Source organism: Oreochromis aureus, linkage group 16 (genome assembly GCF_013358895.1).
Source record: "Oreochromis aureus strain Israel breed Guangdong linkage group 16, ZZ_aureus, whole genome shotgun sequence".
Taxonomy (NCBI): Eukaryota; Metazoa; Chordata; class Actinopteri; order Cichliformes; family Cichlidae; genus Oreochromis; species Oreochromis aureus.
Window position 1 is genome coordinate 4,834 of NC_052957.1, and position 125,167 is coordinate 130,000.

The 125,167-nt window shown below is 43.5% G+C and overlaps 2 protein-coding genes across 2 annotated transcripts; one reads left to right on the plus strand and one right to left on the minus strand.

The window, feature by feature from the left end:
* The first annotated feature begins 30,954 nt into the window (after positions 1-30,954).
* arhgap15 (Rho GTPase activating protein 15) lies at positions 30,955-51,642 on the plus strand. The gene is made up of 13 exons (XM_031735464.2): positions 30,955-31,088; positions 36,340-36,511; positions 36,581-36,652; positions 39,958-40,098; positions 40,195-40,284; positions 40,386-40,484; positions 40,653-40,782; positions 47,491-47,625; positions 47,995-48,093; positions 49,556-49,633; positions 50,030-50,164; positions 50,398-50,503; positions 51,221-51,642. The coding sequence occupies exons 1-13, from the start codon at positions 31,075-31,077 to the stop codon at positions 51,402-51,404; spliced, it is 1,455 nt and encodes a 484-aa protein (XP_031591324.1). The 5' UTR covers positions 30,955-31,074; the 3' UTR covers positions 51,405-51,642.
* A 5,061-nt stretch (positions 51,643-56,703) lies between these two features.
* Positions 56,704-120,719, minus strand: LOC116316797 (kinesin heavy chain-like). Its single transcript, XM_039599579.1, has 26 exons — positions 120,457-120,719; positions 114,318-114,405; positions 114,155-114,228; positions 113,965-114,069; positions 113,703-113,751; positions 113,523-113,578; positions 112,259-112,346; positions 112,039-112,163; positions 111,847-111,951; positions 111,555-111,703; positions 111,307-111,455; positions 99,283-99,452; positions 97,678-97,746; positions 97,393-97,578; positions 96,718-96,864; positions 96,448-96,636; positions 96,217-96,334; positions 96,021-96,097; positions 95,799-95,908; positions 95,512-95,613; positions 95,132-95,192; positions 84,500-84,571; positions 84,097-84,201; positions 73,737-73,953; positions 73,478-73,642; positions 56,704-56,999 (listed from the first exon to the last, which is right to left on the minus strand). The coding sequence occupies exons 1-25, from the start codon at positions 120,586-120,588 to the stop codon at positions 73,485-73,487; spliced, it is 2,901 nt and encodes a 966-aa protein (XP_039455513.1). The 5' UTR covers positions 120,589-120,719; the 3' UTR covers positions 56,704-56,999; positions 73,478-73,484.
* Between the last annotated feature and the right edge of the window lie 4,448 nt (positions 120,720-125,167).

Here is a 125,167-nt window from a genome sequence, read left to right on the forward strand (position 1 = left end):
GTGGCATCTTGGCAGCTGCACGCTTGACTTTTCTCAGTTCATGGGCAGTTATTTTGCGCCTTGGTTTTCCACACGCTTCTTGCGACCCTGTTGACTATTTTGAATGAAACGCTTGATTGTTTAATGATCACGCTTCAGAAGCTTTGCAATTTTAAGACTGCTGCATCCCTCTGCAAGATATCTCACTATTTTTGACTTTTCTGAGCCTGTCAAGTCCTTCTTTTGACCCATTTGGCCAAAGGAAAGGAAGTTGCCTAATAATTATGCACACCTGATATAGGGTGTTGATGTCATTAGACCACACCCCTTCTCATTACAGAGATGCACATCACCTAATATGCTTAATTGGTGGTAGGCTTTCGAGCCTCTACAGCTTGGAGTAAGACAACATGCATGAAGAGGATGATGTGGACAAAATACTCATTTGCCTAATAATTCTGCACTCCCTGTAGTTTACAAATGACAAAATGTTTACACAAAAGCATGACAGTGTTTACATGATATCCAGCGATCCCATTACTTTATTTACTGTGTCTTTTGAAAAAATACCGCTATTTATACAGCACAAGACTTAGGAATATTTAACAGGAGCAAGTTTCATTTTTCCCTGGTTTTACTACCACACTGTTCAACAAACACAGCAAACCTTCACCATCTTATCCAGAAGGGTCACCTCTTCACCCTCACATGGAAGAAGTAATCTGATTGGCATGGTGGTATGTTTGAAGCAGGTCCCTTGTGTAGCGCTGGAACCCAGTCATGATGTTTCATCCATTTCATAGGCTGGTTTGCTGCAATAATGCCAAATAATCACTGTTTCCCGCCTGAGTAAGTCCAGCGTCGCTAAAATCGCCAATAGGTTCCTTCGGTCCTCGTGCATACGTCCATGCACTTCTCCGTTTGGTCCTGTCCTTTTCTCCCTGGGGTTGGCAGTTCCTTATACAGCGGTTGCCTTATTCCATCCTCCGGAGATCTCATTTCCTCCGCTTCATGTGTCAACACGCTTGCACGGCGAGACGTCGGCTGCTCCTGGCCTTGTTCTTTGTTGAAAAACTTGGCAACATCATCCCATGAAAGCAACTCTTCACATGAGTCTGAGGCTGCCCATCCCCCTTCTCCATCTGTAATTTGAAGCGTCGGCGCTCTGGACCCTTCTTGGTTGCTCGTGCTAGGTGAGCTTATGCCTTCCACCTTTGCAATTCCACCAACTACATACGGTGGGGGTGGGGCGCTGGGCGTCACTGTGGCCCATGGATATAATTTTGGTGTGTAATGTGTGTTAACTTCTTCCGCTTTTCCAGTGAAATTCTTCATCTGGTCCTCAAGTTTCTTATTTTACTCTTTCAGCTGTTTCATGCATCTGGAGAGAGGACGAGGTGGGTGGATTTTCTTTCTCTGCACTCCAGCGTGCCCACGTTGACGCCTTGTCTTGGTGATAGGTGATAGGAAATATAAACAACTGCAACTTGAATCTTTACTGAAGCTCAATATTTGACACGGAGTTCAAACTCACTGCTGTAATAACTAATAATGATTAATATAATAACTATAATATCGGCCATATCATATTTACACTGACTTTGGTCTCATGAACAACATTAACGAATTGTTATTTACTAGCTAATCTTAAAATGACTGCCCAATAAATGAAGCATGATTTCACAGTCCTGTGGTCTCAGCCTCAGATACTTATTAAATCAAACAAACAAAAGATTTTCTCCTTCATTTCTGTCAAACAAAGCTAGGCAACCTGGGCAGCGCGATGGTCGTCCCATTTCACGAGCCTTGCACTTCCGGCCTTAGCCGTCTTTGAGTACGCGGCCCTTGTGGACCGTTAAGGCTGGGATACAGCCACAGAGGCCTGAAAGGCACAAAGAAAGCACAACATGGAACACAGGAAGCCATATAACAACACCTAAGAACTAAAACCATAATAGCTATGGAGTTATTACTCCTTACTATAGACCAGAATAGAATAGAATAAATCTTTATTATCTCACGGATGAGAAATTTTGGTGTTACAGAGCTCTTACAGCAAGGGCAAATGAAATATAAAAGGAAGACACGGGGCAACCAAAGTTTGTATAAGCAGGTAACATATGTATGTATGTACAGGGTTATGTATAAAATCTAAAAAGCTATGTATAAAAAGTACAGTATACAAACAGGCTGGTGTGTAAGATGACTAAAAGAATGTTAAGCTAATGCAAATCTGAAATAAAGCTTCTTTGTCCTTTTGTTCATTTAGTGAAATAGATTTTAGAGATGATAGGACAAATGCTGTTAGTTTTATGACAAGTATATTTATGATGAGTATATTTGAAGCTTAAACAAACTTTGTTAAATTCTACGCCAGCGTCTGTATAATGACAGTAAAGTTGAATTCTAAATGCTATCCTAAACATTTAAACAAAAGCGGTTTTTAGAAGTATGGAGACAGTTCGAGGATGCCAGATGAAGGAGTCATCACAGCCAATCAGTTCTCAGGAAAACTCTTCTTTGAGTTTCATATCCTTTGATATATCTTCTGTCAATATTTATGCCTGATTAGAATCTGCCATCCCACTAGCTAACCTAACTGACACAAGTAAACTGTGCTGATGTGTAGGTTACTACACATATAGATTTGCTTGGCTGTAGAAATCCTTGCCATGAAACTCCCAGCGCACATTTTTGATGTTTCTCTCTGTGGCAGGCGACTTTTACTGCCTTACTTTCAGTCAATGTATTTTGTTTTGCCCTATGCATATTTTATATGTCATTATTATTGTGAAAATTCTCGTGTAGGAACTATTGTACTGCATGTTGGTTCCACTGGTGCACCTGAGTGAGCTGCCACAGAAACATTATTTCTGCTTCAAACTTGTTGAGTATCATCCAGAAGGGCTATATGTGACACATTATATCCCAAACAGTCTCTGCTGAATAACTTTTAAAATAAAATAAATACCGATAATATGTCATTTTCAACTTGAAGGATGCGGCCTAGGTTTTGGGACACAGCTAGGCTGTAGCCCGATTGAGGTGACAGTCTTGCCTCCGTCACGCTGCCAAGATTGCCTAGCAACCATGATACTAACCGCAGGAAATGTTGCATACAGCTTTGTTTAACAGAAATGAAGGAGAACATATTTTGTTCATTTGTTTGTTTCTACAAGAGCTTTGTGTGATTGATAAGTATTTGAGGCTGAGACCACGGGACGGTAAAATCATGATTCTTGGGCTTCATTTCTGTACTGAACAGTCAAGTTTAGCTAGTAACAATTAGCTCATGTTGTTCATGAGACTAAAGTCATCTCACTTTGCTCATGTATTTATTATATGGCCAAAATTAAATATATAGAAATATATATATTGTTCTTTCAGTATGTTGGCTCAATACTTACATATATGTGTAAAACAAAATGTACGAGCTGTGATAACTGTTCCTGATGAAATGAAATATTGCTTTATTGGGTGACATTATGACATTATGTCTGCTGTGAAGGTGCAATAAAACTTGGCCCCACTTATGATCACATTCCACATGCATACAAACTAGTGACAGGAGTGCTCTTACTATACTAAAGTCATATGGTTAAAATATGTGGTTAATACATGAGAAAAGAAATTCCACCGTTTGGATTCACCCCCATTAGAATCACATTAAAACAAACATGGAGATTTCTTTTCCAACTACTGAACATAACAGCAACAACATTGTGTACTCAATGTGCAGCTTGAAGGAAAAAAACCCCCAAACAATTTTACACTTTTATGGTCATCTTCACTCCGAGTCACCACCCTTTGTTTAAAGGATGACAGTTATATCATAAAAGAAAACAAAATATGAGACCATATAGAGAAATGAATCAGCATTTGTTGGTCTGCAAAAGAAAACTGCAACCTTTGTTCCCTTTGATCCCTCTGTTAGGGATCACACACTCCTGAGCTAAATTTTACAGAGTAATCGATCTTGCCTCTATCTATGCAGTGTATTGTACTTTTCACTGTTGTAGACCCATTTAAACAGTTCACAACATCTCAAAGGCATTTACAATTACCCTTACTATCCCCATATCAGTGATGCCTATTGGGAAACCGAAACAGCCACATTTAACTCTGGAAGAACAACCTCATTCCCCAGGTGCTTCCAGCATGTTTGAGGCCTATCAAAATCCTTCAATGAAATGTCATGAATCCAAAATCCTACCTTTAGGGTGTCAAACAATGTGTCTAAGTTACTCACACATGTCAAAAGAAACCACAATTGTTCTTATTCTTATGTTTACTCAGACAATGAGGACCAGCACCAGCAACTGACATGCTAGAGAAACAGTCTAGCTGCCCTGAGAAAATGTACACAAAGTACAAATAATTATTATTCAAGTAGCTGCAAAGTTTGCTTTGACTTTTTTTTTTTTGCTTTGACTTTTTTTTTAACTTTCAAAAAAAGTTTTAAAAAAAGGAATCAAATATTTAGAACATATACTAGAAGGAACAGAATTTATTTCATTTGAGAGACTAGTTACACAATATGGGATCAACAAGAAAAGCTTTTTAGAATATCAACAAATTAAATTTCACTGCCCCATGCATAGCCAAGAAAACAGTCCTCATGAACTGGAAAAATAAAAATAACCTCATTAGTCTTGATACAGCCTCTGCCACCACATCAGATCAATTGCTCTGGGCTCCTTTGATCAGCTCCTTTGATCAGCTGGGTGAGGGGTCATAGTTTGGTCCCACCTTCACTGTTGTGATTGGTGTGGGGGTAGGGACAGGCTTAGGGTGTCGGGGGATTCCCCAGGAGCATCTTCCTTGGGGGGCTCAACCCGGGGTAGCGGTCATGGCTCTTAGGTGACGGTTTCCTCGTGGCTGCGTGCAGCGGGGCTAGGGGAGGGTCTGTGCTGACGGACGTGGTAGCCTGGGTGGGTCCGGGACGGCGTGAGGTTCTGGGGGCGCTCCGTCTCTGGGCTGGGGCCCTGGCCGGGCCTCGGGGGCTTGGGTCCTGGTTGGTGTGTTGCCGGGGTTGTGCATCGAGCCACCTGGGGGGCTCTTCAACTGGTAGGGGAGGTTGTCACATCCTGCAGGAGCTTTCCTCTGCAGGAGAGGTGGAGGGAGATCTCAGCCTGGGCGTCTATTGTCTTGTGTAGTCTGGAAGATGAGTGGATGATGGGGTGGGTGCAGTTTCCTCTGTGGTGGGGCCGGGTGGGCTGTCCCGGGCCCTGTGGGGCTGGGCGGCGCTGCTCCACTGGGCCCCGGTCCGGATGGGCCTTACGTGCTGTTTAATATTCGTGATGTTGTTTATTCTATTGCTCTCATTTTCTTCTGCTTGTTTTCTTTTTTCTTTCTCAACAGGTGATCCAGGTGATCGATATATGTATTTTTTGTCTGCTTATTCTGTGTTTTTGCTTTTTGCCCTTTTTCCCCATCCCTCTTCTCGGCTGTTTTTCTTTCCCTCTTTCTTTCTCCCCTTTCTTTCCCCCAGTCAAGTCTGTCCCGTATTCAGCAAGTGAAAATAAAACAAACAATAAAAGGTGAATCAAATAGACCAGGGGTCGGCAACCCTAGGCACGCGTGCCACCGTTGGCACGCGAAGGGTTAACTGATGGCACGCACGACCATAGCTGGACTGGACATCGGGCATACCGGACATTTGATCGGTGGCCCGATGATTTTTTTATTTATTTATTTATTTTTTGGTGGTGGTGGATTGGCCAGACGCTGGTCGGCCTGTAAAAATAACTCAGTTGTTTGGTGTTGGCCATGGCGTAGCTTCCACAGATTCAGTAAAATTAACAAGTGGTGGAGGCCAGCAGGTGGATGAGGGAAGGGGAGGCAGGAGGAGGAGAGACCCGAGGCGGCCGCCGGTCGGAGCGTCAGGTGAACTGAACTTCAGGTAAGAAGTTATGACCTGCAGTCTATCTGGGTCAGATATAAACCAAGTTTAGGTGGAGTTTATTTTCGTTGTGCTGACTTTTTACAGTCAGTTACAATAACTCGTACTGCGTGCTAGCTAGCATGATGGAATTTATATACTGCTGGGCGGGTGCTATGATTTTGTTGATAGTGAACTTTATTTTATTCATAAGGTTAGTTAGTAGAGTTGCCAACCGTCCCGTACAAACGGAATTCAGAGAAATTATTACGCGTTTCGTGTTGAGCTGAGAAGGAACACAGTTTGTCCCGTACTTCAGCCAGGATGGAAAAAGACACAAAGCTTGAGTTATTCTGTCTTTGCTGCACAGCTGCATCTTCTTCTCCTCTCATTCTCTCCCCTCTCTCTCCTGTTGCTACTTCAATCATGAAACTGATCAATGATCAGCTGATCAGCTTTTCTCTCTTGTTTGTTTATCGCTCACTTTGCGCCAGAAAGAGGAAACCGCCGGATGTCGCACTAAACAACAGCAGCACGTTTAAGCTTGGTCAGCTGTTGTTAGAATTTATTTAATATTAATTTCTAGTATCAGCTGAGGTTTTCTGGAGCCACAGCTGTAAAAGCTGCTGGTCATGATATGGGTTTGTATATCTGGTGAGAGGGAAACATGAAGATGAAACCAGATGTCCTTACTGAATCATCAGAGCTGAACAGGTGATGGAGAAACAGGTTTACCTTTTAGGTGACATGAATGAGTTGAAGGGAAGTTATGAACTGTTTCTCAGAGACAAATAACACCAGGATCATTTTCTAATTAGCTGACAGCTGGTAACTGTGCAGGGGCGGATCTAGCAAAGTTTTGCCAGGGGGGCCAGGTAGAGCATTAACAGGGAAAGGGGGGCACAAGGAAATACTTTCTTATTCTCATTTAAAATGTCTGGCTGTTATTAAATAATTATCTGAAGCTTACAACCAAAGTTTTTATCTGACGTAAAATGAATAGAAATCATACATTTACCAACAAGACAGTGTACATCACTGTCACAACAGCGTTTGTTTTCATTCAGAGGCTTTATGGCTTTAATATCTGGGGGGCCGGTCTCTGGTCCAAATGCATCCATAGACTCGAGACACAATGCATTTTTGGGACTTTCAGGTGTATGGACCAATGTTTTATCTTCTGATCAAACCAGAAAGCTTTAATGAGCAACTAGATTTGTCTCGCATTAACTGGCTGAGTTAATGCCAGTTAATGCGACATCGAAGCAGCTAGAATCCACAGCTGTGCGTGTTCATGGAGCTTGCATTTTCACCTGCCGGACATCACTACCTGACAAGTTTAACTGTCTTCAGAACATTGCAGAAGCCTTATTGACAGTATTTGGCTCTACATATCTGTGTGAGCAGATTTTCTCTCACATGAGTGTCCTCAAGTAGCTGTCTGAATGTTGGACACTCGGAGACCTGTGTCTCTGAGTGGGAGACCAGAGATCACATTAACATGTGTGTCTCTGTATTAACAAACATGCCATATTGGCCCAGTTTATTTTTCTTATCATTGTTGTGAGGAGACCATAAATAGCATTTGTATTTTCTGTTGTACAGTTCATTTGCTGTTATGGATAAAAAGTCTTTTTTTGTTTCAAAATAGCTGATAACTATTCGCTGATAGCTGCCAACATTTGCAAACAAATATAATTCTATAAAGTGGTTCTATATAATGTGTAACTGTTCATATAGAGCGTTATTAAATTTATTGCTAATGCAATCATATGGCACACTGACTTCTGAGGAAATTTTAAATGGCACTCGCCATCAAAAAGGTTGCCTACCCCTGAAATAGACCATTACGGCAAGGCTGGGATGGTCCATTTGGTAAAGTAAATCCGTTGGGCATCTTTCTTCGCCTCCATCCATCCATCCATCCATCCATCTTCATCCGCTTTATCCGAGGCCGGGTCGCGGGGGCAGCAGCCTAAGCAGAGAAGCCCAGACCTCCCTCTCCCCAGCCACCTCCTCCAGCTTATCCGGGGAATACCAAGGTGTTCCCAGGCCAGCCGAGATATAATCTCTCCAGCGTGTCCTGGGTCTGCCCGGGGCCTCCTCCCGGTGGGACATGCCGGAACACCTCACCCAGGAGGCGCCCAGGAGGCATCCTTGTCAGATGCCCGAACCACCTCAACTGGCTCCTTTCGATGTGGAGGAGCAGCGGCTCTACTCTGAGCCCCTCCCGGATGGCCGAACTTCTCACCCTATCTCTAAGGGAGAGGCCAGCCACCCGCCGGAGGAAGCTCATTTCTGCCGCTTGTATCCATGATCTCGTTCTTTCGGTCACTACCCACAGCTCGTGGCCATAGGTGAGGTAGGGGCGTGAGATCGATCGGTAAATTGAGAGCTTCGCTTTTACACTCAGCTCCCTCTTCACCACGACGGACCGGTGCAGTGTCCGCATCACTGCAGCCGCAGCACCAATCCGTCTGTCGATCTCCGGCTCCCTTCTCCCATCACTCGCGAACAAGACCCCGAGATACTTGAACTCCTCCACTTGGGGCAGGAACTCATCCCCGACCCGGAGTGGGCACTCCACCCTTTTCCGGCTGAGAACCACTTTCCTACTTTCTTCGCCTTTAGACAATAATTCTGATGCCAAAAGAGCCAAACGGGACAGGCAAAAAAAAAAAAAAAAAAAAACCTGGTGTAGAAAGCGTTGAGGTCGTCAGGGAGGGAGGAGGGGTTGCTGCGCTCCACCTCAATGGTTCCGGAGGTGATGACCACAGTATTCACAGTGTTTTTTCAACAGTGTTTTTATACTCCAGTACAGCAGTTTTTGTGGCCCTCTTGACCTCCCTGTTGACCTCATTTTTATCCAGTGCAGAGCCAGTAAAGAAAATCCTCCTTTTTTTTTTATTAAGGATTTCCTTGAGCTCCTTGGTGATCCAGGGTTTGTTGTTGGGGTAGATGGAGACTGTTTTTGAGGGGATAATGTTGTCAACACAGAAGGAGATGTATGATGTCACCGTGTTGACTTGTTCGTCAATATCATCAGAGGGAGTGATAGGTTTGTAGCATAAACCTATTCGCTGGAACGTTCAGGACAATTTGCTACACAGCAAAAACAAGACACAAGTAGGCAAAGTTCTTTGTAGTACTCATGCATGAGGGAGGCCTGCCTGGAGCCAAGTGTCGTTCCACCCACTTGACCTCCGTCAGACTCTCAGCCAGGTTCCCCATAGCACTCCTTTTATTGTGGTTACATGAATATGCATAGGTTCATTAACATATGACATCTTATATAGGTATGCATGTGAACAAAGAATACCGTGTGTGTGTGTGTGTGTGTGTGTGTGTGTATCTGTGTGTGTATGGGGTCAAGATGTAACCCCAGGAAGACTCCCCAAAGCTGGTGCCAGGAGTCTAGCGGTACATCTGAACAAAAGGCTCTTATATTTAACCAGATATATGTGTGTTTGCTATACCATATATCAGCAAGAGAAGATACGACCTCTCCTAGGAGGTGTGTGATCTATGCCAGAACACTCTGAAGAGGAGTGAACACACTCCCCTCTTCATGCTACACAGAGTTGTTACAGACCTCCTAGGATGAGACATTCTTTCAATCTACAAATGATTATATACTTCTAAGCATATATGAGTAAATATTTCTAAGCATAAATGACAATCACAATACAAATCTAACATTTCCCCCCTTTTGGCAATTATGCTAGAAAAGTCCCCAGTTATGATCACCTCATGCCTGACAGTGTCAATGCAAACATTTTTATACTCAGCATATGTAAACGTACACAGTTTGACAAATATATTAGCAGTTATCCAAGTTCTCATTAATCTCATTCAATGGTAACCTGCATCCTACAAGCAAACAAATGAATTGTTAATGGTCAAAAGAGAAATTAACATTTTGGAGATCACTCCAGCTTGGTTGTGCTCCTCCGCAAGACATGTAAATCACACGTCTCTCTGCAGAGTGGTTTAAGTTCTGCAGGGTGTCATAAATGTCTCTTCCAGTTGTTTCCATCACTGTTCATAGGACCAGAGTCCAAATGTATGTAGAATAGACATTCAAACATACCAGTTGAGTTTGCCGTTTTTCAACATGGGTCTCAGCTATCGTGAAAGCTGCAGACCTCTTCAGCACTCTAGTTCTATGGCCTCTACCAACCCCCATCACCTCACTTCAGGCCTCTGTCCTGTGGGGGATATTTATGACTCCTCCATTATCCATCCTCTGCAGGAAAACCCTCTGTGGAAAGGGTGCTGGATCCAGTTATCTTACTGCTGTTATGATCCCAGCAGTCTTCAGTGTGTAATAGTATGCACAGTATAGTGACACAACATTAGGTGATGTTCATAGGAAACTGCTGTCATCACCACCATAGCTTCTGGTTCCTGTGCTTTTCACAGAATCATGATGCCATTCTGGACTCCCCTTGCGTTGTCACTTTTGGAGCTTGGCACGCTCCCCTCATCCTTCAGGTGCCCGTCTGTCGTCCACAATCTCCTCTGTTGGCCTCTGGAAAGCCCCCTTGGCACAGCTCTCATCCTTCGCAGCTTCGTGGTCCTTGCTGTGGCTCCGAAATCTGATCTCATGATGGGCCCCAAACAGCTCGACCTTTGACCTCAACCACTGCCTGGACTGTCAGCTATGCCTGGAATGGTTCTCGCTTCTCACTGGGCCTCTGAAGATTTCTCAGGAGATTCCTTTCAGCAATACTTTAACTGCTGCACCTATATTTCCTTGCTAGGAGGAAAAACTTCTAAAGCATGTCAATCATCATCAAACCACATTCTTTAGTTCAGTGAGCTTCATTTATGGACCATCAAAGCCTCATCTGAACACAGATGCACCACTTGCGTAGGTTTAATACCTGTTGACTTACTGTTAATCACACAAAAATCATAAAAACATAGTTTAGAAAACATAGAAAACATAGTTTCATGTAACTCTGTAATTCTGGACCCCTCCTCTTGACGCATGGACACTCCCATGAGTCAACTCATCAAACCTAGATTCCTGTCTGAAAGAAAAAGGTTAGCTAGATCATGTCCCAGGCAACATCAGGGCATCTCCTCTGGAGTAGCTCTGTAACCCTGCAATAAAAGATGTTATTGTGTTTTGCACAGTAAGTGTGCTCAACATCTGGCTCCGCCTGGAGCCTGCATACACACCATCATGGCCTGGAAAACAAGATCTGGAAGTGAAATCAAACTTCACACTTATAAACAATTGTATTATAAGAGTAATAAAGCATTCAGCATCAGCAGGACAAGTATCATGTGCAGGTTTTCTCAAATCAGTAAACTACAATTATTACCATAATTCACCCCAAACATGGATCATCCCATGTACTCAGTTAACATTAATGTAATCGGTGACTTCCCTTAAGCACAGTCACTCCATGTATTTAACACTAGGAGCTCAGTAGTGGCCAGCTAATGAGCCCCATATCAAACTATTCTACAAACACTGCATCTCTTAGTTGCTTTCTCATGTTACTTGTCCGTCTCTGCTGAATCCTCTACATGCACTCTTAGAAAAACAAACATTAGCAACACACATGGATAATCCTGGAGGTCAGGCACAAATTGACAGGGTTCCAGAGGTGCTGTAAAAAGACCATAAAGTTAGCCATCCATAGCTGCGGAAAGAAGTGACACTAGTTTCAACACAGGGAATGTCTCACATGTTATCCACATCGTCAAAGTAACCTTCACATTTTCCCCAAAACACAGTGTAACAGCATCACCAACTCATAACCTGTAAGCACAGTTTCCTTCACACATGAACCCAGAAATCCTGTAGTAGAAAAACATCAACCAGCTATCCTGGTATAAATCACATGATCAAATCACATGAAGAACTGTAATGCTGTAGAAAAGTTAGCGCTGCGCAGGTGTATACACACTTTCTCACAGTTACCTCTGTGAGCAACACAAGGTAGTGAATAACACCCCTGATAGATGCACAGACACAGAAAGTGGCATTTAAAAGGTTAAATCGGTACAGCCAAAGCTCACACAACCTCGATGTTGTTGTCATCTTTCTGCTACTGTAAAAAGAAACACACATAGATTAATCTGCACCTTTGTCAGGTGGGGGTTAACTTCGCACAGTGATGTCAGTCAGTCTGTCAGCTTCTGTCCGCTTTTACCAGTCAGTCAATTTTATTTTCTCTCACTCATTCATTCATGCATTCATTCATTCTTTTTTTTCTGACAGTGGAACCACAGTGGAAGCACAATAACTGCTGCTATTAAAGTGGTTAATGACATCGTTGATTCAATGGACTGCAAAAAATACTGTGCTGCTCTTTTTCTTGACTTGTCAAAGGCTTTTGATACAGTTGACCACGCTATTTTATTAAATAGACTAAACAATATTGGTCTATCTGTAAATGCTGTAAGTTGGTTTTCAAATTACTTGTCAGCAAGAAAACAGTGTGTCCATGCTGCTGGGTCTTCTTCCTCTTTTCTCCCAGTATCCAAAGGAGTTCCGCAGGGCTCCATATTAGGGCCATTGCTATTTTCTCTTTACATAAACAACCTTTGCGATAATTTGTCAAATGCAGCATTTCATCTTTATGCAGATGATACAATTATTTATTGTTCATCCCCTTCAGTAGCACAATCCCTGCAATTTCTGCAGTCTGCCTTTGATGTCGTTCAGTCCCATTTAACTCAACTTAAGTTGGTGTTAAATCCAGAGAAATCAAGTTCATGTTATTCTCAAATGGCAAAGAGTTGTTAGCTACGTCTCCTAAGATTAAAACAATTCAAGGAACTGAAATTGAAATGGTCACATCTTACAAGTATCTAGGGATCATTATAGATCAGAATTTGTCATTTAAAACTCACATTCAAAGGCTTGTGTCAAAGTTAAAACTAAAACTAGGTTACTTTTTTAGAAATCAATCCTGTTTCCCCTCCAAGTGAGAAAACACTTGATTCATGCAACTTTTTACCTTTATTGGATTATGGTGACCTGCTTTTTATGAATGCACCTGCCCACTACCTAAAGAGGTTGGATACTGTGTACCATTGTGCTTTACGTTTTATTACTGGCTATGGAAATCGTGTACATCATTGTTCTTTGTATGCTGCTGCTAAATGTCCATCTTTGCATATTCGCAGACTCTCCCATTGGTTGATCTTTATCTATAAATCTCTCCTTGGGCTGGTTCCATCTTATTTATGTGTTTATATGTGTAGAAACCACAACCAATACAGCCTTCGTTCTCACAATACCATACAATTGATTGTCCCTAAAATCAGAACAGAATTGGGGAAAAGGCTTTTAAATACGCTGCCCCTGCTTCCTGGAATAATCTGCAGAAGGAACTGAAATTATCAGAATTGGTTACCTTGGGAGAGTTTAAGTCTGTCTTAAAGGAACGAGAGAACAGCTCTTTTACTCAGTGTGATTGTTTTTAATGTACTCTTAATTTGATCTGTTATTGTATATTTTATACATGTTCTATGGGATATTGTATTTGTTTTAAATGTTATATACCTATGTGGTATGTGACTTTTGTTGCCATGATGCCAGGTCTCTCTTGGAAATGAGATTTTAAATCTCAATGAGATTTTTACCTGAATAAATAAAGGATTAGAACCTATTGTCGCCTTTAGTTTCCACTCTTAGCAAAATGACGTCATTTCAAAAGAGAAGAATTTAGACTGGATTTTCTCGTTGAATCCTTTTGGACAGGAACTTATTTTCTAATTGTCCCAGATAAGTGACTTTCTCCTGAGCCCATTTTAATGTGGAGAAACTCACTTGCAACAATTTTCTCGACGACGCGTCGTATAGCGCTTCTGTTGTAATCGTGCAGATCTGCTCAAACAGAGATCATCAAACAAAACTTTCAGTGCACTGTGAAAGTATCAAAATAAAAAGGCCTCGTTAAGTCATGACACACGCTCCTCATCTCAGGAGGGTAAATCATACCATTAGCATGATTTATCATACCATCATACTAATTGGCAGGCTCAACTTCACAACAAAAGAAAAATCATCAGCTAGATAAACTCCAAACCAACCATCAGCCGCACAACACACAACACAAGCCTCATGTCTCATTAGCTATGAATTTTAATCCCCAGCACTGTACTTTTTACTCATTTAGGCCACAAATTTTATTTAGTTTTCCTTTTTCCCGTCATCATAAAACATGTGATCTGTTGTCATGCATTTCGCAAAAGAAGTTTGTTCATATATATTCAGAGTTGTGTATCTGGATGCAGGATTCACTCACACATCACAACAGGAAACTCAGTGTTTTAGAGTCTCCACTCCAACACATCCCATTCACTCGTGCTAGAATTCAGTCGGAGTGCTAAAAGAAACAGCTCGAAATTCTCATGAGTTGGTTGGAAGACAATTGCTATTATAATCTGGCTACCCCCTCCGGCGCCAGCTGCGGGCTCAAGGCTGGAGCCGATCAGAACAATCCCTGATAACGACTATGTTGAGACTGTTCCTTCCCATCCCATGCAAGGCCACCTGGGTTGGCTGGAAGACTGTTTACTTAGCCTGGCAGGGCGAAGGACACTGTCTCAGCTGAACTCTGACACACACACACACATACATATACTGATACTGATAAGCACTCACCGACGCATCACCCTCCCTACCCGGATCCAACGCCACCTCCAACGCTTACCTCCCTCTGATGTGGACATCGGGTCAGCTGGGGCGCAGTCGAACGATTGCAGCGGTCCCAGATCAGATGTACACACTGGAACTCTTTCCCATGTTGCTCGTCTGTGTTTTATTGTGCTATGGTGTGTTGATATCTGTGCATTCCTGTATTATCCTTTTGTGTTACACATTTCGATGTTTTTTTCCTCGCTACCTAGCCTGACCTGTCTCCCCAATGTGATGTTGTGTAATGTATGTACGGTCGGCAAGGTCTGTCATCTCGGTTGCGGGCAAAAGACCTGCAACTGACAAATAAAGGCTATCTCATCTCATCTCATCTCAGTCACCTTTCATTAATCTAAGAACCATCAACTAATTTGCATATCAGCTATTAACCCACTAAGTTGACAGGACAACAGAAATGCATGTTCAAAATATTATCACAAAAATAGAATTTTCCCTCATACAGTAAATTACTTGTGCTGCATCAATCAGGCAGAAAGCATCTCCCAATTTACTATATTTGTCATGGTCCTGGGTCTGTGACCCAGCGCTTTAAGTTTATTATTATCCTTTTTCTAGTTTATTCTGATATTGTATTTGTTCTTAGGGTTTGAGTTGTGTGTCTGTGAAGGTTCTCAGTCATCCAGGTCATCGTAGTCAAAGGAGTTTGCAAAGAAAAGCGTCTGGACTTCTTTGAGTTGCTTGAAGACGTTTCACCTCTCATCCGAGAAGCTTCTTCAGTTCTAAGGTCAAATGGCCGAGAGTCCCAGATTTAAACCCAGTGGGAGTATCCCCCCCAAGGAGGGACAAAGGACCCCCTGGTGATCCTCTAATCACATGCGCCAAGGTGTGAAAGCGGGTGTGGGACCTAATCAGCCAGGGTTTCGGGTGAGCCCATTGTGAAACCTGGCCCCACATTGTCATGTGAATTCCTGAGGTCAGATGGCCCAGGATGTGAGTGGGCGTTAAGGCGTCTGGGGAGGGAACTCAAAACTGGATTATAGATGGCAGACAGTTGGTGTCGTAAACCACCGCCTCTGTTCAAAGATGGTCGCTCACAGTGGACATAGATGGCCTCTTTCACTCCTCTTTCAAACCATCTGTCCTCTCTGTCCAATATGTGAACATTGGCATCCTCGAAAGAGTGACCTTTATCCTTAAGATGCAGGTGGACTGCTGAGTCTTGTCCTGTGGAGGTGGCTCTTCTATGTTGTGCCATGCGCTTGTGAAGTGGCTGTTTGGTCTCTCCAATGTAGAGGTCTGGGCATTCCTCGCTGCACTGTACAGCATACACCACGTTGTTCAGTCTGTGTTTAGGAGTTTTGTCTTTCGGGTGAACCAGTTTGTGTCTGAGTGTGTTGCTGGGTCTGAAGTACACTGGGATGTCGTGCTTGGAGAAAACTCTCCTGAGTTTCTCTGATACACCGGCTACATAGGGGATGACAACGTTGTTGCGTCTGTCTTTCTTATCCTCCCTTGCTGGTGTCTGATCTTCTTTTCTGTGGCTCTTTGCTGACTTTATGAATGCCCAGTTAGGATAACCACATGTTTTCAGTGCTTCCTTTACATGTGTGTGTTCCTTCTTTTTTCCCCTCAGGCTTAGAGGGAACATGTTCTGCCCGGTGGTGTAGGGTCCTAATTACTCCAAGTTTGTGTTCCAGAGGGTGATGGGAGTCAAAGAGGAGGTACTGGTCTGTGTGTGTGGGCTTCCGGTAAACTTCAATGTTGAGGTTGCCATTCTCTTCAATGTGCACAGCGCAGTCCAGGAAAGGCAAACAGTTATCCTTTGTGTCTTCCCTGGTGAACTTGATGTTTTTATCCACAGCGTTAATGTGCGCAGTGAAGGATTCCACTTCTTGTGTCTTGATTTTGACCCAGGTGTCATCTACATATCTGTACCAGTGGCTGGGTACTCCTCCTTTGAAAGAGCCAAGAGCCTTTCTTTCCACTTCCTCCATGTAAAGGTTGGCTACAATAGGTGACACGGGGAGCCCATGGCACAGCCATGTTTTTGTCTGTAGAAGCCTTCGTTGTATTTGAAGTATGTTGTGGTAAGGCAGAGGTCTAACAGTGTGCAGATCTGATCGGGTGTGAAGTTGGTCCTGTCTTCCAAGGAGCTGTCTTCTTGTAGTCGTTTTCTGACAGTCTCCACTGCTTCCGTGGTGGGTATGCAAGTGAAGAGAGAGACTACGTCAAAGGACACCATGGTTTCATCTGGATCCAGGGTAAGTTTCTGGACCTTGTCGGTGAAGTTGGTGGAGTTCTTGATGTGGTGTGGGGTGTTCCCCACGAGAGGTGCAAGGATGGTAGCAAGGTGTTTTGCAATGTTGTAAGTAGCTGAGTTTATGCTACTGACTATGGGTCTGAGTGGGACCCCTTCCTTGTGGATCTTAGGAAGTCCATAAATGCAGGGTATGGCATCCCCTGGATAAAGGCGGTGATATGTGAGGCGGTCAATGATTTTGTCCTTTTCAAGGTCTTGAAGGCAAGCTATGACTTTCTTTTTGTAGCTGCTTGTGGGGTCTCGTTTTAAAACTTCGTAGGTGTTGTTGTCACTGAGGAGAGTAGTGATCTTTGTGTGGTAATCCGTTGTGTTTAGGACCACGGTGCACCTTCCCTTATCTGCTGGTAATATAGTGATGTTGTGGTCTTTGCTCAGGGAAGCAGCGGCCTTCTTTTCTTGTAGTGTGAGGTTAGACGGAGGGACTTTTGCACTGGAGAGGGTGGCTGAGACTTTCATCCTGATTTGCTCTGCTTCTGTCTGTGATAATTTATTAATCCGTATGGCGGTTTCTGTGGCTGTGATGAGGTCCACTATGGGCAACTGTTGCGGAGAAATGGAGAAATGGCCCACATCCTGGGCCATCTGACCTCAGGAATTCACATGACAAGGTGGGGCCAGGTTTCACAATGGGCTCACCCGAAACCCTGGCTGATTAGGTCCCACACCCGCTTTCACACCTTGGCGCATGTGATTAGAGGATCACCAGGGGGTCCTTTGTCCCTCCTTGGGGGGGATACTCCCACTGGGTTTAAATCTGGGACTCTCAGCCATTTGACCTTAGAACTGAAGAAGCTTCTCGGATGAGAGGTGAAACGTCTTCAAGCAACTTAAAGAAGTCCAGACGCTTTTCTTTGCAAACTCCTTTGTTCAGGACAATTTGCTACACAGCAAAAACAAGACACAAGTAGGCAAAGTTCTTTGTAGTACTCATGCATGAGGGAGGCCTGCCTGGAGCCAAGTGTCGTTCCACCCACTTGACCTCCGTCAGACTCTCAGCCAGGTTCCCCATAGCATTCCTTTTATTGTGGTTACATGAATATGCATAGGTTCATTAACATATGACATCTTATATAGGTATGCATGTGAACAAAGAATACCCTGTGTGTGTGTGTGTGTGTGTGTGTGTGTGTGTGTGTGTGTGTGTATCCCCAAAGCTGGTGCCAGGAGTCTAGCGGTACATCTGAACAAAAGGCTCTTATATTTAACCAGATATATGTGTGTTTGCTATACCATATATCAGCAAGAGAAGATACGACCTCTCCTAGGAGGTGTGTGATCTATGCCAGAACACTCTGAAGAGGAGTGAACACACTCCCCTCTTCATGCTACACAGAGTTGTTACAGACCTCCTAGGATGAGACATTCTTTCAATCTACAAATGATTATATACTTCTAAGCATATATGAGTAAATATTTCTAAGCATAAATGACAATCACAATACAAATCTAACAGGGAGAAAGAAGGCTGTCCCAGTCAGTGGCTTCGAAACATCTTTGTAGGGTGAGGATACTTTCCTCTGTCCACTGCTTGATGTTTTTGGTGATTTAAACCAAGATGATGAAAAGCTGTGGGAATTCTCTGGGGAGGTAGTAGGGGCGCAGGGAAACAGCCAGGAGCTCGATGTCTGTAGTGCACAGCTTCTCCCTCACAGTGACTGTAGAGCACCAGCTGTTGTTTACATACAGACACACGCCGCCGCCATGTTGCTTCCCGGTGCGTTTGCAGTCTCTGTCCAGACGAAGAGGTGGTGAAAAGCCATCAATGTGCAGCGCGTTGCAGTCATCGCTGTTGTTTAACCACGATTCTGTGAATGCCAGAACGGAGGCAGTTCTGTACTCATGCAGGTGGTTGAAGCAGGCTTGCAGCTTGTCCAGCTTGGAGCAGAGAGACTGCACATTAGCAAGGATAATGGACGGGAGCGCTCGTTGTTTGTGTGTCTCCCTCTTGAGTCTGGCTCTCACCCCACTCTTCTTTAATCCCCTCCTGGTTACTTTGTTTTTGTGAGTTTTTCGATTTCCGTGTCCACTGAGTATTTACTCAGGAAAGTAGTCCGTGGGAGTGGAGCGGAAAAGCCAGAGACTGGGCTGCAGCTGCAGCCGCAGCTGAATGAGGAAGTGTCTGGTGTAGGTGAGCCTTGGGCTCATGTCGAAGTGTCGGGAACAAGTCAGAAAATCAAAGAAATGAGGAAAAGGAGAAGAATACAAAGTTTCCTGCAGACGGCGAAAACAATAAAAAAGAGCATTAAAGTTAGAAAAAGAATGCAAAACTGCTTAACTGTTTCAGCATGCATGTGTGATCCTTTGGGGACTGTCGGGTCATGTGATCAGCTAACAGGAACTTGTGAATGTGACAAAATGGCGATTGGACCGCTGTGTGATCAGTGTCCGGTAGGCCACATCTGTAAAATAAGTGATTTACACTTTAGCTTCTTTTCATCCTCACTAAATTTAATTGACAATGGAGCTGGGGAATAATTCAAACAAAATAATCATCCCAACCTGAGTAAGATAGTGTACGCTGTTAAGTGTTGATTTATACAACCAAACAACCTCTGGCTATGCAGATGCCACAACACAGAGGAGCTAGCTGGTCAGCCCAGGACTCTGCAGTCTATTTACACCTACAGGCCAGTGGACACTCTTTCAATGATGAGGATCAAAACATCCTGGACAGGGAGGAACACAGAGTCAAGGAGGCCATTTACAAAACTGACCTCACAGCCCATTGCTCATTTGGTGAGTCTGACAGCTGTGCAGATGAACTGTTTATAAGGTTGGAGACCTGCAGTCAGCTGAGACTGAAGAAGTCACCTGATAATGACGAAACGTTTCTCCCACTGAAAACATCCAGATAACAGATAGATCTGTTCTGTGTCTTGTGTACTGTTTGTTTGTATATGTGTCTTTCTTGCTGCTGTTACACCCAAATTTCCCCTTGTGGGACAATTAAAGGATTATTCTATTCTATTCTATTCTATAAACAGAATCAAATTTCTGGATTTCTAGAGTTCGTGGGCCCCATGAGATTTTCTGGGGCCACAGCTCTCTTGACCTTGGAAATGGCAGTCATACAAAATAGATTGATTGCTGTTGAAACTGCCCCCTAGTCTTAAAAAGAGAACTGTGATACACAGCATGAACGGGCTTAAGAGCACTGGCAGTTAAAGACGGCACAAAATTTTTAATATACAATATTCAAACCAGTATTTAGTTTCCTCATCAGGTCCGCAACAAAATTACTAAAATATCAGTTTTCATCTAAGCAGATACTGAAGAACCAATATTATTAGTTACTGTCATCCAGTGAGAGTATTTTCCATCCAGGTGACATGGATGTAGGTAGTGATAACGATGGAAAATCAAAAATCTGAATCACATTAAAACTATTTAAAACTACCTGAAGTCCATCGAGCAGGTTGGGGAGGAGAGGATGTTGTCTAACATCCATCGTGGACAACACCTCCCACCCCCTCCATGAGACAGTACGAGCACTGAGCATCTCGTTCAGCAGTAGACTTTTACACCCACAGTGTAGGAAGGAGTGCTACCACAGGTCATTCTTACCAGCAGCTGTCAGACTCTATAATGCAGCGTAAAATTCTCTGTAACACCAAAATTTCTCATCGGTGGGATAATAAAGGTTTATTCTAGTCTATTCTATTTAATTAATATAATCCTTTGGCCATTCCTGAAGCAGCAAGAAGAGGAAGAACAAAAACTGTATGATTTGAAGGCACAATAAACTTCTCTGTTCATAAAAACTCTGCAAACAGAGTCTGAATTTTCAAGAGACCATCGCAGTTGCGCCCCTTGCATCTTCTCTGTGATTGGTGCAATGCCCAGCCGCTTTTGGATGTCGATGTTCGTGACGTGGTTCTAATAGTGTCAGGCCCCGGCACCATCGCAGCATTTCCACTGTGTGAAGGTCCTGTTCGTGCTTTGCGGTGGCTGGCCAACACTCTGATCCGTAAAGGGCCACAGGGCGCACTACACTCTTGTAGATCTTCGCCTTGAGGCGGGCGGGCCTTCTTTAAAGCTAACAGGGAGTATAAATCTGATCATTTCAGGTTTTTAAAGCTGAATATGATCCAGATGAAGATGAATGAGTTTTAATGTATAAAACTGTGTTTAAGTAAAATATATTTTGTCACTGTGTTTAAACTGATTGCCTGAACACAGTGATCATAAAGCAAATATCAGGAACATTTTAGCCACTCTGAGTGAAAAAAATAGTCTGATTTTAATGTCTTTAAATGTGTTTGTGTTCAGCCAGGTTTCTGGGGTTTGGAAAACTCTGTGTTCAGATGCTCACCTTATAACTGTGATATTGGCAGAGCTCACGGCAACACGTATGTTTTCTTTCCGTCTTTATTTTGTGTTTGTGCGTGACATAATAAAAAGTACTGAATAAAGATCGACAATTGTCACGATCTGAGGAGACAGACCGTGCGGTGGTGTGTGTGGTGGACCCAGGTGCGAACACAAGAGAGTAGACCGGAGCAAACTAGAACTGAAAGCGAGCCTTTATTATGGCTGATGACTGGTCTCAAAAGAAACAGACAAGGATGAGGGCCGCACGAGAGCAGTAACTAAACAGAAATCTAAACTGGGAACAAACTATGGTAAGGCTATGGCTGAGGATACAAAAGGCTGGGCATGGAAACACGGAGGGTGGGAACACAGACGACGCGACACAGACTGCATGAAACACAGAGGGCGTTTATCAATATGCGTACTTGTGCATACTTGCGTTCTCGTGTACTCGTGATACGTCATCAGTCGGAGACCAAGTACTGTTCCAATTGGCACGCATCAAGCCGAGAAGCGAAAAAGTCCCGGATGTGTTCTCGATCCGCCCGTTTTATCGAGCATGCATCGGTGTGGACTTGGGACAGCTATATATCCCAGAATGCATTTCGTCCAAAACTCAACAGCGGACTCCCGGCACATCGTTTTCAACCCCCCCCCCGCTCGCGGTCTTTTCGCTACTCAGGTTAAAGAAACCCCAGCAGCTGTCTATAGTATTGAGTGTCCACTAGAATAGAAATAAAAGCGTTCTAACATCTCACCTGCTTGTTTTTATTAAGGTATGTACACGTATGTACATGTACACTATTTTATTAATAGAGGTTTCACTACTGAGGTTAAAAATGATATATAAGTCACTTAGATCACTTCTAAATGTTAATGTTTGGTTTATTTCAGTGTTTTATTTGTTCCTGAGTAAACCGGTTTGGCTGTGATTACAGTTAAGCTTCATAACATGTTACTCACAGTTAAATTAGGAGGGGACGGCAGTAAAAACTCCGGACCTGTGACATCATCACGTACGCAGGTGTTCCAATTGTGCATATCGCGATGCGTGCTCGCGTTCTCGGCGGTGCGTACTCCCGTGCGTTCTCGGCGCACGTACTCACGGAAACGCGATGCGTGCTCGGCGTGCTTGGGCATTGATAAGCGACCAGAGACTAAATACACATGAGGGATGATCAGGGGAAGTGGCCACACATGGGAGCACAGCTGACACACATGAACCTAACAACAGGACAGGAGAGGTGAAACTAAATACACTGACATTGAATACAGACTTTCAAAGTAAAACAGGAAACATGGAGATTAGACATGACATGAACTAAACATAACCACGCAGACATGACGCATGAACCAGGGAGACTTGGTACAGGGGGAGATGACATAAACAACTAAGGAACAAGACTAAACTGCAATCTAGAAATAAACTAGGTGAACTAAGCTAAGGCACAAATGAATACAAAAGATACATAAAACTCAAACACTGGGTCGCTCGACCCAGGACCATGACAGACAATCAGTTTGATCAGTTCAATTCAGTTTTATTTATACAGCGCCAAATCACAACAACAGTCGCCTCAAGGCGCTTTATATTGTACAGTCGATCCTACCTACAATGCAGGCCCTACAATAATACATATAGAGAAAAACCCAACAATCACGTGACCCCCTATGAGCAAGCACTTTGGAGACAGTGGGAAGGAAAAACTCCCTTTTAACTGGAAGAAACCTCTGGCAGAACCAGGCTCAGGGAGGGGCGGGGCCATCGGCTGTGACCGGTTGGGGTGAGAGAAGGAAAACAGGATAAAGACATGCTGTGGAAGAGAGACAGAGATTAATAAGAGATATGATTCAATGCAGAGAGGTCTATCAGAGGTGGGACCAAGTCATTGTTTTGCAAGTCTCAAGTAAGTCCCAAGTCTTTATCCTCAAGTCACAAGTCAAGTCTCAAGTAAAGTCAAGCAAGTCAGAGTCAAGTCGTAAGTCAAGACAGACAACTTTCAAGTCAAGTCCCAAGTCCGAAACTTTGAATTTCAAGTCCTTTCAAGTCTTTTTTTTAACCCTCTGGGGTCCCGGGTATAATTGGCCGTTCTTGACTACTTTTGATTTTACTTCTATATTTCACTTTTAAAATATGTTTTTCTTGCCTTGTTTGGTATCATTGTTTACAGCACAACCTCAAATATCTGAAATTTGAGTTATTTTTTTCATTTTGGTATACTATATTAGCACAGTTGATCTAAATTCAGACAAAAAATTCAGAATCCGAGTAGAAAAAAGTTATATTTTCCTGGGTCGAGCGACCCTATTATATTTTCTAACCAAAAAAATATTTTTTCCCTGGCTCAGACATGCAAAAGTTAAACACGACCATACACTAATTGCAAATTAAACACAGTGATTTTGAATTGTGATGTGATGGTAAAATAAATATTTGTCAGTCTAAACTGGGTTAAATCTACGGGGTTAATGATGGGGAGGAGACGGAGAGAGACTGAGTACAGCTACAGAACCCACTTTCTGAAACGGACCCTGCTCACCATTCACCGACAATTCTGAGCTAACAAGTTGCATGTTATTCTTGGATGCGCTTGCAGGACCGGATTTAAAATAGCATGACAAACATATCATACCTGTTAAAGCCAAACAGTATCATCAACGTAGCCCGAAGAACATTTGCTAATAAGATGAAGTTAGCTAAGTCAGCTGTCTCATCGTAGCAAAAAAAAAAGAAAAAAGAAAAAGCACCACCTACCGTTCTTTATGCAACTTCAAATGTCGGACAAAGTTGGAAGTTGTTCCATCTCCGTCTGTGATTCTCTTCTTGCATGTTTTGCATATTGCATTTCGTTTTTGTTGACTACTTACGTAGTTTATGTACCCGAAAGAAATTACTCTTGGAAGCATTTTGGCTCTCTCGGTTTTTGTTCTTGTTTTTTCAAATCTGGTTAATTTGATTGGCTGTGCTACAGCCCACGCTCACATACATACGGAGTGTGGTAAGAATGAATGAATAAAGTAAATTAATGGTCCGCACTTTTTATATAATATGTATGTTAAATTTGGGTAAAATATCAAGTCTTTTCAAGTAAACAGGTTCAAGTCCAATTCAAGTCCCAAGTCACTGGTGTAAAAGTCCAAGTCAAGTCACAAGTCTTACAACCTTTTTTCAAGTCAAGTCTAAAGTCATAAAATTAATGACTCGAGTCTGACTCGAGTCCAAGTCATGTGACTCGAGTCCACACCTCTGAGGTCTATTAACACATAGTGCCCCCGCCTCCCGAACACCCAGTTTACAGGAAGTGTTGCTGCTGCTGTGTTTTGGAGCGAAAAGTATTCATTTGTGTGGTGATGAGCAATAAACCAGGAGTGTTAATAGAGAGCTCTCATGTCGTCTGTGTTTACCTCCACAGCACAAACCTCCCGGTGTACACTGGTCAGCCATTTAATTTTGTTCCTTTCTCTGTGCATGAAGTCTATAAAGTGTTAGATCATAGAAAATCTTCAGGACCCGACTTACTAGATCCTTACTTCTTGAAACTGGGAGCTGATTTTGTGGCAGAGCCTCTCACAACACTTTTCAACTGCACACTGGATACAAATGAGGTTCATCACTAACCGTAAATCTCAGACTCATCACTGTGAATTATACTCTCAGGTAGGATGGCCTGCTTTGGAAAGGTGGAGGAACTCTCATCTATACAAGTAGTAATATACCTGCACCTGCGACTGAGCTGGTCCGGAGGCCGACCACGCTGGTGACGAGGTCCAGTCAGCGGCCTGGAAGGTGGCCGCTGACGCCGAATCCGACGTGGATGAGGAGGCTGCGACGGAGCAGCAGCTCCAGACGACACCATGGGAGCTGGCAGAGGAGCAGCTACAGGCGACAGCGTGGGAGCTGGCGGTGACGGAGGAGCAGCTGCAGGGCCGGCAGGCGCGGGAACCTCTGGCTGAGGAGAGAGAGCACTCACAGCCGGCTCTGAACACTGTGGCTGCAGATCGGGGAACTGAACAGGATGATGCTGGACTGACTGGAGGGCAGGAGGAGACTGAGCAGCGGGGGACTGGAGGGCAGGAGGAGACTGAGCAGCGGGTGACTGAACTAACTGGACTGGAAGCTGAACAGCAGGCGAGGGAACTGACTGGACTGGGGAGGTTAATGGATGAGCAGAGGTGGGCGGAGCTAATGGCAGAGCTAAAGATGGTGACAATGCCGCAGTCTGGGCTAGCAAACCTGGCACTTGAGCTGGAAACAGATCAGCTAGCCTAACTAGAGATTGTGCTAGGGCATGGAAAGCTGGATCAGGAGGTGGATGAAGTGGTAGACTGGCAGGTGGAGAGGCTAGCTCTTCCGAGCCTCTGGGGAGGTCGGGCTTGGTTCTGGCTGCCCTCAGCCTGGGCGCTGGGACAGGCACCTGAGGTGGCTGGACTCCAGTCACCCCCACCTGAGAAACAGGAACTGGTGTGGAGGTAGACTGGGTCACAGCTGCCCTCGTCCTGGGAGCTGGCACAGGCACCGGCAATGACTGGGCAGCTGCCATCCCCACCCGAGGAGCTGGTATGGGTGCAGGGACTGACAGAGCCTCAGCCGGCCTGGGGGCCAGAGTAGGGACCAGCGGAACCTCAGCTTTCCCCACTGGAGAAACTGAAACAGGTGTGGAGAAAAGCCGGGCTTGGGCTGCCCTTGGAGCAGGAACACAGGTAGGAGAAGGAGTAGGCTCAGATAAAACAGTCTTAGAATGAGCAGATCTAGGGTTTGCGTACACAGGGACCGTAACAGATTTATCAGAGATTGTTCTGGCCCTTCTGCCACCACTATTTACAGTCTTTAATTGAACAGTCTTTGGGGGTGTTGAAGTGCAGATATTGTCCTTAATAAAACCCAGCTCAGAGGGAGCAGAGCAGAAAAAAATCTTCCCAGTCCGCATCATCCTCCAGGAGGGAAACTCCCCATGAATCAGAGATAAGTCTATTATTTGTTTTAAGTGAAGAATCAGATGAAGCATGAGAAAAACAGTCACTGGATGTGATACAGGACCCACACACACATGGGTTATGCTTAGTGTCTTTTTATTTTGACAATAATCTGCGGTTTTTGGCACCCGCCTCGGATGCAGCCACTCCGTCTCTCTGCCAGCATCCCCTGGTCCATCTCACTGTGGGAACACAAAAAGACATCTCCCTCATTAACGCAGTACCGTACACCTGTTGCCTCCCCGCCTCCGTGCCGCCCAGAGAGCTCACTGTGTCACCCCTCCTCTGCAGCAGGCCAGCAGACCACACCCCTGCCACACTGGAACTCACCACTGGGAGTTGCTCAAAATAGTCCATGTTATGGCAGCATGTGCGCCGCTTTCTCCGGGAAGTAAAGCGATCGGGGTAAACAGCTGAGCCTCTGGCGCGGGAGCCTCCGTTGAGCCGAGGTGGGAGGCGGAGCCGCTGTGCCGTGGCGAGGTGGAGAGGCTGGTGAGTGAAGCAGCCGGCGGGCGAGTGAGGAGCGGAGCAGCGAGGGAGCAAGCGACCAAAGCTTGGCCAGTGACGCCCACTCTCAGTGGCAAATGCTCGCAGCAGGCAGAAGAACATGGCGTCCCCGAGGCCCACCCAGAGCCAGACGAGTCCCTGCGAAGATGTGCTCTCTCTCGGCAAAGAGCCGCTGTTTTCCCCTAAGATATCCCATCCAGCGAAGGAGCGCTGCTTCCAGCCACTCGAAAAGTTCAGAGTCCGCTGGGTCCACGACACGGGGTCGTGTCATTCTGTCAGGGGTTGCAGTGTGGGTGAGGGAAGGAGGACCCAAACGCTGGACTCACAGGTAGGTTAAGGTTGGTGTTTATTGCAGATGCAGTAACGAACAGAACAGAAGTAAGAAATGGCTGGCTGGCTGGCTGGTTGAATGACTGAAGGAACTGAGTATAGACGACAACCTAACAGTGACAATGACATGACAGTGAACTGGTAAAACTGAGGAACTTAAATACACAGACTGAATGATGACGACAATTGGAAACAGGTGAGTACACAGCTGAAGATAATGAAACAAGAAATGGAACATGTAGGAAATAAACAGTGAAGAACAGAAAACACTGGGTCAACGACCCAGGAACCCTGACAACCACACTGTGTGCATTGGTAGGTTGCCAGAATTCTCCTGCAGGGATAGTCTGAGGATCCACTGCCTCACACAGCTCCTTATGTCACCGTTTCCTCCTCAGACGTCTGGACAGTGTTATATATGAGTAATCCTGACTCCCCACTCCAACCACTCCCAAGAAAGGCCAGCAACAAAGCAATTAAAGGGGCTAATCAGCAGTTTATTCTCTGAGGAACTTGCCGAGGAACTTAAAGGAGGGCACCCTCTCCACATAGTCACCTTTTGTGGAGAGGGGAGGGGGATCAGTTCTTGTTTTGCGGAAGTCCATGACCACTTCCTTTGTTTTCTTGGTGTTTAGGGTGAGGTTATTGTAGTCACATCATTCTGACAGTCGCTGGACCTCACCCCTGTAGGCGGTGTCGTCATCGTTGGTGATGAGCCCCATCAGAGTAGTGTCGTCTGCAAATTTGAATGAATGTCTGGGATGATGGTATTGAAGGCCGAGCTGAAATCAATGAAGAGCATCCTTACTGATGTCCCAGGATTCTCCAGGTGATCCAGAGCGGAGTGGAGGGCGGTGGAAATTGCATCCTCAGTGCAAGCTGGGTGAGAGGCAGTCCTTTATGTGCTTTAGGACCAGCTTCTTGAAGCACTTTTCAACCACTGGAGTCAGTGCGATGGGTCTGTAGTCGTTGAGGCTACTGATGGTGGTGGACTTGGGGACTGGGACTATTGTTGGTGATTTCAGGCAGTGAGGGACAGTGGCATGTGACAGGGAGAGGTTGAATAGTCTGGTGAACATAGGAGTCAGCTGGTCGGCGCAGGCTTTGAGCACTCTATCAGGTATTCTGTCAGGGCCAGCAGCTTTCCTCTGATTTACTGCTCTGAACACACTGCAAACCTGGAGTTCGTGGAGGCTAAATCTGTGGGGGCTGTGCTCAGAGGAGGCTGTGGGCAGGACGGTGTGCATGGTGGGGGTGACTGCAGATTTCTCGAAGCGGGCAAAGAAGTGGTTAAGTTCCTCTGCTAATAAGACGTCCATGTTATCTGTATTTGTCCCATTGCCTTTGTAATTGGTGTTGTGTTTCAGGCCCTCCCATACCTTTTTTAAGTTATTAGAGAGGTTATCTGAAAGGTTTTTTGAATAGTCCAGTTTTGCTGCTCTGATGCTTTTTTTAAGGTCTGCTCTTGCTCTGCTGTACATGTCCTGGTCCCCAGATTTGTATGCGAAGTGGCGTGCCTTTAACAATGCATGAACCTTGCTTGTCATCCAGGGTTTACGGTTGGCGTAGAGCTGGACCTGCTTTTCCGAGGTGACAGTGTCCATGCAGTGCTTGATGTAACCCAGCACTGCAGTTGTGTGACTCTCTAGGTCATCATGTTCAAAGACACTTCACTCTGTGAGGGCAAAACAGTCCTGCAGCTGAGCCAGAGCTTCCTCAAAGGCGTTAATGATTCTGATGGTGGGCTTTGTCTTTTTCCTGAGTGGTGTGTATGCCGGGACGAGTAGGGAGAGGTGGTCGGACATACTCAGGTCGGGGAGGGGAACAGATCTGTAGGCTTGCTTAATATTTGAATAAACATGATACAAGGTGTTATTTCCCCTCGTAGGGCATTTCACATGTTGAACAAATTTAGGCAGCACAGTTCGTATGCATGCTCTGTTGAAATCCCCTGCAATGATGTGTACTCCCTCTTGATATGTCCCTTGGTGTTCGGAGATAGGTTGTACAGGTATCCAAGGGCTGAGCTAGCATTAGCATCTTGTGGAATATAGACTGCTATTATTAGCACTGCAGGCAGTTCTCTGGGCAAGTAGAAAGGTCTACAGATGACAGACATTGCCTCCATGTCCGGGGAGCAGACTGTGGTGATGATCTTAGTGTTTGTGCACCAGTTGTTATGTGTGCACAAACCTCCTCCTCTGCTTTTCCCCACTGTAGTCTTTCTGTCGCTGCGGTGCATTGTGCAGCCTGCTAGCTGCATCGAGGCGTCGGGAATTCCCTCTCGTAGCCATGTCTCTGTGAAAACCAGGACACAACGGTCGCGGACAAGTGGCTGTGCGGCGAGAAGTAGGTTCAGTTCGTCTATTTTGTTGACGACTGGCCCTAACTATATGCTTTTAGCTAGAGCATATAGTTAGGGCAGGATCAGGTGACCCTGAATTCTCCCTTAGTTATGCTGCAATAGGTGTAGGCTGCCGGGGGATTCCCATGATGCCTTGAGTTTTTCCTTTTCAGTCACTTTTCTCACTCACTATGTGTTAATAGACCCCTCTGCTGATTCACATTTGACACTTAATCTCTTAGGGTGCCCAAATTCAGGGGCTGTCATCCTCCTGACTACTCGTCCTTCTCGGTCTACGTGGGCCGGGTCCTCAGAAGGTCGGGTAGACCGGCAGCGGGCGGCTGTGAAATTGGACGCTCTAGCCTTCAGATTTGCATCACCGCTGTTTCGGTGGAGTTTAATAAACTCGGCCGTCTGCTATCTAAAATATAACAGGACACTGGAGTAAATTCTCGACCATCTCACACTTCTGTTTAATCAGTTTTGTTTGACATTTACTCAGCTGTGTAAAAACTATAACTTTAATCTCAGCCAAACCGATTTACTTTAAATATGTGATATCTTGTTAAACTGAGCAGATATCGGACATTCTCGCCTGAAAATATGTTAAAAGTTTATTATGTGACCCAGAAAGAGTAATAAGAGTAATATTAAAACTTAGTAGCGGCGCCATTGTTGAAAGCTGGAATTGGCTGGGCCGTGCTATGAATTCTGGGATATGGTGGGCCACGAAGGACACACCCGACCCATCCTTCAAATTTGGGGCAAAGGAGGACACATTTGTTGGCTACATTCGGAGGAGTCTACGAATTTGGACAGCCTTCGTCGCGTCGCTGTGACAACAGGGGGGGCTAACTGCCAAATACCTCAAATTGAATTCTGCATATCATTAAAACATGTTCAGTTGTTTCTAATGATCTTTCCTTATTGAAATAATATGTTTAATACAGCTACTACACATGTCAGTTTAAGATTATAAAAAGACATTCATTATATTATATTAAATGTTTTGTATCTTTGTGATTTGTCTGTTTCCTTTTCCTGTTGTATAAACTCATTTTAGATCAGCTAACTCTAAATACTGAACTAGCAGCTGGGTCCTGTCTGAATGTCTCAAGCTTAACTACAGCATGAAATAAATATTAATAAAACCTGTGCTAACACACAGTTAGCCCATTTCACCATCATTATTGACATTATGGATAATATCTAAACACTTTGTTAATCATTTATTTAGAAATTCCAAATGATGCCAAAACCATGCCATGAGCCATCAACAGCTCCTTGATATCTTGTGTGCAGTTGGTGTAATATTTATTTTAAAATGGTGAATATATCGTTTGCAATGTATAAAGCTACTGTTATTAAACATGTTATATTATAGTATATAAGCATATTAATTACATATAAGTCACTTATATCTTATAAATTAGATATTTAGGTGGAATAATATTTCTAAAATAATAAATTTACTATGTACTAACACAACAACAGGCCAAGAAAGCCTTGAAATAATCAAAATAATCTGATTAGGTTCCTAATTAGCTGTTCTGAGTAATAGGTTTATAAATCCAGGGTAAATAAAGTCAGACCATCTGTAATGTTTGAACACCAGCACTGACAGAAGTGAGAAACTGCCCGTGTCTGGTCTAACGAGAGTGAGGTTTGTTTTCAGGAAATGGGGAGGTTGCAGCAGTTGTAGTTTGAGACGTCTGGTTTGAAGAAACCACGTGATGCTTTTTACTTCCTCTGACAGTTAGGCCTCCCTGCGTCTCTTCTTTTGTGATCTGAGACATACAGAGATGGCGGGTACAAGGTGAGTACATTTTAAATATGAAATCTCATTATTCTGTTGTCTCTGTGATTGGTTTGGTTTGGTGTGTGTCTGCAGGTCTCACCACTGCGTTACTGGGGTTCACATTTGTTTACTTTCTGTAGGCCTCCGCTCACTTCTGGCTGAAATTAAAAATAGGCCAATAATAATAGGAATAACCCTAAATGAGCATAAAGATCTCATTTGCTTATTTTTTTAGACTAATCTCATCTCAAGTTAAGGAAACATTGTAACACTCTCTGATTCAGACTATGAGGTTATGATAGTAAGACTTCATGCATGACTGACGGTCCAGCTTCCGTTGTTTGGAGGGTTTCATTTTGTTTCCGGTTAATGAGGCTTCACTTCTCATGTTGTCAGTTCTGAGACCTGATCATATTTTTAAGTGTGCTGTTTTTATGATGTGGTTTTATGTCACAGTCAGTTACTGAAACAGCTCAAACCCACAGAACTGCAGACACGAGGGATGATTCAAACATATGTCAACGTCATAAAAAACAAAACGATCAGAGTGTTTAATGTTTTTATTTGCATTTTCTAACAAACTAATCAGACATTTCAACAATATATTTAAATGTAATATTGCACACTAAGAGTTCAGGAAGTACATACAAACCATCAGCTTCTTTCTATAACCCCACATTCTCCAGCCCTGCCGTCTTTTTTAAAATTATTTGATTAACCACATTTTAGGAGGAAGACCAAAGTGTTACGAGATGGTACTTTGACATTTTCATGATACCGCTCAACCTCTGATGTACACCGAACTTTCCATTAAAACTGTTGAAAAAAGATGTGACTAGGGATTTCAAGAAATGCTGTTTTTTAATGTTGTTGATTGTTTTTCCATTGTATTCTCCAGGAAAAGTGTAAAATTCATCCTACTCTTTTCCAGCACACACATTGTGTGGACATAGAGATTTACATGAAAACTTGATGTTTTTTAAGTTGTGCTTTTTTTTCTTTTCTCTTATTTCAGTTATATTTCCATGTTTGAAATAAAAATCTCTCTCTCTCCTCCTCCCTCCACTTTGACTTTTGAGGGAACTGTTGTTGTGATCAGTGGCGTGTCTAGAAAATTTTTGTTGGGGGGCCAGGTAGGGGCACAGATTTGGAGAAGGGTGGCAGATGTAATTGGCAGATAATGTTAAAAAAAATTCTACCAACCGTTAACCATAATTCAATAACCCTATAAACCGAATAACCGAATGCGCTTTTAACTCTTATTAGAATGAGATTTTAACCACTACGGTGCAAAGTTTTTAGATACTGCGTTGATAAAGCACAAGAGATACAATCAGTGCTTTGTCAGTGTTTACTCAGCATTCAAGGACAGCAATATTTGCATAGTATTTTTACTGACATGTAGTGCACATATGTTTTAGGCAAAAACATTTTTGAATATTAAACTATGAACATTTTTAACATACAATTGGCAAATTAGCCAATGCAAAACTTTATCTGCCTATTAAAAAAAGAAGATAATCTTCTCACAAACTGGTGTTTGATTTTGAAACAGGAAAAAAGTGGGGAAACAAATGAAAAGACTAACATTTGAATGAAACCTGAAAGCAAGTAAATACTTTGATATACCTTTATTATACCTTTATTAGTCCCACAAGGGGGAAATTTCATAAGGCTGCCGACCTATTGCACGCAATGGCGGCGCCATCTTTCTATGCTGCCTTATGGTAAACTTTGGTAATACTGATGTATAAAGAACAACACTGGCTGATGATGAAATACAGTCAGCTGGCATGGTGACACTGCCAGTATTAACCTGCAGGGCTGGACTGGGACAAAAAATCGGCCCGGGCATTTTGACCAGAGACCGGCCCACCAGGTATTAAAGCCATAAAGCCTTTGAATGAAAACAAACACTGTTGTGACAGTGATGTACACGGTCTTGTTGGTATATGTATGATGTCTATAAATTTTACGTCAGATAAAAACTTTGTTCGCAAGAGTCAGATAATTATTTAATAAAACCTAGATATTTTAAATGAGAATAAGAAAGAAAAGTATTTCTTTGTGCCCCCCTTTCCCTGTTAATGCCCTACCTGGCCCCCTGGCAAAACTTTGCTAGACCCGCCCCTGCACAGTTACCAGCTGTCAGCTACATCAGCGGTCCCCAACCCCCGGGCCTCGGACCGGTACCGGTCCGCGAGTCGTTTGGTACCGGGCCGCGAGAGTTGAGGCTCAGGTGTGAAATGTATGGTTTTCAGGGTTTTTATCAGTTTTCAGCGTTGTTTTGTTATCGTTTTTATCGTTAACTCGGTTTTCCTGGGTCTTTTCACGTGTGTTATGAATAAATCTTCTTTTTTTCGGTACCGGTACTAGTTTTATTTTGTTGTATTCATCCGCGACACCTTAAAGGCCGGTCCGTGAAAATATTGTCGGGCATAAACCGGTCCGTGAGGCAAAAAAGGTTGGGGACCGCTGAGCTACATAGAAAAGGATCCTGGTGTTATTTGTCTCTCAGAAACAGTTCATTACTTCCCTTCAACTCATTCATGTCACCTAAAAGGTAAACCTGTTTCTCCATCACCTGTTCAGCTCTGATGATTCAGTAAGGACATCTCCTGGTTTCATCTTCATGTTTCCCTCTCACTACATATCCAAACCGACATCATTACCAGCAGCTTTTACGGCTGTGGCTCCAGCAAACATCAGCTGATACTAGAAATTAATATTAAATAAATTCTAACAACAGCTGATCAAGCTTAAACGTGCTGCTGTTGTTTAGCGCGACGTCCGCTGGTTTCCTCTTTCTGGCGCAAAGTGGGCGATAAACAAACAAGAGAAAAGCCGATCAGCTGATCATTGATCAGTTTCATGATTGAAGTAGCAACAGGAGAGGGAGGGGGGAGAATGAGAGAAGAAGAGGCAGCTGTGCAGCAAAGACACAGAATAACTCCAGCTTTGTGTCTTTTTTCCATTCTAGCTTAAGTATGGGACAAACTGTGTCTCTTCTCAGCTCAATACGAAACGCGTAGTATTTTCTACGCGCCGTTAGCAACTCTACTAACTAACCTTATGAATAACATAAAGTTCAACATCAGTAACATCACAGCACCCACCCAGCTGTATATAAACTCCGTCATGCTAGCTAGTACGCAGTACGAGTTATTGTAACTGACTGTAAAAAGTCAGCATAACGAAAATAAACTCCACCTAAACTTGGTTTATATCTGACCCAGATAGACTGCAGGTCATAACTTCTTACCTGAAGTTCAGTTCACCTGACACTCGGACCGGCGGCCGCCTCGGGTCTCTCCTCCTCTGGCCTCCCCTTCCCTCATCCACCTGCTGGCCTCTGTGGAAGCTCAGCCTTAGCCACCACCAAACAACTGAGTTATTTTTACACATCGGCCAGCATCTGGCCAATCCACCACCTCTCATTGTTCATGCTGTTACAAAAAAAAAAAAAAAAAAGTCATCAGCCCACCGGGCAAATGCCCGGTATGCCCGATGGCCAGTCCAGCTATGTTAACCTGCAACCAAATCTGCAGCTCCATACAGCAATCCTACGACTTGGATTATATCTTATAACTCATAACTCTTATACTAATTCCCCCCAGTAGCCTACTGTCTGAAATATTTGACGTTGCAATAATTCTTTAAGTGTTATTTTTTCCTTGGTATTCTAATTTCACCGAAGTTTACTAAACTCAACAAACTTAATATTACTTACCAGGACATTTATTCTCTCCTCATTTTCTTTCGCCGAAAAATTGTTTTCTGCAGTGCCTCTTTAGTGCTTGGCTCTCCTTCCTTTGCTAACGTGATGCTCATAGTGCAGAAGCCGATGCTGCATTCACTTACACTCGGATATCTGAGCTTCACTGTGAAAACATAATCGTACATTTGATATTTGATTGAATTTTATTGTTTTAGCTTCGGGGTGGCACCTGGGGTGGGGGGGGTGGCCCATGCCCCCCCAGCCCACCCCGCTGGACACGCCACTGGTTGTGATTTGGCAGTATATAAATAAAAGAAAATGGTTGTTTACACACCTGACACGTGGTAAAATTCTGTCACCAGAATCATGTTTGTTGATGGTTAGGCCTGGAAGTATCTGCATGACAGCGATAAGAACTACTTGAATTCTCCAGATACTAAGAAAAAGAGCTTCAATGTTTCCCTTATTAACATCTTTAGAAGTGGAAAAATGCTGTTCTATAATTTAAATAAATACACCGTCCAGGCATTCATGTAAACCAGCAACAGAACTGTAAATGTCAAGTAACAGTGTGTTTTTCATTCCATGCCAAAAGCTGCTGACACTGCCAGTTAAATATAACCGGATACACCCTTTTCTTGTTCTAAGTCCTGGTTAATTTTCCTACCCAGCTTTCCTTATATTGTTTCCCACTGAGATCGAGGAAAACTGGTTAGAAAAGGAGAGAAGAGGTACTATTCAAACATACCCTCAGTCTTTTCAGCTCTTGTTTCCTTGCAGCTGGCTAGCAGAAAGGCAGACATTGTGTAACTAAAGTGAAGCAAACAGGAAAAAGTCAAACTGTCCTCAGATCCTTTTGTGGATGGAACTTCTGAATGTTCAGTCACTCAGTTTAAACAAACAGGAGGTGGAGGAGTGGATGGGAAGTCAGGGTGGATGTAAACAGGTGAATAGACGCAGACACAGAGCCATTTCAGTTAAGTTTAACTGATTCTAATATTACATATTTTATTAAATGTATTTTTATTTAATCATGGTTAATTTAACATTAAGCATAATGGGTGTTTAAAAGCTACTTTTTAAATAAATTGTAAAATAAACTTTCAGTGGGGGGATACAAATTCTACAAAGTATTTCCCAAAGTACACAAATGAAAAGAATGAACAGTCTATGTACGTTTTTACCTGAGAAAAGGGTTACCCATACTGCCTGGAGAAACATAATATTCGTCTTGATGCATTCTCAATCATCCAGGAAAGTAAATCTCCAAAAGTTGAATCTGTTCATCTGGACGTAGCGTTTTGTGGGAGAAACGTTTCGTCACTCATCCAAGTGAAACGTTTCTCCCACAAAACGCTACGTCCAGATGAACAGATTCAACTTTTGGAGATAATATTCGTCATTATTTTAATGGGAAATAAAATGTAATATCATGATACATTTTCTCTAAAGTGGATTGTTTAAGAGCATAGAAATATAAATTCACAGACATCAAAACTAACTGTAAAGCTATGAAATGATAAAAATGATTGTTTTGTTTTTCATGTGCAGAATCACGAACCTGCAGAGTACCGTGAAACCACCGGTGATTCAGGCTCCACAGCGCAGCACAGCGACACAGGGAGCCGTGCAGATGCGCATTAAAAACTCTCCGAGCTCCGGAGACCGTCTGAGTCAGTCCAAGTCGATGGTGCTGCAGGAGACCGACCTTCCTCAGAAACCTGTACGTAAATCACAAAGAAGCACCAGCCTGCAGGAGACGCTTCTGTTTTAATGAACATGTCTTTTGCAGATCTCTCGACATCGCAGGAATCAGTCTCAGCACAATGTTGTGGTAGCAGGAGCTGCTACATTTGAACCTCTGGTAATTACAAACTATATAATCATTACATTCCTCCTGTTTTCGAAAAGTTCCTTCACAGATTCAGTTTAATCTCCTCTCTCCACATCTGACTCCCACACATTCACTCTTCTGTAAGATCATCTTACTTTGTCATTTTGCTTTTTATTTGCGATCCACAACAACTGATCCCAGTGCAGATTGGTCATCATTTATGAAAACAAAAAATCTACTTCCCAATTAAATGAGTGAATGTTTCAACGACAGCACAGTGGCGTCCACAGTGATTAGCACTGTTTCCTCACAGCAAGAAGGTCCTGAGTTTGATTCCACCACCAGTCTCTCTGCGTTAGCCCTGTGACAGACTGGCGACATGTCCAGAGTGTACCCTGCCTCTTGCCCTATGGTAGCTGGGATAGGCTCCGCATTTGACTTTTAACTTCATACAAAGTGTTTTTGGTTTTGTGCTTGTAGTTTAATTGCCTTTAAAAAAAATTTACTTTTTTGTGTGCGTTGTACACAAAAGCTACTAAATAATATGGCCCATGCCCTTAAAGGTATTTTGTTTTTCTGCTATATTACACTGTAAGTATTTAAAAACACAATGTAATTTGGGCATCCTTTCTTCTTTATCATCATCTTTATTTAGAAAGCAAGTGCTGCACATTGGAACTAAATAATAAAAATTCATGATATATAAATAAGATCCAAATACAAGAAAGTGAAATAGTTATTTAATAATTAATTTAATTTTAAGAAAAACTAAGTATCATTGAGGACAAAAGCCAAAGAATAAAAATGGGTTTTAAGACATTGTGGCGGGTCATGGTTCGTGTGGGGGAGGCTGACACACCTGAGCTCGATCTCAGGCATATTAGGCATATTAAACGTGCCAGCCCATATGGAAAAGATGTATATAAATCTTATAAAGTTTGTATCTGTCTTGTGTGAAACTTGTATGAAAAGCATACAAGAGTGAAAACAGATATAAAAATTATATAAATGAAACTTGTATGTTTTGGATACTTACTAAAACAATATATGAAAGTAATGAGAAAGTGGCCACTTTCATGAGTAAATCATATAAGCCTTATATGATTCACTATATGAAGTAGGCCACGTCTTATGCAAGTCTTTTATAAGTTTTTACTATTTCTTTTCCATATGGGAAAAGTTTGTTTTTTTTTGCTTGGGTGGGTGTTGTGTGTGTGGGATGCAGCTGAAAAGCTGTGGCCGGGAGCTGTAGATACAGTAATCAGGAATAAAAAGTGTGTAAAGAGTGCAAGTATGTGGTCGGGGCCGTCATTGCTGTCACAGACGTGTTTTAAAAGTGGACAGTGAAGGGCCCTCTCTAACATGCAAGGGCAAGTTATTCCATCAGTTAGGAGCCATGATAGAAAAGGCCCCGCCCCCTCTGAGCTTCCTCCTGGATCTCAGTACTTCCAGGAGCAGCTGGTCAGCTGACCTGAGAGACCGACAAGGTGTGCGGGGATGAAGAAGCTCAGAGAGGTAAGGCGGGGCGAGATTGTGAAAGAATTTAAAAACCAAACATGAGAATCTTAAAATGAACTCTAAAAGACACAGGCAGCCAATGCAGTGAGGCCAGGACAGGGGTTATATGCTCTCTTTTACAAGTTCCTGTTATGAGTCAAGTAGTTTAAAGCCAACCAAGCTTTAATGTCATCTAGACATGTCAAAACAGGTTTTATGGACATGCCATCCTTCTGCTTTAGTGGCAAATAGATCTGGCATTCATCAGCATGTGCAATGAAAAGAGATCCCATGCCTTCTAAGGATGGAGCCCAGCGGCAATAAATACAGTGAAAACAGCAGTGGCCCTAAAATTGAGCCCTGTGGGACGCTGCATGACAGAGGAGCAGAAGATGATCCAGAACCGAGAAGGCTGACGGAGACAGTTCTCTTGGCCAAATAAGACCTAAACCAATTAAGTGCAGTGCCACCAATACCCACTACATCATTTAATCAAGAATGAGAATATTATGGTCTACGGTGTCAAAGACAGCAGTTAGGTCAAGCAAGACCAGAACAAATCACATACCCGAAGAATGTCATTAAAAACCCTTAATAATGCAGAGTCTGTGCTATGAAGGGTTTTAAAACCTGATTGAAAAACCTCAAGGATGCCATTATCATCTAGAAAATACTGAAGTTGACTAAAAACAGTTTTCTCTAAAACCTTGGAAAGTAAAGGCAGCTTGGAAATAGGCCTATAATTGGCTAAGACTGCGTGATCAAGGCCAGGTTTCTTAAGCAGTGGCTGCACTACTGCATGTTTGAAATTTGCAGGAACCACACCAGAAGACAGACTGCTGTTAATAATGTAAAGGACATACTGTCCTGTACTAGGAGAAATGTCTTTAAAAAAAAAAAAAATAACAAAAAAATAAATTGTGGAGGAAAAGGATCCCGAGGGGAACCTGTGAGCTTAATATGGCGGACCACATCCTCTAAAGTGGAGAGCGTCACAAGATCAAATGGAGTAAAAACAGCAGTGCAAGAGAGAGACAGAGGGGTCAGAGTCTGGAGCTGTGATGAGAGCCCTGGAGGTGACAAAAAAAAAAAAAAAAACCCTCAGAAAATTATTGCAAATATCAGGAGAAACTTCCAAACAGGCATTCAGTGGAGTATTAGGAACAGACTCAGTGGTGTTAAATAACACACGTGGGTTATGACTGTTGGAAGAAATCATATTTTCAAAATATTCCCTTTTTGTCTCTTTGACAGTTTTCTGGTAGCAATGTCAGCAGTCTTTGAAAATTTGAAATGATACATGCAGTTTATCCTTTCTCCACCTGGGTTCTGCTGGGTGACATTCCCTCCTAACAGCATGAGCGCTGTCATTAAACCAAGGCGCAGGTTTAGCCCGAGGCTGTCTGGGTTTTAATGGAGCCATGGAGTCCCACAGAGTCAGAGAAATTCCTCTTGCATCCAGATGGCTATCCAAATCTGCATGTCAGATTTGGATAGCCATCTGGTTGGAACTACTGGTGAGGCCAGGAACGTCCAAAGCTTTCGAAGTGGCTTGTTCTGATCCCCACAAGTGAGTCTGATTATCGGTGTCTACAGAGAGTTCACTGACATCTTGGTTTGGTTGACATATGGATTAAATATTCATGTCTGCTCATTCAGACTAGTTTGTCACAACTAAACATGGCTAACCCTTAGAGGCACTGTTTATTTTAAAATAGATTTGATTTAAAGTCCCATGTTCAGTTTGTCTTTCCGGGTTTGTGATGATTCCCCCCCCCCTCTCGACAGCATATGTATAAAACGGCTGAACACTTAATTTCCCTTTTGTGTGCTTCCAGGTGGATTTGAAAGGTGAAATCATGAATATGGCTAAAATTTCAGAGAGTGGTAAGAAGCAGAGGAAGAACTGGTCTTCAGTGTGGACTGTGCTCACCTCAGACCAGTTAATGTTTTATAAAGACAAACAGGAAACTGGACTGGTATAAAAATCTTTCATCACTACTGTCAGTGTATCTCTACTTATATTTATCATGTCTAACTTGTGTGACCTATCACATTACTGTCTTTGTGCTTAGAAACCAGGAGGTAAGGCAGATGTGCTTCAGCTGTGTGGAGCAGTCATTGAGTGGAATACTGAGAAATCAAGCAGGAAAAATGTCTTCCAGGTGAACACTTACCTGCTGCTGATGGCTTATTCTCTCTGGTTATTTAAAATAGATGGTACAGAAATTAAATGTTTTTGGGGTTTTTTTTTTACCTGTTCTAGATTACAACAAGCACAGGAAGTGAGTACCTTGTCCAGACTGACAGTAACTCCACTGCCAGCAAATGGTACGACGCCATCAAAAAGACTGTCGACTCTTCAGTAAGAAGTCACCACCCTTTAAAATCATCATTTTATTCCTTGTTCATTAATTCATTATTTATAAATCATTTCTGTGCATTTTGTGAATTTCTTTTCAAAAAGACAAATTGATCACTTATTAATAAAAAATAATCTTCCTGAGATTGCTTGTACCTTTTTTCTGCTCAGACTAAAGAAGGTTTTCCTCTGCGGAGATCAAACAGCACAGACTACCTGCCCAGACACAGCTCCCTGCCTGGATATGGCTCTGCTTCTCCTGGTGTCAAACAACGTAACCCGATACACCGACGATCCATCAGTGAGTCTGAGGAATAATGATATGTATCTATACAAAGCAGCAGTAAGCAGCTAAAGGGACAGAAACCATTAGTGTGTAAAACATGATTCACATCTAAATTATCATGACTGCTCCATAACTGGAGGTGGAAAGCAGCTGTGCAACTCTTAAAAAAGTTAAGGTAACACTGTCACGGACTCGGGCGCAGACCAGCTGAACTAGAATTACAATCACAAGTGTATTTACAAACACACCATGTGAAATTATATACAGTGTATGGGGCAGGGACTTTCAGTGGTCCAAGGGAAAAAGGGAAGAGAGTCCAAACACACTCCGCTTGTTCGCTCCTCTCGCATTTGTCTTTAGCACTCTCACCTACTCCACGTCACGCTACCAGGGAAACAGATCCAGGGATAAGGACAAGTCCAGGAGTCTATGCACAGCAGAACCGTGGTTAGAATAAACTGAGAAATCACACAAGAAACAGATTATCAGAGCTCTACTGACGAGAATAACTCAACAATCCAGCAAAGACGCCTTCTGAGCCCTCAGCTTAAAAATCAGACCAGGAGTCCAGGTAATCAGGCAGATTCACAGCAGCTGCATGGGCCAAGGGCGGGAGCCCAGCTGAGCTCCACCCAGGCAGACAGGTGAGAGACAGGAAAGGGAGAGGGGAGAGAGAGAGACACTCAAAAGAAAATGTGGCCTGGAAACTAGGTCAACCAGGGAGACACGGAGACCATGACAAATACAGTCCTTGGACCAGTCAGTATGGGGTTTATGTTTATTTAGCCATGGATAACCGAGAGCGAAGGATACAAGCGTCGTCAAACAGAAAGGAACTAATCTTTTCAACATGGTTGCCGGAAAAGGAGATCTGAATGGCCTGCAAGTGACGATGGGTATCGTCACTTGCAGGCCAATATAAACCTGACACTAACACTGGAGTCTATGGTAAAATGGCCTGCATTTGTATAGCGCTTCACTCAGTCCCTAAGGACCCCAAAGCGCCTTACACTACATTCAGTCATTCACACACACTGGCAATGGCAAGCTACATTGTAGCCACAGCTGCCCTGGGGCGCACTGACAGAGGCGAGGCTGCCGGACACTGGCGCCACCGGGCCCTCTGACCACCACCAGTAGGCAAACATGGGGTTAGTATCTTGCCCAAGGATATTTAGCATGCAACCAGGAGGCAGTCTGGGATTGAACCACCGATCTTCTGATTAGTGGCTGACCTGCTCTGCCACCTGAGCTACAGCCACCCTGCAGTCTATGTAGGGAGACGTCCTCAATCGTGCCCACCAGCATTCCTACTGCTACTGACAAACAAGATCTTTTGGCCATGTGGGACAGGTGTCTGCATAGTGTCCTTATCTGCCACAATAAAAACACTGACCAGCCAGATGTCGTTTCCTGCAGTCTGAGAGCAAAAGTCGGGCCTGGCCAAGCTGCATGGTCTGCTCTTCCTCCTCTGCTGGCTCGTCTCTTCCTGGCCTTCGTTCCGCGGGGTCGGCCCCTCATGGATCTGTCAGGACTGGAGACCTGTTTACCATATACTACCTGCATGTTGTCATCAATCCTAACACTCATGGAAATCAAAGCATCCTACTCACTGGAGTTGAATGCTACCATGCAGTGACTTCTCTTCATAGTGAAAATACAACTCCCAGCTCTATCTCTATACAATGGTGCTTAGCTATCTCCACATGTTCCCGTAAATCTCCTGGGAGACTTTCATCTTGGCGAGCTGGATTACTGACTGTGTTCCTCAACGATACAGTGTCAGCTACTCTGTTAAGTAGAGAGCCATTGACAAGGCTGATCAGCATCAGGATAGCATGATTAGTCAAGAGGGGTGGCCAACTCCAAGGTGGGAAACTCTTCAGGCCTGGTGTTGCACCAAAACACAAACACCACCACACACACACAAACATGCACAGACCAGGGGCCTGTTCTTCGTACCTCGCTTACTACATCCAAGATCAAATGACACATCCAAGATCAAATCATCGCGCTAACCGTGAGCTCGCTAATCCGGTTCTCCGAACGCACCTGTTGTTGACGATTAGTACAGCTGGATGAAGTAATCTGAGATCACTGGGTGGCTTAAAAGGGGCTACACATCGATAGTAGAAACATTGATCGGCAACCCTGTGATTGGTCGGCGAAGATGTGGAAGGAGCGCACTCAGTGTATTACGGCAGCAGACCAAGAACTCTTGATTTTGGGATATCAGGAGTTTCAGAGTTTAATTAAAACGCAGGAGAACACTGCAAAGGCTGCAAAAGCAAGGAGAGAGGGCTGGCAGAAAGTTGCTGACAAATTACACTCGTAAGTGATCCATGATATTACATTATATCATGTGATATTATATTATACCACATTATATTATATTACACCATATCCTCTTCCACATTAGAGCCACAACAGGACCCACTAGAACATGGGAACAAGTAAAAGTGAAATATAGGAATATTCTACAGAATGGTAATATTTATCACTTATATTGCTTTTAGTCTATGACAAGAGACCCTGGAATAATCTGTTTGTTTGTTCATAACAGCAACCAAGAAAAGGGCAGAGCACATAAAGACAGGTGGTGGTCCTGCACCCCCTCGTCACACCCCTTTACGTACTGTGCCATTTATTGACATTGTGGGTTTTCTTGTGTGTAGTTTGACATAACACTCCATCACTTTTACCTGTTCCCATGCAAGGGGTGACTGAAGCATGCACAGTAAGTTGGGAGATATATATATATCGAGAGAGAGAGAGAGAGAGAGAAAAGTAAATAATACCCTCACGGAGAATCGATATCTCTATGAGCACACTGTCGCGCTGAGCTAAAAGATCCCGTCTATCCCGCAATCTCACGCTGAATTCTGTAAACCCTCCTTATCAATCTTGCACCTTCCGCAATGGGTTGCTCGCGTACAAACGGACAGGACATGGCTGCCACAGACTTCCCAAATCCACCTTCGCTTTTGTAGTGTGGTCTCTGATCTTGATTGCACGTAGTAATTTACTATTACTACTCTAAAATATGAATTACATCTGGAATGATCAAATACATGTAATAGAATGATTAATAATACATTTCCCTTTTTTTCTGAAATGACCTGTATGTATCTGTATGAAATCAATAAAAGAATCAAATGCTGCATTATCTTTAGTTACATTGATAATATTTATTTATGGTAAAACAGTGGCGAAATATCGCTGTTCCTTTCGTATAAATGCAGCGGACATACCTGAGAGGCCGCGATCTAATCCTGTTTACATAAAGTAAACCTGCTCCCGAGCAGGTTTACGCTTACGGATCTGTTGCTATGACAGCAAGTCCCAGATGAGCTTCGGAGAACCGAACGATCCAAGATCACGCGAAATCGTCAACATTCAAATCCGGCTAACTTACTTAGCGAGGTACGAAGAACAGGCCCCAGAAGTAGAAAACACAAATCCAAATACAACACAGATATGGCAGGTCGACTGGCGAGGAATGGCGGACCATGACAGAAAAAGACTCTAAATGAATATCAATGGTACTAAAAGTAGCTGTAGATAATGTTACATCTGTGTGATGATTATGGGTCATTTTGTCTCTAATGTTTAAAATGTTATTTGTGAAGAAGTGGCTACAGTGCTGAAGAGAAACCTGGGGTTGTTCTTATTTCTTATTTCTCCAGGCTAAATGATGATCGTCTAAATTTGTGACACGCCATTTCCTCTCCAGCTTACGAGTTATCTGCTTTAGGCTACGTGTTTGAGAATTATACCACGGAGTCAGGTACTTCTGATTTGAGGCCTTAGTTTTCACAGGAGCTACAGTATCCAGAGTCGTACGTAGTGAGGAGGTAAAATTATTAACAAGATGATGGACCTCTGTTGGAGTAGCGTTCAGATAGCTGCTCTGCTCTATGTTGGTGCAGGCCATTGAATTATTATTGTGCTGTATTTATTACTGTGCTATCTACTGTACAATATAAAGCGCCTTGAGGCGACTTTTGTTGTGATTTGGCGCTATATAAATAAAATTGAATTGAATTGAATTGAAGATGATAACAGTGGGTGGATTATATTCTTAAACTTAGTTACAGTGCTTTCAGAAAGACATCTACTGTGATGAAGTCTACTCCCCACTGCTGTGTAATCAATTATTGTAAATCAGGGGTGTCCAAACTTTTTTCACTGAGGGCCACATACATAAAAATATAGGAGGGGCTGGGCCACTTACTAGAAATTGGGTATATAACCTTAACTGTAGTGTATTAAAGTTAGAAAAATCACTTAAAAGTGGTCAAATGTGTTATATTGTTGAATATAATTAAAGACAAAACTGCCTTCATCACAGCTTTCCATAAATGGATCTTTATTGATTTATTCAGAAAAAGCTTTGGTAGCTCATTCTCAGAACAGCAGCAGATTTCTTCTTAGACAGAAGATTTACAGCACAGAGAAAAAACAATAAAGGGGAAAATGGGACGGGTACATTTCAAGCTTGTTATTTAAGTTCTTAGGCTTAGCAACACACCTATTAACGTTCGTTTGAAACGGTTATCAACATTAACAGACTGAACTGGACTTAATAACATGAGTCCATATAATTTTAGTAAATTATTCTGGTGAGTATCAGCTGCACTGGGTATGTAAATCGGGCCATCCAGCCGCGGTGCTCATCGTACGCCACTCGTGCCAAAAATCCAGACAAATGTCACCTGACCAAGGAGCAGATCTGCATCAGATGAGATCAGCTGACTTTGCGTGTGCGTGCGCTGTGCACAGCGGTGTGTACTCTGTGTGTTAACAAGAAAAACGCATATAAGAAAGTGGTGCGCAAAAGCAGGGTAGTGACAGAATTGATGCGCATTATTGATATTTGAAGCATGTGTACCTGCACATGCATGCTTATTAACACACGGGTACTGTGGAATATATTTTTACTCACCTAAAGCGCTCGTGCTCTCGTCCACTCCCCGCAAAACAATTAGCAGTTGTGCGCCGTCTGTGGCATCGGTGCTCGGATCACATGCGATGGAGTAAAAATCAAAAGCACAGCTTTATCAGACAGTTGCAGTTTAATGTTGGCTGACAGTCTTCAGTGCGTCGCACAACTGGATTTCTGGACATGCTGACGTTGTTGAAGTCCTGCACTTTTTCCGGGGACATTATTTCGGTGACTTTAACAAGGCCGTGTTTTATGAGGTCTCATCTGAAAAAGGCTTGCCATGTCTTGCGATGAGTTGGGCAACCTCATAGCTGCTATTGGAGCCTTTTTCTGGACAATTTGAGCACGAAAAAAATACTGTTGCTGACCCCGCAGGAGAGCTACCCTTTGCTTTAATTTCTGCTCTCGCTCAGCATCAGGATGCATAGGCCTGATGTTTGGTTTCATAATGACGTCGTACATTATACTCTTTCATAACTGCCACAGTTTCAGTGCAGATCAAACAGACACACGTCCCCTTGAATTCTTCGAAGAAATATTCACTCTCCCACCGTGTCTGAAATTTTCTGCACTCACTTTCTACCTTTTGCTTCTTTGGTTCTGCCATGTTTGGTAACTTGGGGGTAAATTTCTTCTGTGATTGTCCTTTTTGGTGGAGCAACTGCCTTGATCAACAGCAGCTCCCCCTGGTGTTAAAACTAAGAAGTTCAATACACTCAAGCAAAAGTTGAAGTGCGGGCCATACTCTATTCTATTTATAAAATTACTTGAGGGCCAATTAAAAATGGACCGCGGGCCAAACTTTGGACACCCCTGTTGTAAATGTAAATGTTATCAGGAAATGATCAGACAGCAGAGGGTTTTCAGGAAACACTGTTAAATGTTCAGTTTCTATGCCATATGTTAAAACAAGATCTAGAGTGTGATTAAAGTGGTGGGTGGGTTCTTTTACAGTTTGAGAGAAGCCAATTGAGCCTAATAACAGATTAAATGTCATGTTGAGGCTGTCATTTTTAGCATCTACATGGATGTTAAAATCACCCACAACAATTATTTTATCTGAGCTGAGCACTAAATCAGATAAAAAGTCTGAGAAATCAGAGAGAAACTCTGTGTAAGGCCCAGGTGGACGATAGATAATAACAAGTAAGACTGGTTTCTGAGTTTTACAGCTGGGGTGGATGAGGCTAAGCATCAGGCTTTCAAATGAATTAAAAGTCTGTCGGGGTCTTTGGTTGATTAATAACCATACCATCAGAATATGGGTGATGAGAGACATCATTTAAAGTTAACATTGAGAAACATTATTCTGAATATTATTCCACCATAGTTTTTTGCAGATTGGTGAACCTTTGCCTATTTTCACTTCTGAGAGCTCCTGTTGTGCCCAAACTGTACAAAGATTGGCTACAATCTTTTTGCATCCATTAAAACGCTGTTGTGATTGGATACAATTACCCTGATTAGCTGCATATTGTTCCTGCAGCTGTTTCTTTTTAGTACCACTTACTTATCCAGCTTTTTGTTGCTCTGTCCCAAGAGCTGATGTTTTGCTGCCATCTAATTCAAAATGAACGCATGTGTGTGTTTTCTGTTCTATTGTGAGTAAAATATGGGTTTATAAGATTTGAAAATAATTAATTTCTGCTTTTTTTAATCCCTAACCTTTTTACATTCAATTCAACTTAATTCAATCCTGTTTTATTTACACAGCACCAAATCATAGTATAGTTTTACATAGTATCTCAAAGCTGTACCTCAACCTGTTTCTTCTGTAGACATGTTTGGCAGCTCAAAGCTGAAGCACAGCGCCTCAGATAGCGCAGACAAGAATGGAGTGAAAAACAGGCTGAAGAAATTCATCATCAGACGTCCATCCATGAAGACTCTACAGGAGAAAGGCCTGATAAAAGGTTTCTGCTTGTTTTGCTTCGGCCTTTTTTCTGAAGCTTTGTTTTCCAATCGTGTTTTTATGCTTGCTTCCTTTCCTTTAGAAATGTCTTCTTTAAAAATTAAAACTTAACTAACAGTTTGGATAAATTTTGTTTCACCAGTATTGCTGGCAGACTAGAGAGGTTTAAGAAATAAAATAACATCATGTTTTTATATACAGTATGTTACCTTTGCAGAAGCTTTACAGGTTCAGTTGTACAACCTAACCCTGGCCCTAACACAAGCTTAAAATGATTTTTGTGAGTGAACTGGCTTTCAAAATGTGCTTAATATAATAATTAAGTTAACAAAAATTCTAATTGATCAAATTGTTATAACATCTGTCTCAGATCGAGTGTTTGGCTGCCATCTGTCGAGTCTCTGTGAGCGTGAAGGGACCACAGTACCAAAGTTTGTTCGGATCTGTGTGGATGCCGTTGAGAAACGAGGTACGTTTACTGAACACAGTCATGTCTGAAACTCAGACATGACTGTGCAAGATATGGACACCCACTCTCCCACCCATTCCTTGACATCCTTGCCAGTCACAGGAGCACGCTCAGTGAGAGACTGAGATTACCCATAATGCACCAATGAACGACACAGGAAATCATGGTTGCCCATGGCCATCTACAGTACACAGTACAATAGTTACACCCCTTTGCACATGCTTTACAGTAAAATAATAACTAACAAAGTTTTACAGGTCAGAGTAAAACGTCAATCATATATATTTCACCTCTGCAATATTCTGGATATTTACAACTGAGCTACTTGTATATATTATATATTATTATTTCTTCTATTTTGTAAACTTTGTAATATATTGTATTATTTAATTTAGTTCAGTCTGTTACTGTTATTGTGTGTGTGTAACTGTGACCACATGATTTCTTTTGGCATTACTAAAGTATTCTGATTCTGATTCTAAACACAGGTACAGTGGTATAAAAAAGTGTTTTCCCTCTTCTTGAGTTCCATCTGGAAATTAAGAAGACTCAGATTCATGCTGACCAATGCATGAGCCAGAGTCGAGTTTCTGCATCTCTATGAAAGTTAAAAAGTGCTTCTGCATGGAATTGTTGTATAAAGAATGTGCTGCCATCTGTTTGTGACCTCAAACTGAAGCGCACTTGGGTTCTGCAGCAGACCACAGCAGCAAGTCCACCTCTGAGTGGCTTAAGAAAAACAAAATGAAGAATTTGGAGTGGCCCAGTCAAAGTCCTGACCTGAACCCAGACCTTATAAAGCCAGTTCATGCTCAAATAACCTCGGATGTGCTAAAATTCCTCCACAGAGCTGTAGAAGATTCATTGCTAGTTATCAAACTTAATTGCAGTTAGGCTGCTAATGGTGGACCAACCAGTTATTAGGTTTAGGGCACTGTGGTGGGGCGTGGTCTGTGGTGCTGCTGCAGGAGATCACGCCTTACTGGCTGTGCGGACTGCTGTAATGCTGTTGTTGTTGGTGATGTGTGTGGCTGGCAACTTTAGAGCTGCAGTCATGTGTTTGTGAGAACAACCGTGAGAATGCGAAATAAAGAGATGCTTATAAGCATAAAAATGTCGTCAGGTCTGCCATGGATCATTTACAGGGGCAATCAGTTTTCGTAGGTTTGGACTTTTCCCCTTAGTAATAAACACCTTCATTGAGAAACTGCATTTTGTGTTTACTTGTGTTATCTTTGTCTATTTAAGTTTTTTTGATAATCCTAACCATTTAAGTGTGACAAATATATGAAAAATTCAGGAAGGGGGAAAACACTTTTTCACACCACTGTATGTTTAGTTTCTGTTTCCTGAAAGCTAAAGCTGTTTGAGTACAATCAACTAGCAACGAGTAGTACATATGGATCTATTGAATGAGCTCAGACTTAAATTAAGGTTTTTAATAAAGTGTATCTCTTTGCAGGTCTGGAAGCTGACGGGATCTACAGAGTCAGTGGAAACCTGGCCACAATCCAGAAACTTCGCTTCCTCGTCGATGAAGGTCAACTAAATAGCAGCTTTTACAGTAGCTGTAAAGTAGTTAATTTCCCTTTCCTTTATGAAAATGGGTTATAATTAATCAGCGTAAGTCTTACATTGCCCTGACAAAGCTATGGGATTAAAACAAAGAGTCAAACAATGCAGGTTACAAAATGAAACAGAATTTTATTAAGAAATTAAACCTCGATACACAGCTAAGCCTCTAAGTCAGTCAACCAAACCCGTCAAAATAGTACTTGTGGCATGACCTTTAACCAATGATTTATATCAAAATGTATTAAGTCCTCCTAAGTAGACTCCGAAGTTAAAAACCAATATGTAGAAAATGGTACAACAATGTGCTCTGACCTCTTCTCATAAGATTCTGCTCAGTAATATTTCCATGGTTGTCGCACAGAGGAGGATCTGGACCTGGAACACAGTCAGTGGGAGGATGTCCACGTCGTCACTGGGGCCCTCAAAATGTTTTTCCGTGAGCTGCCGGAGCCACTGTTTCCATTCAGGTTTTTCCAGCCTTTTGTGGAGGCCATCAGTGAGTAAAACCTGCCTTTGTTATAAATCTTCAGTTTGTGATGACTTTATAAAATGGGTCTTTTATTTCTGTAATCTCTGCTGCTCTTGGTCAGGTCACTTTAAGAATGAGACTTGTATTTAGACAGAATCTCCAGACTGCTTGAACAAGACTCCCCCCCAAGTTTAAAAACGTTTAAACTTCAATTAGAAACCTAAAGGTTAAACTAATACTGCTGTCATTTGTTTTAACAGAGATCAAAGAACCCAAACAAAAAGTTCAGGCTGTGAAGAAACTGATACAGCAGCTGCCCAAACCCAACCATGACACCATGAAGCTTCTCTTCAGCCACCTGCACAAGTAATCCAACACACACCTGAACCTCACCTGTTAGGAGCATTTACAGTGTTCAGGTGGAATACTGTGGAATAAACCACTGCACATATTACTTTACAAACAAGTGATAATTCTTACATTCCTGTCCTTATATTTGGCTTGTATCTTATGTTTCTTATATTTTGCACACCGCTGTTGCTTGTGAAGCTTGCACACAAGAATTTCACTCACATGTGCTGTGACAGTTCACACAATCAGAAAGGCACCATCACAATATCAGGCATATGGCACTTTGATTTAGACAAAATGATCAGATCAAAGACTGAATACCTTTGATCTGATGACAAGAACAGTCACCTCAAGGGGTTTTTTTTTATATTGTAAGAATATAAATCCAGAGAAAAATCCATCAGACAATGTCCTATAAACAAGCACTTGACAACAGTGGGAAGGAAAAACTCAATTTTTAACAGGAAGAAACCTGTTAAAGGGAGGGGCGGCCATTTGCTGCAACTGATTTAAACATGTTAAGCAGTTTTGTTTTGGCTCTGGATTACATAATTTCACATTGAAAAAGTTTAATATCAATATTCAGAAAAGAACCTGGATTTCCCTGGGATGGGGTGGGGTCATATTTATAAACTCAGGATGGGTAGCACACAGTACACTGTTTGATGCTTTGTTAGCTAATTTATGGACATGGACATGTTAACGTTTGCATTTTCCTTTTGGTTCTTGCAGAGTTCTGGCCTTTTCCAGGAAGAACCTGATGTCCACTCAGGGCATCGGAATCGTGTTTGGTCCAACGTTGATGTGGCCTGAACTGGATGCCGGAAACATGGCGGTCAACATGGTGTATCAGAATCAGATTGTGGAGTTCATTCTCACGGAAAGCCAAGAAATCTTCAACTTGGACAGGAAGTAAAAGGTGCTGAGCGGGACCAAATCATCTGATGGACTCACGTTTACAGATTTTAGAACCCATGTCTGGTTTGGGCCGGGATGTAAAAACTGGAATTTTCAGAAGATATTTTGTTAGAGTTTATATTGTATTAGCACAAACAAATCTATAATTAAATGTTTTGACTGTTTTACCTCTGCCACAATTGTTTTTTGTTTTCAAATACAAAAATATACAGTACTCCAATAAATAATTCTAATGATTTTCTGTATATTTGTACCACTGAATATTTAAAACATATCCTAGTGTCATTATAAAATTCAGCTACATTATCACAAAATATGCCTGCAGAGCAAACATCTTTTTATTTATAAAACAAAATCTTAGTAATGTTTTTTTATTTCAAATATAGCATTCACACTACTCAAGGCTTCACATGAACATCTCACACAAACCCTGTCATATTATTGGTAAAATATTGTTGAAGATTATTTTAAAGTTTTTGAATGATGGTGAGTAAATAAGATGATTTGTCTGATTAGTGTGTTTCTAAACAGTCTTGCAGTATAAATATTGACTGAAAGAGGTCAGATTACAGGTGCAGCAGTTGAAGTAGAGAAGCACAGACCTCCTCCTTCCCACCCGCCACCTCCTGGTTATTCGAGGGAACATGAGGCTTTCCCAGAATCTCCAGTTTCCTGGGTCTGGCCTGGGGCCTCTTCTCAGTACGATATGGGTTAGGGTTAGGGGTTTAGGTTAGGTTATTATGTAATCCTGGGTTTACTAAACTCAGCTGTCTGCTCCTTTCTATCCAAAATATAACGTGACACTGGCGTAAGTTCTCGACCATCTCACACTTCTGTTTAATCAGTTTCCCGTTTGATGTTTGTTCAGCTGTGTGAAAACTATAACTTTAATCTCAGCCAAACTGATTTACTCACGAACAAATCAAATTCTGAAAAAAAGACAATAACATTTCTAAGTTATCAAAGTGACTTATATATATTATGTTTAACCTGAGTAGTCAAAGACCACGGGGTTTGATAACGATGTGCTGGGAGTTCGCTGCTCTCGCCCCGTCTAGCTATCGAGTTTAATGTTAAAAGTTTATTTTGTGACCCAGAAAGATTAATAAGAGTAATATTAAAACTTAGTAGCGGCCGCCATTGTGGGAAACTGGAATTGGCTGGGCCGTGCTATGAATTCTGGGATATGGTGGGCCACAAAGGATACACTCGACCCATCCTTCAAATTCTGGGAATAGGAGGACACATTTGCCGGCTGCCTTTGGAGGAGTCTACGAATTTGGACAGCCTTCGGCACGTCGGCCAACAAATGCGGCCTCAGGAGGATGCAGCCCATGAATTTGGACACCCCCAAAGTGTCACGGTAAAGTGGCAATTCATGAGAGGCTGATTAAAAGTCTGTTTTATAAATGTTATTCTAGAATTTTTCCAGTGTTTTTTTTAAGACTTTAATTTTATTAGATTTTTTACAAGAAACATAAAGAAAAAATAGCAAATAGAATGGTCATTCCACTCCTTAAGACAGTTAAAAAAGCAAATGTATTGAAGATGCGTACACCATCTCAACAGAAACAGAGTGCAAAATATAACATAAATAAATGATGATGCCAATAGTTCACATAATGATTACTGATTACAGCTGTTGTAATTAATCACGAGCTTAACTACTTAAGCCAGATACATCACTGACCTGTATATGAAAAATAGTTGGCCCATTTATCAGTTTAATCATCCGATCTCGAATTTTTCCAGTGTTTAAATAAATGATTAAGAAGTAAACACTATTCCTGATGTCAGATAAACACTCCATCTTTCACTTTATTTGACATGTTCAGAAACACGTGATGTTCGATGTCTTTACAACAACCTGTGAATCACTTCAGTATCACTTTGTTCTTACAGCACATTATGAACGTAGTTATAATAAACACTTTCATTAGCAGCACGTAAACATTACCAATACATCAATAAACACTTACAAACAGATGTGCTTTAGCTTGCTTTCAATACAATGTTGGAGATGTAAAGTGACCACAAACACTGCAGAAAACATGATGTTCTGATTGGCTGACATCATGTCACTAACTTCCTGTTCACAACATCTGCCATCAGCTGACCGTGTCACTTTGAAGCTGTCATTCATCAGCTTCGCCACTCTGTAAACTTACTGCAGATTCACAACAACAACAACAACAACAACAACAACCACAAAACAAACACACACAAACACACTGACACACGTTCATTTCCAGCTGGATGACAAAAGTAACATACACATTTTTCATTTTTAACTAATAAATAAACAGTAAAATAAACTCCTTAAATTACATTTCAGTTCAGTAATAAACACATTAAAAACACACAATCAATATCGGCAATCCAACACTGTCGTCAGGAAAAAAAGTTTAAAATTAATTAAAAAAAAACAAACAACTTTCGATCATGTTCCTGGAATTTCCTGAATTTTATTCCTCTAGCAGCATTTTTTAAAGCTGCCATTATATTTATGGTTTGAATGAAAGACAAACTGTGTGAGAGGATGGCTGTAATTTAAAACTCATATAATTAAAAGTTGTAACACTTTGAAAATTGTATTTAAAAATGAAAAAGAAAATGTGAGAAACATTTGTTTCATTTAAAAAAATGATTTTATACTGAGGTTTTTTATGCATCAACATAAACATAAGAACTGACAAGGCTCTAGAGTGTGACATGTGACCTAATTTCTCAGTGGTGTGACAAAAAGAATCCTAGGTCGCACCTGTGCAACCAGTCACTCAAGTAAAGAAAACAACACACATTATGCCCGTATCGTGGTCTAAACCAATCAGAGATAGTCAGGGGCAGGGGCTCTCTGATTGGTCGGGGTCCAGATATCCCTGTAGGCCTATGTGTGTGTACATTTGAAGGTGCAGGCGGATAGACAGAGGTGAGCAGCCTAGACCCGATAGAAGTGGCTGTAGCTGTGGGCAATGAGAAAAGATGAAAAGAACGATTGATAACGTTTTCGTTAAGTTAAGGCCTGATCCGTCTGAAATTCATAGCGAGAGCTCTGACACGGAGCCATCAACCTCTCAGGTTATGTCTAACATTGGTCTAGAGACGGCATCAGATAATGAGCCACATATGATGGACTCAGAGCAGACTGACAGTAAAAGGGAAAAGTGTATACGTTGGGAAGGGAGCGGCTTGACTAGTTTCCCTGGCTAAGATACAGTAAAGCTGACAACATGATGCACTGCATTTACTGTGGTGAGTGTGGAGAGACCGTGGCCAGCAATACTGCATTTGTGACTGGAGCTAATATGTTTCAAAATGAAACGCTGAAAAAGCACAGTATATTCAGAAAACACATTATATGCTGTGATAAATGCACTGGCCAACTTTCCCCTCCTCGTCAGAGGAGGCCAATGTGATGATTAAGTTTAACATCGCCTACGATATTCCCAAAGAAGATGTTCCGTTCACTAAGTTCAAGTCCAAAATAATTCTTCACAAGAAAAATGGCTTGAAGGTGAACCCCACATACAGTAATGATGTCACGGCTGCCCAGGTTACAGGTGTCATCGCAGACACATGGGAAAAAAGGGGGAAAAGGCCAGATTACAGGAGTTGGCCATCTGAGGGCCATGTGACTGCAATGGAGGAGGGTCCATAAGATATAAAGCTGTTCAGATACTGAGATGTTCATTTTGAAGCCTGTGAGACACTTTGAGGTCTTTTTAATTTACATTTTCTTTTTATTGAATATATCTTGAGATGTTTTAAGTTTAAATTTCAGCTCAATGAAGCACTTTTAAACACATTTTTTCAGTAACAAATAAAGAACTTTGTGTTGACAAGATTGTTAGCAATTAAAAAAAAAAGTAAATGAACATGTAAAACTGTGGTGTTAGGCAATGCGGTTAAAAAATTTGGATGCACCTAACTTTTGTGCTGGTGCACCTAAGAAAAAAAGTTAGGCGGACCAGTGCAGCCGTGGCAAAAAGTTAGTCTAGAGCCCTGACTGATTTTAGTATCATTGTTATGTGTGTTTTTATTTGTGTGACCCCTCCCACCAGAGGATGTGGGTGTGGGTTTTTCTCTCTCCTCCCTCCCAGGGTTGTGTGTGGGTATATCTTGACAGCCGAGTTGTTTGCTTGGATTCCTGTTCCCAGATTGGACAGCAAGCTCTGGTCTCCACACCACGTGTGTTTCTAAAGGTAACTTTGAGTGTCCACTGTGTGAAACTCCTGAGTCAAAAAGTTCATTAGTGAGTAAAGTAAGTGAACTTGTGTGTGTGGCGTTGTGAGACCTAATCAAGCTCGTTGTAAATAGTTATTAATAGTTTTGTAAATTAGACAACCTGGAGTATTCTTTCACTATATGTTAAACACGGCAGCAGCCTGATAGGAATAAGAAGCCTTTTCTGTTGAAATCTGTTTTCTCTTGTTTGAGTGGGACCTTGGGTTAGAAATGTATCTGTTGTTTGACTTTCATTTTCGGCAGGGAACATTACGGACCTTTAAGGGCCTTTTTTTGTTATTTTGGCGTGGCTCACTGCCGAAGTCAACAAACAGCTGCGTAGAGTTTAGACTGCTAAAAGTTTTTGTCCTTTTCTTGGGTGGAGTCGGAATCAGGGAGCAGCATTTCCAGATTACCCCTAGGTTTTGGACAATAACACTTTTTAAAGATTATAATAAACTCTTATTTAATTAATTTCAAACGAGGAATTCTGCACCTCTGTGAAAAATCTGTTTGCTTTAAATCTGACAGTTGAATGCCATAAACATGATGAGTAAACACTAACAGGTTTACAGACTCAGACTCGGACTCACATTTTAAACTTTAGGGGAGCAGGTTTAGCTCACAGCTAAAGGAGACCATACGCAGCGACCAGGTGGAACTGACCCGAGAGCCTTTGCTGCATCCTTCCTCTCTTTCTCCACTGTGCTGTGTAATAAAGTACGGAAGCGTAGAGCTGCCACCCAGGCAAAAGAAAAATATAAGTATATCACGTTATAACGTGAAAAGTTTATTGTTCTAACAAGATACTTTTCATGTTTGTACAATATACTTTTCACGTTTGAACAACATAATATCACGTTATTACAATATACATAATTATCACGTTCGTACAATATAATATTTATATTGTACGTAAGTATATTGTACAAACATGAAAAGTATCTTGTTAGAACAATAAACTTTTCACGTTATAACGTGATATACTTATATTTTTCTTTTGCCTGGGTGGCAGCTCTACGCTTCCGTAATAAAGGCAACAGAGACCCAAAAATCTAAAAATGTCATTTAGTTAAAAAAAAAAAAAAAAAGATAAAATATTAACTTTTCTTAGCGGTAATTCTTTGAAGATATTTAATTGTTTGATAATAAAGAACAACAACAAAAATTCAGAAAACAGTCAGAGAGAGCGTCTGCGTTAGGGTGGAATGTTTGTTAAGCTGGCAAGGCTGTTAAGGTGGATTGTTTAAGGTGGAATGGCTGTTAAGGCAGAACATTGTGGGGTGTGGTTCCAGTATAGGCAGAGTTGTGAAAACAGGAGAGTCCAAAGATCCACAGAAAAGGAAACTGACCCAGAGTCATCTGCTACCTGTGGAGAACGGGAGTAATTAAAAAAATGACTCAGAAAGAAGTTAACAAACTGATTGATTAAACCAGTGGTTCCCAAACTTTTTTTGCCAGGCCCCCCTTTTTTACAAGAAAAATGTTCGCGCCCCCCCCCCCCACACACACACATACACACACACACACACACAAACGCATCCTCCAAATACACACACCCATATTTTGCTCCATTGCGGTTTATTTCACACCTCAAACATTTAGTAAACAATTAAGCAAATACAAGTAAACGGCAATAAATTACAGGTAGTAATAAAATACACTACTAACTCTTTTACACTACGTCCACACCTACACGGGTATTTTTGAAAACTCAGCTGTTTCTATGCGTTTGGGCTTTTCGTCAACACGTAAACGGCGTTGCGATTCACCGAAAACGGAGATTTTTTAAAACTCCTTTTTTGCGTTTACGTGTGGACGAGGATTACAGAGTTCGTCATGCAACGTCAAAGGTATGTGCCTCTTTTCACGTCATGCTGTGCGCCACGTTATTGTTTACATGAGATGAATTGCAGAATGGCAGATAGAGACAAAATACTGTTAATCTATCTGCAGTTTTTACACGCTTACATACACACACGCAGTTACCAGAGGTGTGGACTCGAGTCACATGACTTGGACTCGAGTCAGACTCGAGTCATTAATTTTATGACTTTAGACTTGACTTGAAAAAAGGTTGTAAGACTTGTGACTTGACTTGGACTTTTACACCAGTGACTTGGGACTTGAATTGGACTTGAACCTGTTTACTTGAAAAGACTTGATATTTTACCCAAATTTAACATACATATTATATAAAAAGTGCGGACCATTAATTTACTTTATTCATTCATTCTTACCACACTCCGTATGTATGTGAGCGTGGGCTGTAGCACAGCCAATCAAATTAACCAGATTTGAAAAAAACAAGAACAAAAACGCTCGAGCCAAAAATGCTTCCAAGAGTAATTTCTTTCGGTACATAAACTACTGAAGTAGTCAACAAAAACGAAATGCAATATGCAAAACATGCAAGAAGAGAATCACAGACGGAGATGGAACAACTTCCAACTTTGTCCGACATTTGAAGTTGCATAAAGAACGGTAGGTGGTGCTTTTTCTTTTTTTTTTTTTTTTTCGCCACGATGAGACAGCTGACTTAGCTAACTTCATCTTATTAGCAAATGTTCTTCGGCTACGTTGATGATACTGTTTGGCTTTAACAGGTATGATATGTTTGTCATGCTATTTTAAATCCGGTCCTGCAAGCGCATCCAAGAATAACATGCAACTTGTTAGCTCAGAATTGTCGGTGAATGGTGAGCAGGGTCCGTTTCAGAAAGTGGGTTCTGTAGCTGTACTCAGTCTCTCTCCGTCTCCTCCCATCATTAACCCCGTAGATTTAACCCAGTTTAGACTGACAAATATTTATTTTACCATCACATCACAATTCAAAATCACTGTGTTTAATTTGCAATTAGTGTATGGTCGTGTTTAACTTTTGCATGTCTGAGCCAGGAAAAAAAATTTTTTTGGTTAGAAAATCTGGCCCACCTTAGTGTGTAACTGAGTAGTCCTGCTATACATGGCCTTTTTCTTCTGTCATTTATGTCAATACATCAAATAAAATACTTTGATCTTATATTATTAGCTGTTGTTTATTTGCAAAGGTTATTCTCAACAGGGATGCTAGACAAAAACGGCGTTTTCTACAGACAGCCTAGCATACGCTCTCCACTTGCGAGTGAAAAGAAAAGAAAAACACCCCTTCCCTATTGGTGTTAGAGTTTACCATGTCAGCCAATCAAAAAATGATAAAGCAACATGTGACATTTGGTTGTTTAGGGAGAAGGGAAGTTTTAGGAGTGACACCCATGACGGAAAGCAGGCGAGCGAAAGAAAAGAGAGAGAGAGTTTTCATATGTGAGACATTAGTGACGTTTAGCGTGTTTGGAGGCTATAGTTAGTTTGTTGTGTAGTTATTGTTTTGTATTGTGTGTCGGTTAGACTGCTGAATTTCATATTTGATTTAAAAAGCTGTCAAAAGCAGATTCCAGTGTAAACGCTGTCTCCACATAGAAAACTGGACTGTTGCACCTCCAGTTGTCAGACCTGCAGGGTTTAGGCCTGTGGTGTTCTCCTCTGTCTTATACTGAACACAAACTACATTTTTGGACTGGCACAAATAATTTGTGTGCCTTCTTATTTGATGCAGCACACCTGATTGTTCTGTAAATAGATTTAAATGGTTATATAAAAACGCCTGAGGCCTTGGCTGCATTTTTTTAGGTAAATAGTACCATATAACTTTGTTGTTTGCAAAACTTGTGCATAATTTTTAGAAATGTACAATTTCTATTTGCATTTCAAGTTATGAAAATGATTCGTTAAACATGTAAAAAATATAACTTTTTCTACTCAGATTCTGAATTTTTGTCTGAATTTAGATCAACTGTGCTAATATAGTATACCAAAATGAAAAAATAACTCAAATTTCAGATATTTGAGGTTGTGCTGTAAACAATGATACCAAACAAGGCAAGGAAAACATATTTTAAAAGTGAAATATAGAAGTAAAATCAAAAGTAGTCAAGAACGGCCAATTATACCGGGACCCCAGAGGGTTAAAAAAAAAGACTTGAAAGGACTTGAAATTCAAAGTTTCGGACTTGGGACTTGACTTGAAAGTTGTCTGTCTTGACTTACGACTTGACTCTGACTTGCTTGACTTTACTTGAGACTTGACTTGTGACTTGAGGATAAAGACTTGGGACTTACTTGAGACTTGCAAAACAATGACTTGGTCCCACCTCTGCCAGTTACTGTCCCTCCATTTAGAAAGGCAGAGGCGTCACGGTGTAATTATTTTACGTGTAGTTGTTCTTTTCCTGTGTAATAATATTTAACATTGCTGTCAATACATTTTTCAAAAAATGTCTCTCTGAGCAAAATGGGTTTAAACACATAAACAGCAGTGGGATACTGTTTGTCCGTGATTTGAACCGGGGGAACAAATTACGGCAGGATCAGCCTGATATTATTTGTATCCCGCTGTAACTTTACTGCATAAAGAGCTAACATGTCCAAAATGTCAGGAGTAGTTAGTCATTACAAGAAGTGTTTGTCAACTAAAAATCAAGAATGTGGGATACTGTTTGTCCGTGATTTGGAGAGCCCAGCGCTGCTCCCTACGCAGGGAAACTAATTTTGCAGGTGAAGCCAAAGGGAAGATATGCTTCACCATATTTTCTAGTCTTTGGCTTGGAAGGAAGTTGGTTTGGAAACGTATTTGGCGATGCTTCAGCTCCTGCTTTGCGTTTGTGTGGGAGCCCCGTCAAAAACCTGTCCACAGTGTCCAAGCGCTTTTTTTTTTTTTTTTTTCTTTTCATGCAGCGCCCCCCCTGCAATGGCTCTGCGCCCCCCCTAGGGGGCGGGCCCCACACTTTGGGAACCTCTGGATTAAACAGTTAATTCAGGGTTTCAACATTAAATATTAAACATACTCTGACCCGGGAGAAAGAGTTTGTTCCTACTCAGTTTTCTCAGACTTTTTTTTTTATCAGCGTAGATAAAATAATTGTAGTGGGTGATTTTAATATCCATGTAGATGCTGGAAATTACACGATCATTTTGTCATGGTCCTGAGTCTGTTGACTCAGTGTTTTGTGTTTCTTTATGCTTTTGTTTATTCTGATTGTGTTTTCCATTAAGATTTGCCATTTGTTAGGTTTCTGTTCTGTGCCTGCCCTGGTCCCACTTTCCGTGTTCCCCCTGTCTGTCCATGATGTCATTATGTCTGCTTATGAGTCTGCCTGTGTTAAGTTCTGTGTCTCGTCTGGATCTCTGTGTCTGTCGTGTGCTTCCTGTTTTATTTTGTAGGTCTGTGTCTTATGTCAGTGTAATCAGCGTCAGCCGTGTCTCCCAGCTGTTTCCTCTTCGCTCCGTTCACCTCTTGTATTTAATGTCTGTGTCTTCCCCTACTCGTTGTCGCGTCGTACCCTCACGTTAACTGTGTGTTCCGTCTGCTAGCCTAGCTTAGCCTGTCTGCTTAGTTTGTTTTTGTATTCTCAGTTTGGTTAAGTTTCTGTTCTGTTACTATCCGGCAATAAAGCTGAGTGTTTTGAGTTTATGTCTGCCTCCGAGTCCTGCATTTTGGGTCCTTCCTCCCTGCCTGCTTGCACACAGCCATGACACATTTAATCACACTTTAGATTTGTTCTGACATATGGCATTGAAAATGTTATCTTCTTTGGCCTTGTGCCAACACAGTACAGAGCAGCTACCTGAAGACTACCCCACAGAGATCGATTATCTTGTTAATAATTTTACATCTTCACTCTGTATAGCTTCTCACTAACTCAGAAGATCATTAACCCCATTCCTACAAAACTGCTCAATGAAGTCCTGCCATTAATTAATGCTTCAATCTTAAACATGATCAACCTATCTCTGATAATCAGCTGTGTACCACAGGCCTTCAAGCTGGCTATAAAACCGTTACTTTTATACTGCTCACCATAGTATTTATTACACTGATTTGAACGTGCTGTAGGTATTAAAGGTACTATGCTGCAGTGGTTTGAAACCATCCATCCATCTATCTACAAGTTTACTGTGTTATGTTGTATTGCTTGCAGACTCAAGCATCCTTGAGATGGTAAATCGCTGGCCCAGTGTTCCAGGACTGGGGCAAAAACCGCCCATCAGTCCATCTGTATCTGATGCTCAACTAACAGATGTGCTCTCTTTCCCAGCACCCTGGCATAGACTTTCCTGGGAGGGCTGAGGAGTGTGATCCCCGCCCCCCCCCGTAGTTGGAGCACACCCTCCAGTCCCCCTTCATAAAGATGGGAACCACCAAAACAGCCCTACAGCATCCAGAGCCTTCAGGAACTCAGGGCAAACCTCTTCCACCCCAGGAGTTCTGCCACCACGGAGTTGTTTAACTGCCTCAGTGGCCTCACTCCCGGTGATGGACAACTCACCCCCCCTTGTACACAGACTCTGCTTTCTTTACAGATAACTTGTCAGTGGAATTAAGAAGGCTTTTAGCATGGCCTCTCCGAATTCCACCTAAACCCAGGTTTTTGCTTCAGCCACTGCCCGACCCATGATCCTCTTGGCCTGTCGTTACCTATCCCCACCAGAGAAGTGACATTCCATGTCCCAATTGCTAGTCTTGATAGCCTGGGATTAGTCCACCGGGGTTTTCTAAAAACCTTAAAAACATGATATCTAACCAGACACTTTAAATGGCGTTACCTTGGCCTCCAATAACACTGTGAGGAATTCAATTAATCTTGGATTGATGTGATGGCAGCGCGCTACTCCGGATCCTAAAAAGGTGCATTTTTGTTGTTTTTTGTTTGCTTTTCTATTGATTCTGCCCCCGTATTACACAACATGTGTGTGAAAGATTTACAAAGACTCTCATACACCCGCTACGCTCTTCTGGAATATCAATGTGAATATCAACTCTACCCGAAGATCCTATAACAAAAGAATACAATACAACTTTATTTATAGAGCACATTTAAAAACCAATGGTATACCAAAGTGCTTCACATAAAAGACAGAAAATAAGACAGAAACATTATAAATATTATAGGACCATAACAAAGTACCGAGTATGCTAACAGGTCAGTGTCACTAATACACAGGAATAGCATAAAATGCATATCAAGTAAAACATGTTAAAAGCACAAAACCATAAAAGATATGTATAAAAGGTAAAATAGAGTAAGTGTAGGGATCAGATACAAGCATTAATTAGCAGGAAAGGCAAGGTTAAATAAATAGGTTTTTAACTGTGATTTAAATGATTGGATAGAATCAGACGCGCGGTTAGCAATAGGAAGGTTATTCCATAAATCTGGTGCAGCCAAAGCAAACGCACGGTCACCTCAAGATCTTGGCTGCACCAGGAGTAACTGAGTAGATGATCTTAGTGCTCGAGTGGGAATGTACGATCTAAAGAGTTCCATAAGGTATCTCGGGGCTGCGTTGTTGATCATTTTAAAAGTAAGCAGCAGTATTTTAAATTGGATGCGGTATTTAATGGGTAGCCAGTGCAGGTCAGCTAGAACAGGGGTAATAGTGGCAAACCTCCCAGTTCCGGTCAGAAGGCGTGCCGCTGCATTTTGAACAGTTTGCAGTCTATGAAGAAGGGCAGAATGAAGACCGAAATAAGGGGAGTTGCAGTAATCCAGCCTAGAGGTCACAAAGGCATGAACAAGCTTTTCCAGGTCCTTATGCGGGACATAATGCCTAGCCTTGGAAATGAGACGCAGTTGGTAGAAACTAGATCTAACTACAGCAGACACTTGTTTATCAAATTTAAAAGAGTTATCCTGCAACACCCGTTAATTGCTAACAGTGTCAGAGAGGGAGCTAGTAAGGGAACCAAAGGCATCACGAAGTTGTCCGCGAAGAATATTACCATCAAATACCACGATTTCAGTTTTCTTATCATTTAAGATATGTCACGGTCCTGGGTCTGTGACCCAGTGTTTTCTGTTCTGTATTGTTAATCTTTGATTTCTTGATGTATCTTCGTTTATTCTTATGTTTTGGTTCTGTGTATCCCCTCTAGTGCAGTCAGGTCTGTGTTAAGCCCGCGTCTCTGAGTCTGTGCCTTTGCGTGTCTGAGTTTCCTGTTTTACTTTGAAAGTCTTTGTCTCATGTGAGTGTGTTCAGTTTACGCCTCCCCTGTCTCGTCAGCTCTGATTTCTCCCATGTGTGTTCCCCTCCTGTCTCCCATCCCGTGATTACTGCTGTGTGTATTTAAGCCCTGTGTGTTATCCTGCCTGTTGCCAGTTCATCTGCGTTATCTCCCTACGTCATCCTATGTTTTTCTCTCTGTGTGTCCCTGCGTCTCCCTGCATCTCTGTTTCTGGCTTCAGGTTTGTTTTATGCTTAGTTTTCACATTTTAGGTTTTCTCAGTTCTGTTCTTCGCCACCCTCGCCTTTTTGTATTTTCAACCGCCACAAATAAAGCTACCTCACATCAGCAGTGCCTGCATCTTGGGTCCTTTACTAATTCCACACGGCTCACCCCGCGAGCCTTGAGAAGATGAAAGTTTCCTAAGCGCAACTCTTTGACCTCACACATGCACTCTTGAAAGCAGTGCAGAGACAGAGCAGGATCATCAGCTAGTTCAAAGTAGATCTATATATCGTCAGCATAACAGTGAAAAGCGATATTGTATTTTTCAAAGATTGCACCTAGAGGGAGCATATACAGTGAGAAAAGAATAGGGCCCAGCACAGATCCTTGACGCACGCCACAGCAGACAGGTGCAGCGGTGGAAGAGCAGGTGCCCAGGTTGACCGAGAAGGACCTAATGGAGAGGTATGATTTAAACCAATCAAGGGCAACACCTCTAATGCCTACAGTATGCTCAAGCCTTGCTAATAAGATGCTGTGATCCACCATGTCAAAGGCCGAGGATAAATCCAATAGAACTAGGATCGCAGAGCGTCCAGTATCAGCAATTAGAAGATCATTAAGGACTCTAAGCAGGGCTCTAGACTAACTTTTTGCCACGGTTGCACTGGTGTGCCTAACTGCTTTTTCTTAGGCACACCAGCACAAAAGTTAGGCGCACCCAAATTTTTCTACCGCATCTCTTCACACCGCAGTTTTACATGTGCACTTTTTGGGGGGGGAAATTGCTTTCCATACAGACAATATTGATTTGGAAATGATTAACTAACAATCTTGTCAACACAAAGTTCTTTATTTGGAGGACATTTCTACCAGAAAGATCAGTTACTGAAAAACTGCTTGTGTTTAAAGTGCGTTGGCAATATTGTAGGTTTTCTTGGCCTGGCTTTTTATAGCAGATAACCTTAAAAATTATTCTGCAATTTTGCATAATTTAAAAAAAAGTTTAAATTTCTTCAGTATATTCTTCTCCAAGGTCATTTAAGTAAAAAAAAAAAATACAGCGCTGTAAACAACGGTAGACTGGTGGGTAATAAGCGAATGAATAATGCCGAAAACATAGATTTGAGATGGGAAACTGTTCTTGAAGTACACAGAGAGAGAGAGAGGGAGAAAGAGAGAGAGTGAGCTGTGCATGAAGTGTGATTTTTATCGTGGTGGGAGCAAAACAGCAAAAGTCAGAGGGAATTAATGACGACATTGATCAAATGTGAAGCGTAGTTTGGATCTTCTTTTGCTGCTGATTCAGTGAATTTTGGTCAGAGAGACACAAAACCTGCAGCTCAGAATCGAGCGCAAAAAAGACGTAAACAGCGCGGACCCAACGCATCAGAATCAGTGAGCTGTCAGCTTTCAGCCCCGACGGCGTGTCCGTGTACGGGCCGTGGGGCTGAAAGCCGAGAAAGAGAAAGCTGATTCTGATGCGTCGGTCCGCTCTGTGTTTACATCTTTGTATGGAGTCTGTTTATCTGTTCTCATTTGTTGTTTGGTGGTTGTTGAAATAGTTTTTGAGCTTTATCGCTTTATTCAAGCTACTCACCTCTCTCTATCCACCTGCACTTTCAACTGGATCATGGCCAATCAGAGAGGTCCCGCCCCTGACTATCTCTGATTGGTTTAGTCCACGATAGGAGCATAATGTGTGTCTGTTGTTGACCACAAGGAGACTTTCAGAGTTGCAGAGACTTTTTTTTTTTTTTTTACTCAAACAGTTGGTTGCACCAGTGCGACCTAGGATTTTTTTTTGTTGCGCCATTGAAAAATTTGGTCGCACTCGGTCGCACTCTACAGCCCTGCTAAGCAACACTGTTTCAGTGCCATGACGTGGTTTAAAGGCAGACTGGAATTTATGAATAATGTCATTCGCATCCAAATATGACTGGAGTGGTAAAAGAACTATCCTCTTGAGAATTTTAGACAGGAACGGGAACTTAGAGATCAGCCTGCAATTCACATAATAGGGCTGGGCGATATGGCCTAAAATCCATATCACGGTATAATTTGAAGCATGTGCGGTAACAATGTATATCGCGATATAGTCTTGTCTTCCGTATAACGTATTTTCCATACTATAAGGCGCACTTAAAATCCTTTAATTTTCTCAAAAATCGACAGTGTACCTTATGTATGAATTCTGGTTGTGCTTACTGACCTCGAACCGATTTTATGTGGTACATGGCGCACAGAAATGTGTCAAAAAATATTTTAGTACCACTTTGGTAAGCTACGAAGCCGCGCCTCTTGATGGATTGCCGGAGCATTACGGCTACCGTAGTCAGGAGCCTCGCGGAGGAATCTGGGTCCTAAACTCCGTCCGCTTCAGATCCCAAAGTCAAACAAACACTGCGGCATCACTGAGAGTTAAAAACTGTCTACATTCTTTTATCTTTAATAAAATGATCAGCGTTGCTGCTTTACCAGGTGTAACAATTAAGTTTCACATCCAGGCATCCATGAAAACAGGATTTATTAAATTTAACGGAGTTAGAAGTTAGCAGGAAGTTAGCTCGCTAGTTTCCACCTAAACATGATATAGCATGTTCTGACTGAGAGATTTCTGAAACATTCAAACGTACAGCTCTGCTATCACTTCCAACATAAATGAAGACAGAAAACTAAACAGCAGTGACGTTTGTAGGGTTACTGAAGTTGGGCTAGCTGGTATATAATGATGTGCTACGTGGTCGCTAGCAAAACAGCTATGTTAGCATAACAATAGCACAGTGAAGCTGGAGGATGAACGCTAACCTTTTTCCACTTGATAAAAGTTAACATGAGGGTTCCCGATGGTTAGGGACAAATGCAGTCGCATGGCAGGATGCTGTAAACGGACCAAACTTCAGTTATGAGAACAACTGAGATAATCCATCCACAATACGAGGTTAGTCATTAATATACTGCAACAACATGGGAATAGAGCAGCTGCCAGAGAATTCAACATTAATGAATCAATGGTACGGAAGTGGAGGAAGCGCAGTTTTTGGCTTTCCCCATATTCCACAAGTGCTTTGTCTCTTTGCTATTACTGTCACTCGGCATAATTTGCAGATGATGTTGTTTGCAGCCGCTGCAATGCTTTCGACCAAAACAGGCGCAGCTTGATGACACCATCAACATGCGCTATCGTGGTAGAGCGGTATAGTCAAAGGTCGTGTCCAAATTCATGGGCTGCATCCTCCTGAGGACGCATTTGTAGACCGATTATGTCACAGCGACGCGCCGAAGGCTGTCGAAATTCATAGACTCCTCCGAATACAGCCCACAAATGCGTCCTCCTTTTCCCCGAATTTGAAGGATGGGTCGGTTGTGTCCTTCGTGGCCCACCATATCCCAGAATTCATAGCGCGGCCCAGCCAAACTCCAGTTTCCAACAATGGCGGCCACTACTAAGTTTTAAAATTACTCTTATTAATCTTTCTAGGTCACAAAATAAACTTTTAACATATTTTCAGGCGAGAATGTGGGTGTGTAAACTTGAAATATCTGCTCAGCTTATTTATCAAGATATCGCATATTTCCAAAAGTGCTTTGACGTTTTCGGAGACGTCTGTTACCCACCAGCTCGATAACTAGCCGGGAACTCGAGGGTCACTGAAGCCGCCGAGAACGGCACAACTCCCGGCACATCGTTTTCAGATCACCGCGGACTTTCGCTACTCAGGTTAAACGTAATATATAAGTCACTTAGAAAACCTAAAAATGTTATTTTTTGGCTTTTTTCAGTGTTTTATTTGTTCGTGAGTAAATCGGTTTGGCTGAGATTAAAGTTATTAGATTAGATTAGATAAAATAAAACTTTATTAATCCCCCGGGTGGTTTTCACACAGCTGAAAAAACGTCAAACAGAAAACTGATTAAACAGAAGTGTGAGACGGTCAAGAATTTACGCCAGTGTCCTGTTATATTTTAGATAGCAAGGAGCAGACGGCCGAATTTATTAAACTCCACCGAGACAGCAGTGACGCTAATCAGAAGGCTAGACCGTCCAATTCCACAGCCGCTTACTTCCGGCCTACCCGACCTTCTGAGGACCTGGCCCACATAGACCGCAAAGGCCGGGTCCTCAGGAGGATGCAGCCCATGAATTTGGACACGACCAAAATCTCTACCGTTGGCCAAATTTATATTGTTTCTACCGTATCCCGTTTATACCGCCCACCCCTACGAAGAAACTTTTATCTAAGAAGTGAATTAAAAATTGTTCACAAAGAGCGGGAAAGCACACCAGCGGCATATCAGGACGGGGATTGACCACAGAATTAAAAATTTTAAATAGCGTTCTGGGGCTGTGATCAAAAGACAGGATAATTTTTGATAAGAAAGCCACTTTGGCTATTTTAGCAGCAGTTTGAAATTTCGAGCGGCTGGCACGTAGGATTTCATAAGATACCTGGAGTTTATCTTTTTTCCACCTCCTCTCATCACGGCGGCAGACACGTCGTAAGGCGCGCATAGAGTCGTTTAACCAGCATTGAGAAAAGGTTCTAGGGCGCTTCATTTTAATAGGTGCAACAGTGTCAAGGATAGAGGAGCATATGGATAGCAAGGTGTTTGCAAAGTCATCAACCATATGACAGGTAGAATAATCAAAAGTAGTGGATGCAGAATTCAGGAAAGAAAAAAATTTGCCACAGTTTCAGCACTAACTATACGTAAAGGGCAAAGCAGGAATTCAGGGTACAGTTCAGTATTATCTAAGTCAACATCAAAGATGACTGGGGAGTGGTCGGAGATCCTAACATTGTTTATATCCTTGATGCAAATGTCCAAGCCATAAGAAAGGATCAAGTCAAGGGTGTGGCCCTTAGGATGGGTTGATTCATTTACCCATTGAACAAGGTTAAAAGAGTCAGTTAATGCAAGAAAGTCTTTAGCTAACGGGTCATCCTTACAGCAGACGTGTATATTAAACTCGCCAGCAATAAGAACACAGCCATATTTAAAAAGAACAGATCCTAAAAGGTCGGCAAATTCAAAGATAAAAGTCTTATTGTATTTAGGCGGGCGATAGACCACAACACACAGAGTAGCCAAAGAGTCAGTCATCTCCAGTAGCTGAGCTTCAAAGCTGGGGTATGTAGGGAAGGGTAGCTGCTGAACTTTATGTTTATTTTTAAAAACCAAAGCTAAGCCACCACCTCAGCCAGTAAGTCTCAGTGAGCTAAAAAAGGAACAGTCTGGTGGGAGAAGCTCAGAGAAGGGGATGGACTCACCAGGGCGAATCCAAGTCTCCGTTAGGAGTAAAACGTCCAGTCGAGTAGCGAGGAAAAAGTCATTTAAAAGAAAGGTCTTGTTCGCCAGTGACCTGACACTTAGTAAAACCATCCGTGTTCAGGGAGCTAGGTCACCACTGGTAGCACGTCGCAGAACGCTTAGGTTGCTGTGATGGACCCCACGTCTGGAGGACATAATCCAGGACCAAACAGGGAGGCATGCCACTGGAAGGGCTGGGTAGGCTTGAAATCCAGTGGGGCAGATCCACCAATGGCTTAGCAGTTTAGCATCAAAGCGGTCTCCGGAGGAGGGGAGAAAGCGCAGAATATCCCGGCTAGCATATGGATAATCTGTAGCCCTTGCTTTAAGGTAAGCCTCGAGGCGGACGCGAAGACCACTCCTTTTACCCCGTTTCCTGTAATGTTTCTTGTGCAGGTTGGGAAGGGGTAGGCAGGAAATACTGGTGGAGGAGTCTTGCTGTAACAGGGTGGTGTCACCCAGGTTCCAATATGGATCCGAGCGATGCAAATAAGAGAATCGGAGATTTAAAAGCGTTTGTCTGTTGTAGGTTATTAGTGCACAAAATGAGCATGAGCATAAAACCAAAAAAATAAGAAGTACTATGCCAAGGTCCAGTAAAAGGGGTAGGGAAGGTAAAAAGCAGAGCCACAGACCCGGACGAGGACGGCTTGCCATACACACCGGCGCTATCTTGAGTTCCCGTGAGTGCGCCCTCAAATTGCCTACTGCTACCATCCCTGTGAGGAGATGCCGCAAGCATCTCCTAACAGTTCCGAACCCGGAAGCACAGCAAGCGAGGTGGTGTCCGGACTAAGCTAAAGGCTAACCCAACCAGACTGACTGTTCCATCTATCATTCTGGCAAATGTATGCTCACTGGACAATGAACTCGATCACATCCGACAGCATAGAGCAAAACGTCGCAAACTAAGAGACTGCTGTGTGTTTATCTTCACGGAAACGCCGCTGAATGACAACATTCTCGATTCGGCCATTCAGCTAACGTGGCTACATGCTAGCCATGTGGACAGAGATGCTGGCACAACTGGAAAAGCACGCCGAAATCTTAGAAATATGATATCTAACCAGATTCTTACCCTGGATGGCATTACCTTGGCCTCCAGTAACACTGAGAGGAACCTTGCAGTCATTTTTGACCAGGATATGTCCTTCAATGCACATATTAAACAAATATGTAAGACTGCTTTCTTCCAGTTGTGCAACATCTCTAAAATTAGAAATATCCTGTCTCAGAGTGATGCTGAAAAACTAGTTCATGCATTTATTACTTCCAGGCTGGACTACTGTAATTCATTATTATCAGGATGTCCTAAAAACTCCCTGAAAAGCCTTCAGTTAATCCAAAATGCTGCAGCAAGAGTCCTGACAGGGACTAGAAAGAGAGAGCAGATTTCTCCTGTTTTGGCTTCCCTTCATTGGCTTCCTGTTAAATCCAGAATGCAAAATCCTGCTCCTCACATACAAGGTCTTAAATAATCAGACCCCATCTTATCTTAATGACCTTGTAGTACCATATCACCCCATTAGAGCACATCGCTCTCACACTGCAGGCCTACTTGTTGTTCCTAGAGTATTTAAAAGTAGAATGGGAGGCAGAGCCTTCAGTTTTCAGTCCCCTCTTCTGTGGAACCAGCTTCCAGTTTGGATTCAGGAGACAGACACTATCTCTACTTATACTGCAATAGGTGCCCACATAGCAAAATTGGTGTGGCCCCGATCTGGCCCACACAATGTGCTTACACATGGCCCACATACTGCAAAGAATGATGGCCCTTTGGTGGTCCACGTGTCAGCCTTATGTGTACTTTAATCAAGCCATGTAATAACAACATGTGCCGGAACATAATAGTGAAAAAGTAACATGACGAAACTCTGTTCAGACAGTGAACGGACTGATTCTTGTATAGCGCTTTTCTACTCTCCCGGATTACTCAAAGTGCTCTATACAAAATGCCACATTCACCCAACCGCACACTTTCTCTTAACTGAGTGCTTCCTAACTACATTCATACACATTCACACCCTTGACATGCAGACTGGAGGAGCCAGGGATCGAACCAGTAACGCTCCGATCAGTAGGTGACCTGCTCTACCTCCTGAGCTACAGACACCCACTGGCAAAGATGAGTAAACCGTCACTAGGTTTTGGATAAAGTGTACACTCACAAACCTGCCAAATCTGCATTTGAAACATTGGCTACCATAGCAGTATACAGGGAGTGCAGAATTATTAGGCAAATGAGTATTTTGTCCACATCATCCTCTTCATGCATGTTGTCTTACTCCAAGCTGTATAGGCTCGAAAGCCTACTACCAATTAAGCATATTAGGTGATGTGCATCTCTGTAATGAGAAGGGGTGTGGTCTAATGACATCAACACCCTATATCAGGTGTGCATAATTATTAGGCAACTTCCTTTCCTTTGGCAAAATGGGTCAAAAGAAGGACTTGACAGGCTCAGAAAAGTCAAAAATAGTGAGATATCTTGCAGAGGGATGCAGCAGTCTTAAAATTGCAAAGCTTCTGAAGCGTGATCATCGAACAATCAAGCGTTTCATTCAAAATAGTCAACAGGGTCGCAAGAAGCGTGTGGAAAAACCAAGGCGCAAAATAACTGCCCATGAACTGAGAAAAGTCAAGCGGCAGCTGCCAAGATGCCACTTGCCACCAGTTTGGCCATATTTCAGAGCTGTAACATCACTGGAGTGCCCAAAAGCACAAGGTGTGCAATACTCAGAGACATGGCCAAGGTAAGAAAGGCTGAAAGATGACCACCACTGAACAAGACACACAAGCTGAAACGTCAAGACTGGGCCAAGAAATATCTCAAGACTGATTTTTCTAAGGTTTTATGGACTGATGAAATGAGAGTGAGTCTTGATGGGCCAGATGGATGGGCCCGTGGCTGGATTGGTAAAGGGCAGAGAGCTCCACTCCCACTCAGACGCCAGCAAGGTGGAGGTGGAGTACTGGTTTGGGCTGGTATCATCAAAGATGAGCTTGTGGGGCCTTTTCGGGTTGAGGATGGAGTCAAGCTCAACTCCCAGTCCTACTGCCAGTTTCTGGAAGACACCTTCTTCAAGCAGTGGTACAGGAAGAAGTCTGCATCCTTCAAGAAAAACATGATTTTCATGCAGGACAATGCTCCATCACACGTGTCCAAGTACTCCACAGCGTGGCTGGCAAGAAAGAGTATAAAAGAAGAAAAACTAATGACATGGCCTCCTTGTTCACCTGATCTGAACCCCATTGAGAACCTGTGGTCCATCATCAAATGTGAGATTTACAAGGAGGGAAAACAGTACACCTCTCTGAACAGTGTCTGGGAGGCTGTGGTTGCTGCTGCACATAATGTTGATGGTGAACAGACCAAAACACTGACAGAATCCATGGATGGCAGGCTTTTGAGTGTCCTTGCAAAGAAAGGTGGTTATATTGGTCGCTGATTTTGTTTTTGTTTTGTTTTTGAATGTCAGAAATGTATATTTGTGAATGTGGAGATGTTATATTGGTTTCACTGGTAAAAATAAATAATTGAAATGGGTATATAAATATATATATATATATATATTTGTTTTTTGTTAAGTTGCCTAATAATTATGCACAGTAATAGTCACCTGCACACACAGATATCCCCTAAAATAGCTAAAACTAAAACAAACTAAAACTACTTCCAAAAACATTCAGCTTTGATATTAATGAGTTTTTTGGGTTCATTGAGAACATGGTTGTTGTTCAATAATAAAATTATTCCTCAAAAATACAACTTGCCTAATAATTCTGCACTCCCTGTAGTATTGCAACATGGCATTTGGGTCTTCTAACTAAAATAGGAAAATAGGAACATAAACAGTGCCATCTACGCCAGGCCTGGCCCGTATCTGGATGACATACCACTTACCATGCCAGAAGTCAACCAGCAGTGCCGGCTTGATACCAGATCGGGGCCAGACCTGCTTGCTATGTGGGTGTAGGCTGCCGGGGGATTCCCAGGATGCACTGGGTGTTTCTTCTTCAGTCACCTTTTTCACTCACCCTGTGTTTATACACCTCTGCATTTAATCATTAGATATTATTAATCTCTGGCTCTCTCCCACAGCATGTCTTTTATCCTTTTTTCCTTCACTCAAATATAGAAAAGCTCCCAAGCATTTTATTTAATGAGCTGTAATAAAACAGATCAGTTTGACAAGCAGTGCTGACAGAAATAAAGTTGTGGCTGAAGCTATGTAGATGTGTGCCATGGTTTCTGAGGTGTGACTCACCTGGAGCCTACTTGCTGTGGCTCTGGTGGAGATGTTGCTGAGGTTGGTGTCGGGGGGGTTGGTGTCGTGGGCTGGACCCTGCACCCCCTCCTCTGATGATCGGTCGGATAGCATGGGAGGAGGACGGATTCTGATGGTGCTGATGACCGGCTCTTATTGGCTTGGCTATATGAATGCAGGTAACAGGAGAGTTTAGGTAATGACAAACAGCCTATCACATCACATATCAGACTTGGCCTATTTTAAGTTATCTTCTCACCGATCTGAGCTGAGTGTCCTTTCCTGAACAGGTTTTTGGACCGCACGGCCTCTTTGATGCGGTCAACTTCCTGTTGGTATCGTTTGCGATCCTTCACAGCCGACTCTTTTGCATTTTTCAGAGCTGTTTCCAGAGCTTTCACTCGCTCCGCTGTCGCCCGAAGACGCTTCTCCAATTTGGGCAGCTCACAGCGGAGCTCAGCGTTATCCCGAACCAGCTGGAGGAAACAGCTACTGTCAGTTATGTGACTTGACAGCGTGTTTGTTTATCCACCTTGAGGAATCCCCAGTAAAACACTTCTTTCTTTAATTATTATTTATTAAAGCAGGTGATGAATGATTACATGTTATCATGTACATGGATCCCTTTTGTTCAGAAGACCACAGGGTGTAAAGCTGCAGTCCGTCTTCCCAAATCAGAGTTTCTCAACTTATCAGTATACAAAGTTTTATAAGAGACTGTGCATCTATCTGATTGATTAAAACTAATGGGGAGAAATCATAGTTTACACTTAATTCTCCCTTCGTCGGTGCCCCAGGCTGGTCCCAGCCTCTCAGCAGTCCGCCTGGGGAGCTGCACCTACAAACTCTGTTAAACGTGTACTGAGTGCTTTTCCCTATTCTCTCACCTTTCACCTAACAGCCTGTTGTCTTAGTGACCGTGAAAGCAACCCTGACTGAGACGCCAGATGTTGTTTTGTCTCAAGCGGTCCCAAGTGCAGTGTTGGACAAGTTACTTTGAAAAAGTAATTAATTATAATTACTAGTTACTTCTTCAAAAAAGTAACTGAGTTAGTAACTGAGTTACAAGATTCTAAAAGTAATTAATTACTTGAAAAGTAACTATTGCGTTACTTTAAAAAAACATTTAAACCTCTGGGGTCCAGGGTATAATTGGCCATTTTTAACTACTTTTGATTTCCCCTCCACATTTCACCTTTAAAAACTGTTTATTTGCCTTGTTTGGTATCATTCTTTTCAGCACAACCTCACGTGTCTGAATTTACAGTTATGTTTTCATTTTGACAGACTGTATTAACACAATTGATCTAAAATCCGACAAAAAACATAAAATCTGAGTAGAAAAAGTTATAGTTTTTACTGTAACAACCACAAACATGTTTAATGAATCATATTTCATAACCTTAAATGCAAATATAAATTGTCCGTTTTAAAATCATATGCACAGGTTTTGCAAACAAAGTTATTTGCAGCCATTTACCTTTTACCCCTTTTTTAAATAACCATTTCAAACTATTTACATAACAATCAGCTGTTCTGCATTCAATAAGATGCCACACAAATTATTTGTGACACTGCAAAAATTTCTGTCCACTATAAAGGAGAACATCACAGCCTGATACCTGCAGGTCTGCCAGCAGCAGGTGTATCACTGCTCCTGTTTTCATTCAGCAGTCGCCTCATTGTTCTGACACACAACACAAAACTATCCTCTACACTACACACTAACTACACAAGACAACACATTAACTACACACTGCAAACACGCTAAACGTCACAAATCTCTCACATCTCAAAACTCACTCTCTCTCTTTTTCTACTGTCTGTCTGTCTCTCTCTCTCTCTCTCTCACTCGCTGTCACTCCTAAAACTTCCCCCTCTTCCTAAACAACCAAATGTCATGTTGCCATATCATTTTTTGATTGGTCGACATGGTGAATTTTTCCACCAACACGAACGGGCTGTTTTTTGTTTTGTTTGTTTGTTTTGTTTCTGCTCATAAGCAGAGAGTGCTTGCTAGCGCTTTCCTTAGACACTAAACGTGCCGAAAGTATTCAGGAAAAAAATGCCGCGTATATATTGTTTATCATGACTCTGGTTTTACGTGGCCTATCAACACAATTTAAAAACTGGTATATATCACCTTGTTGCTTTGGCATCTTAAAGTGGTCATGTGATTGGCTTACCACGACTGCTTTATTCTTCCTCAGTCAAACAGCAGCACTCATGCGATTGTTTTGCCCCCTTAGCTCCAGGTGTTGTGCCAAAAACTGATCATCTGCTAGAAACTGTTTGCCGCCCACGGGAGCGCGCAGCTGCTTAAAGCTGTAGCGCCCAGATTACTTACAGCTACTTCTGTGCAACTGATATAAGATGCGGTAAGCTGAACACAGCTTCAACCATCTGTTTGTTGAAAAATAGTAACGCAACCGCATCGCATTTTCTTGTTAGTAACGGTAACGGCGTTGTAACGATAGAAATAGTAATTAGTTAGATTAAGTAAGTAAAGTAGGTAAAATTTTATTTGTATAGCACCTTTCAAGACAAAAATCACAAAGTGCTTCACAGAAAAGCTAAAACATAAAAACAGAAATCAACCAAAAGCAAGTTTAAAAAGATGGGTTTTTAGCTGTTTTTTAAATGAAACCACTGAGTGCACAGATCTCAGGTTTAAAGGAAGGTAGTTCCAGAGTCTGGGGGCCACAGTTACAAACGCTCTATCGCCTTTCATTTTCAGCCTCATATGTTGGACGACCAGCAAGCCCTGATCACATGACCTCAAGGACCTGCTGGAGATGTACTGATGTAAAAGATCTCTGATATAGGTTGGTGCATGTCCATGCAGAGCCCTGAATGTCAAAGTCAAAATTTTGAAGTGGATTCTGAATTTTATGGGAAGCCAGTGCAACTGGATCAGCAGGGGTGTAACATGGGAGTATTTAGAAGATTTGGTCAGAAGCTTTGCGGCAGCGTTCTGAACAACTTGCAAATGATCCACAGAGGCTTTACTTAAACAAGTAAACAAAGAATTGTAATAATCTAAACGAGATGAGACAAATGCATGGATGACCATTTCTACAGGGAGTGCAGAATTATTAGGCAAGTTGTATTTTTGAGGAATAATTTTATTATTGAACAACAACCATGTTCTCAATGAACCCAAAAAACTCATTAATATCAAAGCTGAATGTTTTTGGAAGTAGTTTTTAGTTTGTTTGTAGTTTTAGCTATTTTAGGGGGATATCTGTGTGTGCAGGTGACTATTACTGTGCATAATTATTAGGCAACTTAACAAAAAACAAATATATTGTGGTGGACCACTGGAGGGCTCCACTCACACCCAGTCCTCAGGAAGTGTTGTTGTTATGTTTTGGAGGGAAAAGAGTTCAGTTCTGTGGTGATGAGAATAAACGACGAGTGTTAATCGAGAGCTCTCGTGTCATCTGTGTTTACCTCCACATTGGTGACCCCTGACTCGAACATGCTGCAGTCCGATGGTGGCACCGACTCCACTCTGGATGCATCAGCAGCCGCCAGCCCTCTGCCTCCGGCTGCGGCTGCGTTTGCTGTGCCGCTCGAGCTGCCAGACTTTTGGCTTCACGATCCCCCGTCGTGGTTCGTGCACGTGGAGGCTCAGTTCGCCCTTCATGGCATCTCGGCTGACGACACGAAATATCACCAGGTGGTGGCCTCTCTCGACCCGCTAGCCACCCGTCGTGCGTTGCCTCTCCCCCGGGACCCACCTGCCCGAGGGAAGTACGCCGCCCTTAAGGAGCTGCTTCTTCAGCGCTATGCCCTCTCCGACGCAGAGCGAGCCGAGAAGCTCCTCTCCCTCTCAGGCCTGGGTGGCGGTACGGCTCTCGAACTGATGGAGCGCATGCTGTCCTTTCTCGGTCCGGACGACGGGGATTCCTGTTCGCCCCATCTTCCTCCGACAGCTGCGGCGGCCGTGAGAGCTGGCCTCGCCAACTCTCCACTTCTGGGCACGAAGGATTATCGCTCCCTGGCTGAGGGGCGGATCGTATTCTCTTGGCTACCCGTGCTTTCCACGATCACGACCTAGTTCCAGCCTCGCCTCCTACTTCCCCGCTGACCTGCCCCGACGTGTCCGCTCCTTCGCTGGCGGCAAAGGTCGCGGCACAGCCACACTGCGGACGGGACCTCTGTTTCTACCATCAGCGTTTTGGCCCCAGAGCGTGCCGCTGTTTGCTGCCTTGTGTTTTTCCTACCCTGGGACACGGGACCCGACAGCGCGCTGTAGTGGCCGCGACCGCTGGCGACAAAGAAAAGCTGCTCTTCATAGAAGACTCGCGCTCCGGGTCGACTCCGGCTCACAGAAGAGCCTCCTTCCCCCGTCCGGCGCCGACAGTTTAGCAGCGGGCTGCGGACCGCAGCTCATTGCGGCTAATGGCTCGTTCGGGGAAAGGTTCGTGACTGTTTGTTTTCATGGTCGGGATTTCCAATGGACCTTTGTTGTTGCCGCTAGCTCTGTTCCTATTTTGGGCGCTGATTTTCTTTGTGCTCACGGACTGCTGGTCGATGTCGCTAACAGACGCTTAATCGACGCCCAGTCTTTTTCTTCAGTGCCCTGTTTCACTCGCGCCATCGAGCCCCTGAATCGGGCTAATTTGGTGACTTCTGGGAATGTTTTTTCAGCGTTTGCTCTCTGAGTTCCCTTCACTGACTGTTCCTAATTTCTCAAACACGGCAACGAAGCACGGGGTTGAACATTATATTCGACGGTCGGTCCCCGGTGCGCCGCAGCGCGCCGCCGACGACCCCGCGAAACTCTCCGTCGTCGCTCGGGAAGAGTTTGCCGCCATGGAGCGCCTCAGCATTGTGCAGCGTTCGAATAGTGCCTGGGCCTCTCCGCTACACATGGTGCCCAAGTCCGACGGTCGGTGGCGGCCGTGTGGGGATTTTCGCCGTTTGAATAATGTCACGGAAGCGACCGTTACCCCATTCCCCACATACAGGATTTTTCCGCCCACCTCGCCGGCACCTCGATTTTTTCTAAAATTGACTTAGTGCAGGGGTATCACCAGGTTCCCGTCGGCGCTACCAAGACGTCCCGAAAACTGCCGTTATTACCCCTTTCGGCCTGTTTTAATTTTTGCTCATGCCGTTCGGCCTGAAAGGCGCCGCCCAGACTTTTCAGCGGTTGATGGACTCTGTCTTGCGCGGGCTGCCTTTCGTCTTCGTGTACCTTGACGATATATTGGTGGCCAGCTGTTCTGAGAGTCAGCGCGCGTCACATTTTGCGTCAGGTTTTCCAGCGCTTGGCGCACACGGCCTGATCGTCAACCCTCCAAGTGCCAGTTCGGCTTGCCGGTTCTGGATTTCTTGGGCCACCGCATTTCCGCTGACGGTGTGGTTCCGTTGCCGGACAAGGTCCGGGCCGTTTCGGCTTTTCCGCGTCCTGCGTCCGTTAAAGCGCTGCAGGAGTTCTTGGGGATGATGAATTTCTACAACCGCTTTCTCCCCAGAGCCGCGCACCTGCTGCAGCCTCTCTATGCTGCCTTGAAGAGTAAAACTGCTAAGGACCCGATTGATTGGCTCCCTGAACGCATCCAGGCGTTTTCTGATGCTAAGGCCGCGCTGGCAAACGCCGCCCTGCTTGCCCACCCGTTTCCATCGGCGGAGATCGCGTTGACCACCAATGCGTCGGACGTGGCGGTGGGCGCAGTTTTGGAGCAGCGGGTCTCCGGTGTCTGGCAACCGCTTGCCTTTTTCAGTCGCACGCTTAGGGACAGTGAGCGCAAATATAGCGTTTTTGACAGGGAGTTGCTGGCCCTGCACCTTGCGACCCGGCATTTTCGTTTTTTTCTCGAGGGTCGGAGTTTCACCGCGTACGTTGATCATAAACCCTTGACATTCGCGATGTCCAAGGTCTCTGACCCATGGAGCGGGCGCCAGCAGCGCCAGCTGGCAGCCATTTCCGAGTTCACAACTGACATTCAGCACGTGGCTGGTAAGTCCAACTGCGTGGCCGACTGTCTATCCCGGCGCTGGTTTCTCCCGTTTACGTTGGCATAGACTTTGGACGCTATGGTCGCTGATCAACGGGCAGACCCGGACGCCCTTGCCCTTCGGTCTGAGCAGGACGGGCCTTGTACTGGAGGACAGACCCGTGTGGAACGGCGGGCCTAGCCTGCTGTGGACGTTTCCACCGGCCGACCACGCCCTGTAGTTCCACTTTCGTGGCGTCGTCGCGTTTTCGACTCCGTACACGCCCTCTCTCATCCAGGCGTCCGGGCCTCGGTCAAGCTGGTCAGCTCTAGGTTCGTTTGGCCGGGCCTTCGTAAATCGGTGAAAGAATGAGCAGCGGCGTGCATCCCATGCCAACGCGCTAAGATCCATAGGCACACACAGGTGCCCCTCGAATCCTTCCGCGTTCCAGGGAGGCGTTTTGATCATGTACATGTGGATCTGGTTGGTCCCCTGCCGCAGTCACAAGGTTTCACCCACCTTTTGACTGTGGTCGACCGCACAACCCGCTGGCCTGAGGCGATGCCTCCGGCGTCCACTACAGCAGCAGCAGTGGCCAGGGCATTTTTGTCAACGTGGGTTTCGCGTTTCGGTCCCCCTGCCGACATCACCTCAGACAGGGGCCCCCAGTTCGCTTTTCGAGCTTTGGTCTGCCATGGCTGATGGCCTGGGCATCAAGGTCCACCGAACCACTGCGTACCACCCGCAGGCCAACGGGATGTGCGGCGTTCCACCGGTCGCTTAAGGCCGCGTTCCGTGCTTCTCTCACAGATGGCAACTGGGTTGACCGCCTCCCATGGGTTTTACTGGGGTTGCGCTGCGTGGTTAAAGAAGACCTCGGGGTTTCCCGGCTGAACTTGTCCTCGGTCAGCCCCTCCGGGTCCCTCGGGGAATTCTTGCCCGAGAGCCACCCCGTGCTTCGCTCCCTCTGTGCTGTCTCTCCGTCCCCCAAGAGACTCGTTTTCTCTTCCTGGCCCAGTGCACCATTGTCTGCCCGACACCTTTGTTCCGAGGTCGTTGGACTCTTCGCAGTTTGTTTTCGTCAGGCATGACGCTCATAGGCCTCTGCTGCGTCCACTGTATGACGGCCCCTTTAGGGTTATTCAACCGGGCCGGAAGCATTTCCTTTTGGACTTTGGGGGTCGTCAGGAGACTGTTTCTATTGACAGACTTAAGCCGGCACATGTGCTGCAGGATGATCAGTTGGTGCCGGCTCAGGCCCCCCGCCGTGGCCGCCCGCCTTCCACTGGACTGGACAACCCTGCTTCTTCCTCTGGGAGCACCCCCCACCTGGCAGGGCCCGAGCTATCTTCAGCTTCTCCTGGCCGCCCATGCCAGCCTGGTCCTCAGGCACGTTTCCCCTCAGCCAGCTCTCCACCTCCCCGGTTCAGCCGTTCTGGCCGTTTGATTAAGACAAGGGTTCTGGACTAGGGGATGACCCTACTGGGTGTTCGGGGGGGGCATGTGTGGTGGACCACTGGAGGGCTCCACTCACACCCAGTCCTCAGGAAGTGTTGTTGTTATGTTTTGGAGGGAAAAGAGTTCAGTTCTGTGGTGATGACAATAAACGACGAGTGTTAATCGAGAGCTCTCGTGTCGTCTGTGTTTACCTCCACAATATACCCATTTCAATTATTTATTTTTACCAGTGAAACCAATATAACATCTCCACATTCACAAATATACATTTCTGACATTCAAAAACAAAACAAAAACAAATCAGTGACCAATATAGCCACCTTTCTTTGCAAGGACACTCAAAAGCCTGCCATCCATGGATTCTGTCAGTGTTTTGGTCTGTTCACCATCAACATTGCGTGCAGCAGCAACCACAGCCTCCCAGACACTGTTCAGAGGTGTACTGTTTTCCTCCTTGTAAATCTCACATTTGATGATGGACCACAGGTTCTCAATGGGGTTCAGATCAGGTGAACAAGGAGGCCATGTCATTAGTTTTTCTTCTTTTATACTCTTTCTTGCCAGCCACGCTGTGGAGTACTTGGACACGTGTGATGGAGCATTGTCCTGCATGAAAATCATGTTTTTCTTGAAGGATGCAGACTTCTTCCTGTACCACTGCTTGAAGAAGGTGTCTTCCAGAAACTGGCAGTAGGACTGGGAGTTGAGCTTGACTCCATCCTCAACCCGAAAAAGGCCCCACAAGCTCATCTTTGATGATACCAGCCCAAACCAGTACTCCACCTCCACCTTGTTGGCGTCTGAGTGGGACTGGAGCTCTCTGCCCTTTACCAATCCAGCCACGGGCCCATCCATCTGGCCCATCAAGACTCACTCTCATTTCATCAGTCCATAAAACCTTAGAAAAATCAGTCTTGAGATATTTCTTGGCCCAGTCTTGACGTTTCAGCTTGTGTGTCTTGTTCAGTGGTGGTCATCTTTCAGCCTTTCTTACCTTGGCCATGTCTCTGAGTATTGCACACCTTGTGCTTTTGGGCACTCCAGTGATGTTGCAGCTCTGAAATATGGCCAAACTGGTGGCAAGTGGCATCTTGGCAGCTGCACGCTTGACTTTTCTCAGTTCATGGGCAGTTATTTTGCGCCTTGGTTTTCCACACGCTTCTTGCGACCCTGTTGACTATTTTGAATGAAACGCTTGATTGTTCGATGATCACGCTTCAGAAGCTTTGCAATTTTAAGACTGCTGCATCCCTCTGCAAGATATCTCACTATTTTTGACTTTTCTGAGCCTGTCAAGTCCTTCTTTTGACCCATTTTGCCAAAGGAAAGGAAGTTGCCTAATAATTATGCACACCTGATATAGGGTGTTGATGTCATTAGACCACACCCCTTCTCATTACATTGATGCACATCACCTAATATGCTTAATTGGTAGTAGGCTTTCGAGCCTATACAGCTTGGAGTGAGACAACATGCATGAAGAGGATGATGTGGACAAAATACTCATTTGCCTAATAATTCTGCACTCCCTGTAGTTCTGAGCGTGAAACAATGGGACTCAGCTTAGCAATATTTTTTAAATTATAAAAACAGGAGCGAACCAATAAATTAGCATGAGTGTCCAAAGTCAGAGCTGAGTCAAAAGTAGGGATGGGTACCGGTAATGGCACCGGTTCTGACATAAACGGTAGTAACCACACCGAAAAGCAGCGCACATTTCGGTGCTTTATTTCGGTGGGTTTTTTTTACTGAGATGTCATACACTTTGGATTCTAGCCAATCATTTTACTTTTGCAAGCGTAGTAGGCGGGCCCAGGTACGTACGTTCTTTTAGAGCAGAGCTACAGATTAAAAATGCCCAAGGCGAAGCGGTCAAAAGTCTGGCTGTACTTCACAGCAAAAGATGCAAACTCAGCAGCCTGCAACAAGTGCTTTAAGCTGATACTGTGCAAAGGAGGTAACTCCTCGAATCTGATGAAACACCTGGTGACGCATAGCGTTTTTTTAAAAGCCGAGAAATGCACCGTATTTGATAGCTTGCTGCGAGACCTCACGCCGTGCACATCTACTGCAGGTGGGTTGCCTGTTATCGGACCCGGAGTTAGCAACATCCCCCAAAAACCCGAAGAGTAGAGTCCTGGCCCCTAGCCCTGTCAGCGTAGCAGAAATGATGACGGATGATGATGGCAGCAGCAGCCGTTCTCCTCTGCGTGAGTAGCTTCATGTTGTTCGTGTGTAATTAACGTTGAGTACGCTAACCACGTTATTACATTAATGCATGTAAGGTGAACTAGCAAACACTGTCATAGTTACATGCGGCTGTCTTCTTGTTTGATGGCAGATACTCCCTTCACCCTGGCCAAAAAGGCTAAAATGACCAAAGAAAAAGTGGGAAAAAGCTAAACATGAGAGGTTTTTGGACAAAGTTTGTGTTTTTCCATTGTTTAAGCACTGCTTCCAGCCAAGAGTGAGACCATATATGCCCTATAGCTGCAGAAAAGGCTAACATTGTTATCTTTTTACAAAAAAACAGTTAAACATGAGAGGTTTTTGGACAAAGTTTGTGTTCTCCATTCTTTAAGCACCGGTTCGAGCACCGTTTAAGCACCGGCACCATTTCAAAAGTACCGGTTTGGTACTGGTATCGGATAAAACCGAAACAATACCCATCCCTAGTCAAAAGTTACACCAAGGTTCCTGATAGAAGGTTTTGCAAATGTAGTGAGAGGGCCTAACTTTTCCATAACCAAAGGTACCAATTTTTGGGGATTACTTATTACTGAAAAATAGTAACACTGTTAATAACGCTGTTACTTGTAACGCCGTTATTCACATCACTGCCCAAGTGTCCACCTTATCGTAGGACTTAGTGTCCCTTCACCTTGAAGCTTCTACACTGTCTACACATCTAAATTCTTAAGCTTTTATGCACTATTATACCTGGGAGACGCCTTCTCATTCACATGGTCACACAGAGGATCACAGCTGGAGACACAAGCTTCACTGTAGGATCTGTACTCTGTTATATTTCAAGAAATAATTGCCAACAAACACAACATCACCAAACATCCAATCACAGAGCAACCTGTCAATGACAGACCCACACTAAAGATCCGGGTTTTAAAAACTGAAACACAAACTTCCAATGCGGGAGACACCAGTTGAGGGTGACCCTGTGGGTAGGGCTTAGAGACCAGGTGAGAATCACTTACCTGTTTGTGGACCCTGCTGAGCTGCTCCAAGTTATTTTCTAAGAAGACGATCCTCTGTCTCTGAGCCAAACTGCCACCAGCCTCATCGCTGTCATTCTCTGAACTCTGATCATGACAATAACACATCAGACTTTATCACTGGACAGACAGAAACACACACACACGCACGCACACAAAATGGACTGAGGCAGATCAGATACGTTAACATCAGTGGAAATGCAATGTCGCAATGGTACTCTTTAAACTTTATTAAATTTGAATGTAAATAAGCTGGAAAATGATAAATGAGCTTATTGTAAACCTGGAGCAGCGACAGCATTCAAAGCAGGAAGTGACATCAGCGATTGTGTGAAGAATCAAAGCTCTGCTCCTCTGAAAAAGTAAAGCTACTTTTTATTCTTACATTCTTGATTCGAGCTCCGATGTCGTCGATGAAGAGTTTGCGAAGGTTGTTGAGCATCTGCAGCTCTTTGGCCTGTTGGAGGAAACAGAGACTCAGCTGGTCTCACATCAGCACTAAGAGACTTAATGATTTTGCTTCTGTACATCATCACAGAGGAAACCAAGCATCCAGCATGTGACTGAAGAGTAGACGTCCAGACATTTAACAAAAGTATACCCAGGAACTAAACACTACTCACGCTCTCCACAGCACCACCATTTGTGTTGAGGTCTGTGTGGTGATCTTTGCCGGGCCTCCTGAAATCACTCTCTCTTTCATTTTGTCCACATTGATGGTGACTTTTGGATCTACACCACACTTCAAGCTGTCCATTCTGTAAACGGACTGAACACCGTAACTGATGGGACCGATCACTGTCATGTCATCTGGAAACTTTACAATGTGGTTGGTGCTGGATCTGACTGTACTGTTTAGACTGTAAACAGTCTAAACAGCAGCGAGCTCAGGACACACCCCTGATGTGCTCACTGAGATGGTTTTTCATCTATGGCTGCCATTTTGAATTCAATATCCTGCTCCTCACATACAAGGTCTTAAATAATCAGGCCCCATCTTATCTTAATGACCTTGTAGTACCATATCACCCTATTAGAGCACTTCGCTCTCACACTGCAGGCTTACTTGCTGTCCCTAGAGTATTTAAAAGTAGAATGGGAGGCAGAGCCTTCAGTTTTCAGGCCCCTCTTCTGTGGAACCAGCTTCCAGTTTGGATCCAGGAGACAGACACTATCTCTACTTTTAAGATTAGGCTTCCATCAATTCAATTCAGGATGTAGAATTCATGACTGTGAAATGTCTCTCATTCTATTCACCTTGTCAGTTTTTGGAGATGTTCGTCATAGCAGCCTACATAGCACCGCATGCTAATGCTAACAACGCACTGAAGGAGCTACACAATAATACCAGCTCGCTTCAGAATAAGCACCTGGAAGGTTTTTAGGTAGTGGCTGGGGATTTTAACCACTTAAACCTGACACACGCAGTATGTGGAGGGGCATCAAGTGCATCACTGACTACAAAACCAGGGATACACAATGCCCCAGGGACCCTTCTCTGCCTGAGGCTCTCAACCGTTTCTACGCTCGCTTTGAGGACCCTAACACGCACCGCCCCCCAGCATCAGACTCTCTCCACCACCTGATGGAGAAACCCTCAGTGTGACAGCAGCTGAAGTGAAGAGGATCCTCAAGAGGATTAACCCCCGCAAAGCTGCCAGCCCAGACAACATCCCCGGGCAGGTTTTGAGGAACTGCGCTGATCAGCTCTCTGAGGTCCTGACAAACATTTTTAACTCCTCCCTCATCCAGGCAGCTGTCCCCACCTGTATGAAGACCGCCACCATCATCCCAGTCCCCAAGAGCTCTGCTGCGACAGGTCTAAATGGCTATCAGCCAGTAGCCTTCATGCCGATCGTCACGAAATGCTTTGAGAGGCTGATTATGGCCCACCCTCAGTGTCATTTCAGACCCACATCAGTACGCCTACCGCAAGAATCTATCCACAGAAGATGCCATCTCTTCTGTGGTTCACACCACTCTCACCCACCTGGAGCAGAAGAATTCCTACGCCCATTGCTCTTCATGGACTTCTCATCTGCCCTCAAAACAATGATCCCGCAGATACTCGTCGATAAATTACTGACTCTTGGACTGAGCTCCTCTCTTTGTTACTGGGTTCTGGACATCCTGACCAACAGATCACAGTCTGTGAGGATCCACAACGTCTCCTCATCTTCCAGAGTCCTCAGCACTGGCTCCCCTCAGGGCTGTGTGCTAAGTCCCCTCCTGTTCACACTGCTCACCCAACCACCCAGGCTGTCATACTGTAAGGTTTGCGGACGACACAGCTGTGGTTGGTTGCATCACAAACAATGATGAGAACGGCTACAGGAAAAACAACACTTCCAGCCTGATCAGGAAGGCTCACCAGAGGCTGTACTTGCTGAGGAGGTTGAAGCGTGCAGGACTTGAGAGCTCAGTCCTCATCTCCTTTTAGAGATGTGCGGTGGAGAGTGTTCTGTGCTCTGGCATCAACGTGTGGCACAGAAACTGCACTAAGGCAGAGAGGAAAGCTCTACAGAGGGTGGTGAAGGCTGCAGAGAGTGGTCAGAGGCAGCCTCCCAACCGTCACAGACATATACACCTCCAGATGCAGGAAGAGGGCCACCTGTATCATGAAGGCCCCCACTCACCCAGCACACTCACTCTTTGTCCCGCTCCCCTCAGGCAGGAGGCTGAGGAGCATTAAATGCAAAACCACCTGAGAAGCAGCTTCATTCCAGAAGCTGTGAGACTTCTCAGTGCATAAATGTACAAGAACTGCTACTGTAGCACCTTAATCACTACTGACACTTACTGACACCGTTACTTGATCAATGCTGGACATCATGCCCTTTGCTGCTAAAGTATTTATACCTATATTCTATTCCATTCCTTACTCCATAATTGGTACTCAGGTTGTTGCACTCTATTTATTGTATTATTTTATTATTTGTTATTCTGTTTTGTTTTAAAAAATGTTTATATTTATTTATTACTTTTTAAAAATTCTGTTTCTTCGTTATTCTGTTTTTTTTTCGCTCCGGGACCATGTGTACATAATTTTGTTCCACCTCATGTAAACATGATGCGAATGACAATAAAGGTCCTTGAATCCTTGAAAACTTTCCTTCAGGTGACCCTGAATCCTCCCTTAGTTATGCTGCAATAGGTGTAGGCAGCTGGGTGTTTCTTCTTCACTCACTATGGTCGTGTCCAAATTCATGGGCCTACCCGACCTCGGAAGGTCGGGTAGGCCGGAAGTAAACAGCTGTGAAATTGGACAGTCTAACCTTCAGATTAGCGTCACCGCTGTCTCGGTGGAGTTTAATAAACTCAGCCGTCTGCTCCTTGCTATCTAAAATATAACAGGACACTGGTGTAAATTCTCGACCAGCTCACACTTCTGTTTAATCAGTTTTCTGTTTGACGTTTATTCAGCTGTGTGAAAACCACCCACAGGAATTAATAAAGTTTTATTTTATCTAATCTAATCGAATAACTTTAATCTCAGCCAAACCGATTTACTCCGGAACAAATAAAACACTAAAAAAGCCAAATAATAACATGTTTAGGTTATCTGAGTTACTTATACATTATGTTTAACCTGAGTAGTGAAAGACCGCGGGGATCAGAAAACGATGTGCCGGGAGTTGTGCCGAGAGTTGTGCCGTTCTTGGCGGCTCTAGTGACCCTCGAGCTCCCAGCTAGCTATCGAGCTGGTGGGTAACAGACGGAGACGTCTGTTACCTCTGCTTTTGCAAATATGTGATATCTTGATAACCCGAGCAGATATTTGAAGTTTACACAGCTACATTCTCGCCTGACAATATGTTAAAAGTTTATTTTGTGACCCACAAAGAGTAATAAGAGGTAATATTAAAACTTAGTAGCGGCCGCCATTGCTGGAAACTGGAATTGGCTGGGCCGCGCTTTGAATTCTGGGATATGGTGGGCCACGAAGGACACATCCGACCCATCCTTCAAATTCAGGGAAAAGGAGGACGCATTTGTCGGCTGCATTCGGAGGAGTCTACGAATTTGGACAGCCTTCGGCACGTCGTTGTGACGTAATCGGTCTACAAATGCGGCCTCAGGAGGATGCAGCCCATGAATTTGGACACGACCTATGTGTTAACAGACCTCTCTGCACTGAATCATACTTCTTATTAATCTCTGTCTCTCTTCCACAGCATGTCTCTATCCTGTCTTCCTTCTCTCACCCCAACCAGTCGCAGCAGATGGCCCCGCCCCTCCCTGAGCCTGGTTCTGCCGGAGGTTTCTTCCTGTTAAAAGGGAGTTTTTCCTTCCCACTGTCGCCAAAGTGCTTGCTCATAGGGGGTCATATGATTGTTGGGGTTTTCTCTGTATGTATTATTGTAGGGTCTACCTTACAATATAAAGTGCCTTGAGGTGACTGTTGTTGTGATTTGGTGCTGTATAAATAAAACTGAATTGAATTTTGTCAGGAAGCTGAGAACCCAGTTGCAGGTTGCAGTGTCCACACCTGGAAGCATCATGTTTCCACCAGCTGCTGTGGGATGATTGTGTTAAAAGTGGTTGAAGTCAATGACTCTGGAATAGGTTTTCTTCCTCTCCAGGTGTGACAGCATAAGGTGGAGGGTGGTGGAGATGGTATCCTCTGTGGATAGACTGGTTCTGTATGCAAATTGAAGGGTATCCAGGTTTATTGGGAGAATGTCCTTGATGTGCTTCAAAAACAGCTGCTCAAAGCATTTACTCACAATTGGTGTGAGGGCCACGGGTCTAAGGTTATTTAAGCAGGCTAGGTTTGCTTTCTTTGGGACTGATAATGGTGCTTCTTGATGCATGCCAATCATCCAGGTAAGTAAATCTCCAAAAGTTGATTCTGTTCATCTGGACGTTTTCAGTGGGAGAAACGTTTCGTCACTCATCCAGGTGACTTCTTCAGTCTCAGCTGACTGCAGGTTTCCCCAATCTTATAAACAGTACATTTGCATAATGACTGAAACCAGCCCACTGAAGGAACTATGGGCTGGGAGGTCAGTTCCTTGATCATTAATATACAAATTCTCATGACCATTGATCAACAAACACTGATCAATGTCCATGAGTCCCATTCACAGAGAGTTGGGGAATGGCTGCAATCACAGCATTGTAAGATGGCGACAGATGTACCCGATTCAGAAATGGTCTTTCCCCAAAACCCCAAAACATGCTGCGCCAAAAATTGGTCCACCCCAAGGATCGGGTCCCGCGACACAAACTGAGTAACATAGTGTACGCTGTTAAGAACCAGAGGATTGCCAGGATTTATAAATCGGGGAAACCAAACAACCTCTGGCTAAGAGGATGGCACAACACAGAAGAGCTACCTCGTCAGGCCAGAACTCTGCAGTCTATTTACACCTACAGGCCAGTGGACACTCTTTCAATGATGAGGATTTACACATCCTGGGCAGGGAGGAACGCTGGTTTGAGGGCGGAGTCAAGGAGGCCATTTACGTGAAAAGGGAAAGACCATCTCTGAATCGAGGAGGGGGCCTAAGGGTACATCTGTCACCATCTTACAATGCTGTGATTGCAGCCATTCCCCAACTCTCTGTGAATGGGACTCATGGACATTGATCAGTGGTTATTGATCAATGGCCATAAGAATTTGTATATTAATGATGTAGGAACTGACCTCCCAGCCCATTGTTGGTCAGTGGGCTGATTTCAGTCATTATTTAGCCTCCAACAACATCAGGTCCGCAATGTGTTCAGAGCAGTGAATCAGAGGAAAGCTGCTGGCCCCGACGGAATACCTGGTAGAGTGCTCAAAGCCTGTGCCGACCAGCTGGCTCCTGTGTTCACCAGACTATTCAACCTCTCCCTGACACATGCCACTGTCCCTCACTGCCTGAAATCATCAACAATAGTCCCAGTCCCCAAGTCCACCACCATCAGTAGCCTCAGCGACTACAGACCCATCGCACTGACTCCAGTGGTTGCAAAGTGCTTTGAGAAGCTGGTCCTAAAACAAAGGACTGCCTCCCACCCAGCTTCGACCCCCACCAGTTTGCCTACAGGGCAAACAGGTCCACAGAGGATGCAATTTCCACTGCTCTCCACTCTGCTCTGCATCACCTGGAGAATCCTGGGACATCAGTAAGGATGCTCTTTGTTGATTACAGCTCGGCCTTCAATACTATCATCCCAGACATTCTTATAGACAAGCTGGTAAACTTGGACTTCCCCCCCCTCCACATGTGCATGGATCAAAAACTTCCTCAGAGACCGTTCACAATCAGTCAAGGTTGGCAACCAGCAATCATCCACCCTGTCGCTCACCACTGGCTCACCACAGGGATGTGTGCTGAGTCCACTATTATACACCATCTACACCAGTGACTGCACCCCTACGCACCCCTGCAACATCATCATCAAATTTGCAGACGACACCACCCTGATGGGGCTCATCACCAACGATGATGACACCGCCTACAGGGATGAGGTCCAGCGGCTGTCAGAATGGTGTAACTACAATAACCTCACCCTAAACACCAAGAAAACCAAGGAAGTGGTCATGGACTTCCGCAAAACAAGGACTGATCCTCTCCCCCCCTCCATAAAAGGTGACTATGTGGAGAGGGTGTCCTCCTTTAAGTTCCTCGGCACCCACATATCCGAGGACCTATCCTGGTCCACAAACACTTCAGCCCTAGTAAAGAAAGCCCAGCAGCGCCTCCATTTCTTGAGGGTTCTGAGATGGAACAGGCTGCAGACTGAACTCCTAGTGTCCTTCTACCGTGCCACTATCGAGAGTGTGCTGGTGCACACCATCCCTGTGTGGTACGCTGGTTGCACAACAGCTGACAAGAAGAGACTACAGAGGATCATCAGAACTGCAGAGAAGGTGATCGGCTGTCCACTCCCCTCCCTGGACTTAAGCCAGCTCAAGATGTCTCTCCAGAGCCAGGGCGATTATAAAGGACCACCTCCATCCTAACCACCACCTCTTCAACATCCTGCCCTCTGGAAAAAGGCTCAGATCCATCAGGTGCAAAACCAACAGACTAAAGAACAGCTTCTTCCCGTGGGCTGTCAGAACTATTAATGGAAACTAAGAGTGTGTAAAGACTTCCCCAACACATCCACTCTGACACTGCTGTTGATCATCTATGTGCAATATCTAAGTCTTTCCATGTTCTGTGCAATATTTTTGGCTCAAGTGCAATTATTTTGGTCCCAGTCTGTTCCAATGTTTCCTACACATACACCATGTATACAGTTCCACTCACACATGTATATATATATATATGTATATTGTAATTTCGAACTCGTAATAATATATATACATATATATATATATATATATATATATATATATATATATATATATATATATATATATATATATATATATATATATATATATATATATATATATATGTATACACACTGCTTTTATTTTATTTTATTCTATTTATTTATTTATTTATTTTCCACCTTCGATGTATATTGGTTTCTCTTTTACTTACTTTAGTACCTTTGTGGTCCAGCTACCCAATTTCGCTGTGCAAGAAACTGCACAATGATAATAAAATGCTCTAAGTCTCTAAGTCTCTCTAATTATACAAAGGTACTGTTTATAAAATTGGGGAAACCTGCAGTCAGCTTAGACTGAAGAAGTCAATTGAATGAGTGACGAAACGTTTCTCCCACGGAAAACGTCCAGATGAACAGAATCAACTTTTGGAGATGATGATGGTGCTCTTGAGGCAAACTGGCACAATTGCCTGCCTGAGTGATGTGTTGAAGATGTTTAAATTTCTCTGCACAGTTCTTTGAAAGATGTCCAGGAATGTTGTCTGGTCTTGCTGCCAGTTGCCCAGTGGCAGTGGAAGTATCTACAAGTATCTACAAGTAACTACATGACTGCTTCACAGAGACAGACTGGGACATATTTGAACACCAGGACCTAGAAACTTTCACAGGATCAGTACTGGACTACATCAAGTTCTGTACTGCAAATGTGACAGTGGACAAAAGCATTCGGGTTTTCCCAAATCAAAAACCCTGGATGACCAGCGAGGTCCGCTCACTCCTCAAAGCCCGTGATGCCGCCTTCAGATCAGGTGACAGAGCTCTGTACAGGGCTGCTCGAGCTGACCTGAAAAGGGGGATTAAAAAAGCCAAGTCAGACCACAAAAGGAACATCGAGTCCCACCTGTCCAGCAACAACACACGAGAGGTGTGGCAGGGAATGCAAGACATCATCAACCACAGAGGCAGCACTGTGAAAACAGAAAATCCGAGTGTGCAGCTGGCAGAGGAAATAAACAGCTTCTTCGCCCGCTTTGAAACACCACAACAGCAACACTCATCTGCTTCAGCCCTGCTCCCATCCTCATCCTCACCTGGTTCCTGCACCGCTCCACTCACTGTAACGGAGCACGATGTCAGACGTGTGCTCCTGGCAGTGAACCCCAGGAAGGCGGCCGGTCCAGACGGAGTACCTGGCAAGGTACTAAGAGCATGTGCACACCAGCTCACCCTCATCTTCACCAGACTCTTCAACCTCTCACTGGATCAGGCAGCCATCCCATCCTGTCTAAAATCAGCCACAATCATCCCAGTGCCGAAGAAGTCTCCCATCTCCAGCCTGAATGATTATCGCCCTGTGGCCCTCACGCCGGTAATCATGAAATGCTTTGAGAGACTAGTCCTTCAGCACATCAAGGATTACCTCCCCCCAGAATTCGACCCCCACCAGTTTGCATACCGTGCAAACAGATCCACAGAAGACGCCATCGCCACAGCCCTCCACTCTGTGCTGAGTCACCTAGAGCAGCGGCAGAGCTACGTCTGAATGCTCTTTGTGGACTACAGCTCAGCCTTTAATACTATCATCCCGGACATCCTCATCAACAAACTGGTCACTCTTGGCCTCCCTCCTCTCACATGTGCCTGGATAAAGGATTTCCTCACAAACCGGCCCCAGACTGTGAGACTCGGCCCTCATCTCTCCTCCACTCGCACACTGAGCACCGGCTCCCCACAGGGCTGTGTGCTGAGCCCCCTCCTGTATTCTCTCTACACCCACGACTGCAGTCCGACCCACAACAACACTCTCATCATCAAGTTTGCTGATGACACCACGGTAGTCGGACTCATCTCAAAGGGAGATGAGGCAGAGTACAGAGAGGAAGTCCTGAAGCTGGCAGCCTGGTGTTCAGAAAACAACCTGGCACCAAACACTAAGAAAACCAAAGAGCTCATTGTTGACTTCAGGAGACACAGCACTGACTTAGCCCCCCTCTACATCAACGGGGAGTGTGTGGAGAGGGTCCACACTTTCCGGTTCCTTGGTGTCCTCATCTCTGCTGACATCTCCTGGACGGAAAACATCTCAGCGGTCATCAAGAAGGCCCAACAGCGGCTGCACTTCCTGAGAGTCCTCAGGAAGTACAAGCTGAACTCCAACCTGCTGCTGACCTTCTACCGCTCGTCCATTGAGAGCCTGCTAACCTACTGCATCATGGTATGGTACGGCAGCTGCACCAAGGCAGATAGAGTGAGGCTTCAGAGTGTGGTCAAGACAGCACAAAAGATCATCGGCTGCCCTCTCCCCTCCCTGATGGACATTTATTCCTCCCGCTGCCTCAGCAGAGCAGCAAACATTATCAAGGACAGCTCCCACCCTGGCTTCAACATGTTCAGCCTGCTTCCCTCAGGGCAGCGCTACAGGTGCATCAGCACAAAAACCCACAGACTCAAAAACAGTTTCTTCCCCAAAGCGATAACCACCCTGAACTCACACATGCACCGATAACACAGCCCCCCACTTCCCACTTCCTCTATGGACCACCACTATTTATACCAATTCTATGTGCAATAACTCAACTGTATATACATAACACTATTTATTACATATTACTTACGGCTTGTAAATTGTACATTTTATATATATATACACATCTTCTTCCATATGTTAATACTGTCCATATGTATATAGCGCTGCAGAACTGTACCCGCCCCCCCTCAGCATGTTTACACTGAGTAGGAGATGCTCTGTATCTCATTGTACAACTGTATAGTGACAATAAAGGCATTCTATTCTATTCTATCTGTGCCTTTTGTTAACCTTAAACTGTGCATAGAAGTTGTTCACATTATCTGGTAGAGAGCGGTCAAAATGTCTTATCATCAGGAAGGGGGGCTTTGTAGTCACTAATCTGCGTAAATAGACTGCAGAGTCCTGGCCTGACAAGGTAGCTCTTCTGTGTTGTGCCATCCTCTTAACCAGAGGTTGTTTGGTTTCCCCGATGTTTAAATCCTGGCAATCCTCCTGGCACTTAACAGCGTACATTATGTTACTCTGTTTGTGTCGGGGGACCCGATCCTTGGGGTGGACCAATTTTTGGCGCAGCGTGTTTTGGGGTTTGAAAGCCACAGAGACGTGGTGTTTAGAAAAAATGCGTCTCAGCTGTTCCGATACTCCTGACACATACAGGATTACTACAGGTTTTTGCTTAGGCAGCGGTTGTCCTTCTCTCCTGGATCGGCTGGAGCTTTCTTTTGGCGCCTTCCCAGCTTTGACAAATGTCCAGCTGGGATAACCACATTTACTCAGGGCCTTCTTGATGTGATGTTCTTCTGTTTCCCTGGCCGCTGTGTCTGTGGGGATGGTGTTCGCTCTGTGTTGTAGCGTCCTGATGATGAAATGAAACTGAAAAATTGAATTGGAGGCCCTTAACTGAAGAGCTTATTTGCAGACTTTCAGGAGTAATCCTTTATACAGCACCAAATCACAACAACAGTTGCCTCAAGGCGCTTTATCTTGTAATGTAGACCCTACAATAATACATACAGAGAAGCTAAACAGAATCAACTTTTTAGGATTTCCTTACCTGGATGATTGAGCACGCATTTCAACAGTTCATGTAAAATTTTAGTTGAATAGAAAATCTGCACTTCAGTCACAGATTGATGTAACGCCCACTGTGGTGGTGCACAGAAGCACTTCTAGACCCAGAGCATGTATGGCAGTGAAAATATAATCTCATACCACCGTCTCCTCCAAACCCTTCAGGTCTTCTTTGGCTTGTTCTCTCTTCTCGTTCACGAACCTGAAGACACAAGCAGAGTTTAGCATGACAGAGCTGAACTCCGTTTACACCCACTGCCTGTTAATGTGAGTTCACTGATTGGTCAGAGAAACGGCAGGTGGAAGCAGAAGGAGGCGACATGATACGATGATGTCATCTGAGCACCGCAGGAGTTCAAATGAGAAAAATAACATGATAAATAAATATGTGGTTTCTGTCTGACACACTTAGACATCACAGATTATATTGTGAACTGAATGTGGACACAACCATGTCTGATGGCGCTAAAACCTCAATCATGATGTTTGAGGCGACGGCAAGAACAGAGGGACAAACGTACATGAGTTTTTGAAGCTTCTGGTCTTTGTTCTGATCCTCTGCTCTCAGTTTGTCCAAGTCAGACTGAAGCTTCCTGTTTTCCAGCTGCATAGCCTGATTCACGCTGAAAGAAACAAAGAAGCTGGAAACAGCCGGCTCGACACTCTGACAAAACACATACTTGAAGCAAAAATCTGACCAATAACAAAACTCTTTAAAATGAACGATGTGACTGAACCCAGAACAACTGAGAAGAGTCTGAGAGTAGCTCAATCACTCAGTAATCAGTCATCACGATCAATAACTCACTCTTTGAGTCGGTCGACGTCTCTGTGTTTCTGATCGATCTCATCTCGGAGTCGACTCAGCTGTTTGTGATGAACCTCCCGGTGGTTCTCCATCTGTTCCTCCAGCGTTCTCTATAGAACACACAGCGACACTTCCATCACCTCTATCACTGATTTACCTTTGACAGACCTGCCTCACTTCCTGATTGTTACTTTGCTCGCAGTGACATCACGCCATGTTTACCTTCATCTCCACAACATCCTTCAGCTGGCTCATGTGTTCTTTCTCTTTGTCCATCACTGTCAGCTCGTGCATTTGACCTGCTCACACACAAACACAGAGTCTCTTATTGTTTCTACCTGTTCACCTGTGGTGGATTTTTAAAAATACCTGTTAGCCAATCAGAGTTCACCGTTTCCTGTAACCATGGCAGTATTACCTTGAGCGCGAAGCTTGGCGACCTCCTCCATCAGAGCATCCTGACTCTCCTCCAGCTGCCTCTTCTTCTGCTCCACCTTCTGCAGGTCATCAGTGAGAGACCCTAGCTTTGCCTGGAGCTGCACAAGCAGACACAAACAACTCGCACAGGTGAGTTTATCATCACACCTGCTCAGACAGGCTGTGTGTGTGTGTATGTGTGTGTCTCTGTCTCAGTTTGTATTTGTCTCACCTGCGACACGAGCAGCTGGAACGTGCTCAGCTCCTTCTCATTCGCCTCCATCTTGCAGGTGTTTTCTGTCAGGTTGACCTCAAACTGTTTGCTGCGGTTCACCAGAGATTTGACTTCAGACTTCATCTTACTGATGTAGAGTCGGGCGGAGGTGAACTCTTCCTCCATCACTCCACTCACTTCAGTCATCTGAAGAGACAGAATCAGAGTTTGTTTTCAGACACATGAAAAGTAGAAGTAGCTGAGAAGAAGAACTAGTTTGAGGCTCACAGCTTTGAGCTCGGTGGTCCCGAGAACACTGCCGATCTCACTGAGGTCTCTGAGCAGCAAACTGACGATCTCCGCTGACCTCCTCTTATGATGAGAGCTGAGCTCCTGCAGGGAGGACAGCTCCCTCTGAACCGCCTCCAGACTGACCTGGAAACACAGCAGGTCCATTACACATCCAAAAATCCATCCATTCATCCAAACATCCATCCATTCATCCAAGTATCCATCCATCCATCCAAACATCAATCCATCCATCCACCCAAACATCTATCAATCCACCAATCCATCCCAAAATCCATCCATCCAAACATCCATTCATTCATCCAAACATCCATCCATCCATCCAAACATCAATCCATCCAAACATCCATCCAAACATCCATCCTTCCATCCAAAAATCTATCCATCCATCCATCCATCCAAACATCCATCCAAACATCAAACAATCCATCCATCCCAAAATCCATCCATCCAAACATCCATTCATTCATCCAAACATCCATCCATCCATCCGAACATCAATCCATCCATCCAAACATCAATCCTTCCATCCAAATATCTATCCAAAAATCTATCCATCCATGCATCTATACCAACATCAATCAATCCATCCATCCATCCAAACATCCATTCATTCATCCAAACATCCATCCATCCCTCTGACTGTGGACTCACAGTTTTGTGAGCGAGCTCGTCATTCAGCTGTTCATTGCAGCGGTTCTTATTCTCCACCTCCTGACTCTTGTGGTCGTAGTTGACAGCCAGCTCCTCCAGTGCCTGCAACACCTCTTTCACCTCCTCTTTAGCTGAATCGCTTTCCCTCTGCACGCGGGACAGCTCCTCCTGCAGCCGCTCATAGTCCTGGCGGATAGATGCCAGCAGCTGGTGGAGAGCTATTGATTAACCTCTGATCGATCGATCAGTGGATAGTATGGAATGTAACACTCAGGTGAGACTCACCTCATCCTGGTCGATCAGCTGCTGTTTGAGTTTCTCAGACATCTGACTCTGCTGGTTGATCTCGTCATCCTAAACATCAATCAGATGGAGTTTAATGATTTAAACAAGTCTTCCAGCTAGTTACCACAGAAGGCGTTAAAAAGACTGACTGTACAAAACCAGACAAGATCTGGCCCATCCATGCAACTTGTGACAACCAGATAATTTCACACATTGTCCAGAAGACACCGCGTGCTCTCCGGGGTTACTGCACATACTGGAAGTTTGGCATGGACTGTCCATTGATCCCTTGGCATTTTACTGTTACCTTGTTAAAATAAAACCCTATCATCTCATATTTCCCGACTTTTTCTAAAATGGGCTTACTCATCAAATACTGAATTTTGGGTGTGTGGGATCCAAAGACAAATAATTACGACCACTATAACCTAGAAGTGGAGAGGATGTTTTGATCCGGCATAAATTATCCACTACAGGGGGACTCCGGGTTGCCTAGCAACACAATTGTTGACATATATGTTGATGTAAAGGCTGCTATAACATGACTAAGAGCTAGCTATGTGTGACTGATCAATAAATATATAGGTGTTGGTGACAGGGTGGGTCACAGCGGGAGTCTATGACCGAAGCGGTGCAGAGCAGCAGGGCAATGGCAGCTGAACTAATCAGAGAATCCAGAGTGTGGAGAACTAACTGGAGAAAATAATGAATGAAATCCAGGGCAGAAAGGCAGAATCAGACTTTGACTGTTGTACTTTTACAGTAATTATTTATTGTTATTAAGTGTTTCTTACATTTTTGCAGCAGCTTTGAAGCCAGTTTTAAAATGCAGACGTTCATTGCCTAAGGGAAGCATGTATAATGTAAACAGAATTGGTCCTAGCACTGCACCCTGTGGAACTCCATAATTAACCTCAGTGCGTGAAGAGGACTCTCCATTTACATGTACAAATTGGAGACTATTAGATAGATATGATACAAACCACTGCAGTGCAGTACCTGTAATACCTACAGCATGTTCTAATCGCTCTAATAGGATATTATGGTCGACAGTATCGAACGCTGCACTGAGGTCTAGCAGGACAAGCACAGAGAGGAGTCCACTGTCAGAGGACATAAGATCATCCTTTGTAACCTTCACCAAAGATCCGAAAGGTTGATTGTGCTCATCTGGATGTTCTCAGTGGGAGAAACGTTGGATCATCACCCAGGTGGACCTCTTCAGTCTCAGCTGACTGCAGGTTTCCAACCTTATAAACGGGACATTAGCACAATGACTGAAACTAGCACCACTGACTAACACTGGGTTGTGAGGTCAGTTTCTTTGATATGATGTTCATCACATCAAGAAGGCCCTGAGCAAATGTGGCTATCCCAGCTGGACATTTGTCAAAGCTGGGAAGGCGCCTAAATTAAGCTCCAGCCGATCCAGGAGAGGGACAACTGCTGACTAAGGGAAAACCTGTAGTGATCCCTTTTAAAAATCTTTAGTTCCACAGTCAGAGCTGCCGTCATGAGACCTCCACAATCCTTTAAAAGAAAAGCACTGCTGTCTTTGAGCTTTTAAATAGTTTGGCCTCACACAGGGGTACAGGTGCGACTCACTTTGTCGTCCAGCTGCTGATACAGGTCAGTGATGAGAGTCTCGTACTGCGACTTCTCCTCCTCAGACAGGGCGACGGGGGGCGGAGCCAAGCTGTCAATCGCTGCTGCTGTCTCACTGCTGCACTTCTTGTTTCTGTTGCCCAGCTGTTCCTCCACAGGTACAGACTCACCTGGAGGAGTCAAAATTACTGATAATACCATCAAATCAATTCAATTCAATTCAATTCAATTTTATTTATATAGCACCAAATCACAACAAAAGTCGCCTCAAGGCGCTTTATATTGTACAGTAGATACAGAGAAAAACCCAACAATCATATGACCCCCTATGAGCAAGCACTTTGGCGACAGTGGGAAGGAAAAACTCCCTTTTAACAGGAAGAAACCTCCGGCAGAACCAGGCTCAGGGAGGGGCGGGGCTATCTGCTGTGATTGGTTGGGGGGAGAGAAGGAAGACAGGATAAAGACATGCTGTGGAAGAGAGACAGAGATTAATAACAGATATGATTCGATGCAGAGAGGTCTATTAACACATAGTGAGTGAGAAAGGTGACTGGAAAGGAAAAACTCAATGCATCATGGGAATCCCCGGCAGCCTACGTCTATTGCAGCATAACTAAGGGAGGATTCAGGGTCACCTGGTCCAGCCCTAACTATATGCCTTAGCAAAAAGGAAAGTTTGAAGCCTAATCTTGAAAGTAGAGATAGTGTCGCTCTCCTGAATCCAAACTGGAAGCTGGTTCCACAGAAGAGGGGCCTGAAAACTGAAGGCTCTGCCTCCCATTCTACTTTTAAATACTCTAGGAACAACAAGTAGGCCTGCAGTGTGAGAGCGAAGTGCTCTAATAGGGTGATATGGTACTACAAGGTCATTAAGATAAGATGGGGCCTGATTATTTAAGACCTTGTATGTGAGGAGCAGGATTTTGAATTCAATTCTGGATTTAACAGGAAGCCAATGAAGGGAAGCCAAAACAGGAGAAATCTGCTCTCTCTTTCTAGTCCCTGTCAGGACTCTTGCTGCAGCATTTTGAATTAATTGAAGGCTTTTCAGGGAGTTTTTAGGACATCCTGATAATAATGAATTACAGTAGTCCAGCCTGGAAGTAATAAATGCATGAACTAGTTTTTCAGCATCACTCTAAGACAGGATATTTCTAATTTTAGAGATGTTGCGCAAATGGAAGAAAGCAGTCTTACATATTTGTTTAATATGTGCGTTGAAGGACATGTCCTGGTCAAAAATGACTCCAAGGTTCCTCACAGCATTACTGGAGGCCAAGGTAATGCCATCCAGAGTAAGAATCTGGTTAGACACCATATTTCTAAGATTTTCAGGGCCGAGTACAATAACCTCAGTTTGATCTGAATTAAGAAGCAGAAAGTTAGTGGCCATCCAGGTCTTTATGTCTTTAAGACATTCCTGCAGTTTAACTAATTGGTCTGTGATACCTGGCTTCATGGATAGATAGAGCTGCGTGTCGTCTGCATAGCAGTGAAAATGTATACTATGTCTTCTAATGATGCTGCCTAAGGGAAGCATGTATAATGTAAACAGAATTGGTCCTAGCACTGAACCCTGTGGAACTCCATAATTGACCTTAGTGTGTGAAGAGGACTCTCCATTTACATGTACAAATTGGAGACTATTAGATAGATATGATACAAACCACTGCAGTGCAGTACCTGTAATACCTACAGCATGTTCTAATCGCTCTAATAGGATATTATGGTCAACAGTATCAAACGCAGCACTGAGGTCTAGCAGGACAAGCACAGAGATGAGTCCACTGTCAGAGGCCATAAGAAGATCATTTGTAACCTTCACTAAAGCTGTTTCTGTGCTGTGATGAGCTCTGAAACCTGACTGAAACTCTTCAAATAAGCCATTCCTCTGCAGATGATCTGTTAGCTGTTTGACAACTACTCTTTCAAGGATGTTTGATATGAAAGGAAGGTTGGAGATTGGCCTATAATTAGCTAAGACAGCTGGGTCTAGAGATGCTTTTTAAGTAAAGGTTTAACTACAGCCACTTTGAAGGCCTGTGGTACGTAGCTGATTATTAGAGATTTCATTTCATTTCAATACTCATTGTGGCAATTTGGGTAGGAGATTCATATTAATCAGACTCACAGACCAGCACAGTTTTAAGTTTCATACATGGTTTTATTTTTCCAAAGGACTTGTTTTAAGTCATCAGTTCTGCCAGGTCCTTTAAGTTATTAGCCATTTTCTTTAAAACATCTCTAATTTGCCCATCAGCAACTTTGCAGCACCCTATAAAAGTGAGCAAACAGAAGACAGGAGAAGAGGAGAGAAAATTTTTTTACAAATATTGCATGATTGGAAGTAAGCATCAGTGGCTTCAAAACAAAACCCTAGGCCTTCCCGGTGCCAAAGCTTGCTACTTTATTGGGATAGGAGGGATAGTGTTAGGATGCCTGGGTCGTTGACCCAGGGTTTTGAGTTTATTATATTATTTATCATTTCTAGTCTTTGGTTTCTTTGTTAGAATTCTGTCTTATGGTCTATGTCTCTGTGTAATCCTTAGTTGCTATATCCCCGTGTCCAGTCAGTGTCTGTGTCTGCCCTGGTCCCACGTCTCTGTTCCCTCTGTTGCAGTGCCTGCCTGTGAGTCTGTGTTACGTTTCCTGTTTTACTTTGAAAGTCCGCGTCTTATGTTAATGTATCTGGTATTGCTTCCCCTGTTTTGTTAGGCCTGATTTGCCCCAGCTGTGTTTCCCTCCTGTTACTCATTCCCTGATTGCTCCCTCTGTGTATTTAAGCCCTGTGTTTCTCTGTATCCGTGTCGTGATCTACCCTTATGCCATGCTGTGTGTTCTGTCAGTCTTCCCGTGTAAGTTTATTTTGATATATCCAGTTATGTTACATTTGAGTTTAGCATTAAAGCTGTTTTGAGTTCAGGTTTTGCCTCCGAGTGTCTGCACCTTGGGTCCTCCTACTACCACTCCTGCCTGCACACAGCCTTCACATAACAGAAGATCGCGACCAGAACATGGACCCCACAGACCTTTTCACTTTGGAGTCAGACGCTGAGATGGAAAGGCTGGTTAAATTGCTGGACCGCATATCCCAGTCCGACAGCCTACGGGCTATGTCTGTGGGACTGAGCACAGTGGAAGCAATGGTGAAAACCAGGCCCCGGCTTCAGCAGTTTGCTTCGGATGCCAATCTGGGCAGCACCATCGCTGCATGGAGGGAGCAGGTCAGGGCACGTGAGCTTGCCCTCTCTCTCACCACGCCAATGCAGCAGAGGTCTGAGCTCGCCGTAAAGCAGCTTCCGCAGCGGTCACCACAGCGGGACAGAGTTTCCGCACCGCTGCCACGGACTTCCTCTCCCTCCCCACGCCAGCGGGGATCTCGTTCACCTGTCCGTTCGCCTGCCTTTTTCCTGGCGGTTATGTGGTCGGAGGAAGAGGAGGAGGTCTCCATTTCTCCACCGGTTCCTGTTTCCTCATCCCGAAGGAAACGGCGGCCTCGCCACCGCCACTCCTCTCCTCAGTCATTTGTTCTGCAACCTGGTCCTGCTGGAGGGTCCGAGGGGCCCGTCCGGCTTTCATCTGTTGTTCCCACTGGGGGTTCTGGAGAACCGCACCAGCCTTTGTTTGCCTCCGCTGGAGGGTCCGAGGGGCCCGTCCAGCCTTCTGCCTCTGCTGGAGGGTCCGAGGGGCCCGTCCAGCCTTCTGTTCCCGCTGGGGGTTCTGGAGAACCGCACCAGCCTTTGTTTGTGTGGAATAAGGGATATTTTACTGCTACTTATACTTATTATTGGCATTGTCATTGTATTAATTAACATTGCATTAAACCACATAACAAGCATTTGTAATAATACATATAATCAAGAAGCAGGCTTGAGTGAAGGCCTGAATGTATTCAGCTTCTTGTTGCATTTGAGTTTGCCTAGCAACAGGTGACACAAGGAGGACAAGTCCATGGGGACCTCAAAGGCCTGAGATCATCACCATATTTGAAAGAGGATGCCAGAAAGGGGAACTTCTGTCTCTGCATTTATTGAGAACATGATATTGTGAACCAAGTTTGAATAATTAAAGGAACATCGGATGAACACAGTAGATTAGTGAGGTGTAGCAGAGAGAGGCTTTTTGTTTTCTATCTTTTACAGGAGAAGATTTCAGGACCACAGCGACCATAGGGGGGCGAGAATCCTGGAAGCCCCAGACCGAACGGAACCAACCAGAGAAAGGAGAAAAACAGAGCACAAATACACCTAGTTGTTTATATTACAAAGAAGATCAAAAGCTTGTTAGACATAGGTTAGAATGGAAGCATAAAAGGGATGAGAGGAAATTTACATAACATAGAAATCCTGCAACAATTCGTAAATTGCCCAAACACAGTGTTCAGACCGGATATGCGCTACCCGTTAAAGGGGGCGAAGAAATCAGGCCTAAGTTTGAAAAATGAAATGGGTTAACTCGATAGAGGATGTTTCCAAAGGTTGAGAAAATAATGTAGGACCTTTTACCAGGAGAAAGCTAATTGTATCTTTTACACTTTACAGTGTGCACTGAGGGAAGTCAGGAATAGTTTAAACTAGGATTGAAAAAAATTAAACTAGGTGAAAAAAGGGGTGTAGCAAGTAGATTTAGGGCAGCTCACAGCCTGGCGTAAACGCAAGGTGCCGTCACACAGCTCAAGTTATTTGTTTGATTTATTTTTATGACAAAATAATAAGGAAACATTGAAAACATACAACCCATTGAGGAGACAGATAGGGTTGGGGAATTGAAAGGTTTTGTTTGTTTAGCATAATGCACTACAAAGTATACAAAGTTTATATAACATGATGCAAACACACGAATCAGAGACACGTAATGAGAAAACTGATTAGAATGTTCCTTACAACTACATGTTTATCGTATGCAATGATATTAACTATGGCTGTGTTGTTTGTCTATATTTTGCAGGGCACTTCGGACCACTTGTCTGAACACGGAGGCCAGTCCAGCCCAGCACTTCCTGAGACTGTAGTTGCTAAAACAGGATCGGTAAAAAAGACAAAAGCGCGAGGTGTCAGGTAAAGGTGATGAGTGTCTCAGCATGAATAAGGGCATAGAGTTGAATTATGGTAAAGGGTCTACCAGCGCATTCACATTTGATTTGTGTGACGTCATTAAGTGTACAGGAGCTAGTAGTAGCTGGAGAGCGTATGATGTACGGGTCTGCAATCACCCCATGATATGCTTAGGGTAAATTTAGTTGATGCAAAGTCTAAGCCGCTCATGAAAGCTTAATCACCATTCTGACTGATCAGATGGTAACTTCGGGAACAGTAGCTCAAAAGGAACAGGAACCAAAAGGAGAGTACTTCTGACAACAGATTACTTTAGACTGAAGCTTAAGGAGTTGATAAAGCGCGCCACGGGTTTCAAGGACAGTAACCTCTGGCTTGATTGGGTGGCTCAAAATGCTAGAGAACAACATGTATCTGACTGTGTTGCCTGTGCTTCAGCTAGGTCACGGTTGTTTACAGAGCCCGCACCATTGCATTAGAGGATGAGTGGGGCTATGATAGTATGTTACAGTTAACTAGAAGTGCAGTGACTACTGGCAACTGTATTTTGTTGTCCAGACTTTTCCTCCCATTTCAAAGCAGACAGCAGTGGGACCATTTATGCTAAAATAAGATAATTACATGTTTCAAGTTTTCTACAGATAATGAAAAGTACAAGGTGGGAGAGATTGACCCAACTAGGTGTGCTGTCACACTCACGGGACGAACCACCAACAATGTAAGCGACCCTAGCACGGTAATTGGAACATGGGCAAGAAGTGGGCTCTATTATTACTGTGGGGAAAATATTCGTGTTCCTATGGGAAGCGTAGGGACATGTGCGATGGTGCGATTGGGAGCTCCGCTCATACTTATTGGAAATCAGGTAAAGGCTATTCCACAACATAACACGCGAACTTTAGCTGCCATACGTAAGAGATACATTTTGGCCAAAAGAGGGACCCAGGGTACCCATGCATATGATCCTCGTTTGAACTCGCCGACCTGGATAGACTCCATAGGAGTGCCCAGGGGAGTTCCTAATGAGTACAAGCTGGTAAGTCAGGTAGCTGTAGGATTGGAGAGTATATTTCTTTGGGTAACGCCTAATAGAAATGTTGGCCACATTATGTTCATTACAACCTGCTGAGACTCTCTAACCAAACCAGGGACGCCATGATGGGGTTCGCAGAACAATTGGGTCCGAGTTCACTGACGGGAGAGCAAAATCGAATTGTCTAAAACCATGCATGAGCACTCAGGTATCGAAAATCTGCTGGCGTCCTGGATGACATCTGTGTTTGGACAATGGAAAGGTGTGGCTATGTGAGTGATGTTTTCTTTGACTGTATTTTTGGGAATACTGGTCATCGCTAGTTGTTGTATCATTCCTTGCGTCAGAGGATTGTTGGTAAAGATAATGGCAAGGGTTGCGAACCCTGGCTGGGTTGAGGGCATCTATTAGATGAACTTAGAACCCATAGAGTGGGGCAGGGAGTGATACAACATAAGGTGTGGTGACATTCCTTGTCGGAATGTCAGAAGAAATGTGGGGATTCAGAAATTCTTTTATTCCTACTATATAATCTGCATTATTATGATTGTATTAAGAACATGTTTTACAGCATTGTTTATCAGTAATATTGTTTACAGGGTTCATATTGCATTGAATATGTTTGTCATCACATTCATTCTATTCACAGGTTTAGTTCATTTTATACACATTGCATATCTGTGCTTGTTTAGAGTTGATGTTCTATCCAAGAGGGTTTTAAGCTTCACTGGTGAGAGTGTCCAGGTGATACATGTTGAGGGAAGATGAGAACATAGCAGGTTAATTGCATGCATGCTTACAATACACATAAATCTAGTAGCAGGCCTGAGCGAGGGCCTAAGTGTCTTCTACTTCTTATTTGAGACCTGCGCCAATTCAGTTTACGTAGTGATTGATGACGAGGGTCCATTCCACTAGATTTCCACTAGAGAGGGACCCAGGAAAGGAGCAGAGACCACTTAAGCATGAAGTGTTTTCAAGTGGGAGCTGGCGTTTTATTACTGGACCACCTAGATGACATGAGGTTATTGTCTGATTTGCTGAGTCAGGGGACGGCTAGAGAGGGTCAGAGCGAAGGCAGTGGACCTGGGAATGGTGGTTTCGGGGCCCATGATGCCATTAATGGATCCAGAGGTGACAGAGTGGGTTGAAGAGTGACTCAACGGAGTGTGGTGACCCTGTTTGTGAACAGGGTCAAAAGAGGGAGTGTGGAATAAGGAATATTTTACTGCTACTTATACTTATTATTGGCATTATCATTGTATTAATTAACATTGCATTAAACCACATAACAAGCATTTGTAATAATACATATAATCAAGAAGCAGGCTTGAGTGAAGGCCTGAATGTATTCAGCTTCTTGTTGCATTTGAGTTTGCCTAGCAACAGGTGACACAAGGAGGACAAGTCCATGGGGACCTCAAAGGCCTGAGATCATCACCATATTTGAAAGAGGATGCCAGAAAGGGGAACTTCTGTCTCTGCATTTATTTCTTAGAATAGATCATTGTCTGTACAAGGGGCAAAGAATGTTCTTAAGATGCAAATTATGTGCTTGTAAACGCATGAGGGGGCGTCATAATACCCTGATGTTATAAAAGCAATCTGAAGTGTATTTTTGGGTGGGGATTTACGACTGATGGTTTCCAGTGTACGTCTCCCCACGCTGCGTGTATTCATTAAAATCAATTGTTTGATCGACCTCTTCTGGACCATCATTGTTTTACTCTCGTCCTCAATTTCGGACCCGTAACATTTGCCTCCGCTGGAGGGTCCGAGGGGCCCGTCCAGCCTTCTGCCTCTGCTGGAGGGTCCGAGGGCCCCGTCCAGCCTTCTGTTCCCGCTGGGGGTTCTGGAGAACCGCACCAGCCTTTGTTCGTCTCTGCTGGAGGGTCCGAGGGGCCCGTCCAGCCTTCTGCCTCTGCTGGAGGGTCCGAGGGGCCCGTCCAGCCTTCTGTTCCCGCTGGGGGTTCTGGAGAACCGCACCAGCCTTTGTTCGTCTCCGCTGGAGTGTTCGAGGGGCCACACAGCCTTCACATAACAGATAGAGGAAGAGAAGCTGGCATCCCGGTGCCAACGCTGCTACTGCATTTGCATAGGCGTGATAGAGGAAGAGAACCTGGCATCCTGGTGCCAAAAGCGTGCTGCTGCATTTTGCCAATATGGGATACGGGAAAGAGAAACTGGCGACTCGTTCGTAGAAAAGCTTGCTGGTGCGATTGGATATGAGAGAAGGACCTAGCATCCTGGTCCGACAAAAGCATATTGCTAAATTTTGCGAAGGATGGATGGAAGGAATGGAAACTGGCAAGGCGTTGGTAGAATGCTTGCGGCTGCTTGGAAAATAAGAGATAAAGGAAAACCTGGCAATCCAGTGCCAACGTTTGCTGCGGAGTTTAGCAGATGAGAGGTTTGGAACTCGGCAACTCGGTGCCAAGGTTGGCTGCAGAATTTTGCGAAGGAGGGATGGGTGGCTGAGAACCTGGCAACTCGGTCCCGACGTTTGCTGATGAGTTTTTTTTTTTTTTCGTCTTCTTTCCTGAGAAACTGGCATGTCAGTGGTAGAGAACAGAGCTGAGCTTCCCCCTGCTACCTGGCGCTGGCGGGTGGGTGGAGCTACGAAGTATGCTGTAGCTTTTGCTGTTGGAGCTGCAATTTGTTTGGAAGCGTGGGTTCGGCGCTGACGGCTGTACATACAGACCGTATGTCGGGTGGCGAGAAAACTGCTAGGAGGTCGTCAGCATTCGGTTTTGGAAGCGCCGCCATGACGTTCGGTGTGTTTCTGGGATTGCCGGAGGAAAAGCGATGGAATGCAGAGCTTGAGTAGTTGTTTGTCTGACGCACTGACGGACGAGAGGGTGATTGTAGCGAAGGGTGAGTAAAATTACGTTACCCCTGAGAGATGAGCTGTGTTTAAAGGTATTCACCGAGAATGGACCCTGTTTGCACGTAAACGAGAATGATCAGCTTGCAGAACTGGGGGAACCTATATAGATGACAGCCGGAAGGAGTTTCCTCCGTGTTTGGAGGCGTGGTCCTGCTCCTGAAATTCTGATACATAATCTCCAATTGATAAGCTACGAAGCCGCATCGCTTGATGGATTGTTGGAGCATTACGGCTACCGTAGTCAGGAGCCTCATGGTGTAATACTTACTGTGCTTCGACATAATATTACCGTATTGTGTGTGTATAACCTCTTTTTAAGTCAGTTGTCAGGGCTCTAGACTAACTTTCTGCCACGGTTGCACTGGTGTGCCTAACTTTTTTTCTTAGGCACACCCAAATTTTTCAACCCAATCGCTTAACACCGCAGTTTTACATGTGCACTTTTTTGGGGGGAAAATTGCTGTCTATACAGACAATATTGATTTGTAAATGATTAACCAACAATCTTGTGCTTGTGCTTAAAGTGCTTTGGCACTCTTTGGCAATGTTGTAGACAACTTAATCATCACATTGGCTCCTCTGACGACCTGTTTGCTGCTGCCTGCCGCTGAAAGGCAGTGGGGAGAGGGGACACTTGGGCAGTGCATTTATTGCAGCATATAATGTGTTTTCTGGATACACTGCTGCTTTTTCAGCATTCAGAGATTGATGGCACCGTGTCAGAGCTGCCTATGAATTTCAGACAGATCAGACCTTAACTTAACAAAAACGTTATCAATAGTTCTTTTCATCTTTCCTCATTACCCACAGCTACATCCACTCTGTAGGGCCTAGGCTGCTCACTAGGGCTGGGCATCATCACTGATTTCTATAATACATTCGATTCAATTCAATTTAGCCTCAGACAGTCAGAAATATTATAATTCTGATCATTTATCAGTACCGACACTGTGAGACTTCATCAGAGGTGTGAGCATCACAGCAGATGCCTTTGTGTCAAAATAACTGAGGATAAAACAGAAAAACATGAAGCAGATTTTCCTGGCCTGACTTTTTATAGCAGATAACCTTAAAAATATTCTGCAATTTTGCATAATTTTAAAAAGTTTAAATTTCTTCAGTATTGAACAGCAGAAACGAGTCTTTCCTGTCCGAGGACATTTAAGTAAAAAAACAAAACAAAACAAACAGACAGCGGCCAACAGCGCTGTAAACAACGGTAGACTGGTGGGTAATAAGCGAATGAATAATGCCGAAAACATAGATTTGAGACAGGAAACAGTTCTTGAAATACACAGAGAGAGAGAGAGAGAGAGAGAGGGAGCTGTGCATGAAGTGTGATTTTTATCGTGGTGGAAGCAAAACAGCAAAAGTCAGAGGGAATTAATGACAACATTTATCAAATATGAAGCGTAGTTTGCTGCTTCTTTTGCTGCTGATTCAGTGAATTTTGGTTGGAGAGAGACAAAACCTGCAGCTCAGAATCTAGCGCAAAAAGGCGTAAACACTGCGTGGACCCGACGCATCAGAGTCTGTCGGCTTTCCGCCCAAACGGTGTGTCAGTCTACGTGCCGTCGGGTGAGAAAGCCGAGAAAGAGAAAGCTGATTTTGATGCGTCGTCCGCTCTGTGTTTACGTCTTTGTGTGGAGTCTGTGTACCTGCTCTTATTTGTTGTTTGGTGGTTGTTGAAATAGTTTTGTGAGCTTTAATCTGAGAATCTGGCGTTTCTGGCAAAATAAGTTTATATTTAAAAGTCGATTCAGGATTTAATGAACCGATATCGCTTTATTCAAGCTACTCACCTCTCTCTATCCACCTGCACTTTCAACTGGACCACGGCCAATCACAGAGGTCCCGCCCCTGACTATCTCTGATTGGTTTAGTCCATGATAGGGGCATAATGTGTGTCTGTTGTTGACCACACGGAGACTTTCAGAGTTGCAGAGATTTTTTTTTCGTTACTCAAACAGTTGGTCGCACCGGTGCAACCTAAGATTTTTTTTAGTCGCACCATTGAAAGATTTGGTCGCACTCTAGAGCCCTGTTTGTGGATATTATACATGGTTTTGCTCAGGATATGTCGGCCAATTTCCACTGGAAATGCCTTTTGGTTAGACTGTCAGCACGGAATTTGCATTTAAAAAAAAAAAACAGCTGCTTGTTTAAGTGAAAATACATTGATGTTTGTTTTGTTTTTTTGCACTAATAAAGTTGTGGAGTTGTGAAGTATTTTGTCTCGCGTCAATTATATCGTCAGTTATATCGTTATCGCAAATTTTCAAATATATATCGTGATCAATATTTTTGGCCATATTGCCCTGTCCTACTTCAAAGAGTCCTGAAGTGAAACCTTTACAGACTAAAGTAACACAAAGATGGAGGCAGACGTTTACCTTCCAGGAGGAAGAAAAAGCTTTTAAACTTTCTTTTGTAACAAAGCTGGTAAATGTTAAAGGATGAGATTTAGTGTTTTTTTTTATCATTAAAGCTCATTTAGGAAAAGCTGCCAGAATACATGTCCAGAGGTGAGACTTGCTGATAGGAGTAGTTTGATGTCAGAGGGTTGAGTCCAGCAAAAACCATGATCTTTCTCTAACCGAACTCTTTTGGTACCAGAACCAAATGTGAAAAAAATTAAAGTGCAGAATGTGTTCGTGCCACCACCAAATGACCTGCCTTCCAAAACACGTGACAGATTTAAGATGACGTAGCAGCAAGATGCAGCCTCACTCCACCTTTGTGGACTTAAAAGCACATACATCATTTACAGCTGCTGTTTCCTGGATAGTTACATTTAATGCAGGAAGAAAACTGAAAAAACCCAAACATGATGCCCCCTTTGCTGTTGGTGGAAAACGCACCACATCAACCACTCAGATTATTTGACAACATGAGCATTCGGTAGCTCTGAGTGAAAAGTTGTGGGAGTGCCAGCGGTGAGAGAAAGCGACATCAATCGTGGGTTTTGAGCTGTCTGAAGTGTGCAGGCAGATTGAAGTATAAATGCCGTCACCAGGTGAAAACCCTGAAGTAACATCTTTTTTCACCTTTCCTCCAGCGTTTAAGCTCATTCTCCAGTTTCTGGATCATGATGTTCAGACTCCTGTTCTTCTCCTTCTCCTTCTCATACTTCTTCTTCCACTCCTCGGCGGTCAGCTCCAGGTTCACAGACACTGTGTTCTTTATGGTTTTAGCTCTGAAACAACAGGACGAATGAAGAAACACTCAGATCTGTGGAGGACGTACTTCGACCACAGTACTCTGCTTTTTCCTCTGATCAGGTGACTTGCCGTACCTCTGTCCAAACATGAGGGTGGACTTGGTTTCAGCCTCGTTGTAAACAGACGGCGAGCAGCAGATGATGATGGTAGTTCGACAGTTTCCACCCAGAGAGTCCTGAAGGATCCGGGTCATCTTACTGTCTCTGTATGGAACGTGGGTTTTCTAGAGACACACGAGACACGTCACAATCATTTCACCTGAAAAATCAGGTGAGCTGCGACGTTCTGTCAAACAAATCAAGTTAAATCCAGAATATTTCAGGCGTACATGTCAGAGACCTGAAGATCGGAGACACGAAGACTCACCGTTCCTTCACTCAGGGCAGCGATGACGTTCCCCAGAGCAGACAGAGACTTGTTGATATTTTTAGCCTCATCCAAAACGGCGCCCTCTGCTCCTGTTTTACTCACCTGGATGACAGAAAGCACAATCCAGGTGTCAGCAAGCAGAAATTTACAGAGAACAGGTGCTCACTGAGTGTGATGGAACAGTGTGACCTTCTCGCTGCCAGCCAGGTCCACCAGGTAAAGTTTCCCTGATAGCTTCATCTCGGTCTCCACGTTCTCCTGTTTGATGTTGATGAGAAAAATGCTGTGACTGCGAGAGCTGTGCTCGTTCATGTCTGCAGGAAGAAGAAAGCCCATTCAGTAAAGTGATCCAAGAACAAACACACCATGGTCCGGGGCGGAAGTATCACACGTACAGGTGAAGACTTACTGGTGACAGCGACGTGTCTGTTTGCTTTTCCTTCGTCGATAACGTCCATTACCTCCTCGGGACTGGAAACAAAGCGCTCAGTACAGCCCTGACAGTGAAACACACATCAGCAGAATATCAGCAGCAGGACGCTGCAGACACGTGGTCAATATGGCTATTTGGAGGCGGAGCGCACCCACAGCACACCTGTGAGACTCAGCAGACAAACGAAATTCTCCATAAACTGAACAAATATAAATACAGTGACCCCCCCCTCGTCTGTCTGGTGTCCTGGTAAGGCTCATAGGCCCTGGACCACAGCACTCGTTCAGCATATCCAGGTTATGTCTCTGTTATCTTCTCTTAGCCTAACATTGTCACACAAAGCTGATCATCACCTGGCTAAGGTAACCAGGGTTTCCCATGCACACTCATGTGAAAAGGGCGGGACTGGCAACATCTGACCAATCATAAAGGGGCATTTCACGGATCATATGACTTATTACTATGCCACCTAGTCCAGAGATGTTATCAATGATAAAAATCTAAAGGTCATAAAAGCATTTATACAAAATACAAATAATATATTTTATGTAAAATAGAAAATGTTTTATTTTATATAAAATAAAATATCAATTTAATATTAAAGCTTACTGTTCCACAGCTCCATAAAGGAGACAGACATTTCTGTGACAACCAGATCCAGGAAACATGACCTGCTCCTCACAAAGGTCTCTACGATTCAGACATGAGTCTATGTCCATATTTGATCTGAGCTCAGCAGGTAGAGTGCAGGTGTCCTGTTTTAGAATCTTATAATAATGCTTTTAGATTAATAACACTGTGTATAAAAATCCATATTATTATTTGTTATTTAATATTTATGATTGAATACCATGTCTTTGCATGGAAGTAGAAAACTTTAGACTCTCCTACTGTTTGCACACAAACCTCTGACGGATCCTCCAGGAATTGTGACGCTGTATTCTGGAGATCTGATTGGTCAGTGGGTGGTGCTTCATACCTGCTGACGTGTAATCTGGATATAAACAGGCTCCGGAGCGAGTTAGGTTCACAGCATAAGTTACTGTGTCGATTTACCCCAGTAAGAATGAACCACTTTCTAACCCAAAATAGTTTAGGCCTCTGGAGTTATATCCAGTAACTATTTAGGCTACCAGGTGAGTCCAGTGGATCCCCCACAGCTGTGGAAACAAACATCTGGAGACAGTTTCTGCTGACTTTTGTTCCTGCAGTCGAAACGCAGCTAACACGATTTATTTACCTTCACAAAGGGCACTCTGTTCTTATCTTCATGAACAGCCAGGTTGGTCTTTGACACTGAAACACGAAAGCATCATCATAGCAGTTAGCATTAGCTTGATTGTATTTACACTCTATTTCTACTCTATTCTATTCTATTCAACTCTATATGAGCATGGTAAAGGTTCAGGGTTGGTCTCACCATCCAGCAGGTCTCTGATTTTATCCAGATAGATTTCAAAATAAGACACCTGCAGACACACAGCCAGTGTTTATGTTACATTAAACATGTTCAGTCTTCTAAAAAGAAAAACTGTGATTCAGAATAAAAACACTTTAGAGATCAAATGATGATATTTCTTTGAATTAAGATGAAGAATCATTTTTACAGTGAGATTTTCCTGAGATCTGACAACAGAAACAAACAAACAACATAAAAATATTTGTTTCACAAGCAGACTCACCTTGATGTGGAACTCCAGGTTCTCATCCATGGAGTAGATGTGGTCGAAGATGTCTCTGGAAATACGAGGGATGATCCCCATCTGATGAGGGTCATGAAGGGTCCCCTGAAACATGACGAATCATTTAATTAATCATTCAAAAAACACCAAAACAAAGACCTGAAAAAAAACTACAAAACAACAGACCAACCTCCATCGTGTGAGTCTTTCCTGAGGAGGTCTGACCATAAGCAAAGATGGTGCCGTTATATCCTCCCAACACATCTGAGGCACAAACAAAGAAACAAACGCTGTTTACAGCTGTCACTTCCCCCCAGTCGCTTTCCTTCTTTAATGGAATGTGTTGCACTGACCTCTGACGATCTGCTTGGCACAGGTGTCGTACACCTGAACCTGTTCAGTGGTTGGGGGGAAGACTCGGTCGAACACATACGGCTTCCCCTGAAACACAGGAAACACACTGTAAAAATAAAAGCCTCTGTTTGGAAAAAAATTATGCTGTCAGCAGACAGTCTCCTCCTGCTATGAAGTGGTCATATAAAAAACACCCTGCTCACTGACACTGAGTGTTATGGCATGATGTTTCAGTCTCTCAGTAACATCTTAACACATCGAAGCCAAGATTATTAATGTAGGTCAGTGAAGACTGTTAGATTTCTCTTTTAAAAAACAAAACTAGGAGGAGAGAAAAGAGTTAGTTAATCAACATCTGACATTAATTTTCATTGATAACAAAGACAGAACTGACCAATTGTAATTCTAAGGTAGACCCTACAATAATACATACAGAGAAAAACCCAACAATCATATGACCCCTATGAGCAAGCACTTTGGCAACAGTGGGAAGGAAAAACTCCCTTTTAACAGGAAGAAATCTCCGGCAGAACCGGGCACAGGGAGGGGCGGGGCCATCTGCTGTGATTGGTTGGGGTGAGAGAAGGAAGACAGGATAGAAGAACAAGAACAAATAACAAGTCTGATTCAATGCAGAGAGGTCTATTAACACATAGTGAGTGAGAAAGGTGACTGGAAAGGAAAAACTCAATGCATCATGGGAATCCCCGGCAGCCTACGTCTATTGCAGCATAACTAAGGGAGGATTCAGGGTCACCTGGTCCAGCCCTAACTATATGCCTTAGCAAAAAAGAAAGTTTGAAGCCTAATCTTGAAAGTAGAGATAGTGTCTGTCTCCTGAATCCAAACTGGAAGCTGGTTCCATAGAAGAGGGGCCTGAAAACTGAAGGCTCTGCCTCCCATTCTACTTTTAAATACTCTAGGAACAACAAGTAGGCCTGCAGTGTGAGAGCGAAGTGCTCTAATAGGGTGATATGGTACTACAACCTTGTATGTGAGGACTTACTTACTGTTAATAATAAACACGTTAAACAAATAAACACTGATTTTATATTTTATTTGGTTAAAAACAAAAGAAGCTCTTCATTAATTAGAGCACTTCTTATGTATCTGCATTTATACAACATTCACACTCTGATGGAGGTGTCACAGAGCAGCTCGGGGTAAGTATGTCACCAAAGGGTATTTGGCATGGCGACTGGAGCAGCCAGGGATCAAACCACCAACCGTCCGCTGGTCGTTGAGGTCACAGTGAGCTTCCCTGATCACCTTCTGCGAGGACTCTTGCTGAGCTGTCCTGATTGGTCAGTCCACACAGGCACCTCCACTGACGCTGGGTCAGGTCCCACATCTGCAAACCCCTCCATGCTTCCCTTCTCAGCACCTGTCACACCGTCTCCAGCCCCACAGCAGACCTTCAGCTCTGCTGCCTCCTCTGTGTGAGTGCTCCCCTCTGAGATCTTCAACGTCCGTCAGTTAATGTTCAGATCTTTGAACTTTGACCTTCTTTATGTAATGCGGCCTTGGCTTCCTTGAAAGCTGAACATAAATCTAATTATTATTTTTTTACAAAGTGTCTCCACTGTGATTTTAAATAAAGTTTGATAGCATTTATAGTTTAATGGGACTCCTGATGGTCACATGACTGTCTCAGTTTCTCCTTCAGAAAAACAAACAGACGATACCGAGACGATAACAGATTTACCTTTATATAATGAGCAGGGTCAAGGGTCAGAGGCTCAGGGGAGATAATGAGAACTAAAACAAGACGTTCAGTCTGAGTTTAACGAGGGCTCGTTAACTCACCACAAACCTTTCACTGTTGTCTCGTTAGTTTAAATAAAATTCAGACTAAAAGTTTATGAAGGAAAACTGAAACAAACAAGTGAATTCAGAGAGTGCAGCTGTCTCTGATGATTTTTCAACGATCAGTTTTATTTCTTCATTTAAAAGCAACAAAGTGCTTCACATTTAGTTATGAACAAGAGAAAATCAGGACCATACAACTCCGGGCATTTGGGAATGTTTACAGTCACATGTTTACTCCTCTCACTGAAAACGTTTCAGGTACAGGTTTCACAGGTGAGTCTTTTTCAGGTTGAGATGAGTCATTCAGTCTCAGTTACCATGGTAACAGACAGGTTAAATTAAGTCTCTGTCAGAGCTCAGAGAGGAGAGAATCAATGTGTGATTGATTATCAGTACAGTAAAAGACTGGTAGAAACAGGAGCAGTGATACACCTGCTGCTGTCAGACCTGCAGGTATCAGGCTGTGATGTTCTCCTTTATAGTGGACAGAAGTTATTTTTTGCAGTGGCACAAATAATTTGTGTGACATTTTATTAAATGCAGAACACCTGATTGTTCTGTAAATAGTTTGAAATGGTTATTTTAAAAAAGGGGGTAAAAGGTAAATGGCTGCAAATTCTGTTGGCAAAACTTGTGCATATGATTTTAAAATTGACAATTTATATTTGCATTTAAAGTTATGAAATATGTGTAAGAGCCAAAGTCAATGTTTATGTTTTGTTTATTTGTTATGGTGGCACAGGTGTATAGCTTTACCCTCATCTCAGGTGATTGCATGGGGGTGTGGTCGCAGTCTATTTGCCTGATCTCGGTGCTCGCAGCAGGGGTGTTGGGTGAGTGGTTTGTGGGCAAACTTTTCTGTTGACCGTCATTTTTTTGGCACATCAGTTAATGCATACGCTATTTTTAATCTGATTCAAAGCGCAAAAGTTTGTTTTGTTTTGTTCTTAAATTAAATACGCAAAGTACAAGTATGACTCATTATGGATTATTGGAGGCGCGTCACAGGGACACAACCAACTCAGCCGGCCGCGGCTTTATTTATGGATGAAAGTCACAACAATATGATTCATTAAACATCTTTGTGGTTGTTACAGTAAAAAATACTATAATATATTTTATACTTTTTCTACTTGGATTTTATGTTTTTTGTCTGATTTTATTGTGTTAATACTGTATCTCAAAATGAAAACATAACTGTAAATTCTAACAAGTGAGGCTGTGCTAAAAAGGATGATACCAAACAAGGCAAAGTAAATCGTTTTTAAAGGTGAAATGTAGAGGGAAAATTAAAAGTAGTCAAAAATGGCCAATTATACCCTGGACCCCAGAGGGTTAAACATTTTTTTTTTAAGTAACGCAATAGTTACTTTTCCTAGTAATTAATTACTTTTAGAATCTTGTAACTCAGCTACCAACTCAGTTACTTTATGATGAAGTAGCTAGTAACTATAATTAATTACTTTTTCAAAGTAACTTGCCCAACGCTGGTAATAACTAATAATGATTAATATAATAATAACTTTAATATTGGCCATATTACATTTACATTACCAAAGTGAAGTGACTTTAGTCTCATGAACAACATTAGCTAATTGTTATTTACTAGCTAATCTTAAAACGACTGTTCAGTACAGAATTGAAGCCCAACAATCATGTTTTACAGTCCCGTGGTCTCAGCCTCAGATACTTATCAAATCAAACAAAGCTCATATAAAACAAGCAGATGAACAAAAGAAATTTGTCCTTCATTTTTGTCAAACAATGCTGTATGAAACGTTTCCAGCAGTTAGTATCATGGTTGCTAGGCAACCTGAGCAGCCCGACGGAAGCTAGACCATCCCATTCACTTCCGGCCTTCTCGGTCTTCAAAGGACTGGGCCCAAGTAGACCACGAAGGCCGCGTCCTCCAAAGGATGCAACCCCTGAATTGGGAAACAGCCTATGTGTTAATAGCAGTGGCGGAGCAGGGGGGTGGCTTATTGGGCTTAAGCCCGGGTTGTTCTTTCAGAAGCCCGGGGTCTTTTGGAGTGTAATTTTTTCATAGTTAGATGCCTGGCTGACATCTGTATAAAACAAAAACTACACACAATATTCAAAGCACATAGTGCACACTGTGGGAATTTATGACTGTGCGTAAATCCCCCCTAATATTGGTATGATCCGAGCTCAGACACTAAGCGACTGAGCGAGGGGGCGGGGGGAACTGCTCCCTGCAAGTGCGCTGTTGGAGAAGCGCAGCCAGGCAGACAGAGGAGAACTGAAGTTTGACCAGGTACCAAAGCAAATCATTCGTACTGTACAAATAATATAAATATGATGGTTTATCACAAAAGATTGATGTCAAAAGGATGACTTGACCCATATTACGTTACTTGCTCTTAAGTGAATCAACAAAATGGCGAAATGAAAAGCCGAACAACAACAATGCTGTTTCTTTAGAGAGTCTTAGCTTACATGTGTGTTTATTTCATATTTTCAGTTGTTACCCTCCACGGCTAAACAAATCGGTTTCAGTAATGTACTGATATGCAAGAATGGGCATAAGGGGCTTCTTCAAAGAAAAAACTCAGGTAGATGTTATTTTATATATTATGCTTTGTATGTTGTACAATATATTTCTATGCAAAACAAGAGGAATTTCAATACACAGCAGTATATTCACAGTTTAAACCAGATATTTACATACACTTTATGGAAAACACAAGAACATTTTTTTACTGTACATCAATTTAGAGTAAATTTGTTTTGTTTTGGATAAATAAATATTGAAATATCTTTTGAATTAGTTAAATGACAGAATAAAGAGAGACAGAGCTGTCTATTTTTTATCACTTTCATCAAATTTAGTACATGTACACTAAGTGTATTGTTAATTAATACGAAAACTCCAGACGATTCCATTCTGAGCTGAAGAAGCTTCTGATAGTTTCGTAGAGTCCATGTGAGTAAATTGGTGGCACACCTGTGGATGCATATAAGGCAAAACACAGAGCCTGTTTCTTTGACATGGGAAAATCAAGACATGTCAACCAAAACACCAGGAAAAGAACTGTGGAGCTCCATAAGTGTGGCTCAGTTTTGAATACAATTTGGTGCCATTTACAATTAAGAAATACAGATAGTTTCTCTCTTTACTCTTAAAGTTAACAAAAATGTTTTTTATATTTATCAATCTAAAAAAATAAACATTTAGTCTGATTTGATGTTACAATTAAAAAAGTGTTTGTGTTTTTATCTGAAGAGTGTGTAAATATCTGGTTTCCACTGTATATTTGATGATGTCGGTGTTTGGTTTGATTGTCAGCACAAAGAGAGAGAGAGAGGAACAGAGAAGGAGAGAGAGGAACAGAGAGAGAGATGGAGAATGAGGACAGAACAGAGATGGAACAAGAGCAGGTGAGACACATGTTAGTCAAATGGTTGTTTACCAAAAGTATCACCGTATCATAGGTACTCATGTATCTCATACCTAGTGTTTCTTTTTAGGTTTGTTAGTTTTCAAATTCTATATTTATTAAGTTATGCAGGCTTGTTTGCACAACAACGCTAAATAATTATATAAACTTTTCTCAATCTAAATAGTGTACTTTGGTAGAATTAAAAAACAAGTGTAGTGCAGGTCTATGATGAGTTTTAGTGCTACTATCATCTAGTTTTGATTCTGGTTCTGTCTTGGTTAAATCCTAAGTAGTCCTGATTTTGAACTGTTGTAGTCCTGTTTTAATTCCAGATCAGTTCTGGGTCTGGTTGAATTGGGGTTTAGTCCTCGTTTCTTGATACAGCCCTGATTTTGTTCTGCCTTGCTGCTTAATTTAAAAAACTAGTTTAAGGTGTCCTGCATATGTCATATATATTTTCCCCTATATGAAGTCATTCTTTTTTTAACAAAACTCAAAACAGAGCCTATTAATCTTTCAGTCATTTCTACACCCCCATCCCACCCCACATGCATACTACCCTTTAGGACTAAGTCCCAGGTGTATCAAATGTCTGCCTCCGCCTCTGGTTAATAGACCTCTCTGCATTGAATCAAACTTGTTATTAATCTCTGTCTCTCTTCCACAGCATGTCTTTATCCTGTCTTCCTTCTCTCACCCCACCCAGTCGCAGCAGATAGCCCCGCCCCTCCCTGAACCTGGTTCTGCCGGCGGTTTCTTCCTGTTAAAAACGAGTTTTTCCTTCCCACTGTCGCCAAAGTGCTTGCTCATAGGGCGTGCGGTGGTTCTGCAGTTACACACAGCAGGTTTGCTTGCACAGTGAACAACACACAGACAGCGTGGCGCTGAGGCTGTGTGTGTCTGTGTGTGTGTGCGCGCGCGTACTCACCGACACCACCACGGTGTCCTCTCCGTTAAATTTCGGGATGTTTTTGTCTCCGCGGCTCCGCTCCGCCTCGTTCAGCGGCCTGAAGCGACACATCACCTTCACCCCGCAAACGCCACCCTCCGCCGCCTCCATCACCGACAAGAAGCACCGACACGCACGCGGAAACACACACACACACACACACCGGGAGGTTCGGCTCTAGTTCGGGTCCACACGGTCTGCTCAGAGGCTGCGGTCTCCGGTTAGTGCTTCTCCATCAGGAGGATGAAGGCTCCACCTCTCACAGGTCCACCCTGGACCACCGAGCCGCAAAGAACCATGGGACATGAAGTCCTCCTTCACATCCAGCGTGAAAATGTTTTAAGTTCGGGTTAAAGCCACATGGGTCATATTTGACTCATGACGTTTTTGGCTCTTTTTAGATTTTTTTCCTGAAAGACAAAATTGATACAAAATAAAACTCATATAAACATTTATTGTCAAAGGAATTTGCAAAGAAAAGCGTCTGGACTTCTTTAAGTTGCTTGAAGACGTTTCACCTCTCATCACCTCTCATCCGAGAAGCTTCTTCAGTTCTAGAGAATCTGAGAGCCTTCACAGACATATAAACATTTATATTTTTTTTAAATTTGTCAGAGGGGTTTTTAAAATAAGTGAATAGAACATAGTTTATTAATTTAGAAATAAATGTGTGATAAAGTAGAACAGTGGTTAGCACTGCTGCCTCACAAGAGGAACAGGATGGAGGTTTGGCCCCCACCTGGGCGGGGCTTCTCCCATAGTCCAAACACGTGTATTTAGTGGGGTGATTCTAAATTAGCCATAGGTGTGAATATGAGTGCAGATGGTTGTCTCTCTCTCTCTGTGTGACCCTGTGACAGACTGTACCCACCTCTTGCCCTATGGTAGCTGGGATAGCCTCCAGTTCCCGCCCCCGAGACCCTGACGAGGACAAGCAGAAGAGGATTGGTAGCTTTTCAGAAGGTTCGAGAAACATTCCCATTTCAAAAATGAGAATTTTCTGACAAATTCATGATTAGAATAAATAATTAACCCGATAAATCAGAGCATGCTCAGGGTCATTGATGATCTGATCTGAAGAAGTATTCGGTTACGCTATCAACATAAATTTTAATTCAAATTTAATTTAGTTGGCAAAACATCTGAAAACAGAAGAAACGTGTGTCTGTGATCAGTATATCCACTGATCTACGTTCCACTCCTCATTCGTCACCAGTTCATCCTCTGACTGAAGGAGGTCGAGCTACATCGCCCACGCGATGCATCAAAACGCCTCTAACCTGAGTGTGCTCAGAGATTGAACATGATGTTCCCGTCGTCACCTTGATTACCACTGAGTGATGATCTCAGGCTGCTTCAAAACATAAACAATCAGAAGAGGTTGGACAACTGGGCCCTGTTTCAGAAAGCGGGTTTAGAAAACTCAGAGTTAAAAATGATACTCAGGGTTGAGTAACCCCGAACTGTCCAACTCGGAATATTCGGTTTCAGAAAGGCTGATAACAATTAGTTCAATCAACGTGGAGTTGCTTTAACCCCAAGTTAAGCACGCGCACGAGGATACATAAAGCCCTGATTAGTGGAGCACAGATTAAGGGAGTCACCATGGAGACGGAGGGAAAGAAGGCGCGGTCAATGTATTTTACAGCGCTTGAGGCCGAAATTCTGATGGCAGCATATGCCGATAACATGCAAATTTGCTGGGAAAAAAGTAACACAGCCTCAGCTGCAAAAGAAAGGGAGCATGCATGGCAAAACATAGCCGACAGAGTCAATGCATGAGTGTTAATTTAAACATTGATCTAGGGATTTCCACCCATTTAACACGTTATTTTATTATATTTCATTTTATTTTTTATTTTATACATTTTATTTTGTGATGTGATGTGAGCGCAGGTGCAACCCAACAGGCCCCAAACGTTCCTGGCAGCAAGTAAAAATGAAATATAAAAATATAGTCCAAACAGGTAAGGTGTAATTGTATTATGAGCCATAGTGCTTGGTCTGTTTGTCCTATGTAAATCAATTGCAGTTAGAGGCTACATTAATTTTCTTTCTGTAAGCACTTGAAATTATCTGAGCACATTACAAGTACATATTTGCTTACTCTGTATGCTCAAATGTGACCCGTTATAGCCAACAGATAAAAAGCGGAGGCCCGAAAAACAGGTTGGGGCTGATGTTATTCAAATAAATCTATAATTTATTTGAATAACATCCTCAGGCCTTATATGAGCAATATAAGGCCTGAGGATGTTATTCAAATAAATTATAGATTTATTTGAATAACTGAAAAACGGTAACGTTCACACAGAAAATCATCAGGAAATGATAAAATGTCCAAATGCGCTCTAATCACTCTCTCCCGGCGGAGAGCTCTGCGGAGAATTTGGGCTTCAACATCTACTGGCTCTTCAAGGAAGGGGCACGCCATGTCTGACACTTCCTACAGTCAGGTTTCCGACAAAGAGGAGGTCAGGGTTAGTTGAAGTAAACCTGCTAGGGGGCAGGTTAGCTTCACGGAGTGTGTCGTCATAGTAACTCACTCAGAATTAATCTAAACTCGCTTTGTGAAACCGAAAACCCAGAGTTTTCGTTAACTCAGGGTATACTTACTCAGAGTTTGCACTAAACCAGCTTTCTGAAACAGGGCCCTGATGCCCAATCAGAGGACATGATGATTTTCATAAACAGATCAAACTCTCTTACATCACAGACCGTACAACAACAGCATCAATAATAATAATGATAATGACTACACCGTTAAATGTTCTTGTTTCTTCTTCTGCAGCAGAAAAAGATTCACTGTCAGGTTTGTGGCTCAAGAGTTGGTAGTTCGTCTTGTGATCGGAAGGTTGCCGGCTGTGATCGGAGCCCCGGCTCGGACAGTCTCGGTCGTTGTGTCCTTGGGCAAGACACTTCACCTACTGCCTACTGGTGTTGGCCAGATGGGCCGATGGCGCGATATGGCAGCCTCGTTTCTGTCACTCTGCCCCAGGGCAGCTGTGGCTACAACTGTAGCTTGCCTCCACCAGTGTGTGAATGTGAGCGTGAATGAATAGTAGAATTGTAAAAGCGCTTTGAGGGTTTTGAAAAGCGCTATGTAAATGCAATCCAATTATTATTATAATTAGAAAAAGGAGACAAATGCAGGACTTCTTGATAGACAACAGTGAATTTATTTACAGTGAAGAAATTCACTTGGCTCATGTGATGAGGCACATGGTCAGCAGTGGGTCAAAAACCCACTACCTGTGACTCTCCAGCATCTGGTTTTAGAACTGAAGAAGCTTCAGTCTGTGAAACGTCTTCAGGAATCAGAAATACATCCAGTCATTTCCTTACATCACCTTGACCCGGAGGACTGAGAACCTACAGATACACTTCCTCCTCTTTGATCAAACCCCACAGGCAGTCAGGCTGCTGCTGTCACCACTGCTTTCATTTTTAGGGTTTACCGGCAGGGGGCAATGTTTCACACAGCATGCTGCTGCTCTAAAAGGCATTTGAATCACAGTGCAGCTGTTCCTTTATTGCCATTGGCTCAGCACAGGACTTACAGCAGACACACTTCCTGGTTCAACCTTCCAGTCTCAGGACCACGCTAACACCTAGTATCAAACCCCCAACTCTTCACACGTGAACCTCTGAGCCAATAAAAGACAAAGCAGTAATCTCAAAAAGTGGATTCTGTTCATCTGGACCTTTCATCATCATCCAGGTAACGTCTTCAGTCTCAGCTGACTGCAGGTTTCCAACCTCATAAATATGACATTTGTATGATGACTGACACTAGCACCACTGAACAATGGGCTGGGAGGTCAGTTCCTTGAGCTCTTCTGTGTTGTGCCATCCACTTAGTCAGAGGTTGTTTGGTTTCTCTGATTTTGTTGATAAGGTTGGAAACCTGTATCAACGACCTGTAGTCATCTGATGAAACGTTTTCTACCACTGAAAACATCCAGATGAACACATTACCTGGATGAGTGTCCATCAACACGTCTGCCCAGATGTTTGCAGCTGTTTGTCCTGGACACAGTACTGCACTTTACGGTTGGTCTCTTCTTTTGTGCAATAAAGGTCACATCCATATCTATCTATCACTGTAGACCGCTCCACCATTCTCGTCCTTTCCTCACACCAACTGAAATCAGATAATTGTAGCAGGAAGAAAAAAACCTTATGTTTGTTTCCTTTCTATCTGCAGAGAACTGAAGAGCCTTTGTAGCACACAAACAATCAAACTGTAACAAATTACTGAATTTAGAGTAATTCAGTAATTTAGAGTACAGTAAAGCATTACTTTGGTGATGCAGACGCTAAAGTTAACTTAAGTTTGTAGACCGACTTCACTCTCAGGTGTGTTGGATTCGTCAGGCGTGCAGCTACAGTAACAGCACCTGTGAACTGATGACACCATTCACAGCAGTGATGTCAGAGTGTGATAGCACCATCAGCTCCATCAGTCCCTGCTGCTCTGCCTGCAGGTGTTTGATCTTCATATACCTGCTGTCAGCACATCTGTCCATGCTTCTGACTCCGCCTCCTTCCCACTTAGAGCTGATTGAGAAAGTCTGGATTACCTGATCAAGTTCAGAACAATGATCACGTGACCTGAGCCTGATGTCAGGATATTTGAAACTAATCAGGAAACCCGATCCTGGATTTGCTGATCTGGATTCAAACAGCA

What these genes read in the sequence shown, in the direction of transcription:
- LOC116316797 (XM_039599579.1), bottom strand. Translation starts at nt 120,588, where the DNA reads ATGGAGGCGGCGGAGGGTGGCGTTTGCGGGGTGAAGGTGATGTGTCGC. An exon ending in ACAGAGTGCCCTTTGTGAAG is followed by an intron (nt 112,347 to 113,522) that starts GTAAATAAATCG and finishes TTTCACTGTCAG; the next exon opens with GGCTGTACTGAGCGCTTTGT. An exon ending in CGCCAAGCTTCGCGCTCAAG is followed by an intron (nt 96,098 to 96,216) that starts GTAATACTGCCA and finishes GTGTGTGAGCAG; the next exon opens with GTCAAATGCACGAGCTGACA.
- arhgap15 (XM_031735464.2), top strand. An exon ending in GCAGGAAAAATGTCTTCCAG is followed by an intron (nt 40,285 to 40,385) that starts GTGAACACTTAC and finishes TACCTGTTCTAG; the next exon opens with ATTACAACAAGCACAGGAAG. An exon ending in CTCTTCAGCCACCTGCACAA is followed by an intron (nt 50,504 to 51,220) that starts GTAATCCAACAC and finishes TGGTTCTTGCAG; the next exon opens with AGTTCTGGCCTTTTCCAGGA.